A 135556-nucleotide genomic window follows, 5' to 3' on the forward strand; every position below is an offset into this window, starting at 1 on the left:
CGTGCGGGCAAGCAGGCAGGAACGGGCAGACAAGCCGTAATCAGGGCAAACACGGGGTTTATTCTGGGAACCGGGGATCAGGAAACATACGACGGCAACTGACATCAATGACGGATGAAGGACTCAGGTAAGACACGGACTGAAATACACAGGACTGATTGAAAATAATCAGACACAGCTGGGTACAATCGGGAAAGAACATGTGGGTAATCCGGGGGCGTGGCACACACGAGGAGCCGACGAGCAGGGCATGACAATAACCTGCTCAGCTGTGTAACAATGTCAGTAATTTCAGAGGTTTCTCATGTCTGTGAATGATCCCTATGTCCAATGGTGTAATTGACTTGAGCAAATCACACACTTTTTAGCACAACTCCCTTCACTTGTAAAAAAGCACTACAGAGATACATACATTTTGGTGCTGCGCTTATTTTTCCTGTTGCACCTACACACTTTATTTAGCAGGTGCCTTTTTACAAAGACAGCGGGGCTAGACCGTCCCTGGAGTAACGGTGAATTAAGGGTCTTACTCAAGGGTCCACTGGTGAAGACATTTCACAGACCTTGGGGATTAGAACTGGTGACCTTCTGATCCCAGGTGTAGTATCCTAACCCCGTGAGGCACACAATGCCCCTGTGGTCTGTACTTGTCTGCTTTTATATTTTTTTGTGTTTGTGTCATGATTCCTGATCGTAATGAATTAAGTTACTTCCCCACTCATCAAACCCTCATTACTTCTTCATCCTAGGGTCTCCAGAGACAGTTTAATGGTTAATGTTGTATAATGTTCCAATACAAACACATCCCTGTGAATCAAATTCCTCTATGCTTGTGTGGTGTGGGGCTGCTCACGAGTTTGTTTTTCCCTCATTGTTCTACCTAATGTTTTCACTGTTACCACAAAGCTATTCCACTGTATTTAGGCTGCATCTTTCAGGCCCTCTTTATAGTCCTTCTCCAGTTTCACAGTTTTTCTTTGAAATGATCAGCAAAGAACCTTTGATGGTGTCTTTCTTTGCTGAAGTGAGTGCAAAGCTCACCCTATCATTTTGTAGAAGGGGATGATGTTGCCTTTGCCGTTGAATAGACGTCAGCATCATCAGTGCATGACTATGTATTACTGCATTACTGCATGAAGAGAAACAACAGAAGACCAGTGAATGACACTTTGTAACCTGTGAGAAAGCAATCCGTGGTGGGGACTTGTGATGGGAATTTTAGTCAGAACTGCACTATACCCTAGAAGTCACAAAGAAAGGTCTAAAAATACATCAGTCACAGGCAGCATGTGAAATTTCACAGATGCACTAGAATCACAAAGCTTCTGCAAACAGGTGTCTGAAAATCTGAACTCAGGCTCTGCACCTTTTTTTGTTAGCAATCAAAAGCATTTGCCTCTTAATGCGTTACAGATTGCTTACACATAATCCCTTCTTGACATACGTTAGCCAAAGAACTGCCCGGGACCTTGTTCCACTGGTCAGGCAAATCTGTCTTGTTTTTTTCTAACACTACTCTGTAGATCATTAAGCTGACGTCCTGAACATCTTCTTTACTTAGGAAATTCGAACATGAGTCTATACTTCTCTTATATTTCTTAATCACTCAAGGATACAAAAGTCATCTTCGATAATGCTGACACAGTTTTGTTCCAGGACACTTGACTAAGAGGAAATGAATCACACATGATTTTTTTGGAATCACTTCCAATTCACATTTTTTTTTCCTCATTTAGTAGTATCCTGATAGAGATCAATGCGTACAGTATACAGCTCATCCCAGTGCAGGTTAACATGCAGGTCTGTGAATTGGACACAGGAGGATAAGCTGATGTTCCCAAAGTCAAACATGAAGCTAAAATTAGCAGAACTGGACACGGACAACGGCCTTTGAAGCTTTTCTCCCACGTCAGAGATTATTGACGTTTAAATAAGGTAACATGGACGGCCTTGATGGCGGCTGCCAATGTATACAACTCAGTGTGTTTGATTTTGGTCCATCTCATGTGGCGTCCCGCCGTGTGTTATTTTGGTCCCATTTGGCAAAGGTTGGACAGCTCAGACTGGAAAACTCACTGGAGGGGATCGTGCAATGCACTGCATCGTGGTGTTTGTGGACAAGGCTGTTTGTTGACTCTGGGTGTGTCAAGCTAGAAGACCCGGCAGAGAGATTTCTGTCCCTGTGCCGTACGTGCATCGGAGCAAGAAGAAACGGCGACTCCACTTTCTAATCATCTTCTGCATGGCCGTTATCTTTATTTTTCGTGGTCGCCTTCACTGGAAGCCCTGCCCTATGATTGTCAGTTACTTGCTCCAAAGTCAGGCCTTGCCTTTCCTGTGGACATCTATGGCAAAATGAGCAAAGCTGAAACTACAATGCTGAGCTGGAGAAGAACAGCGATGCTCCTCTGAACACAATGCAGTCATCATCACTTAACCCTAACCCTCCTGGGTGCTCAGGTTAAATCAGCCACCAGCCTCGTATATCTGATTTTACACTCAAAATCACAAGCAGATCACCTTCCAACATGATGGTAGGTTGTTCAAGTTCAGGGCTCATTTTTGAACTGTAGACACGATAAACAGTTGACTGTCACATAGTCAAATATTTCAGAGCTGGCCATTATAAAAGTATCCAGATTTTACTTTAATTCGTTCATTTACCTGCAGACCTATTAATGTCATTATGCAAGTTACAATTATTTTACAATTTTTCATGCAGCTATGTAACATCCATCCTTTTTCCAAACCGCTTATCCTACTGGGTCGCGGGGGGTCCGGAGCCTATCCCAGAATCAATGGGCACGAGGCAGGGAACAACCCAGGATGGGGGGGCAGCCCATCGCAGGGCACACTCACACCGCTATGTAACATAATTATCCCAAATAACCTTTCCCTATGCAGCCATGGGCAATGTGTAACAGTGGGTAATGATATGGGATATTGTGGTAGAAAAAATTTGAGTCAACCTCTCTGATAACACTTAGAATAAAAGTCTGGACCTCTCAGTTTGGTGAGTAAAGGAAATCTCTTTTACTCTACCAACTCAGCAAAACGCTCTCATCAAACTCTGGCGCTCGGTACCAAGTCATACGGAGCACACAGAGCAACCAGTTGATAAACCATAACTCCCAATTCCCAATAAGGACTTCTAAGTCCCGATTGGTCACAAAACACCAACAAACCGAGCTCAAACGTATAACAAACACAATTCTCTTGCTCTATTGGTTCACCTTGGTAGCAAGGTAAAATCCACCCATCTTGCTCAATTTACCGGAATCTGTCTTGGCTTCTAGGCTCTACTTGAGATATGCATATAGATATTGATCATATGACGTTGAATCACTATTAATGTTTGGGTGTTCCATTGATTAATGATTAACACATTGACGTATTGCCATTGAATCACTGCAAATACATAGTTAACATATGATTTGTATGATTAACATGATTACTTATACGTTTGCACTCCTACGTAACATTCAATATATTGTCTGCTGCAACTATTTTATAAAGCTATAACTCGCTGTGCGCCAGTTGGGGCAGCTTCGAATCTCTCCCTGCAGGTGGTTTCTCCCCCCCTTTGTTCCGCTGTCTGTCTCTCCAAGGTCCAAGCTTTCCTCAGGGTCTGCGGAACTTACTGCAGGCAGCTATCACAAAGCCAGGTCACACAGTACTCAAAACAATCTCTTCTTGCCTAAGGCCTAAGACATAACAGACCCAATATGACAACCTCCCGGGCCTGTCAATGTCCAATTTTACTTCCACAATATTACACAGAACTGTATTAGGAAAATACTGTGAAGATGTAAGAATAATGTAACCTTATAACCTTTGGAGAATGCGTGCCAATTATTATTCCACATTGTGATCATATAAGTTTGTGTGTGCACCCCGTTCAGCTCTGCAGCTTATTACTATGTTGAAGGTAACAAAATATAATTAACTCTGTAGCTAAGTAGTGTGTAGGGAACAGAAACTGCAAAGGCTGATTACCGCAGAAACAATTGGGTTTTGAGCTCATTGCTTATCGCCATAGTTACCCAGGTTCTGGGCTTATTGCCATATGTATATATAAAAAAATATTGTGGAAATGATTTCGCCACAATTACGTTTCTCAGAGCAACTAAAAGATAAAATAAATAGTTGTCAGCCTATCAACTAGGGGTGGGGGATATGCAGAGCCCTGAGGAAGAATGCAATGGTGGTGAATGGTTGATACTGAGAACGCACTTTGTGATGAATGAGTTAAGAGATAAGAAAATGTACAAGAATCTGTGCAAATCAGCATTAATAACACTTCTGCAGAGAGTCCAACCTTGGTTGCAACCTACATGGATGGAATAAAGACTGAATCTGAAGATCTACACAAGCAGATCTTGACTGCTGTTAATGAAAGGCTATCAGTTCAAAGCAGAGTGACATCAGCAGAGTGACATCAGCAGAGTGACGTCAGCAGAGTGACGTCAGCAGAGTGATGTCAGCGGAGTGATGTCACCATTGGGCCTTTGAGTAAGGCCCTTAACTGTCAGTGGCTCCAGGAACCATCTACCCTTGCTTTCTCAGCTGTAAGCTGCTTTATATAAAATAATTTGCTAAAAGAATAAACATAACCTCTGCAAAGATCTGTACTGGGTTTCCATGTGATTTACCTTCACTTTCAACTTTTTACTGTAGCACAGTAGCCGCGCGTCTAGTCATAAATCATGGGTTCAGGAAAAACACACCCCTCCCCCAGCGTCTCATTCAGGCACTCACGTCAGGGCAGTCTGACTGCCTTCATAAGATAAGATCATCTTTATTGTCATTGTCACTTGACAACGAAATTGAGGAAGTGCAGGCGACTCAATGTGAGGCATGAGTAATTAAAGAATATATAAAAAAAAAATACAAATTGCACTGCATATATAAATTGCACTTGTGAATTGTAAAAATGAACAGAGTTTAAGGCCATGACTGCTTTCGGATAAAAACTGTTTTTTAGGCGGTTTGCCCTGATTTTCGTTGTTCTGTATCTCTTTCCTGATGGCAAAAGCTGAAAGAGACAATGGCCGGGATAAATGTCCTTAGCTTTTTTCAGCATCGGGAGGTGTAGATTTGTTCCAGGGTGGGGAGAGGGCAGCCAGGTGTTTTCTCTGCTGCCCTGAAGACCCCATGGAGAGCTTTCGCATCTGAGGAAGTTCAGCTGCCGTATGTACGCTCTCGATAGAACGGTGGTGAAAGGCAAGGAGCAGATTTTTGGGGAGATGGCTCTTCCTGAGGTTTCTCAGAAAATGCAGTCTCTGCCGCGCCTTTTTCAGCAGCTCCTTGGTGTTCGTACTCCAGGTCAGGTCATCCTCCAGCTCAATACCCAGGAACCTGAACACCAGGGCCCTCTCCACAAAAGCCCCAGTGATGGTGAGTGGCTGAATGTCAACTGAAATCAGTAACCAGCTCCTGTGTTTCTGTGGTGTTGAGGAGCCGGTCGTTGACTCTGCACCACCCTGACAGCTGCTCCACCTCGTCCCTGTATGCCAGCTCACTCTCTTTGCCTGAGATTAGTCCGATCACCATCGTATCATCTGCAAACTTGATGTTGTTGAGGTGTGTGGGGACACAGTCATGTGTGTAGAGGGTGTAAAGGAGCGGGCTGAGTACACAGCGCTGTGGTGACCCGGTGTTGAGACTGAGAGCAGTAGAGGTGTGGGAACGCAGTCTGACCCTCTGGGAGCGACCTGACAGAAAGTCCAGTATCCAACTGCAGGTGAGTGATGCCCAAGTCCCAAGTCTGCCAGTTTGGACACCAGTCATTGTGGGAGGATGGTGTTAAACGCCGAGCTGAAATCCACAAGAAGCAGTCTGGCGTAGCTCCCCTGCTGCCTCAGATGGGTCCGGGCAGCATGAAGGGCTGAGGCCACAGCATCCTCTGTGGGTCTCTTTGCCTTGTAAGCAAATTGGAATGGGTGCAAGTCTGCTGGCAGGCAGGCAATGATATGACAGGCAGCAGTTTCTCAAGGCGCTTCATGATGACTGATGTGAGTGCGACTGGGCGGAAATCATTCAGGCTGTTCGTTGTGGATTACTTTGGCAGCAGAACAATGATGGAAGCCTTGAGGAAAGACGGGACAGTAGCTCCTCAGATGGTCCTCTATCCTCCTTCTGTAGGCTGCTTTGGCCTCTCGGATGCCCATCTTCAGGTTGGCAGCAGCTGCACTGTAAAGCGTCCCAGCACCTAAAAGCAGCATTTCCGTCTTTCAGCAGGCTCTGGGCCTCCCTCGTCTTCCAGGGTTTCCTATTCGGATAAATCCTCACGTGTCTGACGCCGGCGATGTTGCCCGTGCAGCACCTGATGTAATCTAGGACTGCTGTGGTATGGTACTCTACATCCTGGTGATCGAAAATCTCCCAGTCAGTTTTCTGGACGCAATCCTGCAGCTGTTGGGAGGCATCCTGGTGCCACGTAGTAACTGTCCGGGTCGTAATGGGGCCTTGATTCCTGAGGGGGGAGTATATGCAGGGATCAGAAGCAGAGACGTATGATCAGACTGGACGAGGTGTGCTGGGACTCTGGCCCTATAGGCCTCTCTGATGTTTGTGTACAATTTGTCCAATGTTTTTTTTTTTTATGTCCCCTGGTTACACACTTTAGGTGTTGATGGAATTTAGAGAGAACAGCTTTCAGGTCTGCATGATTAAATAATGTGAGCAGCCTAAGGATTAATGCTCTGTTTGCTGCTGATGGTGTCGTGCAAAAGCCCCAGGGGCCGAGCTAGCATTAGCATCCGGTGCTATACAGCTGTTAGCAATATGGCGTTGAATTCACGGGGGAGGTAAGTGGGTCGGCATTTAATTGTCATAAACTCCGCATCCGGAGAGCAGTGTTTGAGAGCAGTGTGTCTTTAGGTGGTGCAGTGAATATCCTGTCAGGCTGCCTGCCAGCTTGCACACTGTACTGGGATGACCCCGATGCCAGTGGAGCTAAAGGCTGGGAGGGATGCTAAAGATCTACTGAAGACCAGAGTAAGGAAGCTCAGGTGTCTGTAGGCATGTTTGTGATTTAGAGTTTGTTAAGAGGGGTAATAGGGATCAGGTAAATAGCCACGTTTAAAAGTCTGATACACCACCCTGGTTAGCAAACTACATGGATATCGAAAACTGATGGCATATTCCTGAAAATTAATGGGGGGGGGGAAATCTACTTATCAGTATTATTGCTGGACCCCTAAAGAGAATGATTTCTGGCTACAGGCCTGACAGGGTGATTACCAGTCTGATAGTAACAATATTAACTTGTCAATCAATGAAAACAATGTACAAAAAAGAGAATATTTTTATATATGTGTACATATGTTATATCAAAACTACTTCAACTGTATTATAGGTAGTTCAGTATAACAACTGGCTTCTATTTCCTGTCCTTCGAGTTATTATTGTCTGTAAATGCTGAGAAGAAACGGCTGAAATATTATTTCCGTGTGATGGCCCAACATCCAGTAAAGTGGCCAACGTAAACTAAAACACACCAGATTTTATGACTGTATTCGGAGAACCAATTCATTAACTCCGCCCCCCCTCCCCCTCCCCCCTTTGTTTAACTACACATCACACTCATAAACACATGTGCGAACCACGGGATTAAGCACAAACTGCTTTCGCACTATACTGGTAAATGAGCATCCGTTGGGACTGTGCGAAAGCGGATCATGAATCAGATGCTGAGATAAGATGCCTGTAGATCATGACAGTACAGGATATAAGCCATTCCTCAGAGGAGAAACTGTCTCTGATTGAAGGAGTCATCTTGGATTTCTGTTGTTGAAATGGAAGCCTGAAGATGGCTGAAATCTAAATACTGTATGAGCGGTCAATCACTGAAGAGTTTATTTTCTCTCCACCAGGCTCTCCTGCTTGTTCACCTCAAGCCTATACCAGCCATTAAAGCTTCTCTTTACAGTCATGCTTCTGCAGATGCGTGTCAGTCCGGAATGATGCCCAGCTTGTGGTCTGTGCCGCTTGTGACAGGCTTCTGGTTACCCTGTGTTAGATGTGGTTGTATGATAGACTGAGGGAAACATCTACCTCCAACAAATAAAGTTATTAAATAAGCAGATCCGAGACGTGACAGCGGCACAGTGTTCAGCGACGTCATCTCACACCTTTGGAGACCCTGGCTCTCCACCCTGGCTGTACATGTGTGGCGTTTGCATGTTCTCTCTGTATTGCTGTGAGGCATCAGTCCCCACCCAGTGCAAAAATATACTAAGGTTTAATGGAGTTGCTAGATTGTGTCTGAATGGTGTCTGCACCATGCGACCTTGCGGCTGTAAAGGGCCAGCGAGTATAGAAAATGAACATATGGAATATGCAGATAGGAACATTTGCCCTTTTATTAGATTAACATACCATGTCTGGTTGGTTATTTGCCTTGGGGCTGATTGGGTCACCCAGCTGGGATTTAGCACTGTGGGTTCAGAGAATTACTGGCAGTTTAGGGTCTGTGTGAGCAGGACACGCAAAGAAAATAAGAATATCCAGGAACGCAAGGTTCCAATTTCGTGCCACCAACCGGTAAACTGCCGTGAATGCCGCAGTCTGCGTATGTCATCGTCGTGACGGTCACGCTTCAGGAGTTATTCACAGACAGATGTTCAGGATGTGACAATTTATACCACTGTGCTGATTCATGCCTATACTTGTTCCAGAAGGGGCTTTGTCTAAATAACAGGCTCGGTGATGAGAAAGCTAAATGAGCTTGAAACTAAAAATCTTTGAAACCAAAGATTTATATTCCTACTGTTCTCCATTCATAATAAAACAATATTCTCTCTTTCAGCCAACCCTGGCTCATTGCCATTTTCTACTGAGATTTACCATCTACATGAAACAGGGTTTGAGAAGAAGTGTTACTGGTTTTACCTACAGTTAGACATAAAGGTAATGTTTACAGAAGCATTTATTTTGGCATATATATGCTTCATATTCACTCATTTTATATTCCATTGCTGGTACTTTGGTTTCTTCCTGTTCTACGGAAGGTTTACGTAGATCAGTGTCTCTACATTGCCTACAGCAGCATTTCTCAACCCAGTGGTGGGTGCAGGAGGGAAGCAAAAATGTGGGCTGTCTGCGGTTTCAGGAAGGTTGGGATACTATGGCCCATAGGTCATAAATCATTTTCATGTTTCATCAAGGACTAGTCATACGTATCACTGTAATACTCCTAGTGGCTGATTACCTAAATATTCTGATTATAGCACTTCTTGGCAACGTATTGCTGAATGCATGTTATTGTTCCTGAGTGTTTGAGTGTTGTTATCATGTCTCCATTCCTACCGAGGACAGAGATGAAAACAAAACTGACAACTTCAGGAATGATGCCAGGTAATGTAGCATTTTCTAAGCATTCATACACCTACTGCAACCAGGTGGAATAATGCTGGCAGAAACCCTTATTTCTTTCTGTAACCCTATTAGCTTTGTGCCATTGAGGTGATATAAACTGCTCAGTGGTTCACATTCAATGAGATTACAGGAAGAAATAGTTATTGCTACAGTGTTAATCTCCCAGCAAATTTAAACATCATATAAATGTACAGGTACATCCACGTTTTTAACTGCAAGAGTTAAAATGTAGCATTGAAAAACATTTACAAAATCCCTACAAGGGTAAAAGTTGAGATCTTCTGTTGACTTTTTCTGAAGTACAGTATAAGAATCAGAATCAGAATCGCATTTATTGGCCAAGTACCTGAGCAAACACATACAAGGAATTTGATTCCGGTTGATGGTGTCTCTCAAGCACAACAGTATAAAATCAACAATCTACAATCTGAATATGTAGTATGGATTTATATTTAAGTATGTTTAAACTACATACATATATATTTATACTATTTATAAATACACACACACACACTTGGAATTGGTACATTCAAACTGATTACAACAAACTTGTTTTTCTGCTATTCTGGTATGCATGTCCCTCCAAGTAATGATGATTCATACGTAGTTTCTATAAAAGGTTTATAAACAGGTTTTACAACATAGTAAAGTCATTTTATCGCCCTCTACAGGAGATCATACACATACACATACAAAGTGCTGATATGCCGTGTTGTGAGAATTGTAACGGACTTCAGGGCCGAAATTCCTTTATGAAAATCAATTGTATTCAGTCCTTTTTGTGCTGATTAACCCAAGGCTGACTTACCTCGGGTCGGACTCTACAGATGTGGATAATCTGTGTTTTTACAAAAAGCTGCGGTTCCAAGTATGTGGGAAATAAGAGAACAGGAGAGACTTAACATTCATTTTACATTTTATTACTACAAATTAAAACTTTAAGTGCTCATCAAATCTGCAGTTCCACTCTCTAACAATTAACAAAAAACATTATTTGTGTGACGATTCTTTATTCATTTAATTGAAGCTTCGCACCAAAGAAAATAACAGAAAATCATTTCAATATCAAGTAATACAAATACTCCCAAGAACTTAGTTAACTAAATATATTAATAGTGATCTTATTATTCTATGCTGTAAACATTTCTAGAAATATACTTCATAATATCAGTCGTCAACCTTCCTAAAAAAGGCTTGCAAAAACCACGATTCGAAAGCAACCTTCATGCAGGATCAGTAGCAGGTAAACGGAACAGATTTTGAAAACACAAGTCATTGAGGACTCCCAGAAAATCCACACTTTCGCTCCCTACTGGCTCCCAGCCAATCAAGAACATGGAATGCATAGTACAGGTGTGCTGGCAGGAAGCAAAATTTAGTTTAATTTTATTTTTGCATACATGAATATACTTGAATACTTGTATATGTCTTGCTTGTCTTACAGTCACCGTGGGGTCTGAGAGTAACGTCATTTCAATCCTTATGTCCTGTACATATGGCAGAACTGACAATAAACATTTTGACTTGACTTGAAATGTGGACTGTAGCTCCTCGGGGCTCCCAGAGGACATGAAAAACACTGATGTAACAGATTGATTCGTCCGGAGCATGAAGGAGTCACAGACTGAGCAGAGCATCAGTGTTCAAAGTGGAATAAGGCTTATATGCGACTCCCCGCATCAGACATTCCAAAAGACATCTGTACTCTTCATTTTAATGCACTGCTTATTTTGTGTGTTGTTATACTGAGAAACTACTACACATAAACATTTTAAAGTGCAGAATCAGTATTGTATCAACGTGAACCGGATTCCCAATCCCTAAGCTGTATCAAGAGACAAAACGTCTTTGAGAGGCACCAAGTAGATGGGCAAGCAGCATAACCATCTGAATCAGTCTATAACATACATTTCTGGATGGCTATTAACTCAGAACAAGCAATACATATGCAGTGGAATGAAGAATATTGAGAACTTAGTGTTAATTACCTTTAAGCAGAAATGGTGGTTTTCCCAGCAATTACCCACAATCCAACACATTCTTTCTGCTTCTATGCGACTGGCATTTTGATTGTATATGGACGGAATCACAGACCTGCTCCCCGAGGACCTTAAACATTCTGGTTTGCTGCCAACAGCTCTAGTGCTCGCTGATCTTCACCTTCACCCGATGCCAAGCATTACTCAGAACTCCACGCAGGTTCCATATTGGTGCCACGGAGTCCGGCTGCACGTTGTAGCTGCTATCCACTGCCTTGCATATAATCTCCAGCTCCTGAGTGCCGGTGGGCAGAGGGGCACTCAGCTCCCACAGCTTCCATGCCCAGGCCCGGCCAGGTTGTGGCGACAGGTCCGAAGCTTCCCCCTCCCTGCCTTGCAGCTTAGCTACCTGCCAGGTCTTTCCGCCGTCTAGGGACACGTCCACCCGGACTATCTCCCTTCCACCCCCGCTCCAGGCATAACCCTTCACAGTAACTTCCCCCAGGCTGTGGTCTAGCACGGCGCCCTCCGCTGGCCAGGTGATGGCCGACTGCACCGGCAGCTCCTGGATCGCAGGGGCTGACTTGAAGTCGACTGTGTCCCAGTCTGTACCGGGGGAGAAGCCCTTGTAGTCATTCTGCTGCCAGTGGCTGCTGCTTTCCACCTCGCTCAACACGATCTTCCCCAGCCACTTGACGTTGCGGGCCCCTACAACGCCTGGCACCACCACCCGCACGGGAAAGCCGTGATCGGCTGGGAGTTCTTCCCCATTCATCTCGTAGGCCAGGATCACGTCTCCCTCTTCACTCAATGCCTTGCCCAGAGGTATCGATGCCCCGTAGGTGGTTCCCGTGACATCCTTGTCCAACCCTTCGAAATGCACGTGCTGGGCCTTCCCTCCGGACTTGTAGCCGGCGTACAGCAGCACATCCCTGAGCCTAGGGCCAGCCCAAGTCGCATTACTGATGGCCGCGATCCCCCAGTTAAGCCCCTTGACCTGCTTGACCTGGTTCATTTCCGAGCGCCGGTTTCCCGCGCACTGCAGGGTGGCCGTCACAATGTGCTTCGGGAAGAGGGACTTCAGATCCTCCAGTGAAAGCGACACGGTACCACCCGGAAGCCCCTGAATCTCCAGTCGGTAGACGCTGGGGTCTACCTGTGGTACAGGCAGGTGGTTCCTCTTGAAGAAGAAGGCAGATGGTGTGATGAAGTTATCTGTCAGGATTTCGGTCGGAGGCTCAGCGTTGAATGGTTTTTGGCTGTTGACGCTGAGCACTGGGTGCCTGGGAGGGTCCTTGGCATAGGGGTCCAAGGAGCTGCTGTCTAGCATGCGGTCTTCCTCCCTCAGCTCTCCCACCTTGTACTGGGACAGTATCTCCAGCACGTGCTCCTGGTTGTGGACGGCGTACAACGCCCAGAAGGGCTCCAGTGCGCCTCCCGCCGCCAACAGGATCTTGTCACCCCCCGGGTGTAAGGACACAAATTCGGTGATGTCATACACCCCCCCCTTATAGGTCACCCACACCCCCTTAGCAGAGGAATGATGCTTGGCCACCTCCTCCTGTGTGTAGATGGGCAGAGGTAGATTTTTCCCAGGAGGCTGGACATCAGTAGCTGCCTGTTGGGCCTGAAAGGGCACATAACACTGAAGCCTTAACACTTTGTACATACAGTGTACATGAAGGTGTTCGTATTCGTTTAATTAAAAAGGCCTACTACTATTTAACTACTAAAAGAATCTTCAGTCCCATCATCTTAATTTTAACTCCTAACATGGCGGCATCATCTCATTCGTTATCAGCGAACAGCAAAAGACCATGACAAATGCAAAACCGAGCAAAGAGAATGACAAAAAGCACCAAGTACCTGACTTCCAAGCAGACCGTGGACCAAAACAGCTCCACCCCCAGCCAAGACCGCGGCGAAAAGGTGCCTCCAGTCAGGAGGGTGGCCATGGTCACGAGCACCAGAGTCATGCCTTCCGCCACTGCCCCCCCGAGCGCACAGGCCACCCGCCCACACAGACAGGGGAGGTACCAGCTGCTTAGGAGGAGGAGGCCTGCATATCCAACAATAAACCGATGAACAGTGAACCATTTGACATTTATAACCCTCTGTTAGGAGGAATGCATTCGCCGTACAGCAATACTGACATAATACAGAATGACAGAGACACACACTCAGTGGCAAGTTTATTAGGGGGCGCTATCTGTTAATGCAAACAGTCCACTCCTCCAAACAGCCAATGTACCAAAAACATGTACAGCACATAGACAGGGTCAAGACATTCACTTACTGTCTGACTAAGCATTAGGCCGGCTAAGACCCCTGATCTCGGGGCTTTTAATGTGGTGTGACCGTCGGTGTCAAACATGGAGGTTCCAGAATTTCAGGAACCGTCGCCATCTTGGAATTTTCACACACTGCAGTATCTAGAGTTTAGTGTATGGTGTGATAAAAAAAAAAAAAAAAACATCCAGACATCATTTTTATGACCCAAGAACACCAAGTGGTTGTGGGTGCAAAAGTAGATCTCGAGTGGTATGAGCTAAGGGTACCTAATAAAGGAGCCAATGAGTGTAGCTATAACAGGCTGTTAACTTTTGTGGGCACATAAATGTTATACCACAGCAGATTAACATATTGGTTTTAATCTACATTAAGGACATAATTTCAATATTTGTATGTGACATTTCAGGGGTCTCCTAGCAGGGCAAATAAGACTGTTGCAAGGCAATCAGTAGCTCTGTATTTTTTTTCAAAAATACTGAAATTCTCCAAGAATGAAAAGACTAAAACATCGGAAACTGTTTCATATCAGCTACATAATGTTCTTCATGCACGTTTCTGCTCATTTCACAAGATTCTGATGAGCCCCAATTCACACGTGTGTATGGGTGCGATTTTCCAAACCCATAAACCAACATTAAATCATTTTTGAATTTGTTGTGCATTGTGCCAAACGGGGCATGAGCAGCTTGCCCAGTCTTCAGTAACATGCCACTGACACCTGCTTGTGTTTCACTGTTTCGCACCAAAATGCAACAAGCAGCTGCCAGTCATTAACATGTGGTCGGAATATTCCATTAGCAAAAGGGCAGAGGGGGGGTGTTTTATTATTCATACATTAAACTTATTTGTTGCCAGTAGTGTGTTGACTTTGGTTGTCAGTGATACCCTCCTTTTTTTGCAGAGAAGATTCAGTTCATGGGGTGTAAAACTCAGTGTCACCTCCAAGACATTTGCTGATACACCTCAGCCTAGATGCACCACATGGGCTGCAACCCATTCAAGACAAAAGCTGTTTTATGATGCAATATAATGGCTTGGTGATAAGCTTTACTTCACTTTTATAGCAAGCTGGTTGTGAGTGCAGTGCCTCGGGGGAGAGTATGGATTTCAGACGCCGTTTCAATTGGACTAGTATAGTAGAAAGCTCTAGTATTACTCCAGCATTCAGACAAGGGCAACATTCCATGACCCCTGCACTTCTGTAAAAATGAAGCCATTCATTAAAAGCCTCAGCTTAGTATATTGTTCTAGTTTTGCAGCAGATACAATGGCTGTACTTTTATTTTAATGGAGAATAATAGCTAAGCAGCTCCTGTTTTAAGATTTATAAGTCATTGAAAGTACAAGGATCTAAAAAATATACTATATTGAAGTAACGGAACAGTTTGGTGGTGTAAGTCTCACACTGCTGGCTATTTTGAGAGTATCTATTGTATAAGAAAGGGAGGTAGTTAGTAAGATGGCTTGGCAGCCTTCAGAATGAGATTACTCACATATGCGCAGCTGATCCAATGCAAAACTATAGGCAATGAACTTGGTTGTAAACTTACTCGCATGCATAATCACATGAACATGGAGCTAAACTTTCCAAATGACTCAGGCTCTCTCTCTCTTTGTGCATTTGGTTTACCCTGAACCACAGGTTAAGTTTCAATTACTCCACAATGATTGGTTTGGCAGTGAGCTTGGGAACCTTCAAAAGTGCGTTTCAGAAGTTAAAACTTATGAACACACATTTTTACCTTAAACTCACCTGGAGAGTGAAATGTGATGGAGAACCGAAAGAGTTAGACACGAGTAAACATGGAGAACCGGCAAAGGCTACTCATAGTTACACATTAATTAGAGTGTAAAGGTTGCAGCAGACTGTTTTTTTAGATGTATACATCTAAGAAAAGACATGGGATGGTACCTGTGTGTCTGGAGCAGGCCGACCCGTGCTAGACCCCGACACTGCCTGAACAGCAGCATGGAGACATCCAGCTAGCAAACAGAAGGAATCAGGATTTATACGCACCCACTCGGAAAATGAGCCCACAAAATGAGACGTTTAAACAATGTGCTTTAGATTTGTACATTACAATACAATTTCAACACACGGTAAAGCACAACTGAAAAAAATAGGAACAGAAATTTAACATACTGCATACGGTATGATGTATCTATATTTGAAATTGCAATTAGAATGGCAATGTGTTTACGCTAGATGCAAGAGCTCTAATGCGCATGTTATGTAATAATCTCAATTAGTTTTTTGCCCATGTTTAAAGATTAACACTGGCAGGGTAATGAAAGTTAATTATGTCTACCTAAGGTCCCCCTTTGGCACAAACACATAACTTTAGTGTTGTTTCTGTACTCATCATCTCTTCATCCGGTAGAAATAGTTCAGGTTTCAAAAGAAGCAGGAGACACAATCCAGTGGCAGTTTCTCAACTGGGCAGCCAAAATTAAACTAACAATTAAAAACAAAAAATAGTGAGAGGAACTACACTGAAATATGAACCAAGTAAGCCATTCAAGTAGGTCCTGAAGAGAACTGTAAAAGTACCACTTAACTTTTTGAGTCAGATTGGAACAATGCCTTTGTATCGACCCAGAACTGGGCCATAAAACAGGCAAGTGTGATTAATTGCTCATTCTTAAACAATTTACAATGTGAACAACTCTTTAACTGATAACAATTAAACCAGACTGATAAGAACAGATACAGTGGTTATAATTTTCCAGGTACCAATGGTTCCCATTCATACTGTGATCACCGGCCTGAGAAAAGCAGCCAAATTTCAGGGCTGAACTTGTGTGAATAATCAGGTTCCAAGAAACACTGCTGAACAGCATTTCAACGGTGCCAGATTTAATTTTTGTTCTGGAAATAGATACTCGCAGGGTTGTAAAGCAAACTCGAAGGGACACAAAAAAGCCATGAACTTTTAGGCTCGTTTTGTGTTCATGACAATTATATGCACTGGCATCTCTGCCATATTAATGATGAATCTCAACTGGGCGTTATGTAATTATTTACAATATTGCCCAATGTTGTCAACTTTGTTGTGAGATTTTTAATTTGAGACAAGGCCACACACACATTTTCCTATATGTACCTCTTTAATTACCTTGCGAATAGTCTGTAGGGTTTGGAAACTGCCCCAGCCCTTTTGATGTAGCCAAGTTTTGGTTTATAATGGATTAATATGGATTCGTCCTTACATTTCCTGCGCGTGAAACTGAAAGCGTCAGTGTCATGATAGATGTGTGAAACTTGGCAACCCTGAACCTAGAGATACTATAATGCATGTAGGTTAGATTCAAATCTCAATATTCAAATCTTCGCAAAAAAATTACAACACTGGACGTGAGCTTACACATAGCCACGGTCTTAGTTTTGACATTTTGAAAGATCAACAGAGATAACTGCCACCATTTTAGTACTGAACAAGTTCATTTCAACTGGGAAAAGGAATAATATATTATAACAGGCAGCAGTAATTCAAACCAACAGTATTCGAATAAGGCTGAAGATACAAAAAAATTTAAGCTTTAACAGTTCGATAAAACCGCAAATAAAATGATCCGAAATAATGATGTAAACGATTTTATTGCTATTTTAGGAGGTAAGGTGTCAAGTATGTTTTTTTCTGAGAATTTGTTATGGACGATTTACACCAGACTAAAACAGCTATCGTCTGAAAGGCCATAGTGGTACATAAGTTCCATTTCATTTAGCTAACTTTCCAAAAACATCTTCGTCTTTGTACTAAATCTTAAACAATCGAAATGGCGCTAGTTAAACACGTTAAAACATGAAAAACCTGCACGATTAACTTTAGTCTTTAACTTAGCTACGATATACAAATGTTTAGAATGAGTTACACGGGTTCAAGTTACATGTAAAACTCTAATTTTCCATAAACGTCACCTAATTACAAAAAACAGTATATTACATCGATTATATTACACTGATATGATTTTGCCCATTTGGCTGTTTGTGCAGCTTAAATCACATTATGTGATAACAGGCAAGTCGAATGTAATCGGCACGGTTTTCCCGATCTTCCTTGGAAACCTTTATGTTTAATGCCCGTAAAATGTCTTAAAATATTTTAGTTAAGATATAAATACAATCCGTATTTAAAAAAATGGGACGTTCACTCACTCAGAGTAAGCAGACGAATCAGCGGTGCCACGCGAGCGGGCGTCACTAGAGCGTTCCACAGCAGGTCGAGCTCGAGACCCTTCGGAACAGAGGGCTTCGATTCTGACGTCACCGGGAAGGACCGGCGCCTATTTGTGCGGCGCGGTATCGCCGGGCGGCGCACGCGGTTTCCTGTTTCCCAGTTTTTAGTCTCCGCTTTCGTGTTGTTAAAATGTATTTCCTTAATCCAAACGTTTTAAAAATCTTGTTTATTGCGGTTACCGTATCGCTGGACAGACGAGCATGGCTTCCTGTTTGTCATCGTATCAACATTTACTAACATTTATATTTTAAAATGCAAACCAGGATAAAAATACAAATCGAAATGGATAAACGTACTTGGAAGTTTCTGGAGCATTTGTCGCACCATTTTCTAGCCGCCTATTCTGAGCAGTTTCGGAGGGCGGAAATTGTTTTAGGGCTTAATAAAGTAGGTGACTATATTAGTTAATAAAATAAATGATTGTGCTATTATAATTGCAGGGAGGGATATGTGATAATTTAGGTATACAAATAAAAGGCCGAACGTAATCTTATACATAATTAAAGTTAAATACGATTATAGTCTTTTTTGTCGTATTTTATAGTATCTTGGGAAGTAAACAAAATAACATGCTTATTCAGCCCAATTTAGTCAGTTTCAGTGAAGGCCATTTTTATATTAATTACTAATCCAGATATATTCAGGTAGATCTCTACCAGTATTGTTGGTCAGTGTTATGTAGTTTTTGCCTACATTGCTTTACAGAAAAAACGGCAAATGGATTGACGGGATGAATTGCTTAGGGGTTGGTTTGCGGCAGCAGTTTTTCCCAAGTCACGTTTATTTATAAAGCACTTTAAAAACAGCAACAGCTGACTAAAGTGCTGGAAATACGACCTGATAGACAAACAGAAAGGACAACATACAGGACAGAAGAAAAAAAAGGTTTCTCAATAACAAATTCACGCTGAATTGAATGCCAGGGCATAAAAATGAGTTTTAAGACGAGATTTAAAAACAACCAAGGAAGGCGACAATCGTATGTGCAGTGGCAGCGCGTTCCAGAGCTTTGTTGCAATCACTGCAAAAGCCCGATCACCTCTGCTTGTTAGTCTAGAAGGAGGAATGACTAGGCGGGGTTGGTCAGCTGACCTAAGAGCCCTGGAGGGTGTATGAACTTTCAATAGGGAGCCAATGAAGGGCTGCGAGCACAGGTGTAATTTGCTCACGCCTTCGCGTTCTGCTTAGAAGGCGGGCTGCGGCATTCTGAACTAGTTGAAGACGGGATAAGGAGGAGCAACTAATGCCCGCATACAGGGCATTGCAGTAGTATAAGCGGGATGAAACAAAGGCATGTATAACCCTCTCAAATTTTTTAAATGATAGGAAGGGTTTAACCTTGGATAAAACCCTTAATTTGAAAAAGCTAGACTTTACAACTGTGTTAATTTGTTTCTCCATTTTAAAATTAGAATCCAAAATTACGCCAAGGTTTTTGGCTGTGTCTTTCACATATGGTTCTACGGGGCCTAGAACTACATATGCATGACAGGCAGAACTGGGCCGAAAGACTAGAACCTCGGTTTTGTGTGCATTAAAGTTTAAAAATTTTAAAGCCATCCAGGGATTAATATCCTCTAGACAGTCAAGTAAACATATAAAAGAGTGGGAGTCATTACGTTTTAATGGCATGTAAATTTGCGTATCATCTGCGTAGCAATGGAAAGAGATATTATATTTCCTAAGAATGGATCCCAATGGGAGCATGTAAAGGGAAAAAAGTATAGGCCCCAGAATGGACCCTTGAGGAACAGCACAGGGGAGTGGTGCAGAGGGGGACACCGACCCATCTAGGCAGACAGTACCAGGTATGACCTAAACCATCCCAGAGCAGCCCTCTGATACCAACAAAACACTCCAGACGGGAGATTAATATGGCATGATCTACAGGTTCGTTCCCAGGGGGTTTCAAGGGCATTAAGTTCCGTTCACAAGGGCATAACATAGCTGAAACATTGGGGGTTGAGGTCTCCACCCATTATGAGAGAAACATGATTATTGGGGGGGGGGGGTTGTATTAATTGGTTTTGATTTATTGGGGAGGGGCTACATCCCCCCTGTAATTTACGCCCCTGTCCACTCATTTACATTCTTGGTTTGGTATGCACAATGAAATGAATGAATAGGCCTACATTTATCGACACAACATGGAAAACATGGCATTAATTGTGGCTATGAGTTAGTTACAGTTAGTCCTGGAGAGCTAAAAGACCCTCCCATGTCACGTAAATCAGTAGTTTGGGAACATTTTCGTTTCCCAATAAATGACACTAACATTGGGGAGAGAGTAGGTGATACAACCAAAGCTGTTTGTTGGTTTTGTTATGGCAGCTGGAAACACATCCAATATGCTAACCCATTTGAGAGGACATCATCCGGGTGTGTGTATGTATGTCCTGAGCAAGGCAGAAACAGACTCTGCATGTTAGACTCTTCGTGGCATTTAAGTTGCTTATGCCAGGAAATTCAGACTGGGATAAAAAATAATATGCACTATACTCAGTAGTACAGAACGCAGTATTTAGTTCATTATGATTATTATGAATTTATATTTTTGATTAAAAAATTTATTTTACATACTTTTGCAATGTGCAAATAAGCGTCTTAGGTTTTGATATTCAGACACGTTGACAGATGCATTGTTTTTGGTTTACAACTACTCCTAATAGTGTTTGTGTTTGCATTTTTAATAATAATTTCAAACCAAATTCTGTGTTCCCCTCTGTAACGAAACCGAACTGAACCTCGAACCTGAAACCAAGGTACGTACTGAACAGTAACTTTTGTGTAACATTACACCCCTAGTAACACACATCCATAGCCTCTTCAGGAGCCTGGACCACAAACCTGGGGAACACCCTGCATGGGATCCCAGTCCATGCTCACACATTATGGGCAGTTTTCAGCTGAAAAATATTATGCATGGATTTAGCAGTTTGTTTTGGTTAGTTGATTGAATGCACTTGTTTTTCATCAAGGCTAAGTAAATCGACGATGTTGTGAGGTTGACAGATGGTGCCATCCATCCATTTTCTGTAACCACTTATCCTATTCAGCCTGATGGGCATGCTGGGGGGGGGGGGGCGGGGTAGTAACCACTGCATTACCACGCCACCTCCTGGCACTTTGCACCTTTGCATAAGTGATGTTTTTGTACTGTATAGGTAGGCAAAATGATACTCACAGACCATATGTGCATCAGATATGCATGTTGACACATAGGGTAAGCAAGATGCATCCCCCCCCCCGCCAAATGCTAACATGGAACTCTGTCTAGGGGTTGGATTCAAACCCCCAACCCTCAACACATGTGGTAACAGGGCTATCTGAACAGCACACAGCTGTAATAAAACCATTCTATATTTTAATATGTAATAAATTATAAAATAGAATTTCCCTTAAAATAGACCAGATTTTTGACAGGCTCAAATTTTACAACAGTGCACCTTGTGTTTTTGTAATGTGCACATAAAAGGGACTATTTACATTTCTATAGCTATCTGTAAGTGGTAATGTTGCAAAACATTCATCTTAATCATGTCTTGACAGCTTCAGAATGTAGAACAAAAAAATCAGGCACCATGCTTGTTATTAGTATAATGGGTGGAGTGTACATATATTAGCTCAATACAACACGTGAGTTTGCTCTCTTGTTTAAATAGGAGTGGTCCTTTCTGAGCTGATATAAAAACTCCTGTTCGTCTGTTAAATTTCATAATGGAAGTCGTTACTGTTATTTTCTGGAGAGACCTGCACTGCAAGGTCCTTTCTATGGTATTCAGAGAAAACACGAAAACACGGTGTCAGCAGCTTTGGGTTAGATATTCACAAACTCTGGGCTAAAATCCGTAAAACTTTCACCATTCAGCTGACTGCACTGTATGCAGTTACACCCTTTGAATATCTTGGCTACTATGTCTGTGGGTTGCTATGCCCAAATTACTATGTCAATTGGGAATAACAATTGTATCAAGCATCAAACACATACAGCATGTCTGCCAGGCTAACTACTCTTGTTCCATCCACCCAAAACCTATTTTTGTGGGAAAAATAAATTGTGGGCTAATCTGACCCTGATTTACTATAATTGGGGAGTAAATCCCACATTTGTCAAAATGAAGGAGAGATCAAGTACCTTTTTTGGAAAAGAGAAAATGTGAGATGAGCCTAAACTGACAATCACTGCTATTGTACAGTAACATACACGATATCTGGCAGTTCTTGCTGCTGAGGTGATCATATTTCTGGTCATTTAAACGTAAAAACAAGTGACTCCTCTGACAGATTTACACTGACTGCACATTTACTTAATTAATGCTTGATTTGCTTAGACGATCCTTTCGGTTCTAAATGAAAGTTGACTTAAAATGACATCAGCTAAAGCGCAGCTTTTTTTTGCTCTTTTTTTAAGAAAATGAGAAGTCTGTGAACCGCTTTTAAAAACAGCAAGGGTCTAAGTAGACACATATCACGTTACTCCAGATTGTTCCTGCTTTGTTTGTTTAGAGTTTCCATGCTCTCCTGGCAGTGCACTCTGGGTATTCTTATTTCCACAATCCAAAGACACGCAGTTACGCTAACTAGTGTCTCTAAATCGCCCGTAGTGTTTGAGTGTGTGTGCGACGTGCCTTTTGATGGACTGCCATCCAGGGAGGTCCCTCGCTGTGCTTCTTCCTGCGACAGGCTCCAAGCTCACCTCAACGCTGTACTGGATATGATATAGTAGATGAAGCATGAACGTTGTAAATTATAGCGACATAAAAAGGTATTACATTCTATACTGCTTTAATGTGATTTTTTTAAATAGACGTTTCATTTGTCTGTTCAACAGTTTTCAAAAAACAAAATGTAAAACAACATTCAGCTGCTCATCAAGAATGAAACAAGTAAATCCGGTGCCGGTTCCTTTAATGTGATTTTAATATTTGCACTACAAATTGTTTCAGACAAATCATAGAAAGATTATTTCGCTACTAGTGTTTTTGTACCAGAATAACTATATATTAAAGTTGGTTATTTGTCCATGGCAAATTAAACAAATTACTACCTCAATGGCCTTACTACATGGCCTACCTGGTACTTAAATCTTTGGTTATGTGTTCTTAACAACTACAGTATTTGCTGCCAATAAATAGTTTATTCATGGCAAGGCAAGGTCGGTGTAACGTTTCAGTCTAACTTGTTTGCATTTATACATGATTGAACTAATCTGACTAATTACTTCAAAATTTTCTTTCCATAAGGTGGCACACTGTTCATATTTTACATCATAGTTCCAGTGAGATGCAATTTGTAAGACTATATGATTGTTTCCCCGCCATTGTTTTGATTCGGTCTCCCTTACTGGGGACACGATGAAGTTTTTCTGTCGCATTCCCGTCAGGAATCAAACACACAGCCGATTAAACTCACGAAAACACAATTTTTAAGGTGGCACTGCCCCCTGTCGCTAGAAATTAAAAAGACATTGTAAAAATAACATGACTTTATTTTCTAACGAATGCAAACTAAATATCGTAGCACGGATTGTTTTCCGGAGACGTTCTTTCCCTGAGAAGTATAATTCGGATTTAGTAAGGGATTAATACTGAGACTGATATCTATTTAACTGTTGCGCATTATCAAATACACAATTTATAAGCGAAAAGAGTTAGTGCCGTACTGTTTGTGGGTGGTTATTTGTCGTTCTCGCAAGTGGTTTATCAAGATTATAATCTAGTACATTTTGAATAATGAAGATTAAAGCTTACATAACACCCAGGTGAATAACATCTGTAAAAAAATTGCTAGATCTAAACGATTCTCACGCAATCAAATGCCGTACTACATCCAACACCTCGATGTGGACTGGAGTAGGCCTCAGAAAATGCATACATTAAAACTGAACGTTACCAGTAAACAGTGAATTGTTAGGCTATTCTTAACATAATCACCAAACTAAGATCTATGTATCAATATGGGTTTTCATTTTTAGCAACTATCACAATATACAGTGCACGTTAAAACGACCTTATTATAAACTGCAAAATACCCTGGAAACACAAGTTAAATTGCAGACAATAGAATACCCTGCCGCTGTGGAGACATGCAAGTTTTTTTTTTTGAAAAGCCGTGCGCGTTCTCGATTCAACGCGTGGCAGTTCACGAGCTAGACACTGAGGATTTCGGGGGGGGGGTGACGCGAGCGTCGCAGACTGGACCAGAGGAGACAAAATATCAGCGGTTAGCTGGGGTCCAGCACGGAGACGCCTCGGTGAGAGTCTTGAATACTTTGTCAAATTAAGTTCAAGTGCTGTAAACATTTTTACTTAAGAAGTGGACGCCAAAATAGCCTTCAACATTGTGCATCTGCGTTTTGTGGCTGGTTTTCCAAAAATTACCAGAGAAGACCGGAGAGGGGGGGGGGAGACCGCAAACGGTGTCTCCGCTTCTAGCCGGTTAGCTAGTTGGCTAAGCTAATCAGATTGTTATCTTTCATCCAGCGATCCAGGTCCACTGAATATACTTTAGTTATCTTTTTGTTTTATTCTGGAGTCTCTTAGATATTGTTCTGGACGTGATGTGGCGAGCGTAACGGTTGGTTTCTAGCGAGCTAATCTGATTTGGCACGGCGTCTTCAGGTAATATCTGTGCTGGAGAAGGAAACTTAGACACTTTCATGCTTTTCAGCCACAATTCTGTTTCTGTGCGTGTTACTAACCACGTAGGACCGGGCGGTATTAAGCAGAACGCCCCAAATTGTGCTTCATTTATTTTACGTTCTACCGAACTTGCTGTGGTAGATTTGCTTCCTTTGTCTTTGTCCGAAACAAAGGTCGTAACCAGCTACTTGGAAATAATAATAAAAAACGTCCGTCTGTTAAGATGGACAGATTTTTACGTTTTATTTAAGGTTAAGAATGAAATGTGCACGCAGTGTTTCCCCCCTTGCGCCGTTACTGGACGGAGATGCCTTTCTCTCGGATGTTGACACGTGGAGCGCGGGGTTTAAATGCTTCATTCATTTTACGGGCATGATGAATGTGCAGCGGAGTTTAACTGACAACTGATTTTAGTCGAATTCTGTAGCTGCCACCGCCATAATTTTAACTTTGCATTGACCTAGACTGCTTACCGCCGTGCACGGGTCTGTTGATCGGGTCTGTTGATCGTGTCTGCTTCGCTCTGGTGCATGAAAGTGACTGTTTTCATGCGGAGGATTTGAGGTGGCTTGTAATTATAAGTTGGATCCTGGGTAGGACACGTTTAATGAGGCCTTGCCCTGTCCATCTGCCACTATTCCCTTATTGTAAAGCAGCTATTTGCACCTGATTTTCTATTTGGAGTGCGGATAAATCAATATTCACCTCGGACTTTCTGATGGGTCACATGGGTTTCGTAGTGGGGTGAGACCGGGCTATGTGCCCTGATGTTTTTGTTAAGGACAATAGGCTTATTTTATTTTTCAAACTAGATAGTATATGACAAAGTGTCTTATTTAGTTGTGTTGACGTTGTCTTTCAAGGATGCTGGGTGGAAGATCGGGATTTTAGGTCAGTGTTATAATCCAAAATTAACCTGGTAAAAGTGTAGCCAAAGGCTTGCGTTGCTACAAAGGTTAACTGTCGCGAGAGCGCCACAAGTCATGCTAGGGGTTTTGTATATGTTTTCTAAATGCTTTTCTCATGCCCCTGTTTTATTCTAGTTTCTGCAAATGTAGAAATCGGAAATATGATAGTTTCAGAATTAACTTGCAAGTAGGACGGAGTTTTACTTTAAGCGGTTATCGAAAGACAGCTGATAGTTTTGGGATACTTCATCGTACTAGTCTTTGATAATTTTGGGTACCTTTTTTACCAGCACGAATGACTTTTTGGCTGCGATTTAACGTAAAGGAAGCACAATTAGTGTGATTTTTGACCACAAATACTTTAATCAACAGTTGTGCATGTCGGTACATGATTCCACCCTCCCCCCGTCCCCAGTCATTTATCCTGCAATCTCTTGGGACAGTGCAGTTTCTTTACTGGTACCCAACTGTCATTTACTATTCTTGTGAGCTCAACGGTTTTATAAAGGATGAATGCAGTTTGAAGACATTTTGATTGGAAATGCCTAAACAGCTCATTTAAGGCATGTTTAATTTTATCGGAACTGCAATAACAAATCACACTTTAGGTTTTGAATCGAGTTTCACTATGGGAGTCTTAATGAGTGTCGTGTTATGCGTGCTGTCATGTCTTCTCTGTATGTCTGTCTAGCTATTTGGTTCCCCTGGGCTACTTTGTGGGAAAGGGAAACTTAATTGAAAAACACCTTACCTAGGAAAGCAGGGCTTGTTTGCTAAGGGAGGTGGTGTGTTGCTGGGCTTCCAAATCCCTAAGGGCTTCTAGGCTGGTATGTCAGTATGGGTGCTGCATTATTATTATGGGGCGCAAATAAAAATGACTGTTGAAATTAATTAAGCCATTTTGGAAAATATATTTTAAGTAAAAATGACATTTTCCTTGGTTATACATGTCATTGTCGAATTTGGGATATATTCTTTTCTCAAAGTAATGTAGTTATGCAAATTCCAGATTAACCTGCACACCATGCTTTTTACTCACTGGCCGTTAATGTATAAGCAGTATGTTGTTTCTTTAAATAGTGTTATAATTATGACTTAAGACTGTATTAGAAGAATTATGTTTTTCCTCACCTGCTGAACTGCAGAGGTACTAGTTCAGTATTAGAACAGCTGGTCACTGTACAATCATTGGTTGTAGGTATACTGGTTTGTAGTAAAGTTTAACTGCAGATCAACTCCAGGTGCCTTGGCTTTTAAGTAATCATACATCTTGTTCTCGGCTGTCTTCAAGCCATGCAGAGATGTTTGCCTTAGGGTATACAAGCCTTTATTTTAAGCAAACTTGCTGAAGACCGGCACATGAACGTGCCCCAGAAACTAACACTATTGCAGTCTAGGAAAATGAGAATGTACTCTTTAAACAATGGGATGATTTGAAATAAATGGTAAATAATGGGTTGTTAGTAATTTATGAGGCATGATGTACTTATGCTTTGATTGTACAACTGGCTTTTTGGCAGTATCACGGGAAAACTGTGTACAGGGTTGGCCAAAAGTAGGTATGGAGTTCTCATTTTACAAAGTGGAGGCCAGCGTTGAATTTTCGCGACGTGACAGTGTTTACTTGTCACTACTTTCACCCATCTTGACACCTGTGGACTTTTTTTTTTGGGTGCGTAGCAACGGTGAATTTTTTTTTTGAGGAAGCCCCACGCAATGAATGAATTAAGGGAGTTCATCTCGCAAGCATTTGTGGACATTGATGCTGACCAGGGTGTGTGTAGCTAAAGTGTGTCTGTGTCAGGGAGAGACTCTTGGAATGAATCAGCATTGATGGAGGAAGTGAAACATCTAAAAAAGGCATTGTAAAGATGTGATATGGCTTGATTTGCTAATGAATGTAAGCTAAATATCATAGCACATATTGTGTTTTTAGAAGATAGACACTAAACATGATCTAATCAGTAAAAAAAAACTGTATACCTACTTTAAAAAATAACTTTGTAAAATAAAAATTTTACTTTGTGAAACAGAAGTAGTACTTTGTAAAATAAAAATTGTATGCTTCTTTTTGGCCCACCCTATATTAATTTCTCTATATTGCCCTGAGATTGGAAGCTGCCCAGCTTTTGTGTATTGTAATTCAAGGACTACATATCCTTTACGAACAATACAAAAAAAACCTGCTCATTCTTAACATTTTAAAAACCGGTATTAGTAGCCGTGCCTGCATTATATGAAAATTGATATTGCGCACCTCTATATTTTTTATTTCTTTATGAACTATGAAGTATTGTGAATTGCATTATGGGTGCCTTAACTGTAACAAAAATGCATTACTTTTTTCTTTCCCCAGACATCTGGTTTCTGCGGACATCTGGCTTCCTCTTCCAACATGTTTTCTGAATGTGTAATGCAATTTAGTAATTGTAGACCAAGAGAATGAATTACTAGAAAATACCCATGAATCCCTTTTGTCAAACCTCTTACAAATATCCAAATCTGCTGTTGGGCTTAGTGATTTTTTTTTTTGTGTCCCCCTCAAAGTCTTCTAGATTCCGTTTTTTTCTTCCTAGTATTTCCTTGAGGAGAAAAGTGGTGGCGTTCAGTTTTGTGAGTTTGGATGGGCTGTTTGCCTCTAGAGGAGACTGACCTGATTCATCTTCCTGCTCTCCTCCCCACCCCTCCATTGCCCAGCCTCCAGCATCTGTAATGTGAGCCTTTCCTGTCTTCTTCTAGAAGACAAACCAAGGCAGAAGCAAGATTTTTTTTAATACCCAAGAAAAGAGTGCTTCAAGACGCGTCCGTCGGTCATCTTTGCGAAGAAGTGTGGCTGTGCGTGAACCACACACGCACACACCCCCACGCTCGCGTCCGGGACTCCTGGAGGAACAGCTGCTGTTCGATTCCTCTGGAGCCGACAGCCTCTTCCTCTTGGTGAGAGTCTGATTTACAACATGGCCAAAAAACACAGCCCCAAGGGTAAGTCATCTTTTGAGTTTTCTTGAGACAAAAAAGGTCCTTATGGTTTCTGTTTTGCAGTGGAAAGTCAGATTAATTTGTACACGAACACTTCATTTGTTTTAGCAATTTTGTGTTTCTTTCTGCACCTTTAGCATTTGAGTGTGAAACATTGATAAGGCGTAAAAGCAGGCGGGGCGGGGGGTTATTGTAAAGAGTGGTCTTCAAGGAAGGGTTTTCCTTACAGGGTTTGTCGTTTTTGCTACGGGTTAGAGTGTCTCTAATGCATCATTTTGAATAATTTGGGAAGTAAAGATGCGACCTGTTTTCTCTTAAGCTTCTCATGAACTGCTTCTGTGGCATGGATATGTAGTTATGTATTTTTCCACTTTCGCTGTGCTCTCACTCCTTAGCTAACGCAGGGTTTAAATGAGGCCATAGGAAATATCTGGGGTTTCAAGTCAGTGTTTCATCCTTGTAGTCAAATTACAGCTTGCTTATTTTTTTCTGCATCAAGTAGACTTTTCACACATTTCCTTTTTTTTGTCACTGAGACATGCAGTATCTCTTACTGTACAGGAATATCTTTCTGTGGCTTTGATGTGCAAATGGCAGGGTTTGGTTTTATGGTGCTGGTGGGGGCATGCATGTTACTTTGAGTGCTGTGTGCACAGAATGCAGGGCAGCGTGGGAGAGGAGCTGAAGCAGCAAGTGCCAAAAAAAATTGGGATGCATCTGGTCTGCCGGGGTCCACACAGATGTCTTCCTTAAGTGACGAGACCCCCTCTGTTTCTATGTGTGTTTCAAACAAAAGAGTTGTCAAGGGGGTGTATTACAAGGAGGCCCAAGGTGATGAGGTCACACAGCTTCACTGGTTCCTGCGCGTTCCCTCTGAAGGGGAGCACGGCTGTTCCTCACGACGACAAATTTCTGCTGTCAGAGTGACGGCCTCTAATACTTATGGCCAATGTTTGCACTCCAGTCAGGGACCCATTAATGTATTTCACTTTCTGTTTCGTAATTTTAGTCATTTGTCTAGGATCATCCATGTTTACCGCTTCTACCTTTTGCATGACTGCATAATACGCATTGAAATGGGCCATGTCTTAAGTTGTACAGCCACTCCTTATGTATAGCACGACCTGTAGTGTTTTATGGTTGCTGTCTGTCTTGCTTTTGTTCTTTAGTGATGCTTAAAGGGACCTTCCAATCTATTTAGCATTAAAAGCTTAGCATAAGGCAGCACACACAGCTGGGATGGGCAGTTGGACGGACAGACTGAACACTTCTGAATATGCAGAATAACAGTGTATCTTACATGGGTCCGTTCTTTACCCTTGTAGTATGTGCAACAGAAGGTCCCTTGTTCAGTCTAGTTGCTCATGCTTATAACAGGTTTTCCAATAGTTTGGGAAGAAAGTCTTTGAATCCCTCAGCCATACGGTCTAGAAAATCCGGCCTCTCAGGTTTCAGTGTAATGTATGTGTATATGATATATACATCGTAGCCCATCTCTATTTCATTTGTTTTCTGAAGGTTTGGTCCCTCATGTTCGTTAAGTATCTCACTGTGTTTGTTTAAGAACTGCCTTGTGTCAGCGCATACCTGTGAGTGACTGTCCAAAGATGAGACCCATCAGAAATGTCGCCAATGTAATACTGCTTCCGTACTACAAAATGTTAGTGTCCCTCCACAGTGCAGTACATCTTGCTTCTTCCCCCGTGAACAGAAACCTCAGATGTGGTGTTTGATACGCACTCGAAAATGGTGATGTCACAAGGAGGCACATTTGGGAGAATGAAGGAGAAGGTAAGTTCTGGAGGGAGGGAGGGAGAGAGAGAGAGAGAGAGAGAGAGAGAGAGAGAGACTGTCAGTGTGTTTCGTCAGTGTATTTTTGCATCTCGGAAAACATTGTGACTTCTCAGTATTTTCTACAAGGCCTGGGGAGGTTTAAGGAGCAGGTCCCTCTCGCCCACTCTAGCACTGCACTTCTTTAAATCTGCAGATAAATGCTGTGCGAGCTGTGGTCCCCAACAGGAGCAACAATGAGATCGTCCTGGTGCTGCAGCATTTTGAGAATTGCGTGGATCATGCTGTGCAGGCCTTCGTGGAAGGTGCGGGAGATGCAGGGCCCGAATGTCACCGCAGCGGTTTGTTTAGTGCCTGACGAGTCATTTGTAAGCTGACAGTAAAACTTCTGTTGGGAGTGTTAGGATGGGATGTTGTCCTCATTCATTGTTGTTGCCTGCAAAGTGTTTTTTTTATGTATGAATTGTGGTGTTGCTCTTTCCCAATGCAGTCCTCTGGAATAAGTACCACGTGTCAGTCTTTAAAAATCAGCTTTTGAATGTTTATTATTATTATTCTTTTTATTAACCTGTCAAACTTTTATTCTGCCTGTCATTTTTTCTCTCTGCTTCAGGAAGTGCTGCTGAAATCCTGAAAGAATGGAATGTAACAGGAAAGAAAAAGGTGTGTGTCTGTCTCTCTGAGGAAGGTGCAGCCTGCACCTTAAATTAAAGCTGCATCAGAGCTTCGAATTGGTGCTAAATTTGTGTGCTGTTTTGGTGTGCAGCCCAAGAAGAAAAAGAAACCGAAACCGCAGACGGGGGGTCAGGCGGATTCCGTCCAGACCGAATGCACGTCTCCGTCTGACGGCAAGGATGCGGTGAATGGTCTCCACGGCAACGGCTCCGGGCTCGACGGAGACTCTGCAGACTCCCTCAGCGAGCAGCTGGATTCCGCTTCTCTGGACACGGTTGAGCTGGACTGCAGGTCCGCCGTGTCTGAGCTCACAGAACCGGCTCCAGGTAGTGATGGCTACGCATGGCGAGAAGCTGTGGAGGAGCTCATCTCCTCGTTTTGGCTTTTCGATTGTGATGGCTCATGTAAATAATTAAGGGCTTAATCGAGTTAACCCAACACTCAGTGTTATTACAGTTTTCTGGGATTGTTTCCATGTCTTTTATGGGGAAACTGACATTTTCTACTTCTCTTCCTACATTTTCTTTTGTATATTGTGTCAAGGCACAGATATGGATTTCAAAGGCATTGCACCAAACCCAGCCTCTGGAGATGGCCAGGGGGGTCAGCGTGGCAAAGCCGGGCTGAGGCCTCTGGGAAGCAAGGCCCGGTTCACAGCAGGCTGCAATTTCCAGCCAGCATCTTTATCTGCCTCGCCCTCTGCAGAGAATGGTCAGAACGCCAGCGCCGTCAACAAGAAAATCGGTAAAAACGCCGTCTGTCGCCTGGACCTGTATGATGATGTACCAGAAGCTGGCCCAGACTAGGAGTTTCCTCATGCAAGGAACCAGGCGTCAGGTGGTCTGAATCCTTTGATTTAGTTGGTTGTCTCTTAACGTGTAATGTGTCCTCCCCCTCCAGCGCCAAACATTGACAAGTCTGTGAAGGACCTGCATCGCTGCACGGCATCACTCACTCGTTACAGGGTTGTGGTGAAGGATGAGATGGACTCTTCCATCAAGAGGATGAAGCAGACCTTCTCCGAGCTGCAGAGCTGGTGCGTGAGCATCTGCGGCCCCCGTGAGGCAGAACTATGCTGTTATGTTTCAGCCATTGTTCAAAATGCCTAGTCGGTGAATTATATATGCATAGTATTAGTGCTTAGTCAATTTTAAAGTAAATTCCGCTGAAAATTTTATTAAGGTGAACTTATAAACCCTGAGATTTAGTTTGCATCCAAAGGAAATTATATTGCATGCTTGTTGAATGAAGAATTTAATATCCTCCTTTGACATGCTCGACACATTTTTGTTTTGTGGAAACAAATCCTGCTAATCTTAATGTAAACCACTGCAGGGATACATGCCGGAATTTGTATCCTGTCAGCTGATTCTTGCCACTTCACCATTTGATACTAGTAAGATCTTATAAATCCTCTGCAGTTCCTCTTCCTGATTCTGGATGAATCTATGGGGCGGTGAAAGGGAGAGGATTTATGCATGGTAGGAATCGTGTTGCACTGCTAGCTATTTGCCAAGAACGATGTACCCAATGTCAAAGCCCTAATCAGCAAAATAACTAGTGTCGTGTAAACCCGGAATAGCAAAGACGTGTAGAGGAAATCTGATGTTTTCCATCTGCAATGAATGGTATCTGTGTACTCTGTCCAGCTTCAGTCGTGGTATTCCTGAAGACGCTGCCTCTGGGACTGTTAAAACAGTGTCTTTCAAATGGAAAACAGTTTAATCCCCAGCTGTAACTCTGATCAGAGTGGACGGGTCATACCACAGGCCTGGGTCACATGGTTTATGTTACGGTGGCGCTTTAAGTTCTGAATGACTTCTAGCAGGGCTGGCGATCTGCCTGGCAGTGAGGCTGCTTCAGTTGGCAGCTTTACTCTGTGAGTGAATGAGTGACGTCTCGACTATAACACTGCACACGGCCCCAATCTTCCCCATTCTTGCATTATGTATTGTCCAGCTGTGCTGGTATTTATTAGTTTGCAGACCTGTGTTGCATCTGGATCCCATTATATCCAGCGCCAGGTCATTGACGGCCAAGCCTCGCCTTTCTTCTTCCCTTTGTACAGTCTTATGGACAGAGAGGTGGCCCTGCTGGAGGAAATGGACAAAGTCAAAGCAGAAGCCAGTGAGTGTGAGCCGGAGTGAAGCTGAACGTCCTGGTGTCACGATGCATTGGAGCCCCACAAGGGCGCGCGCACGTATGCATGTGCGTGCATGTCCGCGCATGTCCGCGCGCGTACACAAAGAGGCCGTTCTCTCCCCCCCCGCGGTGACCCTTTGCCTGGCCGGCGAGGGGGCACCGCTTCTCAGGTGTCCAGGGAGGAATGAATGGTGCCTTTGTGCAGATGTGGGGGGAGGCAGTCATGGTAATTCTTTTTGGAGCTCCTGAATTTTCTGGAGCTGGAATGGACTTGACCCAGGGATGTTAATGGGGGCTAAAACGAGACATATTAATGGATAACTTAAGTTATTTTTTAAATGATGAATACAAAAACGATTACATCCAGTATTTGATATCTCCTCAGTCTAGGATTAGGGTTCATTGTCACCTTTTGCAGCCTGTATTCTAATTACCTACCAAAGGCTGACAGAGCTGAAAGCTAACTGTTGTTTTTGAGGAGGCCGGCTTTGGGATGGGTGCGGTGGTGCCGTAGCTGGGCGTAAATACTGTCACAGTAATGAACGTGGAAGTTTGACCCTCTGCGTTTCAGTGGCTATACTGGACGCCCGGCAGAAGAAAGCGGAGGATCTCCGGCGACTGTCAGAACAATCAGCTTCCATGACGGAGGAGCAGCTCGGCGAACTCCGTGCGGATATCAAGGTCAGTCGTTCACGGTAAAACATGTTTACGGCAAAATGCTTTTTGGTGGTGTCAGCCAAGGCTAATTTCTTGTATTCATAAGAGTAATTCTCGAACTTTTGTTCTTTAGCATCTTATTTTGCTGTTCCTCACTTGTTGGAAATATGACTTAAGTAAAATGGTTTATGCTCGTCATGTCTTGGTCTGAATCTGCTAGGACATGACTAGTCATGCGTGCTGTACGTTCCTGTGCCTGCAGCACTTTGTGAGCGAGCGAAAGTACGACGAGGACCTGGGAAAGGCCGTCAAATTCACCCATGATCTGGAGTCTCTCAGAAAAAGTATCATGAGCTTTGGACAAGGTATGTTATCCTCTCTGAGGATAGACCCGTATGTCGTATCCTATCACTTAGTTTTTAAATTGGAATTATTATGACATCAGCCTGGTTTTCTGGGTCGCACCCAAACTTGTACCCAGCATTTGTTCTTGTAGAGTGTAGAGCAGCTGTGGTTAACTAAGCATTTGTAGTATCTGGTTTGTGAAATGCTGACTATCTGCCTCCACCCCCGTTTCAGTCTATCACCCCCAGACAGGCTACTCCAGCCGCTCGCTCTGCAGTTCAGCCTCGTCCCCCCCGGTCGGATCGGCCAAACCAGGGATGCAGGTCCTTCCCCATGCTGCAGCCCAGCCGCTCAGGCCGGTAAGCCCGCCTCCGTCTCTGTGACAGTCCCAGGGCATCCGGCCTTTTCATTATAAGCCTCTGATTAAGTGCTGTGACGCTGCTGTCTTTGAAGACATTGCAACCTTCTCACTCGTTGGTTTTTATTGCTTATTATGATAACTGAGCATCATCCGATTTGGGGGGGGGGTGCGACAAAATAAACCTGGGACAAGTGAGGCTGTTCTTCGTCAGAGCACTGTGCTCTATTCATTTATGATCCAAGATGCTACTCAGCTTTTATCCAAGCGTGGTAGCCAGAGTGCATTTTCATGCCCCAGCGTGATGAGGTGGTGGGGACCTTCCGAGGCTGAATAAGGTCATTAAGAAAGTAGGTTCCATTGTTGGCTGGAGGTCACAGTGCAGTGCATAATGGAGAGGGAGAGCCAGGCCTGTCATGCAGAACCTTGCCCCATCTCACCCCAGCCCCCGCCACTCAGTTTCCATGCATCCTTACAGCGATTCACTGAACGGCCCCTTCCCCCAGGGTGTACAGCCAAACTTCTGGGGATCATTTAACAGCGCTGTGCTTAAGGACGTCTTGAAACCGTGTTCAGTGTCTTTGTCACTTCTCTGGCACTGTTGGTTGGTTCTCTTGCTTTTAGAAGATTGCTAATGTAATTTCACCTTTGGGCTAATGCAGCGCATCTCCTGCCTCATTTCTCAGGCTCATCAAAGCGGCGTTCGGCCAGTCCAGGGTCTGGCTCAGCAGTCTGGAGCCCAAAGCATAAATGGTGGGCCACACCCAGACCGGAACCTCAGTCGGCCTAACTACCGCAACCAGAACAATCGTGGGCAAATAACAGCCCCCAGCAGTGCCTCTCATCCCGCTCCGCTTACCCACGGCGCCAGGGACAGTTTGGTGCATGCCACCACATCTGTGCCCCGGCATTTCAACACCACTCCAAATGGGCTACCCCAAAGACGACCACGGGAACACCGCCCTTGACATCCAACCTCCACTCAAATTCACATTAGGCCTGATGAAAAATCAGTTACATTTAATCCATGTTTTGTATGTCTGTGTGTGTTCGCTCTCTCGTCACGTTAAGTTTACTTTGAATCTTCCTTCGCTTCGCTGTGGTCCTCCTTCCTGTAGCTGTAGTCTATCTGCAGTCTGTCCCATGACAGCTAGCACGTTTCTGTTGGCACCGGCAGTTTCTTAAACGTCTCTATTTCACGTTTGCTTTGTTTTTCTTGGGGGGGGGGAGGGGGATGTGTTCCCTTGTCAGCTCTCGATTCTAGTTAACAGCTGTTGAGCATCGCAGGGCTGTGTGGTCAGGCTCTGTTTTTCTGGAGGATATATATCGAGATTATATGATGTGGGGTGGGGGGTTCACCTCCCAGGGAAGAAATGCATGGAGGGAAACTCTGTAGAAATATAATCACACTCTGTATCCTTTTTAATTTTTTTTTATTTTCTCTCTGTGTTTTGAGGCGAATGTTTATGCAAGAGGCAGAAGTCTATGAGGTGCCAGTCATTCAGATCTGAAGGCAAATCTGATATGACCAGGAAATGCTGAAGGAAGTATTTCCAGGGCGGTTGCGTGATGCATGAACTCGTATTGGACACGGCTTTCCCTTTATGGAGCCACTTGTACCTCCACGGTTTAAAATATATTTGTGCTCCATCAATAATTGCTGTCAATGTACTGATACCTTTAATACTTTTAAATGAATGTAATTGATTACTGTTCTTATTCTGAGGCTTAATTGGAGACGATCCTTGGTCATGCATGTTTGAACTGGGATGACCTTTTTTTTTCCCCCCTTATTGCAACACCATCCTTGTTTCTACCATGTTTGTGTTTCCTCTATGAAAAGGTTCAGCTTCTACTACTTAAGTCTCGTAAATGCATTTCTGCATTTCACTTGCTTCAGCTGTGAGTCTCAATCAGTTATTACTAATAAGTGCTCACTATTGCATATCCTATATGATATTGCCTTTTGTACTTTGCGAAAAAAAAACCTTTTTTGTGATTATAGCCTTGTATCAAAATTTTATAGCTTAGGTTAGAAGATGGCTAATTACATGACTTCTGATTGTCCATTAGATGTTGCCGCTAACCTTCTTTGGACAGGGTGGCAGAAGTAAAAGCTTGATGTTGGGGTCGGGTGACTTTAGAGTTTCACATTTTACTTGAGCATTTCAAAGTAAAATGGAGGATGGAATGGCGTCTGTGATAAGGGTTTTCTGCCCCTATGCCTCAGTGTCGTTTTGGGACAAATGCATTTTGAAAAACATTCATGTCTCTGGTGACTCTTCCTATGAAGTCAGCAGTCGGATTGGAAGAGCATGGGGGGGATGAGGTCACTGGAAAGGGGTGTGTGGTGCTCCTGGTATCTTTGCAAGAGGATGACGGTCCAGGTCTTTAGAGTCCCGGTGCTCCCTGTCTTGCTGTATGGCTGTGAGAAATGGACGGTATGCAGTGAGCTGAGACGAAGACTGGACTCCTTCAGTACCGTGCCTCTTCGGAGAATCCTTGGGTACCGCTGGTTTGACTTTGTGTCGAACAAGCGTTTGCTAGAGGAGTCCTGAATGAGGCACATTACCTGCATTGTGAGGGAGTGTCAGTTACGGCACTACGGCCATGTGGCGCGTTTCCCTAAGGGTGATCCGGCTCGCAGGATCCTTGTTGCTGAGGAGCCAAGCGGCTGGACCAGGCCGAGGGGACGCCCACGTAACACCTGGCTGCGGCAGATGGATGGCCATTTCTGGAGGGTGGGACTGGACCGTGTATCTGCCTGGGGGATCACCGGCCGGGATCCCTAAGAGTTTTGCTGTGTGGTGTGTGCGGCAATGCGCTGCATCAGTGCATGCTCCCTGACCTGACCTGTAGACAATGAATAGTATCCCATTAAATTAATGTAAATATCAGTAGGTTTTTCTTATGGTTTTGAATATCACTATATTACAAGGCCAACATGTACTATGTGAACTATTGTATAATATTGTTGGAGATGTAACAATTAGACTAAAGTTAAAGTGGAGTTTGGTTTAAACAAATTAATATTCGGCACAAACATCTTTTGACATTCTGTAAGAATGACATGAGTGAATTCACCCGTTATTGGGTTTGGCTGTAACTTGCATGTCTGAATTTTATTGTATGTTGGTTCTGAACCTGTCCAGATGGTAACTACTTCTGATTATGTTCTTGGCTCCTTATGTGTAAAACTGTAGGCTTGCAAATATGCAAACAATGACCTTATTTGTGGGTAGCAATGGCTTGGGCTCTAGATATGCAGTCAGAGGATGTCCTGTTAGCAGTCATTGGATATTAACAACTTTGATGTGGATGTGTAGGTGGTAAAGTGTTCTGGACAGATTTGAACTTAATTCTGAAGCGAGACAATTTCATTAGACACGGCTTGTCGTCTGGTCTTTGCTGCCACTTTAGCCTTACCTCCTACTTCTCTCTCAGTGAACTCTTCCTGTTTCCTGCTGCGTCCTTTCAAATGCTGGACTGGTGGATGGGTGTGTACGTTATCAAGCTGCTGCACCAAATGTTTGGACTTGATTTCCTTTCGAAGTTAAACATACTCATTCTATGCCTTAGAGCCACTTTAAAAGGTGCTTCTTGTCTGCACTGCTACATCAAACTGGATGAGAGGTCGGTTTTAAAATAAAACCTGTAGTAGACTTCGCTCAATTAGGCCACACATTTCTGCTAAGGAACGCCATTCCCCAAAGAAACCACATTCAGTCTGAGTTACTGCCTTTGTGAGCAGCTTCACTTTCATTTATTTTCATATGAACTTTTTTTCTAAAGGACAAATTGTGTAATGAGTACAGTAGAATTAGTGTTTGGTAAATCAAACCTCTTTTCAAATGTTAAATATAAATGTTTTTCCTCCAATGACTTTGTATGTATGATATTTCTTTGAAAATGTACATAAGCGACACCGACAAGGGGCTTAGACAACCTGGACTGTTTTTGTATCTACAGTAGATATTTGTGCAGATTCCTCTGCACTTGAGCGGTTTAGCAAACCCCACGTTTTGGCTGAACATCTGTTGTGTTTCCAGACCGGCCTCTTGGAGACAGAGCGTTACACGTGAAGTGCCTTGGTCTTCTCATTTCACTCCTTACTCCCACTATATGGAATATGGACCAAAGAAACTTGACCTCCCCCTCCCGCTGCCACTTGACCTCAAAGCTCAATTACGAGCTATAAGCACACCCTCTCTGACCTGCTTCATTTACTATAAATAAAACTCTTCGCAAATAAAACGCCTGACTCTTGAATCTTTGTTGGTCGGGGAACGCCCACACTCATTTGCTGAGCCATGTCTGCTAGGGAAGAAGGCGCCCTGATTTACAGGCAGCATCCTGGCTGAGTGTGGGGGGGGGGGGGGGGGGGGTCTTGGCCTTCCTGAAATCGCAGCTGTCAGCTGTTTACACATCAGTTAGCGCAGCAGTGCTGGAGTGTAAGACTTTAATGTATTAATATCCATATAAACTCTGCTGAGAAATTGGCTTTGACTACTACGTCAAGCAGCGTGTCTACCTCACTTAACCTCGACACATTGTATTAGAAGACATTAACTCCAGGAATTGGATGTTCTCATTTTCCACAATGATGTACCCTTGCGTGTGGTGCGTTATTTACACAGCTGAGTGCTTTTTGCTGGAGAGGGTCAGATACAGAAAGCTGCTTTGAGTAAGTTTTAGATAAACGCGCTAATGCTCGGAAAACATGCGGACATTAACTGTGGTTGAGGTAGCAGCATGTTTGTGATGATGTAAGATTGTCTTTGGAGTTTGCAGCAACTTTTATTAATAAAAGAACCAAATGCACTGAAACATTGCATTCTACCCTGCATCAAAATTCTTCAAACATCAAATAGAACTTCTCAAATGCTCAGTCTTTAAGCGGCAATACCAACTGGTACTTGTGCTTTGATGGAGGATGGTTGAGCAAAACCAAGCACCCCTCCACAGAAGGTTTCATGACTACTTATCGCTGAAAACCTAGAGAAATGAACGCAAACGGTTTCTTAAAAGGCAGTTTCACTATGGAGTCAGCCAAGCTCATAGTGAGATGGAGTATAACGAATACTCAGATTACTCAGACTTTGTTACACTTTTGAATAAATAGTTAAAACGTTACAAAAATAGAATATCCCGAACTGTAATAATTGTGAAGAATCTGTTGAAGTGGTCCGATCACAGCTGGGGGTGAGCTCTGCCTGTCTGCTCTCTGGGCTGGACGCATACGTTATAAATTAGCACCAAGGCCCACTGGCACATATTTGTTTCAAATGGTTTGGAACAAATTCTCAAAGTGATGAACATGACAACTGAACACATTCACAACTTCCAGCACTTGAATAAATAGTACAAGTTACACTATTATTCTTTATTTTCATAAAGATGGCAACAAAAACTGACTTGACGATCTTACACAACTTTTGCTTTCTGTTATCCAAAGGCTCTGCACTGGCTGAAGAGGTGGGGGCTCTTACTGTAACCCAAGTGTTTTCTGTAGGCACTGAGGGGGGACAAAAGCTCAAAGTTAATCTGTTTAAAACGTAATCTATGCGGTTAAGTCCTTGAATTGGGGCTAATCAAGAGCCTGAACTGCAGCCTTGAGCTCCAGAGGCGTCCATGCGCAGTGGCACGGTCCTGCAGCTGCCTGCAGCACTGCAGGAAGGTATTCCGATTTCTGCCATGGACTCCGGCTTTTTCAGGGTCCTGCATCCTGGGTCCCGTTTAGGCATGAAGACACAGCTCCACGTGCCTCACAGCCACAGACATGCTGCCTGCGCACCATCACTGCTGGCTCATCTTGGCTGCCTCTGCTTTGATGAGGGATATCAGCTCCTGGTTGATGAGGAAGACGAACCTGAGACCTGCAATCTGGGCCGAGAGGAGCGAGACGTTCAGTCTTTTTGATGAGTCGTGTCTGAAGATGGTGGTAAGATATGGAGCTTGTCAGCTAATACTGTCCTCTGTCTGTCACATTCAAATCAAACCTATATTAGTCACATACGCAGTTGTACTCCACGCAATGTGTTCTGCGACATGCTTGGCCGCCCAACTCCAAGACTCAACAGGAGACACTAAACAACAAACCTTAAACAATAATCGTTAATAACCAAAATGTGTGATAAGCAGTAAAATGACAAGTGGTAGTGCAAACTGTAAAATGAATAAGTGAGTTAGTATTAACACATGTGAACTGTACGGTGGGAGCACTTAAGGGGCTGGACATATATGGTTGAGTTGACTGTAGCAGGACATTGGTCAAATATTAAATCTTAGAGAGAATGTCCGCATAAAAGCCATTAAAGCAGAGGTGGTTGTGTAGAAGCTTGTGAATATTTGGACGGCCAGCCTGAAATCCCAGAAACGTTACAGGCACTGAATGAAATGGAAATTAAATGAAACTGAAATGATTATATTTTATTGATCCCCATGGGATAATTCTCTTTTCTCCAACTCCGTCAAGCTCAGCAGCGAAGAGCAGCCGCCCATTGCAGTGCCCAGGGGCCAGGGGGTTATGGGTCTTGATGCATGCCCTCCCGAGTAAGCAGGGACTAGGTCAGATCCTTGGTTATGTGAGCACCCAGGTACCTGAAGCTGCCCACACTCTCCACTAAATCATTGATACTGAAGTGGTGGCAGCCCCTCTGCTGGTAGGTGTGCCTGTTACCCGGGATCACGCCTAACACAGTTGTGTCATCAGCAAACTTGACAAACTTATCAATTCTATCTGCTGGCTTCTCTCCATCCTCCTCCACCCCCAGCAGGTCCCTCTCTACGCCTCACCTCCACCACAGAGTTATTGTTGAGTTTCCACTTGTTTCCAGACAGCACCGGTCTGCCGTCGATGTAAAACGGCCTCCGGCCCTCGTTGGCAATGAAGAAGTCACCGTTGTTTTTTAGCTTGATGATCCCTGCGGGACACAGAATGTAAGCATTCAGGTAAGTTCACACCCTCACAAAACTGCAGTCGTACGTCTGGTGACACCTGTCAGTTTACCAAGGACAAAACACTCAAAACTATATTTCGAATGTAAAAAATATTCATATTAACCAATACCGAAACAGACGTTGACTTTTGCATCAAACAATGACAAGTATTAGAATAAAACAGAGAGACAAATTAATTACCCTGCTTAAATACGTTTTTTTTTTTTTTTTTTTTTTTTTTTTTAAATCAAAGGCAGCTCAAATATAAGGTAAATCAAAAACTGAAATATATGGCAGAATAATTCTCTGCCCCCCCCGTGAGAATTCCTGGATCAGCAGAACCCCAGGGAAATCAAGCAGCAAGCCGGAGCATGGGGGGGAAATGAGGTTCACAGCACCTTGTTTCCTGGAGATCTTCCATGCAGGTCCCTCCAGAGACAGATCCACATCTATCTGCTTGTCCTTTGTGGCACGACCCAATGTGATCTGCGGAAACAGGACCCAGACAGTCAAAGACGCGCTCCGGATGCCTTAAGGGTTGGACACAGAAAACGAGGCATGGCGCTCACCTCCCGGGAACGCATGAGGTAGCGCACCATGCGTCCACGCAACGCTGCGAGGGTTTGGTTGTCAAAATCGGGGGAATTCATCCCTGAAACAGCAGAAACAGTCAGCATCATTTTTTTTTTTTTTTTATAAAATAATTCTTGACAAAGCTTTTAATGCCACAACCGTTTTATACATTAAACTATAAAAATTCATCCTAGCACCATATAATTCCATGTAATACTTATAAGCAAAGAATTTATTAAGACCTAAGTTCAGACACCCAACTACAGAGTAACAACTAGTGTTTCAACTAATATCGCCTACAGCCTGCGACAGTAGGGATGGGTCATCCAAGCCGGCAGTCCGCTCTCACCCGTGATGCTGTCCACCAGAACCTGCCAGCGTGGAAGCTCCTGTTCCAGCTGCCTGATCTCCCTCTTCTGGTGCCTGTCGGAGATCATTAACTCTGCAAGAAAGAGGGGGCTGTGGTAAGTGAGGGCGCCCCGGCGGGATTTACAAACGCAGCCGAATGCAGGCTGCGCTCTTGCGCATCACGATGGAGATACTCACCGTGTTCTAAAACCTCATCTCTGCTATCCCTGCAAAAGAAGGAGATGGGCACCATCAAACAGGGAACCGCGGCGGTCCGAGTCCGGCACCACTGCGCATCTCGGGTTTGGACTCACTTGAGCTTAGCCTCGTCCACTAACTGCTCCGCGTCTGAGAAGTTCAGCACCTGGTCCCCTTTAGGCAGGGGCTGAACTGCAAGCACAACCCAGTTCACAGCGGCGTTAAAAATCCTAGCCACTGTTACCGTGGTAACAAACCGAGCCCAGGGACCAATGGCGGTGCAGTGATGCGATGTGCCTAATGGAACTCACCACTCTGGTCCTCCAGAAGGTAGTACTGTTTGAGGAGCTGCCAATGCAGCATGAGGCTCTTGGGGGTCCGCGAGGGGTAGAACACACCTGGGTGCTTATTCAACAGTTCCTGGAACACTTCCTGCTTGGGCTGACTGTTCTGTTGGTGCATACATAAAAGCAACAAACACTGATAAGCTCAGCGAGTCAAGGATGGTGTGTTGACATTTCCGTGGCTGATTACCGAAAAGAACGAGAAACATTCATCTGTAATATCACCAGCTAATGCAGAGTCAACGAGGAGATTTAGGGGAGAACCATTTTAGTATGAGAAGGACAAACACCATGACCTCAAGACCAAAATACACAATAATATTCATTTATCATTAACGGTATGACATCCTTTGTGACTCACCGAGCTGATCTTGGCCAGAAGCGCCTCCTCTGCCTGGCTGAAGAGCGCTTTGCTTTGGATAGCTGCTATGGCCTCTGGGTGGAGCTGTCGCATAGCCTGCCATGCCAATCTGCTCAGGGACAGACAGATGAGCATTCCAGCAGTCGCCGTGTTAAAACGTGCATTTCACAGGAACGCAAGACGTAATATGCGGGAATCTAAACTTTCGATGTACCTGGACTAGTACGAAGGCAAACAGCTTAAACCGATTTGTACTATGACAACATTCAGTTGGCTGACAAACAAGGAAACGAGATGCTGTAAGACCACGGGCCTAAAAGGATAACTTGGAGCCAGACTAGAAAGAGAATGAAAAGCAGACAAGTTAAAGGGTGTTTTCTTACTTTGAGATAACAGGGTCGTACAACAGGGCATACCACCGCTCCTGGATCTCCCGTAAGGTGAACCGACAGCTAAACTTAACCCCCAGGTGGACTGAGGTCAAATCTGTAGTCTAAACACATTGAAAAGTTTCCATATCACTCCTGAGAAGTGGTTATATCAAGAGTCACCACATTTATTTCTGCGACAGACTACAGCTGGCAACAGAAAAAATGGTTTTTAAACAAGTCTGGAGACAATGGTTTTCTTGAGACTCTCAGTCAGAAGTCAAACATCCTGTTACAGGCCCAACCTGAAGCACGGCATTAATGAGCAGGAGGTCATCTGCTGGCTTCCAGCGCCCCAGATCCTTAGTGATCTGCAGAGGCTGTTTGCTCTTCTTCACCCTCTTGGTCATAGAAGGAGGTGTGACCACCATGGTTAGGGGTGCGGCTAGGGTTGAGCTGGATTTCGAAACCTAAGAAGAGAGACAAGCAGCACTGCTCACATGCCTTAAGGCCAATTCATACTTCATTTTTCTGCATGTGCTCTTGGCCTGCGGACTGTCGTGCACATGGCAGCTTGTGTTGACACTACATGTGGCTGAGGATGGTCACAGTCAGTGCTGCATACAGCAATGATATTCCACCAGACCAAGAAAAGACAGACGTACTGTAACAAACATAAATAAAAGCAGTGTAGTGAAATGAGCAAACCTTTTTGAACAGTTAAAAAGTCTTTAGCCTAAACTAGGGGGCCTGACATGTAAATTTCATTGTGAAAAATCTGATATGCAGGTACTTCTGTCCTCATACAGCTGCTCACCATAACTACAACTATTTTTCCTCTGTTTTTTTTTCACTGCCTGCTGCTCTGTGGAAGTCGGTGCTGCCACCTACTGGAAATACCTAGTCAATTATCTTGCACATGTGTATTTGACATGCTTGGACTCGCACCATATCTGCTACATCAAAAAATGGGCTACAGGTGCACAGACCACAGTCTGCAGTCAGCTATAGGTCATGAATTTTACTCAAATCCCCCCTGCGCCACTGACAGCACATGCAGTAGTCCCTTTCTTCCTGATCTTGTTCAGCTGTAATGTTCTCATTCTTTAACTGGACTGATGGCCGATACCTTCTTCTTCTCCCCGGAGGAGGGTTCACTCCCTGAGCAGCGAGTGGGCTCAATCAAAGGAGGGCCCTTCACTCTGCTGGACGACTTGGCCAAGCTACTCTCCACCAGCTCATCATCAAACTTCTTTCGCTTGATGGACCTGAGGGACCAAACAGATTTGAACTGGAATCAAATCAAAACCGGATTTGAACAGCCGGAAAAAAAACTGCACAGATCAATTCCTTCAACTTTATGTACTGGCTATTTGATTTTAATACACAAATGCCTTACTTATACCACAAATAGCAGACAGTCCTGGATCATAATGAAATCGTACATCAGATATTTTCATCATAATCAGACAGACCTGGAGGAACTCCTGCGTTTAGGGACGCCCCCACTGAAGGCTTGAGTGGCTGTTCTTTTGATATCTTTACCACCTGCAGACTCCTCGTCTTCTGATCGGCTCTGCGCTGTGGTGCTCCCTACTGTTGTACCCCCAGCTGCTGCCTCTGGAACCCCTCCCTGCATGTCTAAAAAATATTCAAACAAGAGATGTAATCTACTGCATTTTCTAAATATACATTTATTATCTTTTCCAGGTTTGAGTATACATGAACATCATAGAAAACCTTGTGCGACCAAGGTCCTACACAAACATCATATTTAACAACTAACTTTGACTTAATAAATATTCAATCCGTTTGAAATTAGGAAACGGTTGGGTAAACCACAACGAACAACAATAAAAGGACGGTACTGTATCAAAGTAAACATAGTCAACAATATGTCGGAAAAATAATATACCTCAGCGTCCGTCCATAAAACACAGCGTGTTAAATATTAACCAGAAGCTTATTACAAATTATTTCGTATTCCATTTTTGGTTTACTGTCTAGTTCATAATTCATGCATACCTTTGTCCATAACCGCAGGCGCAACCGATCGTTTACACAGCCAAGCAGAACATTCAGGACGATTCGGTTTCAGTTACGTTGCTTCAACAACAGAAATCCCCAACCTAAACACAACGTTTACACTATAAATGAAGCGTGCAACAAGCTAGCTACCCAGGTTAATTTTGAGAAAATTCTACTTAACTTAGCCAACTTCCAGGAAAACAAGTCAACCTGGGTACACAGCGGTGTATATAATGATAATTCTCAAAATAAATATGTACATATACAATGCAAATGTATTTCAATATTTCTCACCGTATATTACCTATGACCATTTACCATGGCTAACTAGCTAGCTATTGTGTCTTCCTCTTTATTTTACTTTCCTTACCTTATCGCAAAATGCTGATAGGTTCAGGCAGTGGTCCTGTGGTTGTTTTTTATTTCGTATCCTTTAAAAAATAAACTTGGTCTCTCATTTAACTTTAAACTCCACCTATCTCAAATCATTTGTTGACAATAGCGTAAAACTCAGCACGAAGCTCCCATTATCGACATCCGGAAACTTCCGGAAGTGAGGCAAAGTTCCCGTCGTCCCCTTTTAAATTCGAGACACAAAATAAGCATAAAAGGACATGCACACTGCCACCACCTGCTTCGGAGGGATATAGGCGCGTTGTAAGATCTTTCTTGGGGTGTTCTGAGATGTGGAGGATGCCGTAGACACGGTACATATACTGCAATAATACTGTATATATAATGTGACTTATAATTAATGTTACTTTGGAAATCGGCTATTTTCAACATCTATCAGTCATTGTTTTATGTCTTCAACTTCTATTTCCTCTTCATTATATATTCTGAATTCGTAATCTCTTCTTTTGGCATTCATTGAAATACTACGTAAAATGATTCAAAAAGTAAGCTGGGGAACACGCTGTTCTCTGAAGCACCAGCTGAGAGAACATATTTTTGCCTTGACCTCATTTTGCCATGTTTTATATTTTTTATACCTTAATAAAATAATCACTTCTACGTTGGTCCAGTGCATATCAGTTACCTCGATTACATTATACATTTCCTAATATATTTTTCTATCCTCCAGTAATCTCTGGTGGCTTCTGCAGGCCGATTAACCTTCAAATGATCTAACTCTTGACCAAGGACCATCACATTTTCCTGTGAATATAGCGACCCCTGTAGACCTATTGCTACCCAATGAAGCCACATATGCTTACGTCGTCTCCGCTGATTCCTCCAAAATTAGTATATTATTCAAAAATCGGCACCATTTCTTTTACAATTTAAAATGAAGTCTGACTTTGTACTCCAATCGAGTAAGGAACGTCTGGAAGGTAAAAAAAAAAAAAAAAAAACAATTATACCAACCACAACAACAGGCGTAATAATCATTATCCGTGACAATAAACAGATTTATTAATTAACAAAGAACAAATTTAAAAATAGATACAAATGTCGTATATATAAATACTATAATTATGGTAAGGCATGGATCTTACATATACATATTCCTGCACTTTTATAGCTTCACTTTTAAAAATCCATTTTTACCAGAAACCGGTTCAAAGAATCTGGGATTTACATTGTCGCTAAGTAACTGGGGAAATGTGTCCGTTGATTTTAGGACCAGTCTTCAAGACACTTCAGTTTTAATGTAGGCCTATTTATTATTTGTCATTTATGTCAATCTTTTGTTGGGTTATGCGGTTCCTATTCAATAAATGCCGTGGAGGTAAGGGGAGCAATTGCACCCTCTACTGGTCAGATGAAAATGCCAATTGAACATATTAAGTCCAATAAAATTATATTATAAAGTCACATTTCAAAATGCGGCATGTGTTAGTCATATCAATGTGTATTAATAATTTATTGCAAATATATTTACTATTTTTTAATGTTCATGTGTAACTCAGATCGGCTTAGCCTAGAAAGAATTATTGGTTGGTCTCACTCACCTTGCACCCCCTGGAAGAAAAGCCTAGAATCACTTGTGATTGTCCTGTCCCCATGACCCATGAAGAGTGGCTCATGCGCTGATTGTGAGCCTGTACACTTTTTCTGGAGTCTGAATGTAGCACCTGTGGAGAGAGAGAAACTGAGAACAAGTAATGAGGCCATCAGAAGCTTCACCGGAGAAAGCTGACCATTAATTATGGATGGATTTCAGGGGTGGCAGCTAGACTAGCTGCACATCTTTGAACCCGCGCGACAGATACCTTGTCATTCAAAACTACAACACCGGGGGTGTCAGTACACAATCCTACTCACTGGGTCACTACTGACTGAGGGCTGCTTGGGTAATAGACAAGTGACTCAGTTTTGGATTCCACTTGAGTCTCAATATCTGTGACTTTACTTGGACTAATTTTATAAATTACCGTCAATGAATTTGCATTTTTAATGTTCGTGGGAGTTTTAATCTGCATGGCTTCCCATGGGACGGCCTGCCTTGTCTACCTCAAGGAAATTCATGGAGCGCAGAATATCAGCCCATCCACTTACTGTAATAATCTGTTCCTGGCCTTGCACAGCCATCGGGTTCACTGTACCCCACTGCAGTGTATGTTGCCAGTAGTAAAAATAAAATCTGCTATCAATTTGTTTAAACCACCATATTTTTTATGTCCATTGAGGGAAACTTGATATAAAACTGAACTCAAAGATAAGCAGGAGAAATTCTCTAGTCTGGATATACTAATAAGGGGATTTGGGGATTCAAATCCCCAAAAGTGAGTCCCGTCATCAGAAGAATCATAAAGAACGCAAATAAGGTGTGACTGTTTTTCATCATAATGTTTTGCTGTTACGTTACTATTTCTGCTCAGGCAGCTACTGATCAAGAATTGCACAGGAAAGAATATTATAGGGCGGTTAAAAGACATCCATGTGCTCAATCAGAAAGCCTGCAATACTGTTCTCAGATTGTGGGGTGGCTGCAGGTAGGTGATCAGTCACATGCGATCACACGTGTGGTCACACCTTACTCACCCAGGGCCAGTATTTTCTCGTGAACCTCATGTCCCAAAAAACACCGGCTTCTACGCATCACTCTCCTCTCTCTGTTTCTTCTAACCTTTGAACTTTTCATTATCACGCTCAAACACACAAATACATTCATCTAATGTTTGCATGGGCTTTATTAATATAATAAGCAGCTGTCATCAATCTTAAGCAGCACTAACAGCGATGGAAATCTGAATTAAATGGTTTACATATTGTTGTATATAATTTACATATAATGGCTTATTTCTTTATCAGAATTTAACCTCCTTTGGTGGACAAAGAGCAGCCCACGCTGTCTCCCAGACTGATGCTTGGAAGATGCTTAATTAATAAACTTATTATTTTCAAAGAACCCGTCCGACAACACGTGGCCGCTGCCTTTTCCTTACACAACTCACCCCCCCGGGGCAAATACCATCCACATTAGTTCCTACCTGTCACAACTTCACTAAACGTCACATTACACACTGAAAGATGCGTTCATTGCATGACTGTGCTGTGTTTCAAAATAACATAATGGGATCGGTTTGCCTATTTACGAAAGTCTTATATCTGTAATTATGGGAAAATTTTCTACCTTACGAAAGCTTGGAACACTGAAAATATATTTTTGAAAAGTGGTGTCTATAACAGGTTTTTCGACCTCTTTCGCAGAATATATCCAAAGAAAGTCTCAGTGTGACTACAGTCCTCACAGATTAATTTTACATCGACCCACCAGTTCATCCATTTTCTGCACCGGCTGGTCACACGCAGCCCGGGCCGCGTCGTGGGGCTGATTAAACAGAAAACCAGCAATAAAAAGGGGATTAGAAACTGATGTTGTAAAAGTGGTCCAGATAATCATTTCCAGAGTTCAGCCAAAAGCTGAACAAAGGCTGTTCGACAAAAATAACACTGACCACAAGTGAAATGGGTTATTTGCGTAGCAAACGCCACCTCGCATTTGCATTAAAGTAGATGGCAAATACACAGAAAAACATCCCAATGATACCAATGTTTAAAACTGCACATATACACAGGACTCTTCAGATACACAATAGGAGCGTACTGGCAAGTTTTAATAACACTACCAACCAAGTTATGGCTAATACGAAAAAGCGTTAATTTTTGTATAAAAATCAATTTTCCTAAATATTTTCGAAAATTTGCACTTCGCAGATTCTAGTTTTTAAAAATGTAACTTCCGAATTTCTAAAATACTGTGCGATGAGTTTTAATCTTCATTCAGGTTTTGATAGCCGTATTTATAAGCTTCAGAAATGAATATGTAACCCCGCCCATCCCACGTCTAAGTTACGTTTCCTTATAATAAATCTTAGGTTAAGGAACTGGGATTGAAGCCAGTACAGACTGGTAACTGCTCGGATTTGTATATGTCGACACTCACCTGGACGAAGATCTGCCAGTTTAACAGCCAGCGAAAACGATAGTTTACTATTGTCGGAACCGGAGGGGGGAAATACTCAAACTAAGTTTTATTGGTAAGTCAAATAACTGTTGCCAAACAGTTTTAAATTGATTTAAACTGAAGAATGTTATGACTAATACATGAATAGACTATTACAAAAGCATGTTATGTGTTATGTAGGTCTATTGATTTTACCTTTCACTTAGTTTTTTTCTTTCTTTAGTTTTTTTTTGTTCTTCAATTTTCTACATAAACATTCACTGACATAGGACCACTTAAATTAAAGTAATAATTTACTTTTAAAGAAGTAATATACTAAAAGGGGAGTTTGTACTTTGTCAGTCCTAGATAAGCATGACTCTTCTATTATGATAATGTTTTTTATATTATTACAAAAGCCAATGTCCCTTAATCAGTCACAAAAATCGAGCTACGAAGTTCCACCTTAGTTCAAAAACGTCCATTTTCAGATGTAAAATCGTCGTCATTCGCTCCATTATATAAACACTTTTTAGCCCTTGTACCCACTATAGTTATTAATGGTGGTTTTGCTTCCTTCCAGTTTACAGTTATCATTTTCTTGGCGATCAATAAAAGTATCCGTAAAATGCATCTTTGCTCTGAACCATATGCCTCCCTAGGTATAGCTCCCATAACGATTATCACTGGATCTAGCGGCGTATTCGTTCGAGGGATTTTATCGGTTTCTTCTTTGACTCTTGTCCAGAATCTTTGGATTATTGGGCAGTGCCAAAAATGTGAATAATCTCCTATTTTTCCACATTTTCTCCAACATAGTTCCACATGAGGTTCTTTCACGTATGGAGAAATTTCAAGAGGTGTATTAAAATACCTGATTTTTACTAAATCAAATTCTCTCCATAATTGGCTATTAATTCCTTTATGACAATTTGTACATAAGTCTTCCCATTGGTTATCTGTAATTATAACATTTAGTTCGAGTTCCCATTTTTCCTTAAAATTTTCCAGTATTTTGCATGGTTTCATTTATAAGTCTTTTATATATATATGAGAAACGTTTTTTAGTTTGAAAGTGTTTTTCTGTAATACTAATATTAATTATAATAAACTTATCCTGGGTCTTTTATTCTGCCATTTTCTTCCTTTAAAACATTTTGCAAAGCTTATCTTGCATATCCTCTTTTACTTTTCATTTCCAGTGTCTCCACAAAGCTTTAGATAATGGAATTAAAATGTGCAGCCTTCTTTTTTATTTACTTTTAAAGGCAATTCTCTCTCATTTATAGATGTAAATAGTATAAAAAGTTTATACATTTATTTTAAAGATGCTTCTTCTCCCTTGTCAAAGCCGTGGTACCTCCTTCCCTGTATGTCTGTCCTGTTCTCGCAGAAGGCATGGCAGAGCTGCTGCGGTCACTGCTGCGTCTGTCGGAGAAGGCGGCTAACATCGCTCGCATCTGCAGGGAGGAGGCGCCTCTCTTTCAGCTGCTGGTCCAGGAGAAGACAGGGGATGATAAAACCAAGAAGTGTCTTCGGGATTTCAAGACGCTGGCAGACGTCGTGATCCAGGAGATGATCAGACATGATCTTGTTGCCCAGGTGAAATAATCGAGAATGCCCTGCGATGGAATGGCGCCCTTGTACCCGGCAATGGAAGGGTTTATGCCCGCTAAGATCGGTTTCAGGCTAGCCCATGTTTTGCTGAGCTTGTGATCTTAACATTCAACTATGTTTTCGTACAGTTCCCACAGCTGACGGGTTTTATTTATGGAGAGGAGTCCAACAAGTTTGAGAATAGTCTCGGTGAGTCTTCTCTCAATGATGGTCAAATGCTGAAACGCATGTCCTGCACTGTCATGACTGTTTGTCTGCAGGAGCTTAACGCAGACTTGCTTTGTGTTCCTGACCCAGGAGAGAGCATCCAGGTCACAGTGTGTTCCTGCGAGGAGGATACTGCAGCTCTACTGGCCACAGTGCTTGACGGACACCAGGCAGCTGCAGACTTGCTTGCCCAAGCCATTCATCAGGACCTCCAGCTGACGGATGAGGCTGCAGAAAGCCTGGAGCTACTCCTGTGTCCCAGTGAAGTGGCCATTTGGATCGACCCCATTGGTAATATCAACACCCCACTGTTCCTTATAAGCAAGATCTAGAGAGCTTTATGTAGGAACAGACTAGATGTGCTTTAGCCAGATATCAAGAAACTGTGGAAAATAAGCTTCCTTAGCAGGTCTGAAAAGTTGTGTGCAAATCATAGACCCTTTTTTTCTCAAGGGTGTAGGTTTGGGGTCAACATTGGTAGAAACTGAATTAGCCTTGAAGTCTTCGCCCCCTAAACTTACACAGTACTCCCACAATATTGGTAGGGTCTCACTGTTCATACCCAGATCTACACCTTTACATATTTCCTCCCATTAAATGTTTTCACCTCAAAGTTCTACTGTTTGCTCTGTGCTTCAGATGGAACTAGTCAATACATTGAGGGTCGAGAGGTTGTAGTACCAGAAGAAGAAGTGTGTCCATCTGGACTTCACTGTGCCTTGGTTCTTATCGGTGTGTATCTGAGAGCCACTGGAGAGCCTGTGATAGGAGTCATCAATCAACCCTTTGCAGGCCAGGGGTAAGAAGAGATGCAGATTTTTAGTCAATATCAAGAGATTTATGAAAAACCGAAAACTACCTAAAGCTTCACCTTCTTTGCAGCTCGAAAGGCCAGCACTTCTGGGGAGTGTCTTTCGGGAGCATCAAGGCATCCTCGATATCCGGTCCGACTCACCGATCAGAGGAGCTGCTGTCTGTAGTGCTGAGCTCCAGTGAGAAGCAGAACGTAAAGGTCGCTTTGTCTCCCCTTTGTGGTGGGAAGCTGACGTACGCGTCAGGTGCCGGATACAAGATCCTTTGCGTCATCCTGGGTTTAGTGGACGCGTATGTCCTGTCAGAGGGCAGCACCTACAAATGGGACTCCTGCGGCCCCCATGCCATTTTGAGAGCGCTGGGTGGGGGGATCGTTGATCTTGCAGAATGCATTGGCTGTTTGCAGGAAGATGAATACCAACATATAGAACTTAAGTACCACCAACCAAAGCCTGGGAGCCAAGGGGCAGAGTGCTGGGCCAATCACGGTGGACTGGTAGCCTATCTGGACTCAGCTAAGCTAAAGAGGGTAATTGGAGCTCTTTCAGGCAAGGTATGAGGGCTAAATATGCTGCAGAGTGCCGATGGAGCTACGTAGAAATAGCTGGGATTTCAGATCTGCATAAAAGCTTTCATTTCTGTGTGTAAATGTGTAGCACAAAAAAAGCAGGGAAACATTAACGTCATGTGGAGGAGAACTGGGAGGCCCCCGTAGAACAGCAGCTGGCAAACATGGAGCTGCTTTGACTTTTAAAGGAACCATGTAAAGTAGCTGCAAATGCAGCTTGCGGATGACAGAAGCCACAGCTGCCAGGGGTTTGGAAGTGGGTGAAGCCCACAGTCAGTGACCATGTGTGCTGATTGTCCATTTCAAAAAGCTTCATCGTTCCTGCATTATTTCGAGAGCTACAGAAAGGTGGCTGTGTTAAAAAAATGCTTGTGCTTATTTGAGCAATCAAGTTATTAATGGATCTACTTTTTAGCAATGGCTTTGACTTTAGTGTTCTTTAATTTGTTTGTTTGCAATGAAATTACACAAAATTTCACAGAAGACTCGATGGTCCGCAAAGTGGTGACCTGGACTAATTTCCATGAGACTCCGTTTTCTTTCCACATACAAAATGAGCACATAGTTTATTGTTTATTATTATTACCACAAATGTATACAACAAAAAGGCAAATACAAAAAAACACACCCTATGCTGTACAAGTCCAGTTATTGTGTATATTTCCATTTCCATTACATTTCCCAGTTAAAGAGCATTTTAAATGCTGGCTAGACATGGATATCAGGAGATGGCTGGAGAATGAAGAGATTATAGGGCTGCCTGTATGTTCTGGGTTTCATGTCCACTGGGGGAGGCCTGGACTCACTTTCGCCCAACAAAACTAGCTGCATAAAAGATGCCCGTTCCAATTAGGCCGGTATTACAACCCATTTCACTGATGTCAGAGGGGGAAAAAAAATCAAGTGCTGGTCTTGGGCAAGAGGCGCTGGTGAGTAAACATTTCAGCATAAGAACGTCCTTTGAAAAGGAGATTGTGGTTCCTCCATTGGACATGTTCAGTGGATTGACTGCGTGTCCAGTAGAAAATCACACTATAAAAGAGCAGGACACATGTTCAGTGTCTCTCATGCTCCTGTTCACAGTCCCATCACAGAAGGAAATACATCATTATCTGTATAAGAGGAAAACAAACACGGTATTTTGTTAGGGACCAGTTCCGTAGAGAGAGTAAGATTTGCATTAAAGGAACGGTAGCTGCTCACTTTTGGGGCTCCCCTGGGCTTCCCCGCTGTCATCATCCGGAACCTTCCAGTCCAGCTGGCGTCCCTTTTCGTACAGGCCCTTCAGCATGTTGCGCACCTCATCGCTTCCACCCCCACGGCTCAAATCCAGGTACTTCCTGTACAGCTGCAGCGCAGTGCGCGCGTCCTCGATGCTGTCGTGGGTCTCACTCTGGATCTTCAGGTCTGACACGGGCAGTAACAGCATTACAGTGAGATTCCTTGTAACTTCATTCCAAATACCAATTGCTAAAATCAGTGCTTGGGTTTCCTTGGGTACAACCCTTCCAGTTCATTCCTGTAGTCGAAGCATGAGGAAACAACATAATTGCATGATGGGTCTTTGTTATTAATTTTCTCATTATGTGTGCTTTAGATTTTCTTTAGCTCAGACAAACCAGCACTTGACTTCAAAGCCATATTACACTGGGGAAAACGGCAGCTTTTCTCAACTGAATTTTGGACAGTGTGTAGTTTTTATGGGTTTCGGCCTGACTGAAGCTTAGTGTTGTATCTCAACAAAATGCACTTCGCAGGAAGAAAAACAGTGAGGATCTTAAGCTAAGTTGCTTCATAGCCGATGATGATCCTTGGATTTGCAGCAGCTACTGGGTGGACACAGTATGCAGTGTTAACAGGGAGAACAGAGGAAGCAATGCACTGACCGAGAAAATACCAGGCTAGGAAACGAAGGGAGATCATCCTCTTCCGGGGCATGTGGAACAAATGCACCGTGTCGATAACCTGGTCCTTCAGCACCTACACCGAATCAGGGGGGGACACTGATTAACCAAAGTCACTGAGAGCTGTCAGCCAGCCAAAGAGCAGAACCGTAAGCCTACCAGCAGGTTAATGACCCGAAAGTCCTTCTGCAGCCCGTGGCCCACAAATCGAACCCCAGTGTCAATGAGGAAGCGCAGCTTCAGGTATGTGGACTTGAGCGTCGTCAAGTGCTTTGAGGAAATCTTGGCGTCCAAGTCCCCCGGCTTGATGCCCGAGTACTGTGTGAGGTAATCCACCACCTAGAACAGACATTTAAGGATTCTGTGTGGGAAACCCAGCAAACATGCTAGAGATATTTCAGATGCCATCAAAACTTGACGGGAATGCAAGACTGCCAGAGTTGATCTTGCCCCTGCTACTTGCACCCTTAGTACTGGCATGGTCCCCTACCTGCTCCTGTGTGGAGATGTAGTCGTCGATGAAGGGCACCCCCTCATTGGGGCCCTGCCCACGCACGCAAGTGATGCGAGCCACTGACATCTGGCTGGGCTTTATGGTGGACTTGGTGCCATCGCTACGCAGCTCTGCTTCTTCCTGTAAGTGTCAGAAAGAAACAGACCCGATTCGGGGTGAGGATGCACACGCACAGACCCGATTCGGGGTGAGGATGCACACGCACAGACCCGATTCGGGGTGAGGATGCACACGCACAGACCCGATTCGGAGTGAGGATGCACACGCACAGACCCGATTCGGGGTGAGGATCCACACGCACAGACCCGATTCGGGGTGAGGATCCACACGCACAGACCCGATTCGGAGTGAGGATGCACACGCACAGACCCGATTCGGAGTGAGGATGCACACGCACAGACCCGATTCGGAGTGAGGATGCACACGCACAGACCCGATTCGGAGTGAGGATCCACACGCACAGACCCGATTCGGAGTGAGGATCCACACGCACAGACCCGATTCGGGGTGAGGATCCACACGCACAGACCCGATTCGGAGTGAGGACCCACACGCACAGACCCAATTCGGAGTGAGGATCCACACGCACAGACCCGATTCAGAGTGAGGATCCACACGCACAGACCCGATTCGGGGTGAGGATGCACACGCACAGACCCGATTCGGAGTGAGGATGCACACGCACAGACCCGATTCGGATTGAGGATCCACACGCACAGACCTGATTCAGAGTGACGAATTCGGCATCTAATCCCACCAGGTCGCCGGCCTGCGGCATCTCGCTGACCATCAGGGGGATGAAGGTCGCGTGGCTCTTCCTCTGTTTGCGTGCCAGTGAAGCCTCAGCTAGCAGCACGCTAGCCTCAATCGGGTTCTTAACTGGTGGGATGGGGGTGAAAAAGACAGATCTCAGGTCAGAGAGTTTCAAGCGGCTCCAAGACGACGACAAAGCTGCAGCAGCACAGAAGGCGGAAAGAACAAACAAAGCTTTGAATTTTGATTATTTTTGCGCTGCCAATAAATCCTGGTTCAACCAAAAGAAAATCCATCCAATGAGGAGTGGTGGTACTCAGTAATCCCACCCACCTCTCAGTCTCACCAGGATGCATTCACCATGCACCACCCATTCAATGCAAAGTAAAACTAAACCCTGGTAGTAGTGGAAGGGCTGAGTGCTTACTGCGAAGGTCATATCTGGTGTGGTAGTTCCTCTTGGCGTAATATAATATGGCTGGCACCTTCCAGATGATGTCAAATTGAGTCGCTTCTACCTAAGAGACAAAATCTTCGATGTCAAAATACTACACATTTTTTACATTCGAACTGTATAAAATAGCACAAAACGTCACACCAAGATACATACGCCATCGGCATCCTGTCTACATTATTTTACATACCTTTTCAATGGGTTCAATCAAGAAGTCATTGAAGAGGTACCACTGCTGGTGTGTAACTCCCTAAAAGAGACCAAATAAGTAAAGAAAAAGATCAAGTACTCAACAGTCGCACCAAAACACCCCAGAGAGGTTTTCAGATCAAAACATCCTCAATAAAAATTGACAATTACTTGGATTATGCATCTAACCATTGCAGTATAACACGAAGAACTCGCAGCAGTCTTCTGCTAGTCCGAACACGGTCTCCACTGACCTCTTTCCTCTGGTGGTAGGTCTCTCCCACTTTGATGTGTGCCACTAGATTACCACCCGTGCGGGCATCCAGCAGGTGTGGGACAGTAACTACCAGATCATAGACAACAGCACCCTCTGCCTCTTCTGAGGGACTCAGCTGTAAGGTCACACGGAAATACAATGTTCTTGCAGCTCCTACGTTCTTCCCACCCTCAAACTTTCCACGGTACAACACACCAATGACTCCATCCCTTATCGCTATTGACATCATCATCTGAGCTTGGCAGACATTTTTACCTAAATGGAATTATAAATAATTCCAGTCTGCCCCCACAAACATGTAACTTGGTACATTTCAAATTTTGGTAAATATGTATATAAAGGTCCAATGCAGGCTACTTTTAAGAACTGAGTGTCCGATCAAAAGTACAGTGACTGCCTGCATGCTGACCCTTACACATATTCACAGCCATTACATAAACAGCTTCCTCCTGCTCACCTCCTCCGTCTCGCTCCAGCTGGTAATCTCCAGTCCCTGGCTCTTGCTGATACACATCTTCAGGCTCTGCGGGACCCACACGTGCCTCAGGTCCTCGATGCTGTTCCCAAAGGTCAGTCCTTCTGGACAGTACATCTCATCCCTATGCGGAAACACACACCGTGCATATAATGAAATATGCAAATGGGGAAAGCCAGCAGAGGTTAATGCCTCAGACTTGCCTGTTTAGAGCATAGTCACGGTAACTATGCTGGAATGAGACTCTCGGTCCATTTGAGGATCTCTGATTTGATATTCATGCAAAACCCCACCTCCCGGACCCGCGACAAGCCCCGCCCCCAGACATACTCCACACACCACTCGCTGGGAGTGGGCTCCTTTGGTGCTGTAGGCCCAACCTCCTCCTTTTTCGCCGCCTTGCTGAAAGCATACTGAAAAGGCGGAGAGGAGGAGACTGTTATATCTCCTGGGAGAGAGGAGGAACTTCCATTGCTACGATATGGCGACCTGCTCCTCTCTCAGATCCGATACCATCTAGTAATCAAAGGCATTTTATGGCCTCCCCTCCATTCTGGTCTCCTGAAGGTTTATTCGGTTAACTCCCCACCAGAACACAACATTCTGAATTGCTGATGCACATCTTCAGGTTCAGTTGGGAGGGGGGGAAGAGGTGAGTGGCTCAGCAGCCTAAATCTCTGTGCCTATGATCGGAAGGTTGCCGGTTTGAGCCCCAGCCTCTACAGAACAGTACTGAGCAAGGCCCTGAACCCCCCACCCCCAGCGCCAGGGGCACTGCACAATGGTTGATCATGCACTCTTGAGCTATAAAAAGTAAGATGGGGTAGTTCAAAGAGACGAATTTCTATGCATCGGTACTCGTATTTGTGCAATGACCCAATAAAGTATCATTACTAGTATTAGTAATCGAGTTGCTTGAAAGCTACGTTGTATCCTGCTACATCGCTTGGGGTAATCAGGCTGAGATGGATCCCCCTTAAAGCGCATCCCGTGACGACTGATCTCTGCATGTTAAATTGGGAGTCACAGCAGCTTCAACGACTCCAGGTTGCCGGCTGGTCCTCACCTCAGCCTGGGCTTTCCAGAACTCCGCCTCCTTGACGCCGTTCACCTCGCAGTTGATGACCAGCACGTCTGGGAGGCAGCGGATGTTCCGGGTCTGCACCTACGTCACCATCAAGAAAACGGGCATGACTGCAGATGTCCATTACCAACACAGCGACCAGCGGCTAGGCGTCACCCTCACCCAGCAAGTTCTACAACATTCAATTCACACGCAGGTACACATCACACAGCGTCCAAGTCAGACAGATTCAGAAGCTAAAGGAAATCTGAAGACCCAGCAAGTCACACCAGAACTTCATAAGCTTGCAAGTTATAAACATCAGCCCAGAATAAAATGCACTATCCAGGAAGGGTTAATGACAAGGATGAGAACCGGGATGAACTGAGAGACTCCAACCCATTCCATCCACCCAGGAGAGGAAGAAGCCCCATGGTAACGAACAGGTTCTCTCAGTTGTCACGGTAACATTTCCGGGATGCAGGTCGCACTTACCGTGGGCTGGTACTTCTCGCAGTTCTCACACCAGGCCTGCGTGTTCTGCTCCAGGCAAATGCTCTTCTTCAGTACGTCGGCAAACTCGCACTCCTTTATCGTCTTGTCTGTGACGGCAGGGGAAGCAAAAAGGCGCTGAGCTGGAGCAGCCCCGACCGCGGTAACAGCGCGGCGAAGGTGGAGCCCTCACAGGTCGGCTGGCCGGCGCTCCTCACCCAGAGTCTGCTCGGGGTAGTGCATGGTGAAGAGCAGCGTGAGGGAGGTCCGCACCGTCTCCTTGCCGCAGCGGCACAGGCTGCTGTTCTCCACCTCGCAGCCGAACAGCCGGCCAATCACAGATTCCCCCGAGGACCCGAAGGCGCTGTGAGGGGGGACGTGGCAGCGTGAGACCCACCGCCGCCAACAGGCAGATGCCAGGTTACCGCGTAGCTGGTCTATTCTAACTCAATAACTCCTTCACTCATTTCCCCTATATTAAAATAACATGAAGGTGTTCAGTGTATGATGTCTCGGAGGTGCCGGCCTGCAGAGGCTTGTTCGGGTCACCTGCCGCTCAGCCCTCTGTAGGCCTGAGGACCTTCCTGCTCCTGCGTCTCCTGGTGCAGCTGCGTCAGGATGAACCGGTTCCAGCTCTGGATCAGCCGGCCCAGCCTCACCTTCCCAGTCTGCTCGTCGGAATCTGAGAGGATTAATCCCAGCGCTGATGCCTCGGGAATGGTCCGGAAAGCACGAAGGAAGTTACTGGCCTAGGTGGGAATCGGCAGGATGGAGGGACAGAGCTAAATTAGTGTGGGAAAGAAGTCACAGTCGGTATCATGGAAACAATTAACCGAGATTCTCATAATCTGATATGTTGTGCAGTGAAATTAATCAATCCATAAGCAATAGAGTTGAATGTAAAATGGTTATTTCATACAATCCGCAGTGAGGGTTTCACCATTGTCGAGATGTTTTTTTTCTTCTCCTTTCAAAGTTACAGCATCAAGGATTCATGGGAAATTCGGCATAAAACGGTCCGAGGGATCGATCCCCTTCAATGTAAATATAGGGACGACGATTTTAAAAGCTGATTTTAATTGAAACAACTTGACTGACTGAAGCTTAAGTGTTGTGAGGCATCACTCTGGGCCAGACTCAGTGTGGCGAAACCCCACAGGGGTCTCACCTGGCAGGGGCCTCCCCTGGACAGGTCGAGCATGCGAAAGAGGAAGCCCAGCTCGCAAGCTAAGCAAAACTCCTTCTGACACAAGTGGTTCTGGACAAGGCAGCGGACCGGCTCCAGGAAATACAACACCTACGGCACAGGAAAGAGGGCACACTTACAGAAGGGCATTTCAAAGGCCAGGACGTCACCATACCTAGGTGACGGCAGGTCAAGGAAGGTGACACTTCACACTATCGGATTATTGCTGCACTGCTATTCCGCTCAACTTCTCATGTTAACATTAATCCTGCTCAGATTCACAAGAAAGAATGAGATAATGGGGAAAAAAGTAATTCTGTGGAAGCGATCAACCCCGCGGTACAGTAAGTGTCATCCTCCAACAAGCTACTGACTAGCTTCATAGAAGGAGCCGTTACTGTACTGTGATGCCAATGTGCCCTCGTCCCAGTCAACGCCTGGAGTTACCATGGCAGCTGGTCTCAGCAGCTCACCTGGATCATGCAGTTGCAGTAGGCGTTGGGAATGTGTGGCTCCAGCCCGGCAAACAGGGTCTTGTTATAGTGCTTGAAGTCAAAGTCCTCCAGGCCCAGCTTCGAGTACTTGATGGTCACCTGGTGGGCATATGGGTAACGATGCCGTCACTCCATTTTGCCCGGCAGACTGAGACGTCAGTCGGGTCAGATGAGAGACCCGCCTACCTTCCTGTACTTCTTGGGCACCATGTGAAGGTGAGGTTGCTCATCGCGGCCAATGGGAGACTCGGGCACCTGGCTGTAACTGTCGTATGCCAGCTCGATCTCCTTGGTCTTGTAAGGAACCTGAAAGGGGAACATGATCGTTTGGCATCAGGGAACGACACGTGGAAGACAGCTGGGAGTCACAAGCTGGGATATGAAATCAGCAATTGTCTCATTTCACCATTTTTCTTTTTCTTCAATATAAAACTTATAGAACATGAAGATTTTCCATTAGCAGCAAAAGACAAAAACAATTAATCTGACAGCCAACCTATTCATTCTAACCCCGAGTCAGACAAACAGCAGGAGACCAACCCAGCTTCACAAAGCTCACACTAAATTGCTTTCGCCCCCCCCACTGGCCACAGACAGCTATGCGGACACTGCTTGCCTGATTACGGAGCCGGGTTCGAGGGTTGGGGGCATACCCAATAAAGCCCACTGTTTTCATTGTGCGCAGAATCTCTGGGTCAACTGCAGGGGCTCGTCTGGAACAAAGACAATCAGGACGTCTCTGTGCTTTATCTTTATAACACATTTAACGGACAGCCGTACGCATCCAACGAATCACTGAGCCTAACAGTGCCACATACAGCACTGATTCTCCTCAATTTCTTAGTTTATTCAATTTCCATTGTTCATTTACATAACAGGGCATCCCCTAAAGATGTCCATTGCGCATATGATTAAGTTACGGAGAACTATAGAAAGTCACAAAACGGAATGTGATGGGACGTACCTCGGGCTCGGCGTAGCCAGGGCTGCTGGCCAATCAGAAAGCAGCGGCTCTGTGCTAGTTAGAGGCATCGGGATGAGGGAAAGGGGCAGTAGATCTTGATTCCAGTCCAAATGAGGCAAGGAATCAACTAGACATGGCAGGGCAAAGTCCGTGTCCCGAGAGTAACTGTTGAAGGTGACCTCCGGCGCATCGGACCAGAGGTGGATGCCGCTACCCGAGTCCCCAAAAGCCAGCGCTTGCTTGCTGGACGACACATCGAAGCTCATGAGCAGGTGGCCCACTGTGTTCACGTGGAAGACATCAGCCAGGTTAGCCAGGCCCGTGGGTTCGCAGAACTGGCACTGCCCTGGGGGCCGTCGATCAATCCGAGGGAAGTGGGGAGTCAGAGGGACGGGAAAGGAAACATCAGTAGGCACAGCAGTTTTCAGCTGTTGTCTTTACGAATTAAAAAATTAAATCTTAGTTTAAATGCCTCATCTAGTTGGTAGCTAATTATCAGCTATACTGATGATACATATTTTTTTTTGACAAAAATTGGCCAGCAGATCGTTGTCTAATTTTCTAAACCATGCAGCACTGATCTCGCCGACTTTCTGATTTCTCTCCCACGTCGCTGCGTACCCGTCTGCGAGATGATGGCCAGGCGTGACGTGTAGGTGGGCACGAAGCGCAGAAAGTAGGGGTCCACGTGCACCTGCAGCGGCGTCACGGCTCGCATCATGCGCAGGTCGTACACCATCAGGAAGCGGTCGCATGCCAGCCCGTTCAGCCCGCGGCTGGAGAAGCCGCAAGCCACCAGCAGGTTCCCGTGCACGTCAAAGTCGGAAAGGCTGCCGGAGAAGGCGTCAAACTCCTGCTCCAGCTTGAAGGTGCGCAGATCTCGCAGGGTCACCTGGGCGGTGGGGGAGGGGCACACGTGACTCACAGCAGACCTTCTCGTTTCCAACACTAGGAGGCAGAAGTTAATCTCCAGAAGGCTGGTGGCAGCACTGACCTCATACAATTTTGAGCAACTGAAGAAGCACGAGTTAAGTTCTAAACTTAAATATTAAAAGTAATACTTAATATGTCAGAATGTTTTATACAAATGCATTTGGGATAAGGTTTGAATCCCATGACACAGAGAGTAAGCTGTTAATGTTAGTGAGGTTTTATGTTTGTTACGCAGACAGCTGGATGCGGCCGCTGGTCTCACCTTTCCGGATGTGTGCCCACAGAAGAACGAGCGGTTGGACTGTCGCATAATGGCCACACCGGGAACCTCCACTGTGAACTGGACATACACAGACAAACCACATGAACTGAGATCAATTTAACCAGTGGTCACCTGAAATTTACACCATCCGTCCAGTACAGTGTGATGTGCTGGGCCTAGATCCTATTTCTGGCAGCATATGCCAATAAAAAAACTGAGAAATACTTTGTGAAGGGCACTTCTCTCCATCCCAACTATTTTTGTCCAGTTTGCACCATATTTACAAAGGGGGGCTTCTGTGTAGATATGGAGTTGCCCCTGATTGCTGTGCAATTAATCTCTGAAACATATTTTACACCGAATAAAAAAATTTAAAAAGCATCTCTCTGCCCTCCCTTACTCTCTGCGTCTCCTGCACAGTATTTAGATCAACTTCGCAGACGTAGTTTTGCAGGCCCCCCATCAGAAGAGTGTTGTTATCCATGAGAAGAAGACTGTGCATGTCAGCTGCCTCTTCCATCCTGAAACAAGGAAACAGGCGCCCCTCCCTGTAAGAACATCTGAAGCACTACATACACCTGCATAATCACATCATGGCCAGAAGGTGGCATGGTGGCTAAAATATGATCATGCAGTGGTACCTTTAAAACTACTTAGGCTGAATTGGTTCAGTATAGTATTAATTTGTTTAAATTGCTTTGGATGCAACTATGCAAAATAAATAGCCACTGCTGTTATAATACCTTTTAAACCAGCAACACACTTATTGAGCTGTGGGAGGGGCAGCTTTCACTCACGGGTAGTCGAACATGATGAGACCACCACGCGTGAGGCACTTGAGGTGACTCTTGGAGAGGAAGAGCACACCGGTCTCCAGGCTCTGAATGTTTCTGATGTCGTCGGTTGCGTGAACTTGGAAGGATGAGTACCGGCCCATGGTGGAGCCGAAGAAGGAGCTTGCATGACCCTGAGAGAGGCGGGGTCAGGAAAGCGCAGTGAGCCTCCATGCACGCGCAGAGTCGGCTTCCAGAGGCACACTGGTGTGGTGTGGTTGTCGTAAACCCATAACGGCTAACTGAGCGCCGAAGGCCTTCATCCTCTTACCCGGTGGTTGCCCATCCACAGCAGCTCCTCCTGCAGGTCGAAGTGGACCGTCGTCACAGGGATGCCCACCTCTGTGAGCACGTTGTGCAGCTCCGAGAACATCCCCTCCATCAGGTGCACAGACTCTGTCACGGGGACAGCCAGCCCATCCGGGTCCAGCTCGACACCTTGCAGGAGGGCCGGGTCGAGCCTTGGGTCCAGTGGCGCCTCTAGCCCTGGCTCCAGAGTGCTGTGCAGCGCCGAGGAGAAGTCACCCATCCCTGGGTCCAGCCCCTCAAAATTCATCATGGGGATAATCTAGCTGCACAAAACACACCATTTACTCTAATTAATTTTAAACTAATAACAAACCCAAGTTATACCTTCGCTGTGGCTTAATATACTCTCAAACTCATACACTTTGCAGTTCAAACTTAAATGCATGTAGTACAATAATAAATAACTTGAAACCATTTTGAATATATCTGCCAACGTAAATATATCACAGCCTTAGATCGTAAAACCATTTTAATCAATAACAATATTGCAGCGAGGACGCTGCATGCACCCCAGCGTGCACCGATGCTAATACACAAAGCATAGTAAGTAAGCGAAGGCAGGGCGGCCCTGCGGTTTGTTTTGCACTGAAAGGAGCCGGGGAAGCCAGCATGTAGCATGCGGCACGGGGATGCTAACGGTGATGCTAACGCACGGTTATGCTAAGCGGCCCGGCGGCACTGGAGTCACTTTGGCGCGTTTTAGAAACAGCCGAAGCGGCGCTCGTCACCATTCAGGCGGCGAACTGCTCACCTGCTTGGGCGAAGCCACACTGCAGAGCCGCCCGCCGACGCTAGCGCGCTAATGCTAATTAGCGTCCATAACATTAGTATAAACCAATCACAAAAAGAGTAAAGGACACAGAAAAGCATAACAAGCCGAAGAGCATGCGGGCGAGCCTGCAACGGCTCCCATACCTTTCACTACCCCGTTAAAAGCCCTATGATTTCGGAAAGTACGAGCTCCATTCTGGAAAAATACGGCGCCGTCGACTTCCGGCTGCGCCGGGTGATGCAGCGCCGGGGCCGCCCTGCTGGCCGTCGCCGGTCCGAGAGAACACTGAGCGGATAATAATGACATGGGATGACAGAGAATGAAGGGAAGTGCATGGAGCACAGAAGGTGTGTTTGCTGGGGAAAACCTCTGTTATAGTTTATTGTTGTGGAGTTTTTGGTGATCGTCACGCTGACACGCTGACTTTCGCGGTGGATGTGGTTTCCAAGAGACCGACATGGTCTAATAGCAATAAGGACACCATATTCCGCCAGTGCCACTTATTTAACCTTGCTTGTTTTACAGCAGATTTTTTATCATTTCAGATTTCTTTGTCAGTTTATTTTTTTCAATAAAAAGACATTTTAATTTCAAAACGCCACTGCATGATTACTTCTTGCATTCTTTTCGAATCGACCTGCTACAATGCAGCGTTGCCAACATGTCTACACACACACACGGAAAAAATTGACAAACAAATCTGCATTTTAAAATCCTGGCTTAATCGTGGTTCTGTTGGCAGGAGGCTACACTGAGCAGCAGGTCGCTTCCAGGTTCAAAATTTCTAAGACAGCAGTACACAGGAATAAGGTGAAGCAGGAGACACTGAGAACAACCAGAAACCAGCCAGGTAGAGGGTGGAAGTGACCTTCTAATGCCAGAGATGACTTAAATTATCCGACAGTTTCTCGTGGATCAGAGGATGACATCAAGTGACCTTCAAACAGAGCGGGAAACATTAAGTGCAGGTGTGAGGTGCACTGCTGGGGTAGTTTACATCAGGCTCCTAGAAGCAGGACTTAAGTCCCATAAAGCAAGGAAGAAGCCCTTCATTAATGAGAAACAGAGAAGAACCAGGCTGTTTGTTTATTTGCTGTAAGGTTTCTTGCTTGTGCGGTGGAGTCTAAAGGTGTGAGTGTGTTAAGCCAGATGCATGCGAGTTGGAAAACCTCCCAAGGTTTGGCAATCAATAAAAACGTGTTTTACACAATATTGCAAAAGAGATTTGCTTTCACCTTCTGCTTCTCTCTGGTGAAAGAGAAAGTAGAAAGTGTTTTGGAGACACTCACTGAAAACCTTTAAGGGGAATGACCCTATCTAAAAATCGAAATTGATCTAACCTGGTTCTCATATCCCGGCAATTAGATAAATAACTGGAAAGTGTCTGTGTGTGTATGTGTGTGTGTGAAAGAGAGATTGTGTGACAGTTGCTTTCACTTGTAGAAACAAAACTGCCCACAGTGGTCAGTGGACAGGATCAGAAGCCTCAAGGCATTTAAAGGATCTGTGACAGTTATTTATAGATTTACCATGGACTGGCCAGCCCAGCGGAGAAGGCAGTCTGCAGCACCATGATCACTGCTTAGATTAGACTTAATCTGATTCTTACTGGTTACTCCAGCAAAATTTGTTGCTTGGTGAAGTGGGACGTACTTTCTGACTCTATTGCACACGAAACATCCCTTTTAAGCCTTATATAAATGTTATCTTTTACAGGGAAAAGACTAAAATAGGTATGGGCAGAATGTGGACTAGTATAGACAAAATTATGAATATATAATATGAATAATATTAAATAATTTGGTTCAGTTTAACAGACTTACAGTGTTTATCTTGTTTTTATTGTACAGTGTATTACTATAAATATTCAGCTGAGCTATTTACTTCATTCTCCTGCTCTGAAAATGACAAGTGCTCCCAGTTAACCAGGAACAATGCCTTGGAAAACAGGCGAGATCATTTAAATCTGGTGCCAGTTCCAGTTGAACATTTACAGTTGTGCAGTGTGCCTAGTCCGTAGTTTCACTATCCTAATTTGCAGCTAAAACCTATACTACAAAAATACGTCGTTTTATAGTAGAATCCTAGCTTGATTCCAAATAGATTTAGCCTCAGCCAGTACCAGCCTGGCACGCACAAATGGCAGGCACACTAAGAGAAAACACAGAATGTGAATTTCTGTTTTAAAGCCATTTGTGATTCTAGAAAAATTAAGAACATTCTGTGGTTTAGTGGTGTGATAAGGCTTCGAAAAAACTGACGAGAGGCTGATCAATACAGCCTGTCTCACAGGAAGAGAAGCTTAAACACCTGGATTTGCGTGTGATATCCAAACAAAAGTGGGGTTCTGGCCGGTTAAATGTAAAGTGCTTTGTGACAATGAATGTTGTTAAAAGCGTTATATATATATATGAAATTGAATTGAATTGAACTGACGGATTTTCATCAGAACTCCCACAAATAGTGAACAAAATTACAAATTATTCAATGGAGCAAGCGGCAGTTTTTAGGAAATTTTACTAGGAAGACAAAAGTAAAGCAAAAATAAAACTTCTTGAACACGATAAGGATTTACAATACAATAAAAAACTGCCTTCAACTGAACATTTAGAAAGAGAAACTAACATCGTCCCACATGTCTAACCCCAATGATTGTCAAAACTTATTTTTGCAATATTTTTTGCATATACTGTTTCCGCAACCTTCAAATTCCAGTTGCTTTTTTGAAGTATTCAGTGAACAAATTTAGACTACAGTGTTCTCTCTCCCACAGCATCCAACTTCATGGGAATGAAATTTACGTCAAATAAAACAATTTAACAGAAACAAATAAAATCAACTTAAAAAACATTAACATACAACCCAAAGCAATATCTGAGACAGATAACCACGTCACAAGAGGACTGACCCATCTCATTTGAAGAATTATGATACATCTGGATGCAAATTTAAAAAAAATCGGGATGCCAACTGACAGTCTAACCAGTGTTTAGAAAGCATTTACATCATCTGAACTTTCCCCCAGAAGGTCAAAACTTAACATAAACATGCAGGAGCTCAATGTGACACATCCTGCCTGTTCCTTTGCAGAAGCCAGTCTCTCCAATAGTGAGAAGGCTGCACTGAAACATCCCGCTATGTCTGCTGTAGGTGAAATGAGGGCACGATGAATGGTCCTGATGACAGCCCTTCTGAAGATAACATAAACAGAACATCCTGTAGCTGGTAAACAGCAGGAAATGGAGCAACTGAGGCAGAGAACACCGCGGACGGCAGGCCACTCCCACCAATGATATTGCCAATTAAAAGTGATTTCAAAATTAGCGGAGAGATCTGGAATATAATCATCATTACTGGCTTAACAACACAATTTAATGTGAGTGTTGTTTGCATCACCAGCCTACACATTCATTTTATATCAAAAATAAGCATTATCTTAATCTCTGTAGTGATCACTAATTACGTTTTTATATAGTGGTGGTTACTATATACCAATATTGACCTATACATACACAGCACTGTGCAAAAGTGTTACGCAGTCAAAGAAATTGCTGCTCAGTTGATCTTCATGTTGGTGTAAAACTTTGATTTTACATCTGTCAGAAGTGCGTTAGCTTAGCCATTTCAAAACCTCTCCTAAAGCCGCCGCAGGCTTCACAGCAACCATCCAAAGCAGCCGTGTAATTTTTGACTATCACACCTTGTTTGGCTAATCATACCCTCAGCGAGTTAACTAATTAAATCGATCAAATAATTTAGTTGATGGTCAAATTTAATGAATACATGGGATGGCTAAAGTGTCCCTGAGGAGCGGTTTGGGAACTGAAGTGGTGTTCATCTAGCCGTCCAACTATACATCAGCAACTTTATGGAGGACAGAAGAAACTCTTGTTATCTTTTATCGTTACTGTGAAAACTGTATATGCATAGATTTTAATATTAGACTGTGTTTTATGAGCTTACACTTACTACCTAGACAAAGCGCTTTAAACATTTCCTTTGACTGCCTGAGACGTGTACACAGTACTGCATATCTCAATTTACAACATTCATTGTAACTCCTTCATAAAAAAAAAAAAAACAGGTTTTAAGACTTCCTGGGTGAAGAAAAACAGGCCTACGAACGAGAAAAGTGTTTGTATTTCTCCTCATCGTTTAAAAATTCCCATCAAATGGTGAAAGTGAATTGACTCAAACGTGCGAATTAACTGTCAGGCAGGAAAAAATAATAAAAATCAATAACAAGTCCCTACAAACCACCATAAAACCAAATGTAAAACAGAAAAGGAGCAAAAAAAACACAGGGCTGGATACGGGATGTTTTAAATGGCCGACACATTTAGAGTAATGTTTGCTTGGGTTGGATCCAGTACTGGACCGGTGAACAATGGCTGTTAACCAAACGCAGAGCAGATCTGGCATCTCAGACATGCCTTGTTGATTATAATACCGCGTGTTAAAGTGTCCAGCCCTGCAATTTCCTGCCACTATGCAAAGCATAATGCATTAAAATTGGCCGCAATACTGAATTGTTAAAAGACAAGAAAAAAACTAAAGGTATGGCTATGTTTCCAACAAGAAACCAACCAGGAAGGAAGCAACAGACAGAGATCCTTGCCCATGTTCTTATAAAAAAATTTTGCTTCTTCGTTCTCCTTTCCAGGGTCCCTGGTTCTGCTTTTCGTAGTGGTAGCTCCCTGAAAAGGGCCGGCTGAATTCAGAAATCCCCCCTTCAGGTCACAGCAAGTGGTGTAGGCCAAGATGGAGTCTGATTGCACAGCTGACAGTGCGTTTTTTTTTTGCCATGCCCAGCTCACCGCTGGAAGGGCTTGCGGGGTTTCTTCCTGCGCCGCACAGGCTTGGCGCCCTCGGTCCGGGGCTCATTGCTGTCCGCTCGTTGCCCCCTGTGTGAAAATCCCGTGTGCGGTGGGTTAGCGGAGGGAGGGCTGCCAGCCCCCGTGCCTGCTGGGCGCTGCGGGGCTGCGCCTGGGGGAAAGAAGGTTCCATTGGCAGGCATGCCACTGGGTGGCTGTCCCTGGAAGATGCGGCTGAAGAAGTCCTGCAGGTCAGCAGCAGAATTGGGACCAGGGTGCTGGTCTGATGGAGCCCTGGAGACCAGTTAAGAGGGCATGTTTAAGCTTGTGAGAGGACAATCTTAATACAAAACAATCACAATGATACGAAACAATCTGAAAGGATCTGAGTGCTACCTATGTCGTGTAGTGTTGCTGTGGTTCTTCGCGCCGAAGGAGATGTGGTACGGCACTCGATGAGTGTCCGGGGTGATGCTTATTCTCTGGCAGCCAGCCCACTCTGGTGGAAAAGGGATAGAAGGTAAAACTCTATACTTCTTTGCTGCCTCATCCAAAACCAGGTCTTCCTCCCCACTTCAACCATTTACAGTTCCTATTAGTCTGGAATGTTCCCCACACCACCCAGATACCCTCAAAGGAAGCGTTTGGGGCAGCGAGCCTGCCAATGCGATGTTTGCTTTACGCAGTGCAGGTCACTGGGGATTAAGTGCAGCTGGAAGGGCTGGCGGCTGCAGGAAGCATTTGGCCATTTGAGACGCTGGAACGTGCCTGAATACCACAACTGCAGAATTTCCGGTACAGATTTGGCCGGTGACGCAACTCAGACTAACAGGAGTCACATTTACTGGCTCCAGCCTTTATCTGGTACCTCATTTCCCAGTGCTACCAGTTTCTAATTCTAAATATAGGAATACAGTCACCCCAGAAGTGAACGCAGTACCAGTGATGTCGTAGACCTTCCCGTCCATAAAGGAGAAATAAGTGATACGTAAGCCCAGCATGCTGGACTCGGCCCAGAAGTCTCCTTCCTCGGCGCTGTGGTGTTTGTTGCATTCCGCACAGAACCGGGCTTCTGCCGGATCTCGCTCGATCTCAAACCTCCTGCAGGGATGTGGATATAGGTGCATTTGTTTTTCTCCTATCAAATGCTTTCCCAGTTGAGCCCCCCCCCCCCCCCAGTGAAGTCGCACCCTCACTGCAGATAGCACGATACTCAAGTCACCCGTGACCCCGCTTGCTCCGTCTGCTATGACCGGACTTACTTGTGCTTGCCCTCGCATTTGGTGCACATCATGGTGTTCATCGCTTCCTTGAGGTCATCCTGCAGCTTGGTGAGAAACTCATTCATCGACCTGGACAGCTCTGACTCTGCCATTCGCTTCCTGGGGAAACGACACATGGCGACAAACAAGGGCAAAGTCAGGGGACCGGCCATTTCCCGAACAAAACCGCTGGTGAACTATTACAAAACCAGAACAAGCATCTTCAAAATTCCAAGCCGTACTTACAGCTGGTATTGTCTGTATGTTTCTGGATTGCTAACGATGTTCCATGCAGCCCTTAGAACTTTGAAGGCCTCTCCAGCCCGTGGATGTTTGTTCTTGTCTGGGTGGACCTGGAAAAATGGAAGCACTATCCCATAACAATAAGGAACTGGGAAGTTCTTTTCTCTCTAAGAATTAAGCTCAAAGTTTCAAATATCCTCCATTTGTTGCCTAAAGAGCACATTACAAAACTAGTGAAAATGAACAATTACATTTGCTTAAAATGCTGAAAAAACGGCCGGTCCCAGGACGACATGGAGCCCACCTGCACAGCCAGCTGTCTATAGGCCCTCTTCAGCTCAGGGTCAGTAGCATTGTCTTCCACTCCAAGGACAACAAAGGGATCCAGGTCATTTTCAGGAATATGGGCCAGACCCAGCAGCCTCTCCAGCTGCTTTCCTGGGTGACATTTGTCCGAAGCCCTGGAGGACTCAGAGTGGGAGGCAGAGACCTCAGGGTCACGTCTCCCGAACAAGGACTGGATCTTCTTCAGGATCACTGCGGTATACTTCCAGATGCTGGAATTGAGAAACGCAGCGCACCACGCCTGAGCCCTCTCCCCGGCCAGTCTGTCCAGCAGGCTTCCTGCTAACCCCGATCCTAGCAGCACAGCCTTGTAAAGGACACCAGCACAGGATGCAAACCGGTGCCAGCCTGACCTTCCAAAACTGACAGCCCGTGTCCACACTAGCGCTCCTGCACACCACATCCTACCCATGAAACGCCAGGCCTCTGCCCTTAGAGCACGCAGGTCCTTAGCCTTGCTGAGCATCTGGGAGCCAGATTCATAGAGAAGAGCTCCAGCAGCTTCCACCACCTCCCCGCACTGATGGGCCACCAGGACGATGAGCTCCACAATCATTCGTATGCACGACAGGCACCAGGGGGGCAGAGACTCTGACAAGAACTCACGGCAAGCAAGGGCTGCCCTAGAACCGAGGTTCCCTTTGGATTTTCCCTGATGGTGGTGGTGGTGGTGATGGTGCCTCCGCCTGACTTGCTTGTGCCGCCCCCCAGATGTCAATGACTTTGAGGATGAGAACGTCATCTGCTGCTGCTCCCCACTGCTGCGGCCTCTGCTTCTCTTCCCTCCCCCAGACTTGTGTGACCCTGATTCTACATTCATCTCTGCATCCTGCCCCCCTTCACTCCTGTCAGCTTGATTTTCACTGAGGTCCCCAACGTCTTCCTGTCCCTCCTTCTTCAGCTGTTCCCATCTACCACAACTAGCCACCTCTGCTTTGCTCCCAGCTTCCCAGTCTGCCTCCAACCCTGATCCAAATGCCTCTTCATGGCAGACTGAGGTCTCTAGGCACTGGCTGGTTAGTTCCTGGTTCTGCGTCTTTCCTTTCCACACAGGTAGGTGCTCTTCCTTCTTCTCATTTTCTACATTTTCCAAAACCTTGGTCTGAAAAGGGTCAGCGGATAAATCGAACCCTTTCATCATCTCGGTGACGTCCACGGACTCATCCAAAGAGCCTTCAAGTTCTTCGAGAGCTTGCTCACCATCCAGCTCCTCCTCGTCTTCCTGCCAGCTTTCCTTCAAGGTTCCACACGTTTCGACTCTCACACCTGAAGTCGTCCACATACCATTGTACACGACCGGACCTCTCCTCTGCTTCACAACGGTCCTAGGCCCAGGTGTCGACCCATGGCAGAGGCCGTTCCCGACGGCGTTCCCGACCCCCCCACAATGCTGAGGAGCTGGGTCACCGCCTGCTCTACAAAGGTCCATGTCAACACTGCGAGACTCATCCATCATTAGCTCTGTATCCCACTAGCGTTATGCTCCATACAAGCTCTCTGACCTACAGAGAACACAGAACAGAAACATAACAGGTATTGATTTAAAGCAATATGCTGAACCATTAGAAAAGCCATTAGCTTTTATTAAGTAAAAAGGTAGGGCAATAAAAGTATCACAATTAAAAGTACATTACACAACTTATTACTGTTTTACACCACACCCATATGTTGGAATTTCAACCACGAATGTCATTTTTCTATTATGTATTCACTTTTAATAAACACTTCGGATAAGTACAATTATTTGGTGAACCTAATAATTATAAATTTTATGTATGGCATGAGTTTTCTATTATATACCGCGACAGGAAGTATCTGAAAAAGTCTATTCCGGAAAATGAATTCGCATTAATTAGCCGACTGCTCTCAAGCAGCGTTTAACTGCTTTCGTATTAGTAAGATCTTTCCAACTCAAGTACGCATTAAAATTTATAGTAGCCTATATATCCATTACTGCGACTGGCGACGACTTTCTGCAACCACTTTGTGCTAAAAATGTGGTGAGTTTTGAGCACCAGGAAAAACAGGCCGACATATTGAGCCGAAAGAAATGAAAGTTTTATCTGAATCGAGGGATATTTGGTTTGATCGCGGCAATGCGCTTCGCAGAGGTATAAAACGCTTCCTTTTCGGCGCAACAACACAACAGGCAGCTAGCTAAATACACGGTCTTACGGTACAACAGCAGTGCCGATGCACCAAGAGCTTAACATTAGTCAGGGTTTCCTCATTGGACTTACTAGCTAATTTGCTTAACTTTTCAATGGGTAACATTAGTTGAAAAATAAAATGAGAAACGTTAAAGACGAACAATACTTACTTTTCTCGTCCATTTGAGGAAAAGCAAACCACCATGCTGATTTAATCTTTTATTTTGTGGCCGCGTCTCGATTACCCGAATGAGTTATTGGACGCTTGTACCGTTGGTTTCTATATTCCGATAATTCGGGGCTCTGTACACCTACGACTTTGGGAATACATCGTACCTACATCCCGCCGGACATTAGCTGGCCGATAAGCATCGTGTGACACAAACGGCGACTCGGCACCGTCGATCGTTTTCGCCGGATCTCACTCTTTAAAACGATATTGAATTATTATAGATCGTTCGTTTCAGTTTAGCCATAACTGAATAGATTGCTCGCTTGGTTACTGACCGAAGTCCCCTTGTTTATCTTTTTCTTTTTCACTTCCGAGGGCAATAGACAAACCCAAATCTCAACCTCGTTTCCGCCACCAGCTTTAACCCCTTGCGCTCCATGCGAAAGGTGAAAAAAAATCCATCCATGCATCTCCCAAGTGCTTATTCAGCACGGCACTGGAAAGAGACACCGACTCTATAAATAACATACAAGGATAAAATGCATTTGACATTTTTCTCATTTTCTGCCTCATGCTCATCACTCAGACCTTTTTCTCTTTATTTAGACATTTAAAGAGAAGAATAGGCAAAACACGGATGGTATGTATACACGCTTCTGGACTCAGTTTAATGTGATGACTCGATCAAGGTACTTATTATTTGTAACCATTATTATAGACATGATTGCTGTCCCCACAAATCAGAGATGATTATATAAAGATATTTGTAAATATGCGTTAAGCTATCCCCAACTTACTTAGAGTTGCCAACTTTGGGCAGCTGGCTGGCGTGAGATTTTCAATTCCAGACAAGTCTGCACACTGATTTACATGTGGGCTATGTAACAGTCTTATTAATTGTAAATAGTCAGCCCCGACGCTGTTGATCTGGATAATTTTAGGTTTATAATGGAATAATACAGATTTGCCGCAAGATTTCTTTTGTGAGTTGGTGAGTCTGAAAGCGTGAGCGTCACGCCAGATGCGGGAGAGCTGGCAGCTCGGCTTAGTTCTGGCTGAACTTCTTGTTTCTAAATCTGCATTTCAATATCTGGAAAATCAATCGCTAGAAAAATTGTGTATTTTAAAAAAAAATACTATTTAAACGTACATATTATTTATTCCATCCATCCATTTTCTAAACCGCTTATCCTACTGGGTCGCTGGGGATCCGGAGCCTATCCTGGAAGCAATGGGCACGAGGCAGGGAACAACCCAGGATGGGGGGCCAGCCCATCGCAGAGCACACTCACTCACACATGCACACCTACGGGCAATTTAGCAAGTTCAATTAGCCTCAGCATGTTTTTGAACTGGGGGGGGGGAAACCGGAGTACCCGGAGGAAACCCCACGACGACATGGGGAGAACATGCAAACTCCGCACACATGTAACCCAGGCGGAGACTCGAATCCGGGTCCCAGAAGTGTGAGGCAAGAGTGCAACCACTGCACCACCAAGCCGACGCAATATTACTTATTATTAAATATTATTTATTATTTTATTGTTTAGGATTTACCTGTAAAGTAACGAATTATTCTGGACAGCGTGTAGCCTATTTTGACTGTGAGAAGAAACTGGAAAAATAAAAGAAAACCAACGCGAAGACCATGCGAATGCTCCCGATTCTGAAAACGATTAACAACCATTATCAGTCATTATAAAACAGTTGCATGGTTATAACATACCTGTGAGTTAACTAGCTTGTTTAGGAAATTTTATTGTCTGGTAATAACAAGTCCAAACATTGCCACCAAGAGGAGATTCATTCAGATCTCAGCAAAACAGATGTGGCAGATTTGGAAATGGAAAGTTTGTAAAATAACGTAAACGCTGGACAGCATGATGTTTCAGAGGGTAGCACTATAGCTGAACGCCATTAGGGTTGGGGTTTGAATCCTACGTGTAAGTGCTTTCCATGGCCTTTCTCCCGCACTCAGAAAACATGCAGTTAGACAAATGAACATCTCTGAATCGGCCATAATGTGTACGTCTGTCTCTGCCCTGTCCACCAATGTTTCTTCCAGGCTGTTCCCCCATCCTTAGTATAGGATAGGCTCCAATATAACAAGGGTCAGAGGAGGCGTCGCCCCCATCCATATTTCCCTTGTATCGCTCACAAAACTGCTCAGCCAATCAGAAGGCCTTCCACCATTTATTTCAATTATTAGTGGTCAACTAGGTAGTATAAAAATGCCTATGTAAAACCAGGAACATAACGCATGGCATAATAAAACTATAGCAATGTTTTTAAATGAGATATCATATATAAACCTATAAAATTGTTGAAGTCCTGCCAATATTTCTGATTCCCCCCACCCAAGTCAACTCAATAATAGGCTTGGGCTTCAGGTTCACTATGACCCCATCCTGGATAAAATGTATTGGAGATGGAGGAAGGTGGCATGTTCTTTAGCGCTCTAAACCATTGTACCTGTGATCTGAAGCTGCCAGTTCAAGCCCTGCGTCAGCAGAATAGTCACATGTGCAGCGGCCCCTGAGCTCAGTGAGCACCTACATGCATGTCATTGAGAGCATTATGGGTTAGGAAGGAGTCAATAAAAGTGCCACTGTTATTATTATGGATAGAGAAATCAGTTAATTTAAATTAAACGTCATGGTATTTATATATGCAAAATGTATGTGTAGAATCATATATGCATACTATCATAATGGCAAAATACATGTATTATAAATAATATAATTATTGTGCACACAGCACTGTGACTGCACTAGAAAAACAGCATTATATACAAAGATTATAGCAGTAAAATTTCTGTCATTGTTATATGTGGAAAAGGAGAAAATAACTTCTTACAAATAAGTATAATTGTAAAACACATTATGTGCGAGTAAATCGTTATATGGAAACAGATGAGTTAGAGGGGTTAGGTATATTATCTGCACTGTAGTGTCAGTGCAAAGATGTTTTGAACATATGATCGTGTGTATTATCTGTGCGTCTCTACTATTTTGGTCACAGCAAACTTGGATTATAATAATTCCATTATTTAACGAAAATTTCGACTAGATATTCATATTTTCTATAAAAAATGGCATCCTGTTTCCCTCACTTCCTCAGGAACGTTCGAATTACAGCTGCAACCTATTGTGTTTTCCTGTGTCTCTGCCGCCCTCCCTCCTACACTCTCGGATGCACAGTTTTGTATTTCTGCCTATTTTTTTATGCAGCGCTAATACGATCTTTGAAAAATTAGCAGCCATCTGTGGACGGCAGAGAGAATAGTGGGAGCTGACTCGGGAAAATGACTGAACAAAGCAGAGGCAGATTTGCGTCAATCACATATTTAAAAATAAGGAATGATAAATATTAAACTATTGAGCAGACGATTTTAAGGCGGTAAAGGTAATGGATTTTCAGTCTTTCAATCCAAAATCCACAATAATTTCAATAAATAATTGAATGATATCTGCTCTAATCAACCCTTCTCATCCATCAGTTCGTGTTAACACAATTGGGAGTATATCCTTGACTATTTGGTGGAAATGCACATTTAAGTGCTGCTATGAGGTACAAAAAAAGAAGAATATGAATATGAAAGAGTAATAGAAGTGGGCTCCCAGTCCCGTAAATACGAATCTCGGAGCTGATGCATCGCCTGCTGAAGTGTGGATTACTTCCTTTGCCGACTGTAACTGCGCGCTCCCAAGTCACTGAACAAAACCCGCACTGTACTGTATATGTAACTGCACTGTGTGTGAAAAATGGCGATCTGCGCGCGGAGGTGGGAAACTGACCTAGAATGGGCTGTAGAGTTACAGCTGAAGCAGAATAAATTTCTGAGTAGAAATTTTTTTATTTAAAAAATTAACACTTGAGTATAAAGTAAATACATTTTAAAAACAAAAATCACATAGCGTTGTGTTATCCCAAAGCCTTCAATGAAAATACTTCAATTTATAGTCGCTGAAAATAAAACCCATAAGTTTGTGTACAGGAGAGGTCCTTTTGGGGAAAAAACGCATATACTCATGGATAAATGCTACGTACGTGGTGTATTTGCTGACAAGAAAAGCAGAGTATTGACCAGGAGGGGGTTTAAAGAACGTGTCGACATGCTGCAACACCCACGGGTGACCCAAGTGTTCATGGAGGGGGGTGGGAAGAACAATATTCGACTGTACACTGTCGTCACAAAGCTGGACTGTATACTACATTCCTCACTCCGGCTTACATTTTGTGTCGCTTCAGTAAATGTAACGTCTTGTAACTGGAAATACACTGTTAACAGCGTAACAATGTAGGCATCGTATGCGAGTTTTCACCTATAGGAAGTGACCGTGGGCTACTAACATATTTGGCTACATCCTCCCATAGCCTGTAAATCAATAAGGAACAGTCGGGCAAACCGGAAAAGGCGATGCCCAATAAAGGTGTGCATGCTTTATAGGTGTCTGTCCACGTTTGCGTTATCATTGGTTTTTAGGCGAATTGCATCATTGGGGAATCCCCAACTTCAAGTGCGTCACTCTTTAAATGCAGCACATCAAGTCGGAAACAGCCCACGCGCCTCCCACAGACAGGGGCGCACAGCTCCAGAACGAGTCAGTTCGCTTGCTGATTTTTGCCTATGATGAATAAAAACGAGTAAAACCACCGGTGCGAGTATTTAGTTCAATATCCATCACATATAACTTTAGTCTGTGCATAATTTAAGCTGCACAATTTCATTTATGTGGTCCACAAATATTTGGCATAGAGTGTATAAGTAGTATTTTTCTGGGTCTTTATTATTACCAGTATGACAATGACTGATGTTGTTTAGAGAACCGAAATGCTTAATTATAACGTGCCGTCTTCGAATGGCCCTTGACACCCCATTTTCTGCGAACTCTCTTAGTAACGCGCCTCTCCACCCGGGAAAGGAAGGCTCTTTTCGGTCAGATGGCGCTCTGCAGTCCGCCCCCGGGTCTCCCGCGCCCACACATCCAGCAAAAGGTTACTACAAACAATGAAGTTCGTCAAGGGAGGAAGGCAGCTAGCTATGCAGGCAAGCACAGGCAAACAGGCGTTTTAAGTGTGACGAATAAGTAGAGGCAATAATCAGACTGGTCGATTAATCTTTTAATACAAAATAAAAGGAAATTAATATAACTTTAAAAGTATCGCGTCGCCAATTTTTTTTTCTCTCGAATTAATTTTCCCCTAAGAGCGGCCATACAGCCATCTGTCAGCGATGGGAGCGTCTGTAAGTTGTGGGACTTCAGCGACATACGGTTCCAAAGCTGAAGGGCGTTAAAGCTCAACGCTGCCTAACGCGACAGCGGCGCGATAGACGGTGATCTTACAAGGCATTAGAATACAGCCAGTGCGTGTTTGAGACCTGGACCCCACTCCAGGAGATCCTGCTGAGATCACTGAACGCACGGAGGTCCCCTCTGTCACTCACCATCAAGCTGTCGGACTCGGACGAGGTAAGAACTGTGTATTTTAAATCCAGAAGTACTTTTTAAATATCCGTCAGGTAGACTTGAATTTTAAGAAAATAACCTGCGTTTAAAACCCAAGCCCCAGTAAAAAAAAAAAAACGCATTTTAGTAGACCGATATCCTCTTTTTATGGATGCAGGATTGTTTTTATAATGCCAATGATTTGATGGCTATACCTCCAGAATATGAATTTAAATACTCATAAATTGCCGAAGGCTGATATATGGTTCTGAATTCCGCAATTCAGAAAACACCCGTAAGTTAATGCGTTAGCCACGACTGCGATTCATTCTCGGGTTATAATTTGACTGCAAAAGGCATAACGAAATTATAGTATGTTTAAATGTGCTGTTTACAAATACGATTCATATATAGAGTAGCGACATTTAAGTTAAATATTTCCTATGCAAGTCAGCTACTTCTAGTTTGGGGAGGTGAATAAAAATGATTTTTAAAAACTCTTTAAATAGTTTGTCATCTTTGCGATGTATGTCTTAGGTTTGTAACCTGAGAGATATCTCCGTACAGTTATATTTTTTATGAATTTTTAAGCGTGATAAAATGTTAACCAGTCTTGGTTCAATAATAATAATAGTAATAATAATAATAAATTACAACAAGAACAACAATAATAATAATATTTTTCCAGGATTGAATAGGCTCTGCTTTTGATATTTCTGACTACAAGGTTAATAATGGTCTGGCATATTGACCTTTAGATTTGATTAAATAAATAAATTCAATAAATTCTGCTCTAGACATGGCAATAATGTGCCATGAGCTCTGGACCAGAAAGCTGGACCCCACAGCAGGACCAAGGAACGATCACAAAAAAGGCGAAACAGCTCATAAAGATTCTGAAGTATCACGTGGACCCAAACATCACAGCGTTCAAAAAAAAGAGTAAAACATTTCTGTGTGTAATGAGAGCCAGGAGATGTTTAGGAGCCAAGATCAAGTACTCTAAATGGTTTGTTTTTGTGGTTTTATTTTTAATTTTGACTATTTGCAGTAGCATAGCGTCAAACATTATCTGTAGCAAACCACTATCCTCCCACACCTGGGCATGGCTAGACTGTGTTGTTGGTCACTTGAAATCAGATATATTTAGTAAAGAGCTTGTAATAAATCTCCAAAGGACAATGTACTATATTATTCATATTTTGTCTTGCTGATCTAGTTCTCTTCCTGCTACCGGTTCTTCCCTCAGGTCGCTATGTCTCTGCCACGCACACTCGGGGAACTACAGCTGTACCGAGTGTTGCAAAGGGCCAACCTTTTGGCATACTATGACACCTTCATCCAGCAGGGCGGCGATGATGTCCAGCAGCTGTGTGAGGCTGGGGAGGAAGAATTTCTGGAGATAATGGCTCTGGTGGGTATGGCCACCAAGCCTCTACACGTGCGGCGTCTCCAGAAGGCTCTCCGAGACTGGGCCGCCAACCCGGCGCTGTTCAACCAGCCTCTGGCCAATGTGCCACTAAGCAGCATCCCCCTCTTCAAGATTGACACCAGTGGGAGCAGCGTGGGGGCGGGGACCAGGAAATCTGTGAGCAATGGGCAGCCGGGATCTCCCTGTGAGAGGGAGGAACGGGTGTCCCTCACTCCCATGCGGACCGGAAGCCCTAAAAGCCCATCCTCACAGGCCTCCCCCCAACCTCCTGACAGCCTCTACAGGGACAAGCTGTCCCCTATGGAGCCACACTGGCTAAATCCAGATCAGGATGGTGGCAGTACATCAGGGCCGATGGTGGAGGAGGAACAGTCCAGCCCGCCGCTTCCCCCGGCTGCACCCTCGACTCCGCCGGCCTCTACTTCCTCCTGTGTCTCAGCCTGGCCCGGGGGACGGCTGGACCCGGAAATGGTGCGACTGGTGGCGGACAGTGTGGGGCGGCACCTACGCACTGTCCCGAAGACTGAGCCAGGGGAGGTGATGACTCTCCTCAACCTGAACAAGAAGCTGGCCAAAACCGTGGGCCACATCTTTGAGCTAGGGCCTCACGACCCGGCCAAGGAGGAGGAGATCCGCAAGTACAGCCTCATCTACGGACGGTTCGACTCCAGGAGGCGGGAGGGCAAGCAACTGTCACACCATGAGGTGAGAGAGAGGACATCTGCCAAGCAGTGCGGCGACAGTGGTACTGGAATCAGCCAGTCACTGGGTCAGTTATGCTGCATTCCAGTTTCCTTGGGGGTCAGAAGTCAGAGCTGGAAATGATGTTGCGTCTGAGTTAACAACATTCCAATACAACAAGTCGGAAAGCCATATATCAATACCAGAGACCCGTTTCAAAAAGCAGGATTTCTTGCTTAGCTGGATAACTTGTCGGATTTAAGGTACCGCAGTTTAAATGACCTTTATTTTTGTTCCCTTACATTCAACCCAGACTACCTTAAATCCAACAAGTTATGTGGCTGAGCAAGAAATTCTATTTTCTGAAACAGACCCCAGTTCTGGCCACGTTCACTGTTAGCAAAACCAGTAGATAACAAAACATTATGTGAGACCACCTTGGCATAATGCCCACAGATAGCGGTTGTACATTACTGTGTGTACGACTGATTTAACGAGCCACAAATAAGACCTAAATGCTGATATACAGTGTATAACTACAGTTTTCACTTCTGTCGATGAAGGGCACAGCCATCTTGAATTCTGAGATGAGGGTTGCAGAGGTATCGCCGACCTTCCCAGTCGGGACTCTGACCAGGAACTTGGGAATTCCGACTTCCGAGTTCAAAGGAACTGCAGCATTAGACACATAGCTAACGTCATTCCAGCATTTTCAGGTTCTTATAGACTTACAGACCATTTAAACTTAAACCATTTAAATTTAAACCATCGATCCATTTTTTCATAACTGATCTGGTACAGAGTCATGGCAAGAAAGCACAAGGAACACCTTGGTTCAGATGCTGCCCACTACAGGGCACATAGTCGCACAGTAAGGGCAATTTAGAGATACTAGTACACATATTTTTGGATTGTGGGAGGAGACTGGAACACCCAGAGCTACACGGAACCGCGGGCGGGAGTCAGACCCTCAGGCCTGGAGGCCTGACGCCAGAGTGCCTTCATTTACATCCGTCTCCTGGCATCTCCTGAGCCTCCATCCTGCTTTGTTGAAGTGGGCCTGCATGTAGCATGCTGACAAACATGGCTTCTTCTCCGCCTCCTCTTCCGCCGAATCGGCTGCTCGCCGGCCGCGCGCAGATGCTGATAAACGAGGCGGCTGCGCAGTTCTGCATTTGCGACAACGCCCTGCTGCTGAGGCGCGTGGAGCTCTTCTCGCTGGCCAGGCAGGTGGCCCGGGAGTGCGCCTACACCTCCACGCTCAAGAAAGCCAGGTCAGCATCTCTCCTTTGTGGTCTCGTGCTGTGAATTCAGGGGTCTTATCATCAAACGGTGCCCTTTCTGTCCCTCACGACTCACGGGGTCTACAGCTACACCGAAGTAACAGCTGCTTCGATTAGTATTCTAGTTCGCTGTCAGAAAAAAGGGTACAGACCTGGTACTCTTTTGTTCTCCAAGGTACACACAACATTAACGTACCCCTAATGGTACAAAAATCTTCTGTACATTTCTGTACCTTAAATTAGACTAAAAGGTACATTTACCTATAGCTAAGGGTACAACTGGCAGGCCCTTGAGGGTACAGTTTCCGTAACAAGTAATTGTACCCTCAAACGTACAAAGCGGTACTACTTCTGACAGTGTAGTACCCTACTGTAGTACTCCACTGGCCTGATGCCTGTGTTCTCTGAATGTTCTTAATGTTGCACTTCTGGTCATTGAATTATCTTATTAGGTTCTTGCTTGGTTTTGAAGATATTGTTTAATTCCTGCTTCTACACTACTTACAGCTGTAACTGGGTATGCATCGGAAGCTCAGGCTAGCTGTAGTTCTGCTTAGTCGTCTCCTCAACCATGTGCGATGTCTTACTTGTATGTCATCTTTGAATAGAAGACTCTGCTAAATACAAATCAATGTAAATGTGTACATAAATGTAGTAGGGTCTTATTATAGTAACTGTTGATTTTTATTCCTCTGATATCAATATCTTGGAGATTATGAGGGATATTAGTCTTTTGTGAAGTATAGTTTTCATATATTTGAAAAGTTACATGACTCGTGGAAGTGGTATTAAACTGTGACTGCTATTTCACTGGGAAAAGGAACGCAACAGTACTCCAATCGAATGATGTGACCTTGTGCAAATATGTCAACAGTATATTTAAATGCATTTAAATTGCTGCAGTGTAATGACTGAAGAAATGTAGAGTTTATTGGCATTAATAATCATTGTACGGTCTGTCAGTAATGCTAATTGTATTTCTGGAAATAGGACAAGTACTGAGGAATGTGGCCTGCCGGTACAGAAGCGCATGAAGCAGGAGGTAAGTGTGCTTCAGAGCATCTCAAAAACAGCAACCTGGCTTGGTAATATGATGAGAATATCTGGTATGTAGCTGGCTATTTCTGTGGGATTTCCGCCTCAGTGCCACAGGTTTGCTCTGCTGCAGGTGATCGTATCCGACTCCCCCCATGACACTGCTGAGAGGCCCATGAGGGGGTCAGAAGGTGGACACCAAGGAGTGTTAAGGCCAGGGACGGATGAGGAGAGCCTGTCAGGGGAGAGTCTGGACGGCTCATCACAAGGTATTGATTGCTGTGCTGTCAGGAGAGAAACAGAGGGTGCTTTTCCACCGCTCTAGGTACCATACTTGCGGTACGGTGCTGTTGGTACTTTCCCTGTTCCATCGACTTCCAGTTGAGAACCAGTACCAAAAGTTGCAGTACCAAAAGTACCAAATCAGCTGGGGTACTTTTTTGGCACTTCGATACTTTGGGGTGGGACATGCAAACGGTATTCTGCTATTCGCACAGATGTCCTCTCTCTCACCTCATTGGGCGACAGTTGCTTGCCCTCCCGCCTCCTGGAGTCGAACGTCATTGTCGATTGGTTACGCAAATAGCCTGCCTCTGAAACAACGATAAACAAAGTTTTTAAAAAAAAAAATAATAATAATATATGCGTGGACAAATGAGGAGACCCAAGCTTCAATTGCCATCTGGTCAAAAGAGTCAGAGGAAGATTTGGATGGCATGACAAGAAAAAAAAGTATTTGCTATAATAAACTAGGGCTGCACGATTTTGGGAAAAAATAAAATATCACGATGTGATTTTGTTGTAATAAATATTGGGATATTTACAAACAAACAATTATTCTAATTCAGTACCAAATACACATTGTGATGTCATTCGGAATTACAGCTGCAGTACCGGTTTGTAAACCGGTGGAAAACCAACATGTTGAAGTACTTTTGGTACTTTTCTCAAGTGGGGAGCAAACGTACCGTACCTTTTGCAGTGGAAAAGTGCCCAAAGACGCCACTGTGTTGTCCCCATTGGTCATCTACCGCTGCTTATAATCACACATTTTGTCTACATTTTATGATCGCGAGCCATTAATGTGATTTCTTCTCTGTCTGTCCTGGCAGACCTGGGCTCACAGTCCAGCCATTCTCAACCCCCCTGCCCTGCTGTTGACAGCTCTGCTCACACAGCCTTAAGTCGCCACCTCGTGAGACAGGCGCTCATGGATGAGGGGTTGCGATTGGCTAGGCTGGTGTCACATGACCATATGAGCAAAGGCTGCCCAGGGACAAGGTGTATTCAAACTACAGGTAAATTGACTTACTAATGCAATGCAATATATGTGTGTGTGTGTGTGTGTGTGTGTAAAAACTAATATTATTAAAGGTTGGTGTGTAGATCTCCTTACACAAAAAGAATTTTAAAAGATATATTTTATAATTAAACCATCATTATAAAAAAAAAAAAACACTTTCTGTTCATCTGCCTCATTTACTGTATGTATGTAACTGGAACTGAGAGGGAAACGGAGAGAGAGATGTGGGTTTGAGTTGTGGGGGCGTTGAATTAAGCACCCCCCCCCCCCCAGGACACCTGACAGCAATATGTGATTTTAAGAACTATGTGTGATGAGTGGTGCTTTGAGGATAGGATGGATGGAGAGAAAAGGGACTGAGTGGGTGGTGGTGGCGGCAGTGGTGGAGGGGGGGGGTGGGGGTCTGCATTGACTCAGGCAGCGCAGAGTAAAAATAAAATGTGTGGGCAGGGAATAGATGTCATTTGTTTTTTGTTGTTTTTTTTTTCTTTTAATATTACATAAAACCCGTGGGCTTGACGTCAGAGTTTCCTTCTTTGTGTGTGGCTGAACTCGGCCATTGGACACGTTCGTTTCATATGAAATGGATGGATGGATGGATGGATGGATGGATGCTCTCATCCTCCATTTATTTGGCCCCTCGAATTGGAATGGCTATGAAATCTCAAACCCAGTGTCGTTTGCGATCTCCGCTCGCTGGAATGTCCGTTATACACAGGGAACTGCAGACTGAGATTTGTATGACTGGATGTTTCAGTAGAATTACAGAGTAACAAGCAATACAAAGTATAAAAGAAGGGTGGAGTTGAGGAACATCGTTATTTACATTGCAGTCTTTTTGTGGAAGACATGGTGTTTTTATTTTTAAATCCAAAAGAAAATAATGAAAAAATTAAACATAAAGATGACAGTCAATGTGTGTGAATGGTGTGTGATGGGTTGGAACCCCACCCTGGGTTATTCTCTGCAATGCTCCTATAACGTCTGGATGGGCTCCAGACTTTTGTGACACCGCATAAGACAAATATGGATGGATGGATGGATGGATGAATAGATGGGTGGATGGATGGATACACGGATGGCAAAGATGCCAGACTGCTTGTTATAAGCATGTTATAAAGCTGTGATGCACTGCATTGTGATTTATGTGTCATTAGTTTGGGGGGGGTCACATGACAGTATTATGTGTTTGTGTTTCGCCGTGTTTTCTGGTACATTCTTGAGCCAATCCCTGCCTTTACAGAGTTGGAGGACAAAGCTTTGGAGAAGGACGACTCAGATAAACCTTGCAGAAGAAGCAGCTCCTGTGGCATTAAAGATCATTCTGGAAAAGAGAAGAGCACTCTCTGAAAGACCCCCTCAGCCCCTCTCATTTCCGTGCCGCTCTCCCCAGCAATGTCTATTTGGGCAGTAACACTTTTTTGGCTTTTAACACCAAACGCCAAGCGATGCTTCAGCACAGAAAAGCAGGCCGCAGCTTCACCGCTGACCGCTGTCACATGGAAGGGCGCGGATTAGCACTTTAGCAGATGGATCTGATCATTTTATTTTTTTGTAGGTTGCACATCGCGACTCCATAGGGACCCCGTTGCTGTTGACTTTTTTTACAGAAATCTTCTTACACTGATACGGATCGAACTCAAAACCAGACTCTCACTGCAGAAACATAGCAACGCAAGTTCCATCATACCGATTCATCACGTGTCTTTGTGGGCTCACTCCTGTTTGTTTTGTTTGTCTTTAAAATCAGGAACTCCTGTCCCACTTGGCACAAAGAACCACCCAACTCTAGGTACCTTTCATCCGACCAATAACCAATGACCAATTTAAGGGGCAGCTTGTGGCTCTGTGGGCTAAACCTGTGTGCCTGTAATCAGAAGGTCGCAGGTTCAAACCCAGCCTCAGACTGTGGCTCCTTGAGCGAGGCCATTAACCTCCCAGCTCCCTGGGCGCCGCTACAGGTGGCAGCCCTTCGCAGACAACTTACTCTATGAAAAAAGAGCAAGTTGTGGGAGGCATAAAGACAATTTACCTACGGGGATCAATAAAGTATCGATTATTATTAACATGACATCGTATCTGGTTCAGGATTTCCTTTCTAATCTTGTTGAAGGATGGTTTCTGTAATAAAACAAACGCATCAAAATCAGTCATCGAATTTGCTCGATATAGAGTATCATGGCTAACATAACGTTAAGCAACAACTGCTCGTTCTGCTTTCATCATATTGTGGCGACGTCTTGGGATGATACGTTATAGTAGTAGTGCTTTGCCCCCCCCCCCCCCCCCCAATAGTATTCATTACTGATTGACAGCTTAGGTGCCATAGCATTGATAGATGACATCGCTGGCTGAACAGTTCGAAAGTGTCTGTGCGGTTAGTGTTTTGAAGGAATCCTTTGATTCTTTGATACTTTAAGATGCATAACTTCATGTTCTTTTAGAAAACAGAATAGTCTTTTATAATGGAGAATTACATCCTTTAGGCAAAGACTCAGTGCGTTATTATTTGGTAGATTGAGATCGCATGTTGTTTCTATACTATAACAACTCTGTCTTATAGCAGAAATCATTTTCAATTTAAAGTGAGCATTGCCTGGGTGATAACATTTTTCAATTGTAGACAACTAATGTACAAAACAGACTAGGAGTTGTTATCCGGTTATGAAATCTGCAATCTAGATGCTGTCTAATGAATTAACAGGGGCTAGTTATGTTGGTCATTTAGAATATGGGACTGATCTAATTGCTGGAAGACACGCAAATCTCAAGTCTAAACACTAAATCACTGAGTTTAAAACTGGGTAAATGTTTAAGCCTGGTTGTATGAATCTAAATCAAATCTGTGTGAAAAGTGTAAAAAATAATTATAGAATGGATAAAGGATTCTTTGGCTGTATCTATAGTATTATGAAAATGTAGCTTTTCATGCAAAGTAACAGGACAGGCATGTATTTTAACTCAGGATGTAAAGCGTCACTCGGCTCACATCCTGCGTCTGGATCGTTGATTTTTCACCCAGGAAGCATCTGGCCCGTACATCTCAATGCATTGTATTATAATGTATAGATTATCTATTTTGTTAATTTTCAATAAAAGGATATTTTACAGATGTGTGTTTTATTTTACTACAAATTCAAACAATATTAACTAAATGAAACATATATTCTTAAAAAGAAACATAAAAAGGGCATATTTTAAGAACTAATTCGGAAACATTTATGTAAATATATCTTTTTCAGCGCGAGAAAAAGAGGATTACGCTATTCTGATTTTCGCAAAGAATGTCTAAAAAAATACTGCACCGAGTCCGAACAGATCCGTACAAACGCACATGTGACCCATCACCACGGAATGAGTCTTATGGGTGCAGTTCTTCCAGTGCGACTTAAGACTCATTTCGTGGCGACGGGTCACAAACCTATAATGTTCAAAATCTTCTTCTGGACCCAGGATGTCAGTACAATGTCAAATTGTGACGAATACTGAGGATTAGTTTTAAATTAAAAAGGCATCAAGCTACCAAAAGCACAGAACCAAGCATTATCTGGAAATACTGAAAATATAAATGTTGAAAGACCAAGGGACACAGGGTGACCATATGTCCTCTTTTTCCTGGACTTTTTGAGACCTGAAAATGTCTGAAATGACCAGGATTTTGCTTTGTTTCATGTTGACATTTGCTTCCTACAGTCAGAATACTTTCTGTGTGCATATTTGCTTTGCTTTGACATGCGTCTTTGCGTCCTGAAAGGGTGTCCGTCCTGCCAGGATGTCCGTCCTGAAAGGGTGTCCGTCCTGAAAGGGTGTCCGTCCTGCCAGGATGTCCGTCCTGCCAGGGTGTCCGTCCTGAAAGGGTGTCCGCCCTGCCAGGGTGTCCGTCCTGCCAGGATGTCCGTCCTGCCAGGGTGTCCGTCCTGAAAGGGTGTCCGTCCTGCCAGGGTGTCCGTCCTGCCAGGATGTCCGTCCTGCCAGGGTGTCCGTCCTGAAAGGGTGTCCGTCCTGCCAGGGTGTCCGTCCTGACAGGGTGTCCGTCCTGCCAGGGTGTCCGTCCTGCCAGGATGTCCGTCCTGACAGGGTGTCCATCCTGAAAGGGTGTCCGTCCTGACAGGGTGTCCGTCCTGACAGGGTGTCCGTCCTCAAAGGGTGTCCTCTGTTTCGCAAAGCAAAATATGAACAACCCTCGGAACTACCCTACCCGATTTCCTGGAATATTTGAGCTGATGTAGATATACAGCACTACAGCCAGTAACAACTACAATAACTAGCAGAGCAAGACCTGTGAGGTCTGCCCTCCTGGAAGAGCTGATTAGGATATGAAGATCCGCACGTTGGAATTTTGTTTCTTGATGGTCTTGAGTGGGCTGAGGAAGCTCAGCAGCTTTATTAGCAGTAACGTTCGTAATAACGACACAGGGATTGGCTCAAAGAGTTTATGTGAGCGAGTTCAGGGAAGCTGTGAGACTCGGGCCCTGAGGAGACGAAGCCCACGCTCTCTGCAGTTCATATAGCTGCCTGTTCACAAATGCTAATGTATTCGTGTTATTTCAGCTGGTTCTCTGATTCTCGGCTTTCTTCCTCAGGCTCTGGCTGTCGTCAACATTTCCTTGTGAGGTAGAAGGAATGGCAAAGGCAGGACCACCTCATAAATATCTCCTGTGAAGGCACAGGGCTTCTAAAATTAGTGCATGGTGAATTACACTGCAGATGTTAATCACCCCTTTTAAAGGGGAACACTGCAAAAATTAATCGGGTGTGTTAAATGAGGGGAAATGTGCAGAGCTCCGACCCCCCAGGACCGGAGTTTGACACCCCTGCACTACAGCAAAGATATAAGATATATAGAACCAGGTTAAGAAATATTAGTAAGCAATTAATAATATCCATCCATCCATCCATCCATCCATCCATCCAACCATCCATCCAACCATCATCATAACTGCTTAACCCCAACAGGGGTCGCGGGGGGATCGGAACCCATTCCAGGAACAAGAGGCATAGGTGGAGTGATTAATAATGTAGTGTTCATTACAGGGCACATACACATATACAGTCATGTACAGTGAGAAAATGTGGGCACTCCATTAAATATTTAATTCTTTATTAAGAAATATCAATATTAAATCTTCTTTAAAATTTATATGTAGATAAAGGCAATGTAATTGCATCACCTATGCAAAGTCAAGAAACAAATTCACTTATTTAACAAAGTAAATTACTAAAGATGGCAATTCCTACTCAGGAAAAAGTTAGGACACCCTGCACCCTCATAGCTAGTATTTCCTCTTCGGCTGAATTGACCTCAATGTGACATTTCCTATAACCATCTATCAATCTCTGACATCGACTGGCAGAAAATTTTCCCCGCTCTCCAGTGCAGAATTCCTTAAGCTGTCTGATGTTTGAAGGGTGTCTTTCATGTGTCTTTCAAATCACGCCACAGCAATAAGATTCAGATCCAGGCTTTGACCTGACCATTCCTTTTCTTGTAAGCCATTCCTTGGTAGATTTACTGGAATTATTTGGGTCATTGTCATTTGCATGGTTCACCCCCACCTCAGCTTCAACTTCTGGACAGATGTTTTCACATCACGTCCTCAGGCACCCTCTGATATGCAAGAGCAGCAAAGCAACCCCAAAAGACGACATTTCCACCCCATGCTTCACAGCTGGTATGAGGTACTTTTGCTCAAAAAGCTATCTTTGGTTGACATCAAACATGTCCTCTGTCACTGCGCCCAAATAATTCAGTTTCAGATTCATCTGTCCAAAGCACGTTGTTCCAAAAGTCCCGGTCTTTGTCTATGTGGGTCTCTGGGAAACTTCAGTGCTGCCCAGATGTTTTTTGACAGCAAGGGATTCCTCCTTGCATTTGTAGGACTTCACAAGGAAAACCAGTTACAACTATGGTCACCAAACCTTAAAGAAACAGAATGGCTTACGACAGAGGCAATTGAGGGATGGTCTTAAATGGTTGCTTATGCAAAGGAAAACTTGAAACCCTAAATCTTAACAACTATATATTAAAAATTTCAAGGAATGAAAACACGAAAGGAAACTGGCTGGAGATCATTTCCTCACACAAATGGCTGTGGAGGCCTTGAATGGGACCCTCTGTTGTAGAGTAGGAGACGCAATCTTCCTTTGCGTGAGCAACAGATTAACGTTTACAAACACTTGACATGACATCCAAATGCGCAAGATGTACTGCATTTTAGGTTTTACCAGTGGCTCATTCAGTTGTACATTTTTAGTTTTTTTCGTATAAAAGGAGTTTTCAGACAAGTCATCAGGGCCTTCAGTCCTGCCCTTCCTGGCATAAGCTCCAGGCTCAGCATAACCCTGTACTGGCTAAAGGAAAAGACAAAAATATATACATGCATTTGTGGAACCACTTAAATTTTGTACAGCTTTTACCAACTGTCTACCTAAACTGAAGGAAAATAGATTAATCGCTATAGATAATGTGGACTTAATTAGTTGTGGCTGCCCTTTGAGATGGATGTTTGGTCCCATCGGTTCAGTTCCGGTTCCCGATTTATAATAAATCACTGACTTCAGCTGCATCCCGCTGGAGACACTCAGAGCCTGGGGGCTGATTGCAGACATACTGGCCCTGAGGCACTGAAAAAGCAGATCTGCCCACCTGCAGTTCTTTTGTTTTGTCTGCCATTATTTCTGTCATTATCAAAATGATCATTCTCAGGTTCAATCAGTTGGTTTTGCTTACCAATAAGCAGATGGACCTATGAAGCTGGTCAAAGAGAACCAGAATGAAACTCTGAGGTATTTAGCTTACATTTTACCCAACATAACTATATGTATTTCTTTGCAAAAGGAAGTTATCTACACATAGGCAGCACATCCCAGCAGTGCCACGCTGGAAACCTCTAGCAAATCGGTCAAGAATAGTTTCAGTTGAATGTTCTCATCATTTCAAATGAGTTTTAGACAGCTGACCAGATCTACTGAACAGGAAATTTGTTGGTTTCAGTTTGAAATTATAGCAAGACAGACCAGTTTAGCTACCAAAAAAATTCAGCAAAAGACTGTAATATACAGACAAAACGTTCCTTGCTATCGATCTGTTTTCAGCAGTATCCGAAAAACGTGCATTTTGTCACTTAAAGTGACACAAAATCATTCCTATGACTTAAGACACTTAAAGGTTAAGGCTTTTACTTCCACCACATTTTCATAGCCATGTCAAGAAAGGGAACCTGGAAAAGGTATGAATTTAACTCATCTGCAAAATGCAAGGTTTTCACAACGTTTAAGCTTATGGGTGGGAAAGTGACAGTCAAATATACTAGCATAAGAACATAAGAACATAAGAACTATACAAACGAGAGGAGGCCATTCGGCCCATCAAGCTCCCTTGGGGAGAACTAAACTAATAGCTCAGAGTCGTTAAAATCTTATCTAGCTCTGATTTAAAGGAACCCAAGGATTCAGCTTGCACTACATTACCAGGAAGGCTATTCCATACTCTGACTACGCGCTGTGTAAAGAAGTGCTTCCTTAAATCCAGCTTGAAATGTTCTCCCGCAGGAGTGCAATGTCCCCCCATCAAACACACATGCTTGGTGTTATTGGTGTACAGTCATTTATGTGGAGAAGTCATTCAATTAGAGCCTTTTTTATTTTGTAGGACTTTGTTTTACTCCTGTATTTTGTGTGAAGTGGCTTGTTCATCAGCGTTGTGACAGCCGACAGGGCTGCATGCATCTCCTGAAGAAGAGATCTCTGTGAAACCTCGCGTAATATAACTCAAAATGGGCGTGACTGTGTTGCGAAGGTTGGAGTTGGGTAACTGTGTGTCATACTGAGGCAACACACATGCACCACCCCCCACCCCCCCCCCCCCCGGCATTGCAGTTCAAATTTTGTTTTTGTTCAGAGCTCAGCGATGTTTTCTCCCACCAAAGCACTTGCTTGCATGTCCTCCGCTGGTTTGATCCTTGCGATGCTTCTGCGAGCCGGGCACACCCACATTAAATCCATTCCCAAGTTCCTCCCTGTGTAACGAGGCACCAATGCCATGAAAAATCACATGTCGGTGAGCGAGAGTAAACAGGCAATACTGTGCAACTGCCGGGTGACTAAGTGGAAAACTCCAGAATGCCGACAAAAAACATACATTTTTGTGTGTTCAAAAAGCTCTGCATGTTTCTGCTGTACACATAGCCATGCAGTCATATTCACCAGGAAAGGTCACGCATTCCTACTCAAAGTCTTTAAAAGATGTTCTTCACAGAGCATATGTTAAAGGACTCATTAGCACTCAGTGCATCGGTGCTTACTGAAAAGTGCATGTTTGTTTTAAACATTAATTAGCACTTTGCACAGTATGGAACTAAAATTCTCTATCAAGTGCTGGGATAAGGCCGTGAAATGTATCTGTTAGCTGTTCCTCATAACCATATGCGTTTCCCCACATCTCCTCATCGTTCGCTGTATTACTTATATGAGAGCCATAATTACTGCATTTTCCATTCCCAGGACATATACACTACATGACCAAAAGTATGTGGACACCTTAACATCACGCCTGTATGTCCTTGTCGAATGTCCCATTCCAAAACCTTGGCCTCTAGTATGGAGTGTTGGTCTCCCCTTTACTGCTGTAACAGCCATCACTCTTCTGGTAAGGCTTTCCACAAGATTTTAGAGTGTGGTTGTGGAAATTTCAGCCTATTCACCCACATGAGCTTTAGTGAGGTTAGGCACTGATGTCGGGTGAGAAGGGCCTGACTTGGGGTCGCAGTTCCGATTTACCCCAAAGGTGTTCAGTGGGACTGAAGTCAAGGCTCTGTGCAGACCGGTCATGTTCTTCTCCCACCAACCTAGCCAAACCATGGATTTATCGACCTATCTTTCTGCACAGGGGAACAGTAATGCTAGAAGAGGAGAGGGGCTTCCCCAAGCTTTCGCCACAAAGCTGGAAGCGCACAAGTGTCTAAAATTTATTGTCCTGTATGCTGATGAATTAAGATGACCCTTCACTGGAACCAGTGGGTCTAGACTAAACCCTGGACAGGAAACCATTATGCCCTCTCCACCAAACTCTCCCTTATTCACTGTGCACAGAGGCAGGCAGTGCTCTCCCGGCATCCCTCACACGCAGATTCATCCATCAGACTTGAGAATATGTTTCCACTGCCCCATAGTCCAATGGCAACGTGCTTTTCACCAGTTGAGCCAACACTTGGCCTTGTGAATAACGAATTGGCCATGGAAACAGCTCCGGATGGGCAGTCCTTGCACTAACAGTGCTTTCCGAGTCAGTTTTAAACCCTGTAGCTGACGTTTCAGCCAAGGAAAGGCGTTAATGTGCTACGTGGTTCGGCGCTCTGCGCTCTGGCTTTGTCAGTGTGCGTGACCCACCTCCTCATGCCTGAGCTCTGAATGTTCCTAGATGCTTCTCCTTTACAAAAACAGAACTAACCATTGACTGAGGCAGGTCTAACAAGGCAGGAAGTTTATGAACCGATTTGTTGGAGTGGTGGCATCCTGTGAAATCACCGAGCAGCTTCTACTATCAATGCTTGTCTATGGAGATTTTGTGGATGTGTGTTTCATTGTATTCACAGGAATGGGCTTAACTCAGTGTCTCTCAACCCGGTCCTTGGGGACCCCCTGAAAATTCACATTTTTGCACCCTCCCAGCGAAAATGTGAACTGTCTGGCAGGGAGCAAAAACATGGACCGTCTGGGGGTCCCTGTGGACTGGGCTGAGAAACAGTGGTCAAACAGCTGAACTCAATAATTGTAATTGGTGTCCACACACCTTGCCAGGCAGTGCGGCTGATGGCTGACACATTCCAGCAAGCGCACAGACACAAAGCATTAAACACTTATTTTTGTTGTTGTGTTAAACAGTTTCCTGAAAATTGCCTTTGCTTGGGTTTGGAAAATGCAGCAGTTCTGCTAGACATTCTGAGACGAGGTGAAAAACATAAATCAGCCTGTGAACGAGGCATTCTTCATTGGGATGTATTTCAGAGGCACAGACAAACGTTTTCACAGCTTGGACAGAAACATGCCAAGCGGATAAGCACAGGCCGCATCTGGATATATTTATGAAAAGCAATTAGTTATTACTGGCACCTTAAAATGATTTCAAACTCATAGCCTGATAATGTTTTCAAATTGCTGTTTTGTTAAAAATTAAGTATTTCAGTACTATTGCCTGCTGTAACAGACTGGCCATCACTTTTAACCTGGACTTTGCATTCTGTCCCCTATGACCTGACAGAAAGTTTAAAGATCAGAACCAATGTAAGACATTTTATGTGAGAAGACCACGTCTCACTTTCCATACGTCTGTCTCTGGAGGACATTTATGAAAAGCTGACAGGTTGGAGCCTTTCACTTGCAAGTTAGCAGCTGCCAAGCTACAGTGACAGAATAAAACACTCAACTGCTGATACTGAACTTTCCATTCTGAGCTGCGAGTGAGTCATGGTTTCCAAATGGTTCCCCCCCCCGAGACAAACATTATAAGGTAAAGGTATGTCATACTGCAAGGGGCAGCGTGGGGCGCAGTGGGCTAAGCCTGTGTGCCTGTAATCGAACCCCCCAGCTCCCTGGGCATCACTACAGAGGACTGCCCTTCACGGACAACTTGAGGGAGGCATAAAGACAATTAATAAAGTATCAGTGATTATTATTATCACATTTATGTGACACTTTTATCAAAGCAACTTAGAATTTACATATGCTACCTGGGATGTGAACTCATGCCCTTTCCATCATTAGTATACGGGTCGACTTGATCAGCTACAGGAGCTGCCATTATTAATCACAGAAATTTCTGCAATTCCCCTCTCATTTACCATGGATTTACAGATGCAAAGAAGAAATAATGACTTATTATCTACTGTACACAGCATTTAAAACGTTGTTCAGATTTCATATGACAAACTATACTGTAAACAGCTGCAAAAATAAAAATAGCTAATGTTTACTGATAATTTATACCCTTAACAAAAATATATTCATATACGATCATGTGTTTTGGTTAAATAATGTCGATTTGTGTTAGGTGCTGAATGGGTACTGAGCGAAGACAAGAGGAGCAGGAGTCCAGGAAGTCGGGGAAGCGAAGGTTTTATTGGGGGGAAAAAAGGGTGGTACGGGGGGGCAGTCAGCCACACGGGACAAAACAGGGAGTAACGTCAATGACAGGACTGAGGGGAGACGAACAGGGAGGTGCTTAAATACACCAGACTACACTGAATGAAACTAGACACAGCTGGTGACATGGGGATTCCACACGGGGGGGGCAGTGAGGGAGGGGGCGTGGCACACGGGGATCAGACGAGTGGGGCACGACCATTTCAGTGCTGCTTAGGGTGTATTATCTGCTCCAAATAAATAAATCCCCCCCCACAATGCTATATAAAAAAGTGGTAAGCAGACAGAATGATTGAATGCTCAGTTTTTAATTACTACCAACTGTAATTACCTACATAAATAGGAATATTTGCATTTATTTAAAAAAAGATTACAGATATATATATGCATGCACACACACACATAGTACACACACACACAATATATATATATATATATATATATATATATATATATAATATATATAAAGTTGCTGTGTTCACCTGCCTTTCCATCTCAAGGGTAAATTGTCTCACCCCATCCTCCAATAGCTGTGTGAGGTGGGTCTGTCCAGCATCGTGAAAGACCAACATTTTCACAAAGGCGATCAGTTTATCTTAACTTGAAGATGTTCTTGCAGGCTAGTAAGCAGGACTGAAAGTGAAGGTTGGGCACCAGTAGAAAATCTGGTTGGTGCCACCTAGTGATTTGAGCTTCAATAGCAGCTAATTGCACTGAGCAACTTGTCAACATTTTATCAACAACAAATATTTAACATAATTTTCTTGTTCACATTGTCAGTTTAAATTATTTAAATATGTTATATTATGGCTTTATTACCTACAAATTGTCCTAATGTACAGCACTGTGCAAAGGCAGATTAAGAACTTGTTTGTTTAAAGCTATTTATCTGGGTAGCAAGTGTACATTTACTCAGAAAAAAATGTAATATTTGGAATTATGCAAATTTCATTCTGTTCTCCAAGAAGCTACTGAAATCTTGTTGGACGCCTAGAACAACACCGCTTCAGTTCCCAAACCGTTCCTCAGGAGCACCCCAGCCATTACATACAATTTGGGCGACTGCTTATCCTATTCAGGGTTGTAGGAAGTTTACAGTTTATCCCAGAGGCTGTGTGTGGAAGGCAGGGAACAACCCAAGATGGGGGACCAAGCCATCACAGGACACACTCACACATGCACACCTATAAGCAATTTGGTAACTCCAATTAGCTACAGCATTTTTTGGACTGTGGGGGGGGGGGGGGGGGGAGGAGACTGAGTACCCGTAAGAAACCCCACAATTACGCGGGAAGAACATGCAAACTCCACATGGAACCCTGGTAGAGACCTGAACCCAGGTCCCAGAGGTGTGAGGCGACATTACTAACTGCTGTGCCACCCCCAGCCATTCTATATATTAGTTAAATGTCACCATCAGCTCAATTAATTAATTAGTTAAAGCAGTTAAATACCTCAAAAAGATATGGCATGCTACTGGTGAAAAAACAGCCAGGTCTATTTGCTAGTTCCTGCAAATGCTGGGGTGACCCTAGGAGAGGTTTTCAAATGGCAAAGCTAAAACACTTTGACAAACACAAAATCATAGTTGTACCCCCACAGGAAGATAATTTAAACATCGTTTTCTTAGACTGCCTCTCTCACAGTGCTGTGTATGGTTTACTTGCTCCTTAAAACAAGCCTGGTGTTGCTCACACTGTGGTCTTACATGTGCAGCACTGTGGGTTCAATTCCCGCCCCCAGCTCTGCGAGAGGGTTTCCTGTAATTGACTGGCATCCCTCCCAGGATGCCCCCCCCCACCCCCCCCGCCTCATGCCCCGTACAGACTCCAGGCTCCCAGTGACCCTCTACTGGACGATGGATGGATATAAAATGCCTCATTGGGTGGATTTTGGATTCATTTACTCTGATTGCGGTACCGTTTTCAATTGATGGATACAGAAAACATATAGGGTTGCTAAAGGAGCACAAGTTGTTATCCAACCAAGAGTCATAATGAGTCTGTAAAAGAGCCCTGGGAGCCAATCGGTGAGGGACGCCTCATTGCACACACATGCCATGTACCTCTGTTAGTGGTGTCATGTGGATATGCATAAAGACTTGGTAATTTTACTTGGTAAAAAAATATATAGAATTAAAAATTACACCTGGAATGTTATACAGATTTGGTCCTCTCAATAATTATTAAAGATTTTTTAAAGCAAAAGTATAGGGAATTCATTTAAGTTTAAATCCTTTTTTTTTTTTACTTCTAACAGTTGTTGCATCACAAAGTGACTCATAAATGTACACTTTCAACATGAACGTATCTAGCATCCTATAACCACGAGCAGTTATCTTCTTTTCAGAAAGGGTTTGGAACACACAAGGAAGTTTAGCACACGCACACCCGCACGCACGCACACACGCGACAAACGGGGAACTCTGTCTCGTGGCAGTTTCGCCTTGCCTTCCCACGATGGGTCAGGTGACATGAGTATTGAGGTGCCGCAGAAATTCTCCTATGGTGGTAGTGTTCCCGGGGAAGACGGCCCGGCAGAACTCGCACACCTGCGACTGCAGAGCCACCTCAGACATCAGGAGACCACCAGCCTGGCTCAACATTTCACTGTTCAGGAAGGAGCTGTTCATCCAGCGCCTCTGGGTGGGAGGCTGGAGATGGAGGGGAGCCGTGACGGATAAATGGGGGCAAGGATAGTGAAAAAGGAGAAAATACATAAGAACTGGGTTCTAAAAAGCACGTCATGGTATTTTTGAAAACAAAGATTTTATTCCTGCTTTACCTTTTGCTCCTGTTCCCCTGCGTAGTTGGCCAAGGCACCAGACTTGTTAGGGGTCTCTCTCAGGCGCTGCTCCTCTCGCATAAGGTCAGCCAGAACGGTAGTAGGTGCTATGTTGCCTCCGGCAGCCCCCAAGGGACCCAGGGTAGGTATTTTGTGAACCTCCACTGGTCTGATGTTAAGTGACTCAGCAGCTTGCAGATGCAGTCTGTTCAAACCCTCGGCAAGGGGGTATGAAGCACCACTGCAACTTCCTGCCACAGGACTGGTTAAGAGCAGGTCAGCTGGGTGCTGGGGAGTGACAGGTGACGCCCTGGTTCCCACATACTCGTGCTCTTCCTCCATGCACTGGACAGGCCGAGACACTTTCACCTCTTCACCCGCATTAGGTATGTGGGACACAGCTAGACACGCAAAAATACTTTATCAAAAAACGACTTTACGAATGACAAGTGCTATTTTATCTGGTGCAAACGTGTCGGGACGTGGCGGTAACCTTGTTGCTGTTTCAGCATCTCCATTAGTCTACTGAGGAGGGCCGCCTGCTTTAAGCACAACGATCGCAAACGAAGAAACTCCATGTACAAATCCCTGTACGCCTCCTCCATTGGTGAAATGCTGAAAGACAAGTACATTCTTACACGGCCTCTGTTTGTGCGTTAGAGATTACAGACAAAATTCCACTGTTGCACTTGAGTGTCGTAATTGAGCCCAGCCCACAGAAATATTCAGACGGAAGTGAACATACTGTATAAAACAAAGATCAGCTGAAGTAGCTGGTGCTGTTTGTGGCAATATATTTGTCCTTTAAATGTAGCTAATCGTGTTTAAATCTGGTGCAGTTTTGGTCATATTTAAATAGCAGAAAAGAGGAAGCAGCAACTGCCAGAGGAAATGAGGTTGTTTTAGATTTGGGTCCCTGTTGTGTAACGTTGAACTTTAAGTAGCTCTGGAATTTAATCGATCTGCAGTTTATATATATATATATATGGTGCAGAAGTGAATTCCCAAGGAAACAGTTAATGCTTACTACTTAAAAATCAGACGACAGAAAATGTTCATGCATGACATGAAGTTCCTTTCCGAGTCTGTGGGGAAAAAAAGTTAAAATTTAAAAAGGAAAAAAGACAAGAAATACACAAAGGAATCACATTAAATCTAACTTAAAATACACCAATACACTATTCAATTTACTAATGAATCACTAATGGATTGTGTAATTACATTTGAAACATACATTTCATAATGAGCATTATCTTAAAAATAACACACACTTCATCATATTGCGCCAACTAAGGAGGAACAATAAGATATCAGTTAAATGTTCTGTACTGGCGTCCTAAAAGTGAAAAATAAAAGTTGTCAGATAATCGGTTAATACTACCGACAACAGAACTGTGGAAAAAAAATGATCGATTAAGTTTTTGCTTCTATACCGTAAGGCAGGTTAGAAGCCAATGGCGGACCACGCTTTGCAGTCCGTGCATGTAGCCGCGACACATCGGAGTGGAAACCTTAGCAAGCAAAGCAAAGTTAATCAAGGAGCTAATTTTACCGTCGATGCGCCACCTTCTTATTCAACCGCACGCTGACACTATGAGGATGACACGCTTTCTCAGCTCATCTGGCCATTGGGAGAAAGGAAATGGAACATCTCGTCGTTTACCGTCACTCCTAATAAAAGAGAGAGAGAAAAAACGAAACAGGAACTTCATCAGTAAATATGGATGTTTTATCCTGGAGCTGAATAATGGAGGGCTCGCTTGTGACGTCGGTGATTTTGTCTGCACGATAAAAAAAGCAGAATTTCTGGTCTTTTTAAGCAGATTTTTTGCGGTTGTGGCCAGATTGGCAGAGCCGCCATCTGACATGACGTAAGAAATCTTACGGCAAATCTTTATTATTCCATTATAAACCTAAAATTAGCTACATCAAAAGCGTTGGGGTTGTTTGCAAACCTTACAGACCATTTACAAGTTAATAAAACTGTTACATGCATGTAAATGTGTGTATAGACTTTACTCGAACTGAAAACCTCACGCCAGCCAGCTGACCAAAGTGGGACTACAATGTATGTGATTAACTATTTCTTACAAAAAGCGTCACACTATAATTGAATGGTGCCTTCTTCCTTGTAATGTCATTTTATCTTTTAAATAATTTTATATTACTCTTGTCAGCCGTAACAGCCATTATCGAGGGGCTCAGTAAACTACGGTTATACTATCATGCCAGTTGACTTGGTTTGTGGAAGTTCCTGTTATAGCACTATAATCAGTTTAATTCTGTAATACTGCATTGGGAGAGCTTGAATTAATACGCCAAAAAACGTAGTAAACTTCTTTATTTTCACTTGTGTTTCCCATAATACACCCAGTTTTCGGCAGTAAGTCAAAAGTATCGGCTTTGCCTCTTGTAGCAGGGTTGCAGACTTATTACGTGGTATTTTGACGGTATATTGATTTTCCAAACCAACGCTGTTTATTCACCGAGCAGTGAAATACAAAACTGTTTCCAGAATGTGCAATTCATGTTTTTTGGGACTTACTGTATCGCTGCATTATTCTTTTGATTCACACATTAAGTCACTATAGTTTTCTTGATGGCTAGTTTCAGCCAATTCGGTTAGTTCAATTTAAAAATACATATTCTTACGTCACTTCATTTAATTTAACTTTTGGACAGAATTTGAAATTGAATGAGTGGTTAAAGGTTATTAAAGAGGACTTGTTATGCAGATATCACATAATTTTGCATCTCTCTTTTGCTCTCTGAAATATTTTCTTTGTGTTGAAATGTTTATGAGTGCAGCATCCAATGATTTGTGTCAGATGTGCTACAAAGGACTACATTCAGTTTGACAAGCCATTAGGAGTTTACTGTCACACTAACAAAACAAAATGATAAATTAGAACCACATCACTAGTATTTCAGTTATGCATGTTATATGTACAAGGAACTCATATAACATGGCAAAGGGGACAAACTGCTCCATTATTATCACATATTAACATTTGCTGTTTTGCCGAAACTATATGCTGCATAGCATGATTGGTACAATTCTGACATAGGATATAATTGAGTTTTGGCAGTAGTTCGGACATTAAAAAAGTTATATTAGTTCCTATATTATTTTGTCCCTAAATATTAATTACGAATGCATTACGTTCAGCTGTTCAGTACTTTTTTAAGTAGGAGGTTGGAAATTTTCAATTTCCGAATTGTCGGGAATGCACCAGTGCATTGCGTTGCGCAGCATTACTAATAATGGAGAATATATAGAACATGTGCTTTTTCTTTCAGATAATCCATGTGCAGAATGCTGGTATCTCCATGCATTTCGACCAATCAGATGGTGGTGACTGAACCAGCTCGGTTTGGTCACGCTTTTGGCCTGGCTAGTAAGCAGGTCCATATCAGCGCGGTAACATCTCAGGTACCACCTGCATACTTTACAATGGAAAACCAGCAGTCCGCAGTGTGGGTCCGGTACGACTCGGTTTTTGATGTCAGTGGAATAGCGTCATAATTGAGCCCAGCCCACAGCAGGCTCAGTTACCGGGTTAGAGAATCAGGGGCAGGTGTGATGACACTTTGGCTTTAGGATCATGGAACATTATGTCTCGGCTCGGGAAGGAGTCTCAGCTAGTGCAGGAGATGGAAAGGTAAACGCTAGATAGGGACAGCTTACCGCCACACGCAGTGTGGACTCGGGAATCCAACTACTTGATTGACAATGGAGAAAAACTCCCTTCTACCAAATGTGTTCAGGGATGTTGAGTTTGAATGGACCTTGATTAAGGCTTCAATTACTGTAGCAGCTGTAAAGGGCTTTGGCCAGATGGCAGTTGGGACCCGTCGTCACAGTAAGCTTAGGATTTGCCGCTGACTAGGAGAGTTGTCAAACTGACAGGGGATCTTCAGGGCAATGCTTCAAAGAGGGTGTTCTAAGACAGCTGAAAGGTGCTACATGCTGTTCGCTTCCCGTATGAATGTAGTTCAAGTTGTGTTTGCACCTGTGGAGTGTATTGTTAGTTACAAGTGAGAGGGTAGAGTCCGCCCCTTGGTTGATGGAGTTCATGAACTTTGGGACAGAGAGAACACGTGATTGACGGGCAAATGTGGTTGGCAGTATCAATCCTGCCTGCACTACCAAAGATATCAGAGACAGGTTTCTTCCCCATAGCCATTAGGTACTATGCATTTACTGACCTGTACCTCTCCGTCTGATAACCACTGCATTGCACAGTATTGTATTATCAGTGTACTTCCTGCACTTTATACTGAATTATTGTCAATTTACACATCCTGCATATCTTACCCGTATTCGCCAAGCCTTTTTATTGTTATATTGCACTTGTATTCCATTGCTTCCCTTGTCTTACATCCCTATCACCCCCCCCCCCCACCCCCCGCTCCCCCACCTAACTGTGGCGGAAGAATTTCACTGCCTTTCCCAGACACGTGTGACAACAGTCAAGTGAAAGTCAAAGACTTTATTTGTCATATTCACAGTACGGCCCAACGTCCCAACAAGGAGATGCCTGTGGGGTTTGGGTTAGATAGTCGTACTTACAGTCACACATAATGACACATATGTACCACAGAAATCTATCCAAAGGCAAGAAGGTAAAGAAGGAAAGAAAGTAGAGGACTAACCCAGGAACAAGTAAAGCAGATCTTGTGAAAGTAGTGAGAATGACAAGGTAGCAGCATCTAGTGGCTATCAGTGTAATAAAATTAACCCGGAGTAGTAGTGTATGTTACAGGGCACAGCCCAATGTCTCACTCTCCTGGCCCGGAATCCAGTCACTGTCCAGGCATCTTTCAAGGACGCCACGTGGTGAGATCCCAGTCGAGCTCTTCTCAGCACATCCTCCTCTGGGGATCCCTGAAAGCAAGCTAAAGATTGTAGTCGTGCAGAGGGAGGGCTGATCTGACCTACTGGGCATGCTGCCACCATAAACCTCATCAGGAGAAGCCCTTTGAAAATGCTGCAAGTTGGCCACCGAAATGTGCATGATCCGTCAGCAGAGGGCGCTTGTGCAACAGGCAGGCAGGGCACACTGTCAGAACGATTGGCTCATTAGAATCAGATTTAATCTATTGATTCCACAGCGGAAAATTGAGTAATCATCTTTAAACTGATGCTGTGCTCAGTAACTTAAAACATGTTATGTAACATTCCAGTCTACCTGTTCAGATACATAAATACTTATGCAACCTGAAGAAATATGGGTCTTCAACGTTAAATTTGCAAAGCAGAAGTATAATGTTCCTCAAACATATAAATTTAAAGTTCACAGACAAAGTCAGCTCTAGGCTTTGCTCCAGTGCCCAACCATTATTCATCCAGATTAAAAAAATATATATATTAATTACATATATAAAAAAAACATATTAATAAATTCTAAGTACTCATTCGTATTACTAATGCAAGCCACATTTTCAAATATAACTTCATAGTTTTATTGAACTTAATATGTTGAAATACCATTTTTGTCTTCCTAGCAGGAAGCATAGTTGCACCCCTGTACAGAGCATCCGGAAAGTATTCGCTGCTCGTCACTTTTTCCACATTTTGTTATGTTGCAGCCTTATTCCAAAATGGATTAAATTCATTTTTTTCTAAGTCTACACACAACACCCCATAACATGAAAAAATTTTGAGATTTTTTGCAAATTTTTTAAAAATAAAAAACTGAGAAATCACATGTACGTAAGTATTTGCTCAATACTTTGTTGATGCACCAATGATAGGCAGCAATTACAGCCTCATGTCTTTTTGAATAATGACGCCACAAGCTTGGCCACCTATCCTTGGGTGGTTCCATCAGGTTGGATGGGAAGTGTTGGTGCACAGCCATTTTCAGATCTCTGCAGAGATGTCCAATCAGATTGGAGTCTGGGCTCTGTCTGGACCACTCAAGCACATTCACAGAGTTCATGAAGCCGCTCCTTTGATATCTTGGCTGTGTGCTTTGGGTCGTCGTCCTGTTGAAAGATGAACCGTCGCCCCAGTCTGAGGTCAAGAGAGCTCTGGAGCATCTTCCCCTTTATCCTGACTAGTCTCCCAGTTCCTGCTACTGGAAAACATCCCCTCAGCATGATGCTGCCACCACCATGCTTCACTGTAGGGATGGTATTGGCCCAGTGATGAGCGGTGCCTGGTTCCCTCCAAACGTTCACACCTAAGAGTTCAATCTCTGTCTCATCAGACCAGAGAATTTTGTTTCTCTTTCTTCAGGCAGGCAGAGCGGAATACACCCATACGTTATGAAATGGAAAAGCTGATGGCCAGCGAGGATCAGCTGATCGGGCAGCACCCAGGGACAGTATGTGTGAGAAATGACACAGAAAAGAAACCGAAATACAATATCCAATGTATTATTCTTGCCTGCTGCATGGCTCTATATCTGTCCACGTCTGGATGTGGCTGGGTAGATTTGCAGTGTGCAGTGCCTTCCACCCCCTGCAGTGAGGCTACTGTGCATACTACATTGCACACATTTAATCAGAGAATCTCCGTTCTGGTATCAGTGAGACACTCACAGTATAGTTAAAGTAATCATTTAGCAGTAGAACGTGCTTTTGACGTCACTAAAAGATTTAATAATTTAATGTTTTGTTATTAAACATCTAGTCAACTTGATGCATCGAAGTGTTTTTGGAAAATTTAGTAATTGAAAATTTTTTTATTTAGTTTTAGACACACACAGTTCTCGTGTTTGGCCTGTCACTGCTGTTACTGCACGAATTCCTTTAAATTGGTGTTTGTCTTTTAAAGAATAACACAAACAGTAAAATAGCATGTCCATCATTAACTGGGATGGTACAAGAGTGAAACTGGGGGGCAGCATGTGACTCGACGGGTTTGGACGTGTCTGTGGCTGGTTGCTGGTTCAAATCCCAGGGTCAGCAGAATAATTCCACTGTTTGGTCGTTGGGCAAGGTCCTTATCCCAGTCGCTCTAGAGAGTGCAAAACAAACGAATAAACAAATAATTGCATAAATGTACAAAAAACAAGATTAAAATATGAATATATGCAGAATACCTTGTGCACTATGCTGCCTGTAACCCTGACCAGGATAGATAATTAGGAGTTAGAGCTAACCATGGTTGAGGCCGTTCCGGAACGCATTCATCAACTCCAAGCCAAATCAGTAAATAGAATTGGAGTAGGAACTTAAATTCGAATTCAATTCCATTTCTGTTCCCCATAGTTTTCTTTCCAATCCCAACTCCGGTTCCATTTCCTGGTCTGGATTGCAGTTGATGAATGCGTTCCGGAATGGTCCCGACCGTGGTGCTAGGACCCTCACAGAAGGCAACATCTTTCTGTTCAACATTCATGGTATTTCCCCACTTTCACTACACATTCAGAAGGAGCACCAGCTGCCTTACACATGCACATCCCAAATAATCATAATCAGAGATCATGCTATTTCAAGCAATTCATTTGAGATTGTAAATGATCATGGTCAATAAGTATCCTTGTGGTAAAGGTGCTTCTTCTGTAATTAATTACTTAATTCCATTTTAAATTTACTTCTGTCATTTTAAATTTGCATTATTAATTCCATGATTTTATTTTTAAACCGGGAGCTAATATTGGAATCATCACCATGACTGTACTTCTCCCGATTGGGATTGAGAAATGGGAAAAACGTGGGACAGATATGTGAATGTATTTGGATTAATTTGTACATTTGGAACAGCCCAATTTTCAAAATACTACCAGGGACTCTTACAGCTCTCGTCTTCTTCATTATCCATGAAGTGCATGCAATGGTGTTGGAGACAGTCTGATAATTGGGGGGGGGCACAACTTAATAACTGACATACAATGCTCTGTTTGTTCAGTGAATCCAAATAAAATATCGGGGGCCGTACACATCCTCTCCCCCCCGCCCAGGTCCTGGATGCATGTATGCACACAAATCTTAAACCAATAAATACATTGGAAAATGACAGCAAAACACACCTGCAGTTAAGTGTAATAAGTTACTTAACCTGTGCGATTATGTTTATAACCACATTTGAAAGATGATGTAGGCCTAAATTAATTTTATATCACTGGACAAGGTAAACATGTTCCTGAGTACTATGCAGATGGTACCTGCATATCCAGGTTTGATATCCAGTGGTTAAAAAAAGACTTGAAAGACAAGCTGCCCTTCTTATTTAGGTCATTGAGTCCTGACCTCAGCTTGGCACGGTGACTCAGTATGTTGCCATGTTGGTTCACATCACTAGGGTGGGGGGGGGGGGGGGGTGAATCCTACCTCCTTTTGCATGTCCTTCTCATATTGTGTGTGCTTCCTTCTGGGATCCCAAGGCATGCATCTGCAGTCGGCTGGCATCCCATTCCAGAGTGTAGACTGTGGCCTCTGCTGCCTGGAATAGGCTCCTGTGACCCTGAACCAGACTCAGTGGTTATATGATAGACGGATGAGTCTACAGATGTCTGTTCACTGCAGAAGGTATCTTCTGCAACAGGCAAGTGTTTGCTTTGTTCTGACTATTAGTACCGATGCCAAGTTTTTGGTAAGAAAGGGTACAAAGATCCGAACTGTGGGCAAAGGGGCTTAAAATGTAAAGTTAATGTAATTTAGAAACATGCTCTGAAATGTTCAGCATTCTGGAGAACATCTCTTTCCTCATGCTGAAATGTACTGCAAATAATGGAACTTTTTCGCCACTTTGCCAGACATCAGCAGAAAATTTCCTTGAAGGAAAAAAAAAAAATTGAGCCGAAATATTTTGCTGGGATGGATGAATTGCCTTTTTGCTTATGAATCAGGATTTCCTCAGCCCACGCTTTGAAAAATGTCTCCCTGATCCCATTAAAAAGAGAGAAAGGCGGCCAAAGAGACTGAGAAATAAGATTCCTTCGTGTTGTTGTTCGTCAGGATAGAAATTGAATCCATTGTGGAGTCTCTAGCGATGACTAACACCCAGCTGAAGGCTTCCTCTGTCTCAGCCTAGTGTGCTGCTGCCATCGAGCTGTTCCATTCTTCTGGCCATGCTGAATGGCCTCCTTGTTTTGGGTTCTTGCTTTGCAGCTCCTTCCCAGGCTTTAAAAGCCAAGGAGAGTGCATTACTCTCCTTAGGTTTTTCTCAACCTGAAAAGTCTGTTTCCTTGAGAAAGGCCTTTGATACCTTCGCCACATCACAGTGGAGCACACCTGCTTCTTCTCTGAGATCTCCCTCAGCGTGTCTACAAATGCCTGTTTGTCATGCCTGACATAATGGACAGAATAATAAATCGGGAAAGCGGGAAACTCTTTCCCTTCATTTGGAGTCAAAATTTACACCAGCTGCTGGAGCTCAGACGTATTTCAGTCTTACAAAAGCAGATGTGATATTCTAAGTGATGATCGTACTTGCATGTACATATTGCGTTGAAACAAAACACAGACGTTTGAAATATGGGTGGCATAAAAAAAATGAAAATTTGGAAACTGTAAATCTGGTAGACGCATTTAATGTGCAAGTTAATGAGCAAAAAAACACAAACAAACACAATAACTAAGTCAAACAAATAAACAGATAAACAGAAAAATTTATGAATTAATTGGTGATGCGACTTACATAATGGCTTAAATGACATTTATTAATTGTACACTGAGTGCAGTAATGATACTTGTCTTCTGGAGTCTAAATTTACTTACTCGCTGCAGGATGGGGGGCGAGAGGCAGGGGTGAAATGTTTTGAGACAGTGTGGAGAGAGGGATTTCACGGTTGTGAGGGAAACTGTTCTGAAAATAGCCCAGTACTTCCTGTACAGAGACATGTGGGGTGGAGGTGGGGTGTTCCAGAGTGGCAGATTGTGTTCAGTATCTTAATATGTGTTGTACTTTATTCCAGTGGTGCATATCAGTAATATTGCCCGTATAAATGAAAGTTCATAGCGTCCACCAAAGTGTTATTAAACTAATTTAACACTTGCATTTGCATTTTGTACATTATGCACAGAACAACTTGTCTGAGATTAACGTGCAACAAAAATGTGATCAACAAATAAATCACTTAATTCGTACTCAGTGCCGTAACCAATTGACTTTGGGTTTGTAATGGGACAACAAGGCGTGCAAATACTCAAGCGCAATAAAGTGCCCACAAAAACAATTCAATTCTTAATGGCCAAGTCTGGTGGTATATTGTAATTAGGGTTGCCCCTTTCAATCTCAAGAAATAAGGGATGCCACTCTCGGGGGGGGGGGCGAGGGTGATCCTGCTGATAAAATTTGCTGAGCTCACACACGGGATGGTGGGGGGTCCCCGTCAATAAAAACAAAAATAAAAACCTAATTTCATCTGGGTGTACAAAATGTTGTTTTGGATGGCATTTGTCCACCTGGCCAAACCCCAAGTGGTGCCTAATGAGTAACATTGAGTGTCATCTGTATTTTCTTGTCTGTGTTATTTTTTTGAGGAGCACAGAAATGTTCCTCTGGGAAGGAAACATAATATGCTAATCCATGATTGTAGTGGAGGGTAGTGAAAGGTAACAATTGCATGGACTTTGGAATTGTGAACTCATTTCTTCTGGTTTTAATTATTTATTGATTATTTAATTAATCTTGCTCACTTACTTGAAGTGTTGCCTCACAACCTCACAAGCTGAAGGTTCAAATCATGCCTCCGCTCTGTGTGCATTAAATTTTCCCAGGAAGCTGCTGTGCATACTACAGTATACTACTGTGCATACTACAGTATACTACTGTGCATACTACACTGTATCTTTTTGTTTGATTCACATTTTTGAAAATTTGAATGAACAGTCAATTTAAAAAATATAGAGATTATATAGGTATTTGCTGGGTATTGGAGATGTGTGACTTCATCTCCCTCTTAGTTCCCTTGGATATGAGGGAATCACATTAAAGGAACATCCCGTCTGCTTCTTGTGACACACGTTAATAACATATATACTGAAGGAGAAAACAACGATTCCCCTGCACTAACATTCACTGTTTGGACTGATATAATGAGAACAGATTTAAACCTGGTCAATGGCTGACAGCCAATCATAGCTGCAGGATGCTTTCCATCATGTATAATATTTACATACATATTATATTATTATATTACATATGCATGTATAATAATCACACTATTTAACGTGATTATGGATTATGCATTTTGAATGAAGTATAATATATACTGTATTTTGTAAGTATTTTAGGAATTTTATCTAAATCTAAAATATACAGTGCTTTTCCCAGGAAATAAGTTAGCTGGTTAAATCACCGGTTTTAACGATGGGAGTTTTTGGGGCTCTGGATTCTGAATGTTCCAGCAATGTTTTATGCTGCCTAGTGTACAGCATGTTTCTTGTGACCTTCCTAGTGAGGTTTTGCCTGACTGCAGAATCGCCAAGGACACTGTTTGGGTCCTGAGCCAGTACTTGTCATTCGCAAAGTGAAACCCAAGCCTCCATGTCACTCTGGTTGTGTAATTGTAACATTCTCATGTTCTCTGAGCTGAAAATTTCCAGCACAGCATGTGATGTGTTGCTGGATTGGTAACATTAGTCCCCCGAAGATTATAAAACATAATCTTCACAACTTGGCATGGATGTTACATTTTTACATCTGCACATGGTATGAGTCTCCTTGCTAGAATCCCAGTCTCCTCCTACCACCTGCACTACACCCCCCACTTGTCCAGCTCCCACCTAAGGCCTCAATCCTTTGCAAGCTGTGGTTGCTTCTAGTGCAAACAAGTTCAGCGCCATGGAGCTATGCTTCTTTTCACTCCATTATGTAGGTACCCACGGGATTCTTATTGTCAGTGTGTATGATCATGTGACCTTTGTATTAGATCTGTAAACATGCATTTCAATGACAGCATTGCAGCTGCAGTCTATAACTCAAACATTAGTGTAAGACCAGGGAAAAGCAGACCTGTTCCTCCATGGGGGTGATATTATATTATATTATATTATATTATATTATATTATATTATATTATATTATATTATATTATATTATATTATATTATATATTTCTCAGTGAATGCCCACAGATATATATTTGCATTTGAATTAAGTTTTACTGTATGTAGTTACTTTTTACTTTATTTATCCATCTTTGTATCAGATATGTTTGTATCAATATGCCTTTATTTCTGATCTAATTTAATTCTTTAATTCTTTTCTTGACATGTTTTGGATATTGTGGTTGTACAGCTGGGGCTGTTTGTAAATGTGCTATATTAATATTTACTGACGACTGTGTCATATGTTTGCATAGAATTCATGTAATATTAAGTTGATTGTGTGTGTGTGTGTGTGTGTGTGTGTGTATGAATGTAACGAAAGTTAAAAAAAGAACTGCAAAGCCCCACAAACCAGTAGCTCATTAATGGTAAACAACTGGGAAAGGGTGACAAAGGGTAAACATGTAGCAAACACACTAAAACCAAGTACACCGGCCCTTTCCAAATTCATATATTTAAAGGGGCATGCATTTGCATGCATGCTGTGGCTACTGGGCTGAGTTATTTATAGCAGGAGCTCGGGGTAAGATCGTGTTGCAGAGGTTTCTAGTACCCGACAATGGCGGGCTAAAAATACCCAGCTCCCGGGTTTCCACACTCCCTCTCTGTAGCACAGCCCAACAATGGCATGCAGTTTTGGTGAAACTACTGATTGGCAAAATGGACATATACTCCTCATTCATTCCCTTAGTATTACTTTTATGCTTGAGTATCTTTTCATATGAGCATGGTTACCTGTATGTGTACGTGTAGTAGAGTGTTTTTATGTGTACACGGCTCCTGGGTACACAGTCATACTCACTGCTTTTGCATTCGATTGCACATAAGGACAGATGCATTTTCCCTATTTTCACGCCAATGCATTTAGCAAATTTTTTGTCTTAAATTATATTATGTACTCTTTCCTGAGAGTATTTACTCTGCAACCTTCTTACAAAGGGCAAAGGAATGCCTTCCAGCCTTCTCCGCCAGTACCTTTGCTTTCTTCTCTTTAGAGGATGTAGAGGTTTTGAGAACCTGGTCATCATAAAAACGTGCTAAATTAAAACTGATTGATTTACTGATCTGTCATCTCAGAGGGATCCAAAAACAGATGACCTTAGTGAGGAAGGACATTGTTGCATAGATTGGGCAAACGTGGCAGCCCATTCCTTCTGGGTGTGAAGACATGCTGGGGACCGTGGGTGGTCGAGTGGCACGGGGTGGTCAGCGGCCTTCGCCCAGTGTCCCCTGTCCTCTTTGAGAAGCTCCATGGTTATTTCAAACGCAGTCCATCTGCGGCACGACAGCTGCTAAAGGCCAAACATGGGGAATTACCTCTCTACTTTAGGAGAAGGACCTTTCTTCTATAGTCATCTTTTGCATGCTGGTCACGGCACTTTGAAACTCTTTCTCACTTGTCAGCACCCATCCGGTGTCTCCCAGGTCAGATGGTGTTGCGATTAGTAATTAAAAAAAGAACTAAAAGAGAAACAAACAATCAAACAAACGAATAAATAAATTAAACAAAGTCTGTGTTCACTTTTTTCCAGTCCGGGGCCTTATGTGGCTTTAGATTGATTGCACAGTGACAACTTGTGTGTGTTTGTGTGCTTTTACAAACATTAGTCTGCCAAAAAAAATCTAAAAAATCCATTTATATTTTCTTTTGCCCAAAGTAGCTTAAACATAGAAACAGGTTTGTTGTACGTGCTCCACACAATCAGGAAAATGTCCCCCTGGCATTGCTCCTCATACCAGATGCTAAAAATATGGTAGTCTGTAGTGTAGCAGTACCATACGTCGTGTAAGTATCATGTAGCAGAAACATAGCACTCCATTTTAAGGAAAGATAATACTCAGAGGTAATTAATGGTCTCTATCCACAGCTGTATGAATATTTTAGGGTATATATTAGCTGCCAGTTTTAAAATATAATGTATATATCTATTTATGGTAGAGATACCATTGTAAACTATTCTGAAGGCCACTGAAAATATAAAACTGAAGGTATACCGATAGCCTCCTCTACTTCGACTAATTGCACATTTTATTTCCCCTACTCCTCCTGGGGGGTGCTGCCTGGAGACCTCAGTCTATCAAGATGTCCAGCACACCCTGCTACACGTGATGTCGCCACCACCAGTGACGTCCCTGCATCCAGCTCGCCGTTCTGCCTGCATCATCTTCCATGTATGACCCGCTGCCTTACTTCTGGCTGCCTGGCGATTGGAGGGAGAGTCGGCACCGGCTTGTCATCACCTCCCTGCTCCCCGGTTATGTCTCATATCTTATGATTTGGACAGTGTGACTTGGCACTTAACCATCTCTCCTGTTTGACTCTCCCTACCGGCCCCTGGAGGTTGGGCTTCCCCTTTGAGTCTGGTGCCTCCCAAGGTTTCTTCCTTCTAGGGAGTTTTTCCTTGCCACTGTCGCCTTTGGCTTATTCACTGGGGGCTTTGGGTGGGGATGCTGTAAAGCGCTTTGAAACAATGTAATGTTGTGATACAAAAATAAATTTGTTGTTGTTGTTTTTGTTGTTGCTTTTGTGGTTGTTTTCGTCGTACACCATACAGTCAAACACATTGACCATTACACCTACAGGAACCTTTATGACACCCCATTCTAAATCCACAGGCATCAATATGGAGCTGGTCTCCCCTTTGCAGCTGCAACAGCTGCCACTCTTCTGGGAAGGTTTTCCACAACATTTTGCAGTGTGTCTGTGGGAATTTTTGCCCATTCATCCAGAAGAGCATTTGTGAGGTCAGGTGCCAATGGTGGATGGGTAGGTCTGGCTCACAATCTCTGTTTTATTTCATCGTAAAGGTCTATGAAGGGGTTGATGTTAAGGCTCTGCACAAGCCAGTCAAGTTCCTACACACCAAACTCACCCAGCCATGTCTTTATGGACCTTGTTTTGTGCACTGGGGTACAGTCATGTTGGAACAGAAAAGGTCCTTCATCAAACTGTTACTACAATGTCGCCCGCATAGAATTATCTAAAATGTGTTGGTGTGCAGAAGCATTAAGAGTTCCCTTCCCTGGAACTAAGGGACGCATTTTTTGTGCTGGATTTGATGCCAGAGAAATTTTGAAACTCTGCAGTTATTGGGTCAACAGAACGTTTGTGACTTTTACGCACAGAGCACCTCAGCACCCAGTAACCCCACACTGTGACTTTACGTGGTCGGCCACTTCATGGCTGAGTTTCTGTTGTTCCTAAATGCTTCCACTTTGCAATAATACCACTTACAGTTAACTGTGGAACATCTAACAGGGAAGAAATTTCATGAACTGGCTTATTGCAAAAGCTGGCATCCTATGACAGCACCATGCTTGAATCCACTGAGTTCTAAAGAACAACCCACTGTTTCACAGATGATTGTAAATCTGACTGCATGGCTAGGTGCTTCAGTGATAATTCAGTGATTAAGAATTCTGTGTCAGTTCTTTTGTCCATATAATGTATGTTAGCAAATAACTTATACCCACTGTAATATAACCAGATAGAATTATGTCAATCCATAGATCTGGTAAAGGTTATGAAATATGACTTCATGGAAGATTGATGGATGGGTCTAAACACTTTCTAATGTCACCATAATATTTATAGCTATGATGAAGACTATTATTTATTATTTAATAGCTCTATAATGTTGGCCAATATAGACAGTCGAATGATGAATGGATGGATTAAGGGCTACAAAATATTTCTAATACAGATATTCCCGACATTGGACCTTTGGTCATACCCCTTAGACAGCTATGTTGAGTACAGCCGGTAACGGCCCTACAGTTTCATCCCTTATTAAATTCAGTACAATCTAACCACCGTAGAATCTGCTCTGTCCTGCTTGCTGTAATATGCTGTGATATAGTTCACTTTCAAGGGGACTTGAAAACTCGGCAGTTCCTGCATTTTGTAAACAGCTTGATTGTCGTCACCAAAACTGGATAATCCACATGCTTAATTATGGAAAATCTGAAAAAACTAAGTAACCATAATTTCTACAAACTATCCATTCTGGCTGAACCGCAAAGGAAGCAACCAATCATAGCATAGCATAGCATAGCATAGCATAACATAGCATAGCATAGCATAGCATATCATAGCATAGCATACTCCCTAGACATCAGCAACCATCAAGGTAGCAAAAAAGCTCCCGTTCTTGCACTAGGATATTAAACCAGCCCTAAATTCACCGAAACTGAAACGTCAAAACTATGATGTAAAATAAGTGAATTAAAAGAAACAAGTCTGGAAGGCTTCCGAAAAAGAAGGAATTATTTAAAATCTCCAATGCAGCAGCATGTGCGATAATTTCATGTTGCTATGAATACCAGAATAACCTGGGGCAACCTAGTGAAGGCAATCAAGGATTCATGCAGTTAGCCTTGAAACTTCTACTAGAGGCAGTGAGCAGCAGCATGCTTTATTGCGTTCATTCGCTTAGATAGTAACACAACACTAGAGGAACGTTACCAAAATCACTGCAAGAACATTACAAAGCCAAAATTCATCTTTATTATCTGGCAAATCATCTACAGTATTTATCTGAATGGATGCATGGAAACCATTACCACAATCACATAAAAATACAAACATTAGACGAAGAGAATCAACCTACCTTATCTCGGTAATAACATAAAACACAGTAATTTTTTAAAAAGCCCTGTAATTTCCAAATCCCTGACAGCTTAGTGCAAAATGAATACACCATTGAAAAAGAGTAATGTTTACAATAACTCCAGCTTAATATGGTGATAAATCGCTAAAGATAATTTATCTGACGACTATTTAAAGCCACACCTACTTGCTGAAGAAATGAAGTAGAAGCTCAAAGACAAACAACAACCACAAATGTTTTCTTTGTCTATTAATTCATGGATGGTAAAAAGACCGTGAGATCAGCAACAAAGCTGACCTTTGGATCAGCAGAAGTATAAACTAAAACAAATCCAATATAAGATAAGCCAGAGTTCACCCAACTCAAACTGGACTTCCTAACTCAGAGAAATCCGCACACTAACTACACGGTATCCAGGCTATCAGTTCCGCATAGATGTCAAAGAAAAACTCCTAGTTCTTTTGGAATTCAGCATCTCAGGAATTCAAATCTCTCACACCGCTTACTGGAAATCCAAAATCCAACGCACGTCCCTCCATCACTGTTGAATCAACTGACAAAACACATGTTGCAGGAAATGCGCGCAGCCTCACTAAATAACCGCAGTGGACAATTTCTCAAAATCTTCCTATCACTCCTCAAATTTTCAAATTTACAGTTACAATAGCATTCCAGTTTGTGACACACTGTCAAATAAGCAATCTGTGAAATGTGAATACATATTTTTAAAAATCCTTTTCCCATTTTTTTTTTGTTCATTGTTTCACGTTTAGTTTCATTTACCGATTGTGGTCAGCTTTTTATTTATATATTTAATTATTTTTTTAATTATAATTGAAGATGCTTTTATTACCATCCAAGCCTTAGTGATACCTGTAAGCTGCACTGGAGTGCAGTTATAGTTGAAATCTTAATGATACAGTGTAACATATGTTCACTGCACTGGGTTCATATGCCAATACTCTGACATCTACATTCACCATACAAACCATCACTCCCAGAACACAGTTATTTGTTTCTGCTTCATCGGCTTCTCTTTCCTGGTTTATATTGTGGTTTTAAATTCCTGGTGCAAGGTTCTCCTCTTTACACATTCAGGTCTAATTAAGACCTAAATCATACCTAAAACAATAAAGCCTAACCATATTACTGTAGAGGCTCTGTTTGTTATTTGACAACGCCCTGGGCCAGGGAGATTTGGAACATAGTGTCACAGTCCCACATGTACAGGTCACTGCAGTCCAAGAACTGGGGAATCATGACACCGTATTTGTACCGAGTGCCATGCCAGGTGCGGCTGAATTACCTTCGTCTATGTGGGATCCCTCTCAACAACTGAGGGTTAAACCAAAGCATGGAGGAAACACTAGTACACAGTCATTTGAAAACTTTTTATATTAAATATCTTTTCTCAATATCACATAACCACAAAACTAAAAAAAAAAAACTTCACAAATATAAAGTCTTTCTGCTATTAATATACATACACATTTATAAAAGAGATGAATAGCAATGAAAACACCTCAACTGCAGAAAGTACCCATAGCTGCTCATCTTAATACATTTGTCACGCATTTAGCCATAAAGTCACTTTTTAAAATACATGATAAATGTACATAATTTTTGTATGGAGGGTACAGTGCGCAGGCAACAGTAGCAACATCAACAGCTCCACCCGTCGTTTGCCAATATATGGACATGGCTATGGACAAAGTTAGAACTACAGATGGAAAACCAAACCAATAATGTCTATGAGATTGTCAGAATATGAATGGGCTGGAGGGGCGTGTTTCTCTATGATGATGGTTGATGATTAGTGACAGTAGTTTGGCGAACCTTGAATAAGGCACTATTCACAAAGAGCTGTAATGTCGTTGTTGCACAGATATTGTGACTATAAAATGAGGAACGCAACACTTAGGATAATATTTTTTTTATATAAATGTTCTGAGAAATATGTATATATTGTGTAGCACAAAATGACCTATAAATGAGATGTGCTGCTGTTTCACAAAACAAGGCTCGGCATTTAAAAAAATTAGCCTCATTTGGTCCATGATTTTGTTTTTAATGCTTAAGGTATCCAGCTACTTTGAAAGCAAATCTCAAAGTACGATATGCGGATGAGCAAAGAGCCATCTGACACTGCGAGGAAGGGCTGACTATGCGAGTAGGAGGATAGTACCTACAGCACGTCTTTTTTCTCAACCCTTATAACCGCTGCTAAGGCTTTGAAAACCATTGGCTTTAAATCATGATTAATATTAATACTGTCAGTATTTGTGAAGATGGTCCTCGTCTTCATTCTTCTCCAGGATCCCTTTTCTTTTTACAGCTTTTGCACAGCCATAAAACCACATTAAAATGTACATACATTAAGTTGTACAGAAATGGCATGGTATCCTATCCTGTTTTCTCCAAGAAGGACAGAGTCCATTTCAATACGTCGTATGTATAACAATGAATCTCATATTTCCTGAAAGTGGTGTTCAGTTGTGAGCCAGAATCAGAGGGACTAGATTAACCGATCAGTGCAAAGCGACCAAATGATACCAAGCATATGGATCCAGGGTCCGGACATATCGTCCCGCAGGCAGTGGAAAAAGCGTTTAATTCTCTCTTTGTCTCGACACCATCGGGTGTCGCTCCAATTGTCAATGAAGCCCATCCCTGAAGCTCAGAAAGGCAGGGCGTCCATGAAGATCTTGTCCACGATGGGCGGTGGGGGAACAAGGTCTTCCAGCTTAAGGTAGAAAATCCGCTGGCGGCCCTGAGTGCACAGCGTTCGCAGCTCTGGGAGCCTCCCCAGAAGCCATGACATGTAGTTCGGTCGGCTGGAGTCCATGCCGTTGCTGGTCACGTGTTCCTTCAGACAGGAAATCAGGTGGTTCTGGAACTCCTCCACGCGCTTTGGTTCCTTGAGTCCGTAACGATCTGTAGGGTAAGATTACGATAAATAAATGACAAAAGTGCAGCTAGTAATTGTACACGGATCACATATGAGACTCCATATCATGCCTATATGATCATTTCAAACCAGGACCTCAAATAGAATTCAACAGGAGACAAAAAAAACCCTAATTTATATTCATCTACTTTATGGAAAACGCCCCATAAGTGTTATACAGTGTTGACAGTATATGTGATCTTTTTGCTTATATGGGAATATAAATCAAAAAATAGATGCGAGAAGGAAAACGAAGTCGCATGGCCAATGTACAAAACTGGGCCCTCTGTGCTACGGAAACACGTCTCCCCCATGGAGGTGCATCCAGCTAACCTGCAATGATGACCAGAGCCGCTAGGCAGGAAAAGGAGGAGACATCCAGGTTCATGCGGTGAAGGCTCTGTGAGAAGCCCATGATGGAGTCTATCCAGTCACCAAAGCTCCGCACGCACTGCATGCGATGGAGCACTACCCCATTGCAAAAGATCAGTTGGTCCTTTTCAGGGCTCGACCTGCATCGGACATGTAAAAATTGTTAAAATGTTACAGAAACGTTATAAATTTCATTCTGTTTTAGCAGTATGACAGTGTTACAGTGTTGCACGTGAACAATGAAACATTATAGTATTGATATGAAAAGTGGATCCTCTCATATTCTCTGTAGTAAACTTTCACAAGGTTTCAGTGCACCAAAGGCATCCCAGTGTGCTTTCGGCACTAAGCCATGACATACCTGTATGCAAGACGCAGGATGAAAAGTTCCACAAAAGCAGATTCCAGGAGGAGCTCCTGATCTTCTGAGCAGAAGGCCATGAATCCAGGGATGCTCTCTGCCCATTTCCGGATCACCTTCATAGTGTGTGTCAACAAGTCATAAAACTGCTGGACATCCCTGGCATTGTGTTTCTCAGACAGGTTGGCCGCTGCCTCCTGGTACTGGGGGTGGGGGAGATCAAGTGAAAATTAGCTAAGCTGACCGGCTGTTTTACATTCTATAGTTGACCTTTCCTTATGCAAAGGGGATTAGACATTGAGAGCCAGTAGGATCTTCACCTGAGAGTAGTCCAGTTTTCCAGCAGCTGGGTTAGACTCGATGTGCGCCCTAACGAGAGATGAAATGATATCGATCGTAGTCGTCGGCCCGGATACAGAGTCTTGAACACTCTTGGGCTTGGAGGGTAGGCGACCCCTGCGACCTTTCAAGCTGTCGGTTCGCACGACTGCAAGGAAGACAGAAGAAAGTCGAAGTTGGTTTTGTTACTTCCAGCACCTGAACCTCGATACTAAAGGCTTTATACACGAATGAAGGACGGGCCGCCATATTATAAAGTCGCCGGCTTTACCTTCTTTCACCATCCCCACAGCCAGGCACTTCTGGAAACGGCAGAATTGGCAACGGTTTCGCCTGCGTTTGTCAACTGGGCAGTCTTTGTTGGCTAAGCACACGTATTTAGCATTCTTCTGTACAGTCCGCTGGAAAGAAAAAAAGGACATTCATGAGCTATACTAGAATTTACTAAAATGTAAAAATGCAATATGCACAGTTACTACTAGTTATTAAGTCAGCAATTTAAAAAAAAAAAACAGTATGGGTTTTCTTTTGATGAAGTTATGGTTGAGCAGGAGACGTATTCCGGCACAGCACTGAGAAGCTGTCTGCTATAGCAGCTCCTGTGTCTGTTTCCTGTGTCTAATTTGTGTATGACGTCCACTATGTGTATTATCTTTGCATTTTGTTTTTTTTTCCAGTTTTTGAACTGAACTTGAACTGTTCCTTCGCTACTGTCCTCTGGGACCGTATATATTATCATAAACACCCAAATCTTCAAATATTTGCCATCGGCTATATGAAGTTGCCGGCAAATATAATTCAAAATATAAAACGTAACTGTATGGAGACATAGATATTGGCACAAAGCAGAGCTACACACCTTGAAGAAGCCTTTGCACCCTTCACAGGTGCGTACGCCATAGTGCTGACATGACGCGTTGTCCCCGCACACAGCGCAGCGACCCTCATTGGTGGTGGGGCTCTGGTTTTTGGGGGAGGACCCAGGCCTCTCTGCCAGCACTGGGGTATTTAGGCAACCCTGATCCATAGGCACTGGAGTTAAGTGCAACGGGACGTGGTGGGGCTGAGCCTGCTGGGGCTGACCAAAAGGGTCCTGTTCCTGCAGGTGCGATGACTGCTGTTCCAGGGGAGATGACAACTCCGGCGGAGGGGAGAAAGTGAAGAAGGAGGGTGGCTGTGGCAAGGTCATCTTGTCTGCTACCCAACACCCAGGAGCTGGTGAGTAGGGGCTGAATGGAGTCTCCCACGTGGACACGGGCTGCGTCTGATAGCCGTGCGTCGAGGGCGAGGAAGCCGAAGCGGGACTTCCGTAGTAATCCGACCCGCACGATGACAGCGTCTCGTCCAGGTAGCTCAGGGCGAACGTGCCGGGGTAGCATCCGTACACCTCAAAGTCATCCAGCTTGAAGGGTGACTGCTGACCAGAGTTAGCCCCAGCGGAAGTGGATGCAACGGAAGTGGCAATGTGGCATGAGTAGGCGTCAAACTCTCCAGAGTAGCTGCCCATCAGAGTGTTGATACTGGGTAAGGGCAGACCTGAAAGATGGTCCTGCTGCCCGCTTGTATCCATGACCAGCTTGGCAGTAAGGTCTGGGCTCAGGAATTCTGGGTTGTAGCAGTTGTTTTCATTGGGCAGAATTCCATACTGGGATTGGACACAGGGCATTTCTGTACGACAAAGAAAAACGGACATCATGTTGGAAATCTCAGCCGGAATAAATGGATCATTGATATCACAAATCATCCAGAACATGCTCATCAACACAGATTTCAGGCTACTCACTGCACTGCATGACTCTAACCAATGATTTGACTGCCTCACGACTTGTTACCGTAGCGACACCCCAATCTTATGATTTGTTACTGGTGGTGGGGACAGAGAAGGAGGTGTAAGGCTTGGGACCGCAGCAATGAACTTGTTGCCCAGGGGCAGCACTGTCCTCCTCAGCAAACTCTTATAGGGTGTCGACGGAGCGGAACCTCCCATCTCATCTAACATTTCAGTCTTCAAAACTTCCCCACCCCTCATATTTCCCACAGAGATTCAGAGAAACCTTTGAAAGTCACCCGTCTGGCAGACGAGAGTTTTGACTTGGGATATTGCATTACCAGTTTTTAATGCGCCACAGTTATAAATGCACCGCCAACCTTCTTAAGAGTTAAAAAAACCGACAGTGGTAAGGGTGTGAGGTGTTGGGTTTCAGAAATGGGCGGGGTGCCAAAAAAATAGTGAGGCTGGCAAACGTGACAGGCTGGAGGAATGTATGGGGTCTCCTTGGCAGAGGAGTCGATTTCTGCTTGAATCAAGTTGCAGTGGCAGAACGGTTGCAATATTAGAGATTCTCTGAATTTTGTTTTTTTTTCTCCAAAATTCCCAACCAGTTAGAATAACCTCAGGACATGCATGAAAGAGTTCAAGTAAAGTAGAAAACTACTGTATATCCACTGTTGTGCGACTTCATGGGTACTACTGTAATCAGAGTTCCTTCCATGCTCTCCAAAGTATTATTAGAGAAAACCGTGAAGCAACACTTTTGTCCCCCCCCAGTACACTTGGTAAATCTGGTTAGAAATTAACACCCACATTTGTGTGAATATAGTGTTCTCCATTGTTATGTTTGGGTTCATTCCTCAGATTTCTTCTGCACTCAGGAAGACAAGTTCACTCTGCCTCTGTGACTTTATAATACAGTATTTGGTGACAGTCAGCACACATTAGTTACATATCAATTAAAGCAAAAAAAATATGGATAATAAAGGGACTGAAGCGGTTGTTTTGACCTGGAAAAATCAGTGCATATGCATTCAGAGAAATTTACATAGAAATAACTGAATGAAGGGAAAATATTTTACCCTTCAGAAAGGACTGCTATGCTTTCTGTTCGGAATCTTACATTCGCGTTTAAGATACTGTTCTGTAAACCATCCATTTCCAATAACTGCTTTCCTTGCGATCACCATGAGCAGAGCCTCCAAGAAATGAAAAACGCTGGACTTAGGACTGGCTGTGGGCAATCAGGAGTGAATTGCAACGCACTAACCTTCACACACTTACAAAAAAAGGACGCAAAAAAGCCCCGCAAAAAGGGGAGATGTAAACCTTGTAAACTGAGAGCTGCTGCTATATTGAGGCGGGTGAACAGAGAAGCCAGAAGTCCTCTCCCCAAAGTCACTGTTTTCTCCCAGTAGCTTCCCCCAAATTAAATTACCACCCCTGAACATATACGACCACCATTACACATATATAATGTCCATAAAATGATTAGGACTTCAACTAAATAGTTTCAGAGAGTTGGCATAACAGTATAACTAAAGACATCGAAATCTTTCTTGATTAGTAGTTTTCGAAGTCATGGCTATAAATCTGAGCAAGGGCAGCTAGTGTGGCAAACACACACACACACACACACTTTACACACGTGAGGGTAAACATATGCAAAGCGACACTCGACCGTAGCGCATTCTGTTCATTAAAATGGACAGTAATTGTAAACAATAATAAAAGTTTCTGCAATCGCTTCAAAATGTTTCAAAATACAAATATCATTTGTACCCAGTTAGTATTAGTTAAAAGTATGTTATATTTGCACGTTACTTTCAGAAAGTTATTTTAAAAATACAACTTGGTTTCCCGTGATGTGCAAATGTACATCAAGTATTTTTCGTTTTGCACCGTTACCTAACTACCTTTAAAAGCATTATAGTTATTGACTAGATAACTGAGAAATTTTAACAAGTAATCAAAGTAAAGCTCCTTCCAGCTGTCAACACATCCCAATGTCAGGTGAATTCATCTGTTGCATCCACTAACCGTAACTAAACAGCCCGAAATCCAACTAATAGAAAAAATGAGCCTTTACTTACCTGTTTGTACCCGATGTTATTCAAGAATATCAAGCAATATCTCTGTACTCCAATTTGTAAGCCAGAGCCGAAGAGTCTTTTTCACATCTTTCGGACGTCTCAGTGGCTCCTTGATCGACTGCTTCGTCGTTATTTATACAGTCAATTCTAATGTGCCGTTACGTCAAGAGCAGCTCTGCTTAAGGCGTGTCGCCCTCCGTATATGGAAATGGGAGGGGACCTTTCCGGCTGTGAACCAATGGCATCGTCCTCACACGGACATCCTAATGACTGACGCACACACGGGATTCCATTGACGCAAACGCCAGCGCATTGTCTGATCTAAAATTAGCCGCCGAACTGCTACAAGCGCTGCGCTATTACTGTTTTCAATGGACTAAAAATAAAGTAATGACACAAATAGCTAAAAGCGAAGCAAATATGGTTATATGTAAAATTATAATGGATACAAAAAACGCGTAATGAACAACACACAATATTCTTCCTGACTCCGAATATTTTGGTTTCATTACAGGACTGTTTAAGACAAGCGGCAATTAATTTGTTGCAGCGCGAATCTCCGACGTGACAACAAGAGATTCCGCGTTAATATCACGAAGACACCAATGTTTTAATGCGATTTTCACTGTATAAGGTCCAGGACGCAATAATGAAACTACCGGCGTAGTTGATCTTAAAGCACATACACTTTGTTTCTTGAAGGCTTGAAATATGCTTTACGTTTTTGGCAGTACAATTTCTTGGCCACGTGCAATTCAGGGTTTTCTGCTGCGAACTGAAGTTTTGCATTCGTAAGAAATATATAAAAGGTTCCGCCACCCTATCGTACTGTCTCTCAGCTTATCCTGTTATCTTTGATCGTAGAGCCGTCGGCGTTCACCCGGCATGTTCAAACAAACGTTTTGGCAGTGTTCACCTAAAACACAAACTGAGGAAGAGGGTGACGCAAACAAGGGTTGGGCAAATGTATTAGCTAAAGCACATGAGCTTACACAATTTTCGGTCATTTTAATATTTTGCTGTCCATTTAAATCTGAACCAGCAATTGTAGATAATAACCCATCAGCGAAAAGCAAGGCTGTTTAGAGCGCTCTGCAAAATTTTTACTATGAATTTTCTTAACGTTGTGTGTACTTATGCTTTGTCACTGTAAATCCTATAGAAAAGAAACCAATACTTGCTCAGAGTGGCACCCAAATGCACCACTATAAATACTGAGATACCATTTTTAACCTTTTTTTTTTTTTTTTAACTTAAACAGTTTTTGTGCCTGACTTAACTAAATTAAGTTTAAAGAAGGATCAATATCCATGCCTTCTATAACGGCTCCCGGGCAAGTGATTCAGACCAAAAACAGATGTAATCAGCTGTGTTCTTACGTCTGTTGCTGCTAAAACAAAGTATTTAGAAATTGTGCTTATGTCATTGCCCATAGCAGAACAATACCGCTCTCAGATCTTTGGTACGGAACTGCTGTACATTTTTGAAATACTGCTATATTTATATAAAAGAGAAGTACGTTTTGGGTTATCTTGAGTTGCTAATTATGACTGCAGGAGACTGGGACAGAATGGTCAGACTAAGACCTTTTTCTCCGGGGACTGGATTGGCTCCTGACTCCGGACAAGCTCACCCTTGCAGATAGTCTCAACCACACTAGCTGAGGCTAGCAAGGGTAGCATCGAGCTGTCAGCGAACATGGACCTTTGTGCAGGCAGCAACTGTTTCCCATGTCTCCCTTCTCCTAAAAACTTATGTACTACGTCTAAAATAGTCGCCGAATCAAAGCGTCCGCTGTCGCTTACAGCACATTATCATATTTCATGAATGCAATTTCTGGATAAATTTATTGTACCACCTGCTGAATTTCAACATGCATATGTACTATCAGACTTATTTTTCCAAGAGTATGCCCTGCTCAAGATCAGTCCATCAGAGGTTGGGCGCACACACAATCACGTGCCATGGGTTATTTGGAAACATTAATTAATCTAACTAAATGCTTTTAGACTGAGGGAGAAGACCAGGATAACAGAGGGAGAATATAACTCCCCAACCTTTAAGGTATGGGGTAAGAATGTAAGAATGCTATCCGGTATGTTAATAGTATACTTTAAAGGGCTTGGCAATTTTAAATATTAGCATAACTGGTTAAGTGTAGCACGTGCTACAGAGAAAAACAGCCCAGTGATTTGCCCTGCTAATCTTAGCCCAGGGTTAATAACGTATTTGTAGCTGTTTCAGCTCAGGTATAATGGAATCCCAATCGCCCGTTTCCTTCGTGCACTTTTCCTTTGGCAATCAAGAGTCCTTCACGTATGGTCCACGCTACCGCACTCTCTCAGGGGGATGTGGTTACAGGGACAATGAGGATGGACCTGCTCCCGTTACCTGCTTCTCCTTCTCACGGGATGCCCGGTCAGTCGCACCGCACGCTGCAGAAGACATAGCTACAGGTGGATTCATGTGAAAAAGAGGGAAAATAAAATTCAGTGTGCTATGAGTGTCTGTGTCACAGACGTGCTAAACACGTGGGCGATTGACACATAAAACAGTAGAATCTGGCAACCCTGTGCTACACGCTCCATTACAGTAACAGTATTAGATGTACGGGAAGTTATATACTATACAATAAGTGAAATGTGAAATAATAGCAGGAAGGCTTGCTGACATAGCAGGATTGTCAGAATATTCGATTTTACTCTATTACTGCCATTATGCCTTTGGCCTGTTCACCTATGACGCAGGCTTCTGCTATATGCATCTTTACATTTTTCCATGAAATTAATAACCTCCCCTTCCTGACATTTTTTAAACAAAAGTCCATGTTGATTAAGAAAAACAATATGTATCGGGGGGGGGGGGGGGGTGGGTTGAGGTCTGGCTAACATTTTTATTTAAAACTGGCGATAATGAAACTACTTAAAGTGTGTTCATCGCAGTGCACAAAAGGCAAGTCAGGAACGTTTGCCTGAATGAACTGAATTTACTAGAAACCAAACCTGGCAAATCGGTGAGACGATCACGTATAACTGTACCGGAATGAATACGGCCTCACCTTACTCACTCCAGACCTTTCAGTAACGAAATTACTGTAGGAAATTAAAATGATCGGCGCTCTGTTTAGTACAAAAACATTTTGAAATACCTTTGTTAATCAGTGTATTCAATTAAAGCCGGGAAGGTTTTCAAATATATGGCAATAAAAAGATCCAAACTATTACACAGCTTTTACATCAAAAACACAAATGACAACAAAACCAGATGCAGAGGTAACTTGACAGCGGGATAATTAATTGACTGTAAGTATAATGTCCCAGAATGCAACACAGACTGTAAAGGCTTGGTAGCACGGTCTGTACTTGCCTGTAATTTTTAATCATTCCAGCATCCAGTGATTTGAGAAAATTCGACAGAATCCCCGGTCGCAGCCTTTTAATTCTTTTCCTTTTAGTACTCCTCTTACCGCCATTTGCGCGATCAGAATGCTCTCCGTTTCTTTTAAACGTCCCTTTCAGTTTCCAGGTCATTGCAAACCGATACATGCAGATCCAGAAGAAGCACAACACAGAGGATTTTTTCTTCTTCGCTTTCTGACAGTGTAACATGATACCAATGCCAAGGTATTTTTTTCCAGTTGGGTTACTTTTTTCTCTTTTTCTGATACTCGGGTCTTCCTCCTCGCAAGAAAACGGTTAGATGCTTGTCTCGCTCAGAACAACGGAGGCGAGTCTCTCCGATGACGTCAATGACGGCCCGATTGACGTAGGTGGAATCCCAACTTGTGCTGCCAGGCAGACCTTCGGGGAAGCCTCTGAAAAGAAAAAGAGAAAGGAGTTTCTAAAAATAATCACAGTCGCAGAGTGGGGTGCCCTCGGCGAGGCTTCTCGCTGTTTAACGTTTTTTCAAGCCGATTTAGAGATTCTGCATTTCAAAGATGTAGGACGCGACCTGAAGTTCCGGTTTCTTAATTGCTGAACTGCGCTTCTACCGCGAGCACTGTAATTCAGAGTATGCCAAAGACAGTCATCCTAATCACAATGATATGCAATGTTATAAGACGTACTTTTAAAATACATAACAACATGGCATGCACGATGTTTCAAATCACAATTAAATTTGATCGCGACATAAAGTCAAGGATGCATCATGGTTCTCGTTTTCAACAAAGAATAAAATTATTGATAAATATTTCTATAGCCAACCGTTTTCCATTGTTGCTTGATCGGTGAATTGTCGTGTTAATCTGGAGCGAAGCCCAGCACAGACTGAACAGGAAATACCAATCACAAGGCAGGTTTGTACAAACACAAAGACACATACACACCCAAACCACAGGTTCGTGAACCATGGGAGGAAACCCACATGAGCGCAGGGAGAATATCTCACACACACAGAGCCAAGGCAGAGCTCATGTCCGTAGCCCTAGGGGTGAACAGGCCTGGACTGTCTATGTGACATACTTAGCATCTTCTCATTCTGTGGATGGGTTTGTAGGAAAGTTGCATGCTTTTCTCTCGTCTTACCCCATGTCATGCATAGATAAAAAAAATCCTTTGCAAGGAGACCCTGCCTTTTGGAAGGCTCACTGTTTTCAGTGCAGATCTTTTTTTTAAATCACCCATCTCGCTGTTTTAACTGCAGTTAGGTAGGTGATGGGCCTGTGTGGGCAAAAGCCCAGGGTGAATTTTTATCAGTAATTATCAGCATCCTTTCCAGGTTGGTCCCCATCCTTTTCCCCAATGCAACCCCCTGACCAGGACAAGTGGTTAAAAGATGGGTGGGTGGATGGATGAGCTAAAGAATTAAATTAACATGAAAATGTTCATCTCATCATTCCTGCATATCGAGGCCCATCCTATATGAATGAATGCTATTTTACAAACTGACCCATTGTCAGAGATAAGAGTTTGGGCTGAAGAAGCCAAGAAACCCACACTGGGTTGAATTCTAACGAACTTACCTTAACCCAGTGGGAGAGAAATAAAGTAACGGAACAGGAAGTTCCCTTTTCTTTCTTTCATCACTTACTGCAACGCAAAAAAAATAAAAATATCCCTCAACACCCACCACAGATTTAAACCTTGTTATTCTCACTGATAGTAGTAAATTATGCACAAGCATCAAACCAGGCAGAAAACTATATACATCACAAGTACACAAATAAAAGTGGACTGAAGTATGGTTGGGTCTAATATTGTTAATCATTTTAAAAAGGTTTGCACTCCACGTAATCAAACACTTAAATCAATAGTGAGTATATTAAATTTTAGTGGAGAAATAGTGAAATAACTGTCAGAGTTCGTGTCCATCCCGGGTGCTTTGTCCCTGTTTGACCAACAAGTGTCCTTGTTGATCGGTTACTTCTCAGCGAAGGGTGATGCCTTTTGAAAACTAGGCTACGATTTAAAAAATTGCACGCCGATCAATCCTATAAGTGAAATTGGCGTAAACTAACTTCTGATTGACTTGCCAACTAATTCCACTTTGCCTTGGACTGGAGGCGCCAGCTTGGCTTGGACCTGTACTGGAGTTCAAACCGACGTCAATCAGTCATTTAAAAACTGGAAAAAACGAATTTTCGACTAATCACTCAGGAATACTACAACGATTTATGTATTAATCCAATAAGGAAACGCATTCCACTTATTTCCTTTAAATCCTTCTGTTTTTTCAATATACTCATACATTCGGTAATATCTGAACAATGAAAATACCGACGGAATAACACGAGCACGCTAAAGAGCAAGCTATTTCTTTTAATGTTATCATTAATTCAGGTCACAAGACAGTGTACAAAAACCCTTTAAATGTTTTTAACGACTCTAACAGAAAGGAAATTTGAAGACAGACTATAATGTGGAGCAGCATCCAGCAGTCGGGGACGCCTGCAAAAGCCCTGGTTAGAAGGTTTGCCAGTAATATTTCGCACTGGAGAGCTTTAACCCACCAGCTTTTACTGAGCCACAATATCTATGGAGCCACCAAGACTACATATACATTCATGTACATTCATCAGCAAATTAACTCGGGAACGCTTTGTTCCGCACTGAATGATCATTCAGAACCAATTTAATGGGGTGGAATGTCCGCCACTACTAAAACATGTTGCCAGGGCTGTGTAGGCACAGCCTGTGAACTGGCAGCTTGGACCATTTCTCTGCGGCTGCAAGAGACGGAGCCATTTTTTTGCCGTTTTACTCGAAATACTTTGTTTGTCTTTAAATGGGTTCTTGGTATTTGGATCCACTAGAGGCAACTATGCTTTTTGTACATTTACTAGGATTTAGCGACAGGCTGTTAGCAAATTTGATTTCCAACTTCTTTTGGGTCTACGAGAAACCATTAAAAAAGAGAAACAAAATCTACAGATCTTTCGCACTTGCTGTACTTTCTCCAGTTGAGATCTGCAGGAAACTAAAAGCTGTGATCAAAATACCCGTACTGCGGTACTCTGGGTCTGAACATAAACTGTGAAGTCAGGACATCAAGATCCGGAAATAAATTAGCACGACACCCTACCTTAATTAGGCTCAGATGGACCTTAAGAAGCTAATAATAAATATGGCAGTTTGAAGGCAGTGGGGGCTGGAATGAAGACATTCTGGCAGGTGAAGGACGCCAGGAACAGGATGCTGCATCGCCGAAAACGACGGGAACAGACTTCCGCAGAGCTTTTGAACTTCGCTGCATCCGACTCAATGGATAGCGTTAAATGTCGCAGACGTCCTCTAGAGGAAAGAATGAGTATTGCAGGTACAACTCGACATTTCTTATAAGTTTCTTACCAGTACTTAATAACCATATAAACCCATACTTAAAGTTGAGGCGTTCTAGTGATACACTAATCTCTCATAAGCGATTAAGATTGATTTGAGCATATCCCTTAACTGCGGTAAAAGCCAGAAGAAATAGGACAAATATACAGGTAGGGCAAATGTCAGATTCAAAATGTTTGCCATCAAACATGTCTCTGTGATTTAAAGGTATGATACTGGTAACTTTACCTTTATTATTTAGCTCATTATGTGATTAATTTTTAATCTTTTAAATTATTTGACTTAATGTAGCCTACCCAAATGAATGAGAATTCACGATTATAAATCATTGGCTTGAATGTATATAAAATAATTATGACATCACTACACCCTAAACTGACACTTAAATAATGATAATTTGTTCCTGAGAAGAAATCTGTGGCTACAGGATTACGAAGGCTCTTCTCTGGAGCAGAGTTAGACTTACTCAATGGAAAACTATTGTACCAATCAGTGCACTCAGTCACTACGCCATCATTGCGCTTCGGTAGCCTTCATACACGATTGCATCGTTAAGCAAGAATAATAAATGGTACATAATTTATAAAATAATTAACAAGGAACGCTACCCAGAAACAGACTGATTCCCGAACGTCAGATTGGATTTATTCTGCATGTAGGACCTTGGCTCAGATGTGGTCTCTTGCCACACTTAACCAAACTACAGCTACCATATATAGGGAGAAGTAACACTAATGACATCCCAGAAACACGGGCAGGTAAGACTTGTAGAAACTGTACATACATATGAACGTACGTGTGGTTATACACACACATAATACGACTGAACTGAATGAGAGAAACGGAGCAGGTATTTAAATAGATACACAATAGGGATCAACACAGAGATAGGTGTGGATATTTAACAAGCACTAAGAACACAGGTTCAAACAGCAGGAGAGACTAAAATAACAAAGGTAACTGACCATGAGAAATAAACAAGGAACAAAATAAAGGAATCATAACAAAAACACCAACTGACATAGGTCCATCAGAACAATAAACATAAAATTTTAAGCTTGGCTGAGACTGACTACTGGCCAGCCTCAAACCCGTGACAATGACAGTAAAGGGGAGTGTCCAATGATAGCACAGCAGTCTGAGCAACACAAAACCACACCAGGAGTCACGGACACTAGGGTGACTAGTGACATCTGCTGGCCAACAGGGGAATTGACATAGTGAAAAGGGGGCGGGGCAGGACAGGGGCGGATCCTAACAGTTCTCCCCTTGAAAAAAAATATCTCAGCTGTAGCGACACAATTGCAAGTTTGAAGTTACATTTCTCAGATCTACATACCATGTATGGAATGCTATTGTCCCAAAAATGAAAGCACAAGTAAACTCGGCGAAAACAAACGTAGGGGAATTTAAACAGACCCCATGCTTCTGCAAAGTACACTAAAGCACAGCACGGTAGTGAGCTGAAAAACTTGCAAAAACGCTTAGAGGTCAAGTGCAAAACAGTAAACGCGTCCCAAGTGATAAAACAATCTGTTGCAAAATTTGTTTCCCAAAAAATATAACAAAACACTGAGATGCTGCTAAAAAAGTAAATCTTCAGAAATATTTTAATTAGAAAATTATAATTAGAAATAAAAAATATTTAAGATGTAGGTCCATGCTGCACAAGGAAGTCTGAGAAAAGTGATTACTGACAATCTGTGGTCACTATTGCTACTTAAACTCACAGTCACCTGTTATTTTTTTTTATCCAGTGCAGATCCTCAGCATAGTTCCAGGAAGCGCTTGCATAAGTCGTTTTGCACAAGGCTGCCACAGCAGTCCTGTTTTCTCAGGTACTCTGGGTTAATCGGTTCTTGGAGGTAAAAAGAAAATCAGGAGAACTTTATAGGGACCACAAAAATCTACCGCTTGGGGCATGTTCAGCAAAATACCAAAAAGGGGTCCAAAATTTCATGTTACATCCCTATTTATGTTTTATGATTCACCAGACTGTTGCATTTGATCCAAGGTAAAACACCCATCCATCCATCCATCCATCCATCATCTGTAACTGTTTGCCCTATTCCAGCCTATCCCAGAAGCTACAGGCACAAGGCAGATACTAACTTAGGATGGGGTGCCAACCCATCACAAGGCAACACACACCAGTCAATTTGGTAACTCCAGGTCACCGTAACCTGTTTTTGCACTGTGAGGAGAAACCAGAGGATGATGTCACAGGGAGAACATGCAAATTCCACACCCACAGGGTCAGGGCACAATCTTGAACTCAGGTCTCACAGGTGTAAGGCTACAGCACAAAGCCACCCCACTACTCCCCAGCTAATCCATCCATCCATCCATCCATTTTCCAAACCGCTTATCCTACTGGGTCGCGGGAGGTCCGGAGCCTATCCCGGAAGCAATGGGCACGAGGCAGAGAACAATCCAGGATGGGGGGCCAGCCCATCGCAGGGCACACTCACACACCATTCACTCACACATGCACACCTACGGGCAATTTAGCAACTCCAATTAGCCTCAGCATGTTTTTGGACTGTGGGGGGAAACCGGAGTACCCGGAGGAAACCCCACGACGACATGGGGAGAACATGCAAACTCCACACACATGTGACCCAGGCGGAGACTCGAACCCGGGTCCCAGAGGTGTGAGGCAACAGTGCTAACCACTGCACCACCATGGCACCCCCTCCCCAGCTAATACACCTCTTTTAAAACCTTTTTCAAGTTCAACCCAGTATGATCAGTTTCCTGTAAAATCACATGCACAATTGGTGAGACCTGATCAACTACACATGAAAGTGAAATGGATTTTTTCCCCCAGTACCATCAAAGAATGTTTCTGTGAATGCTGTCTCTTCCAACAAGTGGCAACTTAATGATCAGACAATCCTGTTTCCCACAATGTCCCATTTATTTCGTTCAACACCAGTGTTGTTGCCAGAAGTCCTTATCAGCTGAACTACTTCCTGCTGCTGACATTTGTCTTTCTGGGACTGAATTAGTCTCACACTTGAATTCCCTTGACCACACTGAAAAACTTTCAAATAGACATCAAGCGAAAGTGCTTTGCGCTCAGCGGGTTGGGTTTTGTTGCTGGGATTTAAGACAGGTCTCCATCATGTTTAATGGGACTGTGAAACTCATATGGAGAATTGCTGGCTCTCAGCCTTGGTCATATGTTTCAGAAGTTAGTAAGTGTTGATTTTGTGCTGAATCTCATATGCTCCAGGGTTCTCCAATTGAACAGCAATCGATCCACACCTTCACTTTACATTACATTTTTACTTGAATTGCTAGTGAAAATTCTTTGTTTTTGTTAACTGTGCTTATTTCAGATTTGTTATGGCAAAATCACTGTGGAAAAGGGAAGCTATAAAATGATAACAGCTGCAAGACTTATTATGTGAAATTCTCAGAAATATAGCGATATCGTTCACTGACACAGTGATCACTGTTTACATTCCTGTAACTGAAATTAGTGTTCTGTTCCACTTCCTCAGAAATTCCCTTATCATACATCTGAAACTGTATGGTGAGACCATGATGCTTAATAAGAGAGAAGAGGAAAAAAGTCAAACAAACCAACCACAGGATGTGAAACTAAAAGAGAAAAAAAACATTAAACAATCTTGTTGAACGTCAGTCTTAAATGGTATTGAATGGTTTCAGATATAAGCTTGGTTTTATTATAAATTTGTTTGGTTATTAAACTGTAAGAACAATCTCACAGAAGGGAAGATTCTTTCTACACAGACATAATAGTGATTCTCTCTGTTTTGGGGGGGGGGGGGCTCCTTGTGGTTTATTAGCTGAAGATACTGAAGCATAATGTTACATTTTCAACTTGCATTGCGCTCATTTGCATAGAGTGAACAGCAAAAACGGAAGAGAGAAAAGAGAACTCAGAAACAGCTGTCATGTCGAGCAAAGGGATCCTACCGCCGTTTCATTGCTGCAAGTTCCTAACATGAGAAACAGAGAGGCAGTTCATATGCTTTAAAGTCATTTCCTCAATGACGTCTTGGGTGTATCTTAGGCTAATAAACCGGTAGCTTTGATTCAGGCACCGCAGCCCATAGGCCTATATGTACGTAGCACGCAATCAATGGAGACACATGATGTTCAGTGACACATGCAGCATAACGCTGACTGTGCGTGCAGGCATAAATAATGACGGCTATAAAAGTCTAAAGATTAATTTAACTATGTGGGTAGTAATAACAATGGTAACATAATGGATTTACACGTCCCTTTGTCCATAGCGCTGCGTCTGCAACTGGGACAGGGACAAATGAACGCAAGTCAATTTGAGCGTATCTCAATATTTATAGGGGAGAGGCAAGACATAAAACACTATAGGATGCACACAATACTCCACGGCAAATCATAATGAAATATATAAATTTACAACACTATAATGAAAAGATTGCACTTTGATTTCATGAAAAATACAGGAATGAAATCAAAAGATGCACGTAGTGGCATGGAATGGGAGCTGTGAAAGAAGACTGAGGTTGCTTATTGTAGCCATCCATCATATATAGGCCTACATTATTGTATGCATACTGTAGGCCATCACAAGGTTAGAAATGGACAGTGGGTCATTATACAGCTGGCAGTGCTACCTAGTGATGGCCAAATGAAGCTTCATGAACCATTTTCTATATTTCCTGACCCCACTGCATGGTTTTCTTGGTTTACTTTGGGGCATGCTTTGAGCCCTTTTTTTGAGCAGAGAGCACCATCTAGTGAAGTAAAAAAATACAGCAAATGGTTCATGAAGCCTCATTTTGTCCATCACTATAATGATCCTGATCAATTTGAATATTGCGTGGGCAACATATATTGCCAGCAATACTCTTTCCTGAATGGTAATATGCATGGCAAAACATACAAACAACCAGGGGCATGTTTCCCAAAATATGCACCCGAAAAGGGTGTTTTACTGATTTTTGGGAACTTAAATTTGGATATGTGCAGTAAAAAAATAAATAAATCGGTGAAATTAATCAAACTTTGTGGTTGCCTAAACAAAGGAAGCATGAGGCATATCTGTGGTGCGAGCCAATTCATATCCTAAAACATCTTTCATTTCGCATAAACACAACAGTCTATTTATACCTATCTTTCAGTAGACACCTACTTACTTGAATGACATCTG

The 135556-nt window shown here is 43.3% G+C and overlaps 9 protein-coding genes across 24 annotated transcripts; 3 read left to right on the forward strand and 6 right to left on the reverse strand.

Moving 5' to 3' along the window:
- Positions 1-10285: 10285 nt before the first annotated feature.
- On the reverse strand, positions 10286-18325 carry suox (sulfite oxidase). 3 transcript variants are annotated; one of them, XM_049000360.1, is made up of 5 exons: positions 17809-18325; positions 15962-16107; positions 15565-15635; positions 13227-13419; positions 10286-12987 (listed from the first exon to the last, which is right to left on the reverse strand). In XM_049000360.1, the coding sequence occupies exons 3-5, from the start codon at positions 15621-15623 to the stop codon at positions 11521-11523; spliced, it is 1719 nt and encodes a 572-aa protein (XP_048856317.1). In that variant the 5' UTR covers positions 15624-15635; positions 15962-16107; positions 17809-18325; the 3' UTR covers positions 10286-11520. The 3 variants fall into 3 exon arrangements, with proteins under 3 accessions (XP_048856317.1, XP_048856315.1, XP_048856314.1); XM_049000358.1 differs by having other exon boundaries at positions 15962-18325; XM_049000357.1 differs by lacking the exon at positions 15962-16107 and having other exon boundaries at positions 17809-18323.
- Positions 18326-22484: 4159 nt separating this feature from the next.
- LOC125723621 (spermatogenesis-associated serine-rich protein 2-like) lies at positions 22485-38640 on the forward strand. 4 transcript variants are annotated; one of them, XM_049000379.1, is made up of 13 exons: positions 22485-22655; positions 28137-28421; positions 30130-30209; positions 30406-30514; positions 30823-30872; positions 30976-31210; positions 31428-31628; positions 31785-31920; positions 32953-33011; positions 33598-33707; positions 33946-34048; positions 34263-34387; positions 35073-38640. In XM_049000379.1, exons 2-13 carry the CDS (start codon positions 28397-28399, stop codon positions 35352-35354), a joined length of 1515 nt encoding a protein of 504 aa, XP_048856336.1. In that variant the 5' UTR covers positions 22485-22655; positions 28137-28396; the 3' UTR covers positions 35355-38640. The 4 variants fall into 4 exon arrangements, with proteins under 4 accessions (XP_048856336.1, XP_048856335.1, XP_048856334.1 ...); XM_049000378.1 differs by having other exon boundaries at positions 28179-28421; XM_049000377.1 differs by lacking the exon at positions 22485-22655 and adding an exon at positions 24030-24143.
- A 1114-nt stretch (positions 38641-39754) lies between these two features.
- On the reverse strand, positions 39755-46125 carry mcrs1 (microspherule protein 1). 2 transcript variants are annotated; one of them, XM_049000243.1, is made up of 15 exons: positions 45916-46124; positions 45543-45646; positions 44993-45158; positions 44647-44785; positions 43823-43987; positions 43533-43642; positions 43150-43258; positions 42756-42894; positions 42561-42636; positions 42445-42473; positions 42248-42340; positions 41895-41977; positions 41724-41811; positions 41182-41309; positions 39755-40269 (listed from the first exon to the last, which is right to left on the reverse strand). In XM_049000243.1, exons 2-15 carry the CDS (start codon positions 45550-45552, stop codon positions 40183-40185), a joined length of 1422 nt encoding a protein of 473 aa, XP_048856200.1. In that variant the 5' UTR covers positions 45553-45646; positions 45916-46124; the 3' UTR covers positions 39755-40182. The 2 variants fall into 2 exon arrangements, with proteins under 2 accessions (XP_048856200.1, XP_048856201.1); XM_049000244.1 differs by lacking the exon at positions 45543-45646 and having other exon boundaries at positions 45916-46125.
- A 3731-nt stretch (positions 46126-49856) lies between these two features.
- inpp1 (inositol polyphosphate-1-phosphatase) lies at positions 49857-53572 on the forward strand. 2 transcript variants are annotated; one of them, XM_049000246.1, is made up of 6 exons: positions 49857-50032; positions 51332-51540; positions 51684-51744; positions 51853-52053; positions 52402-52561; positions 52645-53572. In XM_049000246.1, exons 2-6 carry the CDS (start codon positions 51337-51339, stop codon positions 53132-53134), a joined length of 1116 nt encoding a protein of 371 aa, XP_048856203.1. In that variant the 5' UTR covers positions 49857-50032; positions 51332-51336; the 3' UTR covers positions 53135-53572. The 2 variants fall into 2 exon arrangements, with proteins under 2 accessions (XP_048856203.1, XP_048856204.1); XM_049000247.1 differs by having other exon boundaries at positions 51335-51540.
- Positions 53573-53677: 105 nt separating this feature from the next.
- pan2 (poly(A) specific ribonuclease subunit PAN2) lies at positions 53678-65315 on the reverse strand. 3 transcript variants are annotated; one of them, XM_049000242.1, is made up of 26 exons: positions 65161-65315; positions 64208-64508; positions 63901-64070; positions 63504-63624; positions 63104-63181; positions 62530-62800; positions 61909-62254; positions 61561-61657; positions 61131-61250; positions 60924-61043; positions 60433-60561; positions 59814-60013; positions 59483-59628; positions 59268-59374; positions 58776-58874; positions 58040-58122; positions 57692-57833; positions 57212-57349; positions 56959-57018; positions 56742-56832; positions 56283-56440; positions 55538-55681; positions 55207-55386; positions 55030-55123; positions 54347-54550; positions 53678-54175 (listed from the first exon to the last, which is right to left on the reverse strand). In XM_049000242.1, exons 2-26 carry the CDS (start codon positions 64493-64495, stop codon positions 54171-54173), a joined length of 3591 nt encoding a protein of 1196 aa, XP_048856199.1. In that variant the 5' UTR covers positions 64496-64508; positions 65161-65315; the 3' UTR covers positions 53678-54170. The 3 variants fall into 3 exon arrangements, with proteins under 3 accessions (XP_048856199.1, XP_048856197.1, XP_048856198.1); XM_049000240.1 differs by having other exon boundaries at positions 53678-54255; XM_049000241.1 differs by lacking the exon at positions 65161-65315 and adding an exon at positions 64997-65142 and having other exon boundaries at positions 53678-54255.
- Positions 65316-67515: 2200 nt separating this feature from the next.
- dnajc14 (DnaJ (Hsp40) homolog, subfamily C, member 14) lies at positions 67516-74470 on the reverse strand. Its single transcript, XM_049000200.1, has 7 exons — positions 74002-74470; positions 71641-73183; positions 71340-71446; positions 71094-71213; positions 70772-70932; positions 70228-70330; positions 67516-70125 (listed from the first exon to the last, which is right to left on the reverse strand). Exons 2-7 carry the CDS (start codon positions 73135-73137, stop codon positions 69831-69833), a joined length of 2283 nt encoding a protein of 760 aa, XP_048856157.1. The 5' UTR covers positions 73138-73183; positions 74002-74470; the 3' UTR covers positions 67516-69830.
- On the forward strand, positions 73435-88297 carry LOC125723528 (NGFI-A-binding protein 2-like). 5 transcript variants are annotated; one of them, XM_049000201.1, is made up of 8 exons: positions 73442-73681; positions 74610-80462; positions 80703-81590; positions 82707-82840; positions 83840-83891; positions 84018-84153; positions 84997-85182; positions 86431-88297. In XM_049000201.1, exons 2-8 carry the CDS (start codon positions 80460-80462, stop codon positions 86535-86537), a joined length of 1506 nt encoding a protein of 501 aa, XP_048856158.1. In that variant the 5' UTR covers positions 73442-73681; positions 74610-80459; the 3' UTR covers positions 86538-88297. The 5 variants fall into 5 exon arrangements, with proteins under 5 accessions (XP_048856162.1, XP_048856158.1, XP_048856159.1 ...); XM_049000202.1 differs by having other exon boundaries at positions 74610-74643; XM_049000204.1 differs by having other exon boundaries at positions 73443-73681; positions 74610-79477.
- A 9268-nt stretch (positions 88298-97565) lies between these two features.
- Positions 97566-100924, reverse strand: zgc:113184 (uncharacterized protein LOC553745 homolog). 2 transcript variants are annotated; one of them, XM_049000384.1, is made up of 5 exons: positions 100663-100924; positions 100138-100195; positions 99604-99725; positions 99111-99511; positions 97566-98979 (listed from the first exon to the last, which is right to left on the reverse strand). In XM_049000384.1, the coding sequence occupies exons 2-5, from the start codon at positions 100176-100178 to the stop codon at positions 98791-98793; spliced, it is 753 nt and encodes a 250-aa protein (XP_048856341.1). In that variant the 5' UTR covers positions 100179-100195; positions 100663-100924; the 3' UTR covers positions 97566-98790. The 2 variants fall into 2 exon arrangements, with proteins under 2 accessions (XP_048856341.1, XP_048856342.1); XM_049000385.1 differs by having other exon boundaries at positions 100544-100669.
- A 16176-nt stretch (positions 100925-117100) lies between these two features.
- LOC125723546 (nuclear receptor subfamily 4 group A member 1-like) lies at positions 117101-126362 on the reverse strand. Of its 2 annotated transcripts, none has more exons than XM_049000237.1 (7): positions 125999-126362; positions 120603-121411; positions 120015-120144; positions 119725-119891; positions 119405-119607; positions 119005-119183; positions 117101-118658 (listed from the first exon to the last, which is right to left on the reverse strand). In XM_049000237.1, the coding sequence occupies exons 2-7, from the start codon at positions 121407-121409 to the stop codon at positions 118402-118404; spliced, it is 1743 nt and encodes a 580-aa protein (XP_048856194.1). In that variant the 5' UTR covers positions 121410-121411; positions 125999-126362; the 3' UTR covers positions 117101-118401. The 2 variants fall into 2 exon arrangements, with proteins under 2 accessions (XP_048856194.1, XP_048856193.1); XM_049000236.1 differs by lacking the exon at positions 125999-126362 and adding an exon at positions 123608-123766.
- Between the last annotated feature and the right edge of the window lie 9194 nt (positions 126363-135556).

The sequence above is a fragment of the Brienomyrus brachyistius genome, unplaced genomic scaffold (assembly GCF_023856365.1).
Source record: "Brienomyrus brachyistius isolate T26 unplaced genomic scaffold, BBRACH_0.4 scaffold50, whole genome shotgun sequence".
Taxonomy (NCBI): Eukaryota; Metazoa; Chordata; class Actinopteri; order Osteoglossiformes; family Mormyridae; genus Brienomyrus; species Brienomyrus brachyistius.

Coding starts and splice junctions, on each gene's coding strand:
- suox (XM_049000360.1), bottom strand. CDS start 15,623: ATGCTGCTGTTCAGGCAGTGTCGGGGTCTAGCACGGGTCGGCCTGCTC. Junction 13,420..15,564: donor GGCCTGCTCCAGACACACAG/GTACCATCCCAT, acceptor TTGGATATGCAG/GCCTCCTCCTCCTAAGCAGC. Junction 12,988..13,226: donor ACGGTCTGCTTGGAAGTCAG/GTACTTGGTGCT, acceptor GTGCCCTTTCAG/GCCCAACAGGCAGCTACTGA.
- LOC125723621 (XM_049000379.1), top strand. CDS start 28,397: ATGGCCAAAAAACACAGCCCCAAGG. Junction 28,422..30,129: donor CAAAAAACACAGCCCCAAGG/GTAAGTCATCTT, acceptor CCCCGTGAACAG/AAACCTCAGATGTGGTGTTT. Junction 33,012..33,597: donor CAAAGTCAAAGCAGAAGCCA/GTGAGTGTGAGC, acceptor TCTGCGTTTCAG/TGGCTATACTGGACGCCCGG.
- mcrs1 (XM_049000243.1), bottom strand. Junction 41,978..42,247: donor TCTGGTGGACAGCATCACGG/GTGAGAGCGGAC, acceptor CTGCTGTTTCAG/GGATGAATTCCCCCGATTTT. Junction 40,270..41,181: donor ACAATAACTCTGTGGTGGAG/GTGAGGCGTAGA, acceptor CTCTCGGCCCAG/ATTGCAGGTCTCAGGTTCGT.
- inpp1 (XM_049000246.1), top strand. CDS start 51,337: ATGGCAGAGCTGCTGCGGTCACTGCTGCGTCTGTCGGAGAAGGCGGCT. Junction 51,541..51,683: donor GACATGATCTTGTTGCCCAG/GTGAAATAATCG, acceptor GTTTTCGTACAG/TTCCCACAGCTGACGGGTTT. Junction 52,562..52,644: donor CAACCCTTTGCAGGCCAGGG/GTAAGAAGAGAT, acceptor CCTTCTTTGCAG/CTCGAAAGGCCAGCACTTCT.
- pan2 (XM_049000240.1), bottom strand. CDS start 64,495: ATGATGAATTTTGAGGGGCTGGACCCAGGGATGGGTGACTTCTCCTCG. Junction 61,658..61,908: donor CTGGCTACGCCGAGCCCGAG/GTACGTCCCATC, acceptor TCTTTGTTCCAG/ACGAGCCCCTGCAGTTGACC. Junction 54,256..54,346: donor AGCCCAGGGGAGCCCCAAAA/GTGAGCAGCTAC, acceptor CCTCTTATACAG/ATAATGATGTATTTCCTTCT.
- dnajc14 (XM_049000200.1), bottom strand. CDS start 73,137: ATGATGGATGAGTCTCGCAGTGTTGACATGGACCTTTGTAGAGCAGGC. Junction 71,447..71,640: donor ATAGACAGCTGGCTGTGCAG/GTGGGCTCCATG, acceptor CCATTTTTCCAG/GTCCACCCAGACAAGAACAA. Junction 70,126..70,227: donor AGCAACACTACACGACATAG/GTAGCACTCAGA, acceptor ACTGGTCTCCAG/GGCTCCATCAGACCAGCACC.
- LOC125723528 (XM_049000201.1), top strand. Junction 82,841..83,839: donor TCCACGCTCAAGAAAGCCAG/GTCAGCATCTCT, acceptor TTCTGGAAATAG/GACAAGTACTGAGGAATGTG. Junction 85,183..86,430: donor AAGGTGTATTCAAACTACAG/GTAAATTGACTT, acceptor CTGCCTTTACAG/AGTTGGAGGACAAAGCTTTG.
- zgc:113184 (XM_049000384.1), bottom strand. CDS start 100,178: ATGTCATGCATGAACATTTTCTGTCGTCTGATTTTTAAGTA. Junction 99,512..99,603: donor GATGCTGAAACAGCAACAAG/GTTACCGCCACG, acceptor TTGCGTGTCTAG/CTGTGTCCCACATACCTAAT. Junction 98,980..99,110: donor CAGGGGAACAGGAGCAAAAG/GTAAAGCAGGAA, acceptor CTCCATCTCCAG/CCTCCCACCCAGAGGCGCTG.
- LOC125723546 (XM_049000237.1), bottom strand. CDS start 121,409: ATGCCCTGTGTCCAATCCCAGTATGGAATTCTGCCCAATGAAAACAAC. Junction 119,892..120,014: donor TGTGGGGATGGTGAAAGAAG/GTAAAGCCGGCG, acceptor TCTTCCTTGCAG/TCGTGCGAACCGACAGCTTG. Junction 118,659..119,004: donor GGCTCTGGTCATCATTGCAG/GTTAGCTGGATG, acceptor CTTACCCTACAG/ATCGTTACGGACTCAAGGAA.